We start from the raw sequence: 125,056 nt of genomic DNA on the forward strand, positions 1-125,056 counted from the left end.
ACCTCTTTCATCTCTAACCTTGATTGCGCACTTCTCCTATTAAGGCCGTTTTCTAATCATCAGTCGCTTAATTAGACCTTAATCTCAACGACCCAAATGGGTGCTCAGCCTCCCCTTTGTGTTGCAATGGCGTTTGCAACGCTTGCAAACGGTAACGATTGCCTAAATGCAGCAGATTTAGCTAGCTTCCTGACCTCCACGCAGGGAGAATCATGTGCCACTGAGGAATATGCTGCTTCACTAATCGCCCAATTCCATCAAAACTCCAACACAACAAGCTCAAGCTCTGATTCTCTGGATATTCATGAATTCTTTGAGTTTTTGTTAAATCCGAAGCTGAACTCTTTGATGCAGCCATCAGAAAAGGTAGGCCATTTCACATGCAGTTTTCTTTTAATTAGTGGCTACTATGCTACACTTAGAACTAATAGAGAATTCTTGAGATAATCAGGAATTTATTTTGAAAAAAACTGGTTTTATAGTTGCCCATTTTTCCCCAATTTCAATATCTACTAAGCTTAGCTGGTTACCCTATGTATGTATATTTTCTGCAATTCCATAGATAAAAACCCATCTGTTGAAATCACCTTACTTATTGGGGTGATTCTATTCTATTCCGGCTGATAGCCGTGATTGTTGTATGCCTTTTTCATACTTAATAGAAGTCTCTTTCTTGAAAAAAAAAAAAAACCCATCTGTTGAACTCAATTATGGCTATCAGTCAGCCATTTCGGCGGCCCAAGAAAGTGTGTGCCTTACCTATACCTAAGCAAAGGGTGTGCCTTACCTATACCTAAGCAAAGGATGGGTGACTGAATTTCCTGATGGTCCCTGATGGTGGACATGCAATTTTGTGCACTGTCCATCATCAGATCTCTTATAGAAAAGGGATGGGCAGGTGTATGTGTAAAGGCTCCTAAGTAGGAATGAAATCAGCACCATGTATGCTACACCTCCGGCGTGCCCATCAGCAATATTCTTCGGGTCGAATGTGGTGTTCAACTTTATCATATATCACACATGCACATGTATGATTGAATGCATAGCCTGCTCTTATGCATCATTGTGTGCTTTTGATTATTTTTCTTTTGGAGTTTTAACTGTCTAAGTAAAAATTTTCATCTCTAGTGGGACATTGTGTTACAATGGTATCAGATAAGCTTGCATGCTATGAACATGTACACACATGCACACACTCATGCACCTTGAATGTTATCATTAGTCTTATTGACTGTTTTTTTTTGCCCTCATGGCAGCCTACACAGGATATGACTGCACCCCTATCACATTACTTCATATATACCAGTCACAACTCTTACCTCACTGGCAATCAGCTCACTTCAAGATCCGGCACTGTTATGATTGAAAAAGCCTTACTAGCTGGATGCAGAGTTATTGAGCTGGACTGCTGGGACCGCAAGGGTGAAATCATGGTGCTGCATGGCCAGTAAGCTCTTTCAACTTCATCTCAATCAAGTTGTCCACCATGCATTGAAATCAATGACGTCTTTGGATGGTTAAATGACCCCTTGGTTTGCATGAGTAAATAACAGTTTTTGAGAGCACTTTAATTTATGTATTGCTGCTTTTGTCATCAATATACAGCACCTTGACAAAGCCTGTACCATTCCATGAGTGCTTAAGAGCAATCAAACAAAATGCTTTTGTGTCATCGGACTACCCAGTGATAATCACCATTGAAAACCATCTGCCTCTAGATCTCCAAAAAGAGGCAGCTAAGGTGAGCTTTTGTGGACAATGCAATCATGTCTTGTATGCTATGTAGAAGTGTCATGCTTTTTCTTAAGGGATTAATTTGCAGATAATCAGAGACATCCTAGGAGAGATGCTTTTTGTGCCTTCACCAGCTGAAAGGCCGCCAAGGCAGTTTGCTTCACCTGAGGAGCTCAAGCACAAAATCATAATTTCTGACACACCGCCTAAAGATGCACTCCAGGAACAGGTACAAAAGCTTCTTTCAGCTGGTGGAATTGTGCCATGTCACATGCATTGCCATAACCACTGTCATGTGTATGCATGATATGCATTTACACTATCACATCGCTGTATGCCATTGTTGTGTGTATGCACATGTATACCTTCTCCAACTACCTCGTGTCACAGTATGCCACTATCATGTGTATGCATTCTCTAGCTACTATGCCATTGTACGCCATCGGCATGTATATGCATCATGCAATCTCCAGCCACCACATGTCACCATATGCCACTGTCACGTGTGTGCATGTGTGTGCATTCTGCAACTACCACATGTCATGCCGCTGTCATGTAAAACCACGTGTATGCATTCTCCGACTACCACATGTCACATTACTGTATGCCCGTGTCATGTGTATGCATGTTTATGCATTCTCCACTCTACCACATGTCATTAAAATTGCTTGCATATGTCTACCCCATTGCTGAATTGGCTTGCATATGCATTGTGCAACTAACACATGGACAGACAGCTGCAGACCCTGAAGCAGTGGTTGCTGTGTTTCCGTATCTTATGCAATCTCTGCCTGGATCGGAAGAGGAGGATTCACCCCCTTTATCCCCCACTGCACTAAGCTATCAAGCCAAGAAGGGTTTTATGACACAGATAGGGTTGGCTGCTGATGTGCTCACCAGAAGGGGAGCCTCCTCGCATTCAGATGGCCAGCTGCCACCACGGGCACAGGAGCTAGAAGAACTCATCTACATCTTTTGTGAAAAGCCAAGCCAAATGCAGGATGCTCCAGTACATGGAGAGCTGATTCCTGGAGATAGGTCCGTTATGGCCAATCTTAGTGAAACCCAGCTTAGGAAGCTTGTCAAGGCAAATGCAGGCTCACTAATCAAGTATGCATCCATGTCCTTGTGTTCCACATTTACATAGCAATGACATGGCAATAGTCTATATAATAATTTTTCTACTGTTGGTGTTGCAGGTATTCCGAAAATAACCTTGGCCGCATGTATCCATTCGGTTTGCGATTTAATTCGTCTAACCCAGACCCATTTCGTGCTTGGGCCCATGGGTTTCAGCTTGCAGCACTCAACATCCAAGGCCAAGATCGCTCATGTTGGATAGCTCAAGCTTTGTTTGATGGAAATGGAGGGTCTGGCTTTGTGAAGAAACCTGGGGTTTTTCTACCTACTAAGAGTGAGATGACTTTTGAACAGATTGCAAACATGGCCCCAAAGCTTCTGCTTAAGGTGAGTGTTGCATGAATGGATTCCAACCATGTGTGTCCATCGATGATGCATACACTTAATGCATGGTCTCAGTGACATCTTGCCTTTGATATGTGCTATTCACATGTATGGATTCTCCAACTACCACCTGTCATTGTATGACACTGTCATGTGTATGCATATGTATACATTCTCCGACCACCACATGTCACTGGATGACTACTCGACTACTCGTGTACAGGTGAAAGTACTCATAGGAACTGATTGGCACAAAGTTTATGATCTTCTGAAACAGCCCGACTTCTATGTCAAGGTCAGCCAGCTATCTTCTCATAGTGCTAAAGTCTTGTGCTCTTTTTGTCAAGTACGTTGTGGGCCATCCTAGTTTAGTGGAAGGTGCTGCTCTCCTTTGTTAGATCATGCTGAAGAATAGTGTGTGTTTGTCAGGTTGCCCTGGATGGCCTGCCATCAGATAAAAGCAGGAAGAAGACAGACATCATTCGTCGAAGCAACGAACCCAATTGGGAGCATAATTTGTTGGAGTTCCCCATCAGAGGTACATCGGGGTTAATGTTTTGTAAAGAGATTCTATGGTTCTTTTTCTAAGAGGGGTTTTAACAACAGCTTGTCACTTGATTCGTTGCATCGTTCCGAGCGGGGTCAAATCCACTTTATTCAATGGGTTGTTTTGACTCCCAAGTGACATCCACATTGGGATTTTGATCCCCTAAAAAAGGGGGGTCAAACCCATGACCTCTACAATGGGACTTTGACCCCCTAACCACTCGGCTACTCCACATTGGGACTGTTGGAGATGCAATCCACACTTCTAGAGAGAACCAACTCACGTGGTGACACTGGGTTTGAATCTTGGCAAGTTGAGGTTTCTACAAATTGGATTACCGGAGGTCACCTAACACCTTCAGGTTTTGGGGTCTGGATGGCAAGACCAATTTGTGGAACACCTCAGTTAAGCGTGCTTGCGCAGGAACACAACTGGGATGGGTGACCTCTCGGGAAGTGGGAGGATCCATGTTTCCAACATGGTATCAGAGCCCAGGTTGTGATGTTAGAAGCTAAGACCTCAACCAAAGTGTGGCTTGAGGGGGGGTGTTGGAGATGCAATCCACACTTCTAGAGAGAACCAACTCACGTGGTGAGACTGGGTTTGAATCTTGGCAAGTTGAGGTTTCTACAAATTGGATTACCAGAGGTCACCTAACACCTTCAGGTTTTGGGGTCTGGATGGCAAGACCAATTTGTGGAACACCTCAGTTAAGCGCGCTTGCGCAGGAACACAACTGGGATGGGTGACCTCTCGGGAAGTGGGAGGATCCATGTTTCCAACAGGGACTTTGACCCCCTAAACAAGGGGGGTCAAACCCACGGCCTCCACAACGGGACTTTGACCCCCTAACCACTCTGCTACTCCACATCGGGACTTTGACCCCTAACCAAGGGGGTCAAACCCACGACCTCCACAATGGGACTTTGACCCCTAACCACTCGGCTAACATGGCAGGGCCGGTTAAGTGGTTCTATTGACACCAATTCTATGGTTCTATTATTAACACCAGTTATATGGTTCTATTAACACCAATTACGCTTAAGACCTTGACATCCATCCTTCCACTGTGGTTCTAACACCAATTATATGGTTCTACTACTATTAACACCAATTAGGTGGTTCTATTAACACCAATTACATGGTTCTATTAATTATGCTTAATACATTGACATCCATCCTTTCACTGTGTGACAGTCCCGGAGATTGCTATTTTGCGGTTGGAGGTCTGGGAGAAGGACAGGCTGCAGCATTACGACTTTGTTGGGCAGGCTTGCTTTTCTGTGAGAGAGATGAGAACTGGAATAAGGGCGGCGGGTTTGCGATCCCGGAGTGGGGAGCCTCTGCAATCGAAGCTCTTGTGTTGGATCCAGATGGAAGGGATGGCAGCAGAAGCGGAATGCTAAGAAAGATTTTGTGACATTGAGAGACACACACACACACACACACACACACACACACACACACAGAGAGAGAGAGAGAGAGAAGAATGCAATGAAGCTGCCAAGAGCGAGTGGCAGGCTTTCAAAGGGAACCCATAACACGACGTTGAATTATCATGCTCCTGCGAGGAGGAGCGATTGTATGAAGCTTTGAACTCCACTACACGCCTGTGTGTGTGTGTGTCTCTCTCTCTCTCTCTCTCTCTCTCTCTCTCTCTCTAATACTACATCTCACCCCTTGGTGTGAGCAACAACAATCATCTTGTGAGAAAGAAAAAACCCTTTAATTATTACTTGTTTATACATTTAACTATACTAAATAGCAACTTTTACCTTAGTCTCCCTCCAAATCATTCTAAGAATAATATGCTTTGGTTTTTAATGAAGAATCAAATCATTTATTTCATCCTACCACCCATAATCTAAATGGGCATGCAACAAATCAATATTTCTCAAATTTAATGTCTCCTTATGAATCTGACCAACCTCCTTGGAGAAACCTAGCGGGTTGTAGAAATAACCCCCCAAACATTATTGAATAAATAACTTGAGGTCTTCCTTTTAAATGAAAGTCATAGGCCCCGATTGCTATACAATCTTTGTATGCTCTTGTACAAGCACCTTTAATCATAAGTTTGAGATGACTTTGTATAAACATTCGAAAATCTACGTGCATCGAGAGCACCAATATACATGCATGTACATGTTTAAACACATGAGAAAGCAACAAGTGGACTCACCAATCCAACCGTAGATCCACATGCATTAGATCACACTTGAGTATGAAGTGAAGCTAGCAAAGCACCTGGACACAAGGCAATCTGACCCATAGACCATGTTGCTCACAAACGTGTCGCATACCACATCCAATAAGGTTTGGCAATTCATAGCATGCTTCTTGGCTAGCCACACACTTGCTTATATAAGGCCACAGGCTGATACTAATAACACAATTGCCAATAGTTTTTTGGGATTATAAAGCCACTCTCCTAATCGCCCATCAGATTCATACATGTTTATTGATCGGTCTACTTTATGGTCATAACAAAAATGCTCATTGTTTTTTTTCTCCAATGTTTTTGTACTTGGAGAGCAATTATTGCTAGTTTAAAATTCCTGCACAACAACAAAAGATCATGAGACTCTCCTACATGTATCCTTTATTCATGGAATGTTTGGATGAATGAGAGTCATGAGGTTGGGATCTCCTTAACTACTTATTGATGGTATGCTTGAGAAAAGCTATATTTAACAAACCAACCCAAAACAAAGCAAATAAAAACGATGATAAAACAAAGCAAATAAAAACGATGATAAAACAAGCAATAGTATCATAAAATTCATCTTGCTAAGCATTTCACCATGGGCTTCATAATGATAGCATGCCTTACAATCTTACGGTGAAATAAGAAGGTTCTCCTAGAATCACAATCGGCAAGATAACCCTCTACAAGCTTAGATGATTGGAAACCTTTCATCACTCTAGAGTGTTAGAGATGCTTATAGCCTTTTTATTGTGTGTGTTTATGCTTAGAGAGCAGCACTATTGCTTCAAAGGCAAGATCAAGATGGGTGTTGATGGATGTTGACCGCTCCACAGGTTAACATTGTTTCACCCGCCCAACTTAGGCGTTTTGCTATCTTACTTATAGAGGCACTCATAAAACGGCAATGGGCACTTATCTTTTGTAAGATGGTGTTGAAACATATAAAGTAGCCTTACCAAATGCTTAATGTCAAATAGTTGCTTAAGACTAGTAATAGAGGTCGTACCATTTTTAAGTTTGGTCGGCCTAGTGTGAAAACTAGTCACTTGTATATAAGTCGTGTTTTACAATAAGCAATACACAATCATTCCCTTGTAATAATATTCTTATGAGCTCTCCTTTTTCCTTCTTCTTGCTTTCTTGTATATCATTGAATCTTGCTTAATGGATACATGCTAGATAGGTTTGATTATAAGTTTTCTTCTTGCATTAGTTTCTTCTTCTTCCCTTGCCTTTTGTGAGAGAGAACTATCATGAAGGCGGATCTCTTCTTGTCTACACATAGGCCTTGAGAGATCTCCCTTCATTCCAGTGTGACAACAGAATGAGGACGCGATAGACGAGCTAGTGCACCCACAATGGGAAGTTGCATTTGTTTCTTGAATGCAAGACCCAATGATAAGCATTTCTTCAAGGCTAAGGTAAGCTCTTGACTTCGACATATTTTGAACAGCTGCTAGGGACTAGCCTAAGGCTTAGCTTCATTTTTCGTCCATTCCAAGCTATTGGGATTACTCAATATTGATCGTTGTTGATTAGGAGATCACACTCTAAAATAAATGTATAGTTTTAGAGCCTTGGATATGTTTGCTTATTGCTTTTATTTTTTTTGAAGTTTGTTTGCATTAGGGCATTCTATTTTCATCTATGGGTAAAGAAAAATCTTGGCAGCTCTCGAGTAGGGGACGTGAGCCCACAGTCCCACACAAATAGATGCAAGCCTAGACACATGAGCTAATACAAATGACTCTGGACAAGTGAGCTAGCAGACATGAGTCTGGACATGTGAGGCCGTGAGTCTAGACCCATGAGCCGTGAGCTTGGACACGTAAGCTTGGAGACACGAGTCTAGAGATAGGTATACCTTATATAGTATAAACCAATTATTACTATCATAAAAACTCGTAATAAGGATACACCTATCCATGTCCTTAGAAGACTTTCTTGTCATGCAATCTATACTAGCTATAGATTCCAAGGAAAATCCTTGTCCTTCATAATTATTGGGGATTTAAGTAACACCTAATAATTGCAAGGAAAATCCCTAATAATTGCACACCAACTCTATCATAAGCTTAGTTCCTAGATTTCTATACCCTAGATAGGCTCATTTCATACAAGGGAAGTACGTGAGTCAAGTTCATACACAAAAAGGCATAAGCCTATAGACATGATTCTAGAGGCATGAACCTATAGACGTGAGTCTAGAGGCATAAACTTGGACACGTGAGCTTGAGCCTAGAGATGTGAGTCTAGAGGCGTGAACCTGGACACGTGAGCTAAAAAGCCTAAGCCAAAAGACGTGAACCTATACATGTGAACTTGCACATGTGAGTCTAGAGCTATGAACCTGGACACATGAACTTAGTAGTAGCAAATGAAAAAAAAGGGACCTGCCACTAGAAACACCAAGGACCTTTGATGCGAACTCAATCTGGAGAAACAATAATACACTCAACTATAGTGCATCAAACCACACTTCCTCAAACCCACTAAGCCTTCAATGTCAACAAATGACTCCTCAGGGTGTTCACTCTCACAAGAAGCGGTCAAACCATGTTTGACACCATGACCAACAAGTAGTCCAACGACCGTAGTTACAATAAACAAGACATGTCTCTTTTGTTTTGTCAAGGATAAATGTTCCACCGTATATGCAATGTAAGTGCACATCAAAAATCTCGCTCTTTGGAGCCCATTGTAGAATCACATCAGAACTCCAGAAAGGATAAAGAGCCAATGTCTAGGACTACCTCAACACACCATGCGAGCATTCACAAAATGTGTTCTTAGCCCGCAACAAGCTAGCAACCTCAAGGCTAGCTAGTAGAGGATAAATGCTATTGGAAACTACATAACCCAACCCCATAGATCCCATACCCTGAAATAGAGGGTTTCACATAACCACCTCCTTATGTTCCAATGTGAATATGCAGAAGATATGCTTAGGATGGTGGGGTTGCGAACAATAGAGAACCTAGAGGCTCAAAGTTAGGCAAAACTAATCTAATCCATGTCTTAAGGATGATGACCAAGTTTGATGAAATTGGATATCCCATTCAATACCTATAGAATCTTGATTGAATTTGCAAGGCCATGGGATGGAGATTGATGACCCCACCAAGATCTCATTCAGACTTTACCTTGAAGGCAAAGCATGCCAGTGGTTTAGGTGATTAAACCCACCTAAAAAGACCAATTATGAGGTCTTGAGACACACTTTCATATTGGGATTTTTGCCCAGTGAAGCCAAATGGAGTCCTATTGCACACAGATCTATAACATCAAGTAGGAGGAGGGAGAAACCATGCGGGATTACATTCCTAGAACCAAGTATCTCCACATGAGATGAAGCACCTATAAAAGTTTGGATGATCTATTTCTCATCGATCAATTTATGTGATCAGTTTTAAGAGCAAGAGGCTTCACGACCACAATCTCTACAAGTTTAGGCCTACATCTTTGATGAGTGCTACCTAGACCATCTACCTAGACTATCTCTATAGGTCTAGGCACTCCTAGACCATCTCTACATGTCTAGAAACTACATCTTTGATGAATGCTACTTGAGGTAATATACATGGTAGATAACCTGTAAGATAAGGATGCAAAAGTCATCCACCCCCGCTGAACCAAAAGACAGGGGTCCAAAGCCTCATTGCCACCCAAGGGTGCCCAACCAGCACTAGCTAGAGTTGAGGACTTGAGAATGGATGAGTTAGCTAGACTTGAGAATGGATGAGTTAGCAGAGAATCTGCTAGATTATTTAGGCTAGTAGGGTATGTCCAGCCCCAAGGGCAACCTTAAGGCCAGTCCTAGCAGCTAGCACCTTAAGCAAGACACCAACGCAGGACGACATGCAGGACACCCACACAGAGGACACCCACATCTATTCCCATAAAGAGAAATGGCTTGGTACATAATTTACCGTAGAAATCATACAAGTACAAAGTATCCAATACTGAGACATTAAAAATTTTGTGCTCCATAGGAACTAGGGCAGGGCCTCATTGTTGGTACCAAATCCAACAAGGTGAACTCGAGCACCATAGCAGACCCTCCCTGTGCCTAAGTAACCGTTGGCCTTGCCATCCTCTCTCATCACTCATCAATATCATGAGGCATATATAGATCACCTCAGTTGCTATATTCACCTCTTGTACTACCACTCTAGCTAAAACTACCACCCCGGTCGGTTCCTCCAAGAATGGTACCACCCTGCTTGCACAGATAGAAACCTAGGAGCATGAGCGCTATGAGTCTTACAACCAACAAGACCCATATGAGTAGCAATAAAATTATCCCTATGTGTATCTTGAACATGCTTTACCCATAGACTACACCTCTCTATTCAAATCCATGGTGTAATAAAAGAAGTGAGGGACCTCAAAAATATGGTACATAGGCCACTAATGCAATGCTTTTGAAGCAAAGGCCCACACCGTATTGCTGAGTAAAGACCTTACACTGAATCCCATGAGTGCTCCAAGGATTGTCCCAATAGAGTGACAATTTCTCCCATGGCATAAGCATCTGCTGCTTCCACTTCAATGAACCTTAATTTGTTAAAGGTACATGGAGGACTCATTCACACAGTTCCCATTAATGCCATCTCACAAGGCTTCAAGCCAAGATTAAGGTGGTAGCCAAAGGAAAATCTAAGGGAGTCAATAAGTAGAAGCCATGCTTCAACTTTGAAGCAAGCAGCCAAACGCAAGCCCCAAGGCTATAGTAGCCCCTAAAAAGGCTTATGAACTAGAACTATAGATACAAAAGAAGAAGAAGAAGAGCACACATAAGCATACAAAAGAAGAAGAAGAAGAGCACACATAAGCATAACACACAATTAATTGTCAAGGCAATGATGTCATCCCATGACCATTAAAAGTGGTTCGGACAAGAGCTCCAAAGCATCCTCCCTTGGCAGAGACAACTAACAACCTCCCACTCAAACTAGCTCTTCCCAAGGAAAAGAAACCCATAGACTACAAAAACCTTCCAAAGAAACTCAAAGAGTATCCTGTGTTGGAGAAAGAGAGAATAAAGCATGCCCAAGAGCTTATGAGGAAGTTATAGGCTAAACTAGATCCAGTGCTAGAGCAAGTGATCAAGTACGAACCACTAACCCCACTTGAGTGTATCCCATACCCAATCATAGACTTAGTAAGGGGACCTCAAATTTTTCCCAAGGCCTTAAACAAACCCATATCCATTCTCAAGTAGCTGCAAACAAAACTAATTTCAGGGTCTCTGCCTCTGGAACCAATCCAACCAAGCCCCACATTACTATGATGGAGGATTTAGTGGGAGGTGAAATTTGGCCTTCCATGGGTCCTCAGCCAACATAACATTCATTTAGGTCACCATGTCCAACATAACATTTTATCCAAGGTGATCGTTGTTGACAACTTTATCTCATCCCCTTCACCATCTCTTATATTAACGGGGAAGGATCAGCGCACATACCTTACACATTAGCAGGTCTTAGCCGACCTCAAACTGAGTATAAACCCAATTAGTGTGAGTATCACCCATGGGACATAGCAGGCCTCATAGCCTTCTTGTCCTCGGTCCGAGTCCTAATAAGTTCCCTTTTGCAAGGAAATTTTCAACTTTGGAGAGACTAATCGAATGGATGAATGGGAATTTAAGAGCCCACATAACTGAACCCAAGCCTGAGGAATAGGACAAACCATGCCCCACCATTGGGCACACTCCCTTCATAGCCAAAACCAAAGGACATCCAAAAGTTTCTATGATCAAGATGGCACACTATGTTAAGAGCAACAATATGAATGTCGTGTTACCTGTCATATACAAAGGACTTCCGGTGGTGGTTTTGGCATCAACATAATCACCAAGGATTGGCGAGAGGGCCTAGGGAAGCTTGCCACTTATAGGCAAAAGCCTTGTGGTAATTTTTACCAACGACGGGAATACAGGTGTGGTGTCAGCATAATCACCAAGGATTGGCGGGAGGCCTAGGAAAGCTCGCCACTCATAGGCATAAGCCTTTTGGTAATTCTTACCAATGGGAACACAACTAAACCCTTTGGCATCCTGCAAGGTGCAATGATTAAGAGCTTCGGATTAAGCTTCTACAACACATTTGTGGTGATGAACTTTTAGAGAAGAGGGTCATACGCCATTATCCTTGGAAGGACTTACGTGAGGGGAGCAAGGCTCGTTCATGATTAGAAAAAATAGATCACATCTATATATGCAAAGGCAAGAAGTTCTTAAAGATAAACCTGAAAATAGGGAAGACTCATCCCATGGTTGAGGTATTCTCACCAATGAGTCGGACACAACTATCCAAACTACTTTGGTTTAACATATGTAAATGTTGCAAAACAAGTTGTTGGATAGTGAAGATGAGAACTAGACTACGAGCCTCTCCTAGAGCTAACAACTCTCAAGATTGGGTCCATTTCCTGGCAAACATGGACACTCTTCCACAAAAGCTTAGAACAAGGTTTGCACATGACTAGACGAGATAGAAATTACCTCCATGTTCATGCTCAATGCAACATCCCTTTTGGAAGCTAATAGGGACTTCGAGCCAAGAGTAGCTAGTAACTCATCTAGTGAGAGATCTTCCACATAAGGACCAATTTCTACATTGCCCCCAATCACCCAGCCAAGAAAGAGGAAACCATATAGAAAGCCTAAGAAGTATCTTCTACCCATGTGACGACAAACCTTTACTGACTTTGCTATCATAAGGCCGTAGATTCACATGAAACCTATGCTCGATAGTGGGAAGTTGATCTAAACAAGGTTACTATTTAGCCTAAGATAGTGATCTATAAAAGTGACAAGGAGTCCATGAGCTCCAAACAAGCTAAGCTCTATCGAGCTTCCAGACAAAAGTTCAATAAGGTTAAGGCCAAGACACATAAGGAAGTAAATCTCAAAGAGCTCGCTGAGCCTCCAGAGGAAGATTTGAGGCAAGTATGTGAGTACTTTAATTCCTACAACATCAACAATAGAGTAGTACATGGTGAGAAGGCTAAAAAAAATCTTGTGTTGACAGCCACACGCTTCATATAATAGCCCTGTCAAGGTCAAAGAAATAAATCTTATTGGCCTAGGTGAAGAACCCAAGCCAATCTTCATTCCCAAAGGCCTCACCCCTAAGAAAAAAGGAGAATTCATAGCCTTGCTCGAGGAATTTTAGGATGCGTTCTCTTGGAAATATAACTACATGAAGGGAATTCCTCTGGAAGTGGTGCAAAACCATCTAAACAAAGAGCTTATCACATGAATCCTAAGTATGGAAATGGTCAAAAGAAGAGCTAGACAAACTCATCACGTGACATGTGATTTGTGTATGAAATTCAAAAAACCACGAGTGATAATGATCGTTCCCAAAAAGAACAAAAATCTTAAAGTGTGTGTTGCCAACCATAGAAGCCCACAACTCTCACATATTTGAATTCAATAATCGTGCCAAAATACAAGGAGTCACTTCTGCCAGCCATGCCACTCCCAAGGCAAGAATGCTCTAGCCAACTAGTCATAGGAGCTGCATGAAACTAATGTGCACGTCTAGTCCTTAGACCTATCTTCCTGTGTCCAATACACCTAAGAGCCACTCCCATCACATCGACTGTGTTGAGACAACCATGTTTGACCAAGTTGGGTCAAGGTCTCAAGCGACTGTCTTCATGTGATGAGATTCACCACTCAACAAATCATGCACTTTGCTGAGTGCACGTCTAGTTCCCTTGGACCTATCTTCCTGTGTCCAATATACCTAAGAGCCACTCCCATCACATCGATTGTGTCGAGACAACCATGTCCGACCAAGTTGGGTCAAGGTCTCAAGCGACTGTCTTCATGTGATGAGATTCACCACTCATCAAATCATGCACTTTGCGATAGCATCTTAGGTGTCCATAATTCACAATGATAACAAAGGCAAACATGTAAAACATGATTTAAAAAAATGCATCACTCATGCATCAAAGGTCCACAATCCTCCAGTCGCAACTCCTCGTCGCATAGCTCCTCTAGTCGTATAGTCCTAGCAAGGTCTCCACCATTCCACGAATAATTTCTAATACCTCGAGATTACTTTAGTCTACCAAGATCTTTTATTATTCTTTTGATAATGAATAGCCTTTCTAAAATCACTAAAGTTGAGAGTAAGGTCAAGACTAAGGGTAGAACCATATCGTAGCTTTATGTCCCTTACCTCTAAGATTGTATCTTTTTCTAGATCTTCAATGAACCATAAAGGTATCTAATCCTATAACCTATTCATTGTCTTAGGACTTTAAGCCTTTAAGAATTTTTTTCAAAAGTTTTATTTAAAGATCAACCATCTTCGCACTTCTATGTGCATTACTACACATGCACAATTGAGTGTACTTAAGGGTACTTTAAGCATTAAATCACCAGTTCACTCCTTGCAGCAAAGGCTTTTGGTCTTGATTACCTAACTAATTTGACTAAATGCTTGGGTCTGATTACTTCACTTTCTCTCTCCTAATTTGACTAAATTAAGCATTCATGTTCAAGGTTTAATTTGATGTAATCTCTAATATAAGGATGGGGATTTCACTTATAAATGTCACTTTGCCTAGAAATTAAGACTCTATATCACTCTAGAATTCCTACCTTCTTAGACTTAATTTAAGACTTTCTCTCTCTCTAGATTTAGACCTAAGGAATGATTTATCATTTTTAATTCTTGATTCTAATCCCAAGGATTCCTCAATTAAGACCTAGGTCAAGGGATTAATTCTAGGACAACAATCTGAACCATATTCTAAAGAGATAAAAAGACTCTAGAGAAGTCTTCTCTCTCTAGAATTTTACTATTTTCACCTACGATTTCTAAATTCATTTTCTTAGGGTATTACCTCAAAAATTTAACACATTTATGTGAAACAAAAGCTCTACTTAAATAACCTATTTATGTGAAACAAAAAGCTCTACTTAAATTAAGCAAATTTACCCTTACGTGGAGCGAAACTTTATAGATATGCCCAGTAAGTGTAGATCGCAAACAATAGGAATCTAATGTGTAAATAGGTGGAAGAGGCCACTCTAGAGGTAGGGGAGGCCAAGGTGGTAGGTAAAGAAATCTAAATCGAAATATCATAGAGTGTTGTTATTGTGGCAAACGAGGGCACCTGGCAAAGAAATCAAAATGTAAATAGCACAGAAAGCTATTATTGAGGAAACCAGGGCACATGGCAAAGGATTGTTATGAAAAGCAGCCCTTTTGATATCACTTTGTTATTAAAAATAATAATTATATCAAAAGTGAAAAGTTACAACAAGGGAACTATGTATCATCAAGTAAACAGGGTGATGATAGAAGTGAGCATTTGCGTATGATGTAGCACATGCTTAGTTCCACGATAGGAGATGTGTCAGGATTGAGAGATATTTGGTATATGGATTCTAGTGCCTCTACCCATATGACTAGTCATGGTTGGTGAGCAGTTTAGAGATATGTAGAAAATAAAAAAACTAGAATATGTAGAAAACATGATGATATTACACACCCCATTGTACGTGTTGGTAAACTTCCATCATCTATGTGCAAAATGGAAAAATACAATACTTGGAAAATGTACATCTTTCAAATATTACAAAGAACCTAGTTTCTATTGGACATATGGTTGAGTAGGGTCTGTAAGTGAGGTTTAATCCTTAAGGATGTTTTATGAAAGACTTCAAAAATTATTATCGCTTAGTTATAAAGAATAATAGAAATGTGTTATAGCTCACCCTAGCCCTCCTTGAAACATATCCAACAAGAGATTAATTGTTGAATCGCAACTGTTGTGAGGATCTTTCCCAATGGCGGCGACTGAGCTCGTAACCCTTGAGGTCTCCACATGTATTCGTTCTATTGATAGTACCCCGAATACGACCCCCCCTTTCCTTCCTTTGGAAGTGTCACCAACTCCTGGAATCCCCCCTTTCCTTCCTTTGGAAGTGTCACCAACTCCTGGAATCCCCCCTTTCCCCCTTCTAAGAAATCTCGAAAAGAACGCACCTTTGAGAGCAAAAGTGGTAAGGCCAGGGAGTTTCAAACAAATGAAATCAAATATTTCCACCCAGAAGGTAATGAGCTACTCCTACGGCACGTCCCTGTATGATACTCAGAGCCCTGGGTTGGGTAACAGGAGCAACTTCTCTAAGGAACGCGGCAAAATGGCCCCATAACTTCGGGAGAAGGGGTGCCTCCTCACAAAGGAGGAAGGGTGTCTCAGACAGGACGGTTTGGAGTGTCCCAAATCACATTCCAGTTCATTCTTTGCCAACTAAGGAACCCAAGAATCAGCTGGATCTTAAGGAAAAGAGTTGTCCTCCTCTAGTTTGCGAGATAAGGACATCTCACGTTTTTTAAGTGGGGTAGGATGTAAGATTCCTCCCTCCAGCTTTTGAGGTGTGCAGGTGTAAGAACCTCCCCTTCTGATCTTATAATTATTCCCCTCTCTGAAATAAAAGAAAGATCCTGTTTCGTCCTATTTTGGCTTAGAGAGAGAAAATGTCTAGAGGGAGGTAATTCAAAATTGAGATATTTTTGGATATAAAAATCCTCCTAGTGTCTAAAATGGTTTCCCCTAAATCAGAAATTCAAAAAGAACTTTCCAATGTAATTGAAAATAGGTATAAAGGACCTTAGCCTAAGGGTCCAGATTTTTAGAAATTTTTGGATTATGGTCCAATTAAGGTTCCTATATGGACCAATAAGATTAATCCAAATGTTGGGAGGAGATAAATTGAAGAATAAAAGAAAAAACCCTAAAAAAATGAGTAAATGCTCACATAAGATAAAGAGTGGACTAAGGACCAAAGAAAAGAATTAAAAAACTGAATTTTGGCACCTCAATGTGGGGATCTCTCCTCATGAAGTAGGCACCTTTGTCTCATCATTACCCCTAATTTTTAATAAATAAAATGAGATAATTTCATCTCTCCTCTCTCCTTTTTCAAAACTAGATCCAAAAAGTATGCTGAACTGACCAAAAAATGGTCAAAAATTGACCAAACTCATCTGGAAAATTCTACAATCAGTTTGCTTGGTTAGAGGCTCAATTTTTCCTATAAATATAAGCCTAATGGTGTTTATGTACTGTTACTCTACTCCTGTCCTGAGCCATCTACATTGAATTTTTTTAATAATTCAATTATTTTTTACCTAATCCTCTCCAAAGTGAATTGGTGGCCACTATTGCTTCAAACAATAGTAGAACCCTCAATCCCTCAAGCCAAAGGAGAGCTTACAAGCTCCACGTAAGCTAATGTTCTTACTTTGTTTACAAATTTTAATGAAAAATCTATGTTTTTTTAAATTTTTATGTTTTACAAATGATTGAATTAAATTCAAATAATATGCCTAAGATGAAAAGGCCACCCCCTTCTCTTCTTTACATTCTAACCTTTCTTAATCCTAGAAAAATTAACTAAGTGATTAATTAAACTCTTCTTATTGTTTACTTTCTTGAATTTAGAAAATTGTGTAGATTAGAGTTCTATAATTCTAAATTGCGTTAAGTAAGTTAAATAAAGAAAGATAACAATGAGAAATGGTCAGCCATACAAAGGAGGTTATAGCAAAATTTTTCAGAATTTTGTGAAAAAGAAAGTTTATTTTTATGTTATTCCAAAAGAGTAATTCCCACCATTTTTGCATCTAAAAGAAATATTCTAATTACTCCATGTACATATTCACTGATGAATATGCATGGATATTACTGATATTAATTATTAAATTTGATTTTTATGCATAGAAAGATGCATAAAGAAAATTTTTAATTATAAAAGTGTGATTCTTATTAAATTTGATTTCTATGCATAGAAAGATGCATAAAGGAATTTTTTATTACAAAAGTGTTATTCTTATTAAATTTGATTTCTATGCATAGAAAGATGCATAAAGGAATTTTTTTATTATAAAAGTGTTATTCTTATTAAATTTGATTTCTATGCATAGAAAGATGCATAAAGAAAATTTTTTTATTACAAAAGTGTTATTCTTATAAAATTTATTTTTTATGCATAGAAAGATGCATAAAGGATTTTTTTTTAAATTATAAAAGTGTTATTCTTATTAAATTTGATTTCTATGCATAGAAAGATGCATAAAGGATTTTTTTTTATAAAAGTGTTATTTTTATTAAATTTGATTTTTATGCATAGAAAGATGCATAAAGAATTTTTTTTTTGTTACAAAAGTGTTATTCTTATTAAATTTGATTTTTATGCATAGAAAGATGCATAAAGGATTTTTTTAATTATAAAAGCATTATTCTTATGAAAATTAATTTTTATGCATAAATAGATGCATAAAGAAATTCTTTTTATTTTAAAAGTGTTATTCCTATTAAATTTAATTTTATGAAAAAATACATGCATAAAAGGATTTTTTTTATAAAAGTGTTATTCCCTTTAAAGTTGATATTTATGCATCAATAGATGCATAAAGAATTTTTATATCAAAATTAGAATTCTATTAAATTCTATGTTTAAATTTTATGAGTATATGATAAATGAATAATTAAGTACTCTAAGAGATAAATTTCTATCATTTTATATTCACACATATTGTAAAAAGAAAATTCATTATCCGACTCGAACCTTGAATCAGACTATGACCAAGACCAAACTCTTTCGTCAGTTTTTCGAGGAAAGAAGGTGTGACCAGTTTAGAAAAATACACTCAAAACTCTCGCCAAATCTGAAACTAAGTTTGAGACCCTTCAAATTGATTTGTGGATCAAGGTTATAGAATTCGGGGAATTCTGGTATGAAATTCAGAATTCCGATCAAGAAGTTTTGGGGATACTGATTCAAGAAATACTCCTTGTATTCAAAAGAAAATCAAACTGAAAACTTGCATAGAAACCCAGTTTTCTTAAAGGACTGTCTTACACTAGAATGCTGGAGGGAGCATTTGGTATATGTTTTTCTAAGGGAAGTTTAGTTGCAAATGTGTTCAAAGGACAGCTCACGCGGCAAAGCCATGACCAGCCTCGGTATGGTTGAAAAATGGTGCGCTTCCGATATGATGGGCGAGGGCCACGACGAAGCGATCCCTGAGTGAATAGATGTGATGAGATGTAATGTGAATCAGATAGATGTGAATGAATGGATGAGATGTAATGTGATGTGAATCGAGATGTGAATGAATGAGATGTGATGACATGTGAATCAGATAGATGTGAATGAATGGATGAGATGTAATGTGATGTGAAATGGGATGTGAATAGATGTGGATGTGTATGTGAAGAATGGATATGGATGTGTATGTGAAAATGGATGTGAAAGTGTATGTGAAGAATGGATGTGGATGTGTATGTGAAGGATGTGTATGTGAAGAATGGATATGGATGTGTATGTGAAGAATGGATGTGGATGTGTATGTGAAGAATGGATGTGGATGAGTATGTGAAATAATGGATGTGGATGTATGAGAAAGAATGGATGTGGATGTGTATTTGAAAGAATGTGATGTGATGTAAAGAGATGTGATGTGACATGAATATATGTGGATGTGAAGTGATAGATATGAATGTATGGATAGATGTGGGTAGTCGTATATGTGAACGATTAGATGGATATGGATAAATGAGATGAGATGTGTATTAATGAGATATGATGTGGATAGAAGTGATGTAATATAATGTGGATAGAATGTATGTGATGGGATGGTGATGAGAATGAATGTGATCGATATGAATGAATGAATGTGATGGATATGAATGAATGTGATGTGATGGATGTAAATGGATGTGATGGAGGTGAATAGATGTGATGTGATGTGAATCAGGATGTGAATGAATGAGATGTGATGTCATGTGAATTGAGATGTGAATGAATATAATGGATGTGATGTAAATGAATGTGATGGATGTGATGTAAATGAATGTGATGGACATGAATAGATGTGATGTAAATGAATGTGATGGATGTGATGTAAATGAATGTGATGGACATGAATAGATGTGATGTGATGTAAATGAATGTGATGGACATGAATAGATGTGATGTGATGTGAATCGGGATGTGACTGAATGAGATGTGATGTCATGTGAATGGGGATGTGAGTGAATGAGATGTGATGTAAATTGGGATAGATGTGAATGGATGATATGTGATGTGAATGAATATGATGTGATGAGATGTGGATATGGGTAGATATGAGTGGATGAGATCTGATGCGGATAAATGAGGAAAGATGTGATGAGATGAAAAATAATGTGATGAGAATGGGAATACATATGAAATAAATGAGGATTGATGTGGAACAATGTGGAAAGACGAGAGTTCGTTATAGAAACTGTATGTATGACCTGTTTTTAAATGACTGTTTTATGTCAAGAATGTTGGGGAAGCATTTTGACCGTCTTGTGAATGAGGTCGTGGAGACCTAACTGCAACAGCTGACGGAGAGTCAACGAAGGACGTTGTCAGGTGAAAATCTGAAAAGTGTTTTGGGTCTGTGTACATATGGAATGCGTGGTGTGTGAATAAACTTTGCCCTGAATGCCCTAGCAAATGTATAGACCGGATGGTTTCGCAGTGAGCTGGTATGCGTGATGTTTTTTTTGGGAGCAGGTGCTTGAGATTGGAAGTTTTATTGCATCAGTATGGTGTGCGGGTATGCAGGGCACCGATGGCAACTGTCATGTTTGGTAAGTTATGATGCTGATGATTCTGAGCTTGTGGGCAGCTCTGGTTTTGGAAGGTCGTGGGCGTGGCGTGTTAACCTGAAGTACAAGGAAAGGAGGAGCCATTGTAGTGTGGTGGCCATTATTGAGCTTTAAAAAATAAATAAAAGAATATATAATATTACAAGTGGCCAATAAAAAGAATAGCCACATGGAAGTCTTTTTGGCTGCCAGCACGTCGTCTAGAAGGCTGGCGAAGACAGTCGAAAGGTGGCCGCCTAGAGATGAAGTCGCCGGGGGGGGATTCTGCAGGACGGCTGGAAAAGAGAGAGGGCCGCCAGGTAGAGAAAGAGACGCCTTGCAGAGGCGCTGCAGAGCGTGCAGGTGAAGGGGGACCGCCTTGCTGAGGAGACCGGGAGCCAGAGAAGGGTTGGTTTTCGCAGGTGTGGCCGCCTTGGGTCGAGTTGCTGGGGCTCTGGAGTGCAGTTGCAGAGACGCGAAAAAGGAAAAGTAGCCGCCTTGTACGTGAAGAGGGCTGGCCGGGTGATTCTGAAAAGCGAAGGTGCTAAGTGGGAGCCGCCTGGTGAGAAAGCTGGCGAGTAAGTGAAGGTCGCCCTGGTGATATTGGTGAGGCTGGTGATTGGTGATGCAGTAGCGAGATTGGTTGGCGACTGGGGAGGCGCCAAGAGACGAGCTGGGATGTGAGGAGGAACAGTGAGGTAGCCGCCTTGTGGAAGGCCTTGTCTGGTGACAGCTCTGCAGAGGAAGTTGAAGAGTTGGATGGGCCACGTGAGAAGGGAACCGTGGTGGCGACTGGGGAGCATTGTACAGGTAGCCGCCTTGTGTACAGGGACGTGGGTCTGCTGATAGGCGCAAAAGAGAGGGCTGCTGCTGCTGGCAGCGACTGAAGTGGTGGGTGATGTGGCTTGGGCTGGTGTCTGGTTGGTGACGGGAGAGACAGCGCAGAGGCTCTGTGGTTAGTACAGATGCTGGTCACGACACACAGAGAGTGAGAGCTGCTGAAGTTGAGGGTTAGGTGGTGGGGCGCCCTCTGAAGAGAGGAGTAGCTGGTTTTGTGTGGGCGACGACTACAGGCAGAGAGTGGATGCTGACCAGAGAGAGAGCCTTGGTTTTTTGTGTGTGTTGGCTGCAGTAGAGGTGCTGATGTGTGGGTTAGAGACAGTGGGGCTCGCCTACGACACTTGGCAGGTAGCAACTGGACAGAGAGTAGTCGGGCTACAGAGGAAGTGAAGAAGGGTTGCTGGTGGGGCGCCCTCTGGAGAGTGCAGAGACCGAGAGACAGAGGCTTGGTTGTCAGATGCAAGGGTGAATTTCCTTGGCAGTAAATCCTGGCCAGAGTCCTAGTTTTTGGTGTAATTGCTGAGTTTGTATAGTGTGGATGGTGTTGTGTATGTTTTTTGCTGGATAATCAACTGTCTATCGTGGTTTTGAGCTATCTTTCTGGTGTGGGTGGGTGGTGAATTGTGAGAAGTGTTCCAGCCGGTGGCTGGTGGTGCCTCCGTTGTGTTGTTATTTTCCAAGTTTGGGAGGTGAAGGGCTATAGAGGCAGTGGTCTTTTCTTCTTTTTTTCACCTCCCAACGTCTCGCGTAGCAAGGTCGGCCGAGGTCTTGTTGACCAGCATCGGTTCGATTTAAATGGTGAGCTTCCGGTATGGTGGTGGATGAGAGACTAAGGAAGCGGCCTATGAGTGAAGCGCTAGGTGACCTGTGAAGGATCCTAAAGGGTGCTGACCATACGGTGCTCGGGCTCTGGGAGGGTCACCGAAGATACCCACACGTACGTCGTGGAAGATATTGGAACGAGGAGTAAGAGTTGTTTTCTGAATTCGGGCATGGATCTAGTTGATTGACCTTGCTGGTCCTCAAACAACGGATGAGTCCATGGCTCTTTTATATGGATCTGTTGGTTGATCTTGTTGATCTTCAACGGAGATTCCATTTTGATTTTTATAAGTGAATATATTACCGGGTACTATGAGCTAGGAACTATCAAAAAAGGCCCCTGAGTGTACAGGTGGTGAGCGTTTTGGTTGCCAATGATGCCATAGGTACACCGATGAAGGAAAAATTAAAAGTTAGGATTCAATCAGATAATTTTGGAGGATTATGATCAGTGCTACTATAGTTTCATTAAAAGATTGTTTCAAAGACAGCTGAATCTGTGAAAAAGGTAATTTCATATTGGGTGTGTAAGTGGTGTGACTAGTTTTAAGTTTGCATGAATATCTGGCTAGGGGACCTGGGAACTCTTTTCCCTAGTACCCGGGACAAAACCTAACCAAATTCTTAAATGGATCCCATCACTACAGTGGTTGGACTGTTGGCTAACCCACAGGAGGCTGGACTGATGGATCCCTAAAATGAGACTCAATTCTGTTATGGTACGATAGATGAAGTAAACCTCGGATAAAAAAAATTATTCTATGGAAAAGAATCAACGGCTGTGCCTCTCAATGAGAAAACAAGCATTGGTCTCTATGATCCAAGTGCAAGTCTTTTCTCCTTGATCTGACTATGGGACTTACGGGTTCGGTCAGATCAATTCAGTTAGTTAAGGCTCTTGACTACGTTAGAGTAAAAATATCCTGGAGGAATTGCCCGTGCTTTCCGGGCGAGGGAAGTTTTTCCGAGTTCGGTTTTGGAAGAACCGAGGGATTAGTCTCTTGTCCAGATATACGTGGGTGAGGCCCCGCGAGTGAAGGACCCTGGCCCCATGCGCAAGAAGTGCTACTTCCGCTGCTAGCACCCCCGCATTCGTTGCATGGGGGGGACAAGGATCTTTTAGCTGGTATCAGAGCAATTTGGCTAAAGTGGATCAACAGAGAAACCAGAAATGTCAAAAAAATTTATGAAGTAGAAGTAAAAGGTTATAATTGTGTGATGAAATTCATACAAATTGATATTCAGAATGAAGATTCATAAATAGGTAATTGGGTCTTCAAATGGAAGTACCGCAATTGTATGGAATCCGTGACTTGCTTGAGGCCTAGACATGATGATATTTACCTTAAAATTTCAAGGACCGTGACTACCCGTATATACCGAGGGTATAACTGCAGCTCTTTACTGGTAGTATATACGAGTAAATCTAAGACCTTGAAATTATAAGCAAAAATGCTATCCAGATGATGAATTCGAATGTGGTTGATATGATTTTAAAATTCTGGTTGAGAACTGATGAGTTGATTTGGATTCTGATTGAAAAATGATGATTCCTAAATTTTGGTTAAAAAGCAATAAGCTGAGCAAAACCACAATGAGGATGAATGGAACGAGTCCCTGTGATGATGCTCGTAATTGAAATGACGATAATGACTTCAGCAAATCACTATAAGATTAGTGGGTTGTGCTGATAGGTTGCTACTGTTAACACTTGACCCAGTGGATGAAGTTAAGGGATGACAAATTAAAAACCTGTATAATTGAAGTTAAGGGATCAAGTTAAGGGATGACAAATTAAAAACCTGTATAATTGAAATTCCCATGGAGGAATGTTCAGATGGAAATTTCGGTCTAATGGACCATTATTGTGTTAAGGATATCAATGATATGATCTGAAAGAATTGTTATCTGATGATGAGTTCTATATAAGGGATCTTTATCCAAGGATTCTGTTGGGTTCACCAGACTATAAGGAACCCCAGAATTAGTTGGATCTTAAGGGAAAGAGTTGTCCTTTAGTTTGCGAGATGACGACATCTCACATTTTTTAAGTGGGGTAGAATGTAAGATTCCTCCCTCCAGCTTTTGAGGTGTGCATGTGTAAGAACCTCCCCTTCTGATCTTATAATTATTCCCCTCTGAAATAAAAGAAAGATCCTGTTTTGGCATGGAGAGAGAAAATGCCTAGAGGGAGGTAATTCAAAATTGAGATATTTTTAGATATAAAAATCCTCCTAGTGTCTAAAATGGTTTTCCCTGAATCAAAAATTCAAAAAGAACTTTCCAATGTGCAATTGGAATTAATTGAAAATAGGTATAAAGGACCTTAGCCTAAGGGTCTAGATTTTCAGAAATTTTTGGATTATGGTCCAATTAAGGTTCCTATGGACCAATAAGATTAATCCAAATGTAAGGAGGAGATAAATTGAAGAATAAAAGAAAAACCCCCCAAAATGAGTAGATGCTCACATAAGATGAAGAGTGGACTAAGGACCAAAGAAAAGAATTAAAAAACTGAATTTTGACACCTCAGTGTGGAGATCTCCCCTCATGAAGTAGGTGCCTTTTTTTCATCATTACCCCCAATTTTTAATCAATAAAATGAGATATTTTCATCTCTCCTCTCTCCTTTTTCAAAACTAGATCTAAAAAGTAAGCTGAACTAACCCAAAAATGGTCAAAAATTGACCAAACTCATCTTGAAAATTCTAGAACCAGTTTGCTTGGTTAGAGGCTCACTTTTTCCTATAAATAGAAGCCTCCCCCTCCTTTGTAAAAGCTTAATGGTGTTTATGCACTGTTACTCTACTCTTGTCTTGAGTCATCTACATTGATGTTTTTTAATAATTCAATTGTTTTTTGGCCTAATCCTCTCCAAAGTGAATTGGTGGCCACTATTGCTTCAAACAATAGTAGAACCCTCAATCCCTCAAGCCAAAGGAGAGCTTACAAGCTCCATGTAAGCTAATTTTCTTACTTTGTTTACAAATTTTAATGAAAAATCTATGGTTTTCTTGATTTTTATGTTTTACAAATGATTGAATTAAATGCAAATGCTATGCCTTTGATGAAAAGGCCACCCCCTTCTCTTCTTTACATTCCAACCTTTCTTAATCCTAGAAAGATTAACTAAGTGATTAATTAAACTCTTCTTATTATTTACTCTCTTGAATTTAGAAAATTGTGTAGATTAGAGTTCTATAATTCTAAATTGGGTTAAGTAAGTTAAATAAAGAAAGATAAAAATGAGAAATGGTCAGCCATACAAAGGAGGTTATGGCAAAATTTTCCATAATTTTGTGAAAAAGAAAGTTTGTTTTTATGTTATTCCAAAAGAGTAATTCTCACCATTTTTGCATTTAAAAGAAATATTCTAATTACTCCATGCACATATTCACATATGAATATGCATGGATATCACTGATATTAATTACTAGATTTGATTTTTATGCATAAAAAAATGCATAAAAGAATTTTTTTATTATGAAAGTGTTATTCTTATTAAATTTGATTTCTATTCACAGAAAGATGCATAAAGAAAATTTTTTATTACAAAAGTGTTATTCTTATTAAATTTGATTTCTATGCATAGAAAGATGCATAAAGAAAATTTTTTTATTATAAAAGTGTTATTCTTATTAAATTTGATTTCTATGCATAGAAAGATGCATAAAGGAAAATTTTTTATTATAAAAGTATTATTCTTATAAAATTTGATTTTTATGCATAGAAAGATGCATAAAGGAATTTTTTTATTACAAAAGTGTTATTCTTATTAAATTTGATTTCTATGCATAGAAAGATGCATAAAGGATTTTTTTATTATAAAAGTGTTATTCTTATTAAATTTAATTTTTATGCATAGAAAGATGCATAAAGGATTTTTTTTAATTACAAAAAAGTTATTCTTATTAAATTTAATTTTTATGCGTAGAAAGATGCATAAAGGAATTTTTTAAATTATAAAAGAGTTATTATTATGAAATTTGATTTTTATGCATGAATAGATGCATAAAGAAATTATTTTTATTTTAAAAGTGTTATTCCTATTAAATTTGATTTAATGCATAAAAGGATTTTTTAAATAAAAGTGTTATTCCCGTTGAAGTTGATATTTATGCATAAATAGATGCATAAAGAATTTTTATATCAGAATTAGAATTCTCTTAAATTCTATGTTAAATTTCTATGAGTATTTAATAAATGAAGAATTAAATACTCTAAGAGAGAAATTTCTATCGTTTTATATTCACACGGATTGTTAAAAAAAAAATTCAAGAAATCTATCGAGATCGAAATATTCAGATAAATGATTAATTTATTCCTCATTGAAATTCATAACTATTTTAGAAATCAGTTAAGTGACATATTCAAAGAAAGAAATTTAGTAAAATAGTAACTGAATTACCAAACCTTTTCGAGAAAGATAGTTCAAGAAAAATCTTATCCAACTCCTCGAACCTTGAATCGGACTACGACCAAGACCAAACTCTTTCGTCAGTTTCGAGAAAAGAAGGTGTGACCAGTTTAGAAAAATACACTCAAAACTCCCGCCAAATCTGAAACTAAGTTTGAGACCCTTCGAATTGATTTGTGGATCAAGGTTATAGAATTCGAGGAATTCTGGTATGAAATTTAGAAATCTGATCAAGAAGTTTTGGAGATACTGATTCAAGAAATACTCCTTGTATTCAAAAGAAAATCAAACTGGAAACTTGCATAGAAAACCTATTTTCTTAAAGGACTGTCTTACGCCAGAATGCTGGGGAGGGAGCATTTGGTATATGTTTTTCTAAGAGAAGTTCAGTTGTGCAATCAACTAACAGGGTGTGTTCAAAGGATGGCTCACGCGATAAAGCCTACCTAGGTCTTGACCAGCCTCGGTATGGTTGAAAAATGGTGTGCTTCCGGTGTACGATGGATAAGGACCGACGAAGCGATCCCTGAGTGAATAGATGTGATGTGAATAGATGTGATGAGATACGATGTGAATCAGATAGATGTGAATGAATGGATGAGATGTAATGTGATGTGAATCGGGATGTGAATGAATGAGATGTGATGACATGTGAATCAGATAAATGTGAATGAATGGATGAGATGTAATGGGATGTGAATAGATGTGGATGTGTATGTGAAGAATGGATACGGATGTGTATGTGAAAATGGATGTGAAAGTGTATGTGAAGAATGGATGGATGTGAATGTGTATGTGAAGAATGGATATGGATGTGTATGTGAAGAATGGATGTGAATGTGTATGTGAAGAATGGATGTGGATGTATGAGAAAGAATGGATGTGGATGTGTATGTGAAAGAATGTGATATGATGTAAAGAGATGTGATGTGACACATGAATATATGTGGATGTGAAGTGATAGATATGAATGTATGGATAGATGTGGGTAGTCGTACATGTGAACGATTGGATGGATGTGGATGAATGAGATGAGATGTGTATGAATGAGATATGATGTGGATAGAAGTGATGTGATATAATGTGGATAGAATGTGATGTGATATGATGTGGATAGAAGTGATGTGATATAATGTGGATAGAATGTATGTGATGGGATGGTGATGAGAATGAATGTGATCGATATGAATGAATGAATGTGATGGATATGAATGAATGTGATGTGATGGATGTAAATGGATGTGATGTAAATGAATGTGATGGACGTGAATAGATGTGATGTGATGTGAATCGAGATATGAATGAATGAGATGTGATGTCATGTGAATCGGCATGTGAGTGAATAAGATGGGATGTGAATGAATGAGATGTGATGTAAATTGGGATAGCTGTGAATGGATGATATTTGATGTAAATGAATATGATGTGATGAGATGTGGATATGGGTAGATACGAGTGGATGAGATTTGATGCAGATAAATGAGGAAAGATATGATGAGATGAAAAATGATGTGATGAGAATGGGAATACATATGAAATAAATGAGGATTGATGTGGAATAATGTGGAAAGACGAGAGTTCGTTATAGAAACTGTATGTATGACCTGTTTTTAAATGACTATTTTATGTCAAGAATGTTGGGGAAGCATTTTGATCGTCTCGTGAATGAGGCCGTGGAGACCTAACTGATAAAGTTACAACATCTGCTCTGACGGAGAGTGGACGTCTCGCGTAGCAAGTTCAGCTGAGGTCTTGATCAGCCTCGGTTTGATTTAAATGGTGAGCTTCCGGTATGGTGGATGAGGGACTAAGGAAGCGGCCTATGAGTGAAGCGCTAGGTGACCTGCGAAGGATCCTAGAGGGTGCTGACCATAGGGCGCTCGGGGTCACCGAAGATACCCACACGTATGTTGTGGAAGATATTGGAACAAGGAGTAAGAGTTGTTTTCTGAATTCGGGCATGGATCTAGTTGATTGACCTTGCTGGTCCTCAACGGATGAGTCCATGGCTCTTTTATATGGATCTGTTGGTTGATCTTGTTGATCTTCAACGGAGATTCCATTTTGATTTTTATAAGTGAATATATTACCGGGTACTATGAGCTAGGAACTATCGAAAAGGTCCCTGAGTGGACAGGTGGTGAGCGTTCTGGTTGCCAATGATGCCATAGGTACACCGATGAAGGAAAAATTAAAAATTAGGATTCAACCAGATAATTTTGGAGGATTATGATCAGTAATACTATAGTTTCATTATGATCAGTGATACTATAGTTTCATTAAAAGATTGTTTTAAAGATAGCTAAATCTGTGAAAAAGGTTCATATTGGGTGTGTAAGTGGTGTGACTAGTTTTAAGTTTGCATGAATATCCAGCTAGGGGGCTTAGGAACTCTTTTCCCTGGTATACCCGGGACAAAACCTAACCAAATTCTTAAATGGATCCCATCACTACAGTGGTTGGGCGGTTAGCTAACCCATAGGACTGGATGGGGTTAGGTTGGACTGATGGATCCCTAAAATGAGACTCAATTCTGTTATGGTACGATAGATGAAGTAAATCCCGGATAAAAAAATTGTTCTATGGAAAAGAATCAACGGTTGTGCCTCTCAATGAGGAAAAAAGTGTTGGTCTCTATGATCCAAGTGCAAGTCTTTTCCTTGATCTGATTATGGGACTTACGGGTTTGGTCAGATCAGTTCAGTTAGTTAAGGCTCTTGACTACGTTAGAGTAAAAATATCCTGGAGGAATCGCCCAGGCGAGGGAAGTTTTTTCGGGTTTGGTTTTGGAAGAACCGAGGGATTAGTCTCTTGTCCGGATATACGTGGGCGAGGCCCCGAGTGAAGGACCCTGCCCCATGCAAGAAGTGCTACTTCCGCTGCTAGCACCCTAGGATTCGTTGCGCGGGGAGGATAGGGATCTTTCAGCATTGCTTCATATCTTGAATGTATGACCCTTTGTTGTATCTACCTTGACTCCTTGATGTAAGATAATGGTAGTAGCTCTTGTTAACCCTAGGAAATGGGTTTTAAAAAATGGTAGGATGTTTACTTTTGAATGTTAGCATGCTTGAAGTGAAGGAATCCATGTTTGTGCATGGGACATGTGTCATTGCATATATTAACCATATGGTACAAGCACATTGGTCATGTGAATATACAACGGGTCTATGTAGGCCCAAAATATTGTTAAAGGTTTCCTAAAGTTTAAGGTTGATGGTATGCGTAAAGTATGTGAAGCATGGCAACTTGGTAAGTAGGCCAAACATGCTTTCCTACATGAAAAGCACGTCATTTCAAGTCTATTGGATGTTATACATTCGGATATATGGGGACCAACCAAAACTACCAACAATAATTACATATTGTAGGTATTATGTTACATTCATTGATGTCACACTAGTAAAGTGTGGGTTTATTTTATGAAAGAGAAAAGTGAGGTGTTTGCTCACTTTTAGAGATTTAAATCCTTGGTCGAGAAGGAAAAATGTATGGACATCAAATGCCTAAGATCGAATGGTGGGGGAGCGTACTTTTCTAATGATTTTAGTGGTTTCTTGATAGAGCAAGGAATTAAGAGATAATTTACATGCAAGTATACTTCATAATATAATGGTGTAACAAAAAGAAAAAATAGGCACATTACAGAAGTGACACATGCCTTGATGTCTGAAAAGTATATGCCAGATTATTTTTGGACATAAGCAACATCAACAACTACTATTTACATTATGAATAGGACTCTCACTATAGTTGTTCATGGTATGATACCTAAAACTAAGTTTACAAGCATAAAACTAGATATGTTTCACTTGAAAGTGTTTGGATGTATTGCATATATGCATGTTCTTGAGATGAAGTGAGAACAAAAGTTGGATCCAAATGCAAAGAAATATATCTTCATTGGTTATGCTTTGGAGTAGAAAGATTATAGATGTTATAACCCTACTACTCATGAGATGTGAGTAAGCAAAAATGTTATCTTTGATGAGATGAATAGCTGGGTGGTGATGATGCTGACATACAAGATGTCAAGATGCTTTTGAACTTGGAAACATGAGCCGCTCCGAACACTGGACTTACCAACTAGCTCTATAACATCACCTTAAACTTTATGAAGAAGGCATTCAACCGCCCTATTTTTAGGTGTAGCTCTAGTGAAGAAGCGGGAGCACGACTAAGAACCTCAAGGTTTTCTCCCATAGGAAGTGATCAAATCATGTTCGATTCCATAATGTTTCAAACATTTAGTGTTATAAATCCATCACATAGCCCTGTTATGGTCTTTGTACCACCAAAGAAATGTGTTTAAAAATGGGTTGCAAAAGAAAAATGGAATGCAATGGCAAAGGACGTACTTTTAGATAAGTGGATTAAAGACTTGACACCGCATAAAGGAAAGAAAATCGTGGAAACTAGGTTGTCGCTTTTGATGATTTGCAAAGATGAGCTAATCAAGGCCTTACCATCGACATTGAGACTAGTTTCAAGTGTTCAACTATCCTCCAACATGGACAAAAGTCAAAAAATAAACAAAGTGTCAAGAGTAAGGCACTGGATACTCCATTTTATGTTTCCAGCAACACTTGCTTTTGGGACACTTTTGGCAGTTCAATGCATGGATGCTTTACCTGATGTGTAATAAGTTTTGCTAGAGTGACCAAAAGTGCACAATTTTAGCATCATTGGAAAGCTTATTTTTTATAGATAATTTGGACTCTTTGATCACCACCACGATTGGAGGTTGTGGATCAAAAGTTATGGATGTGTCTTGGTCCTGACTTTCTTAGAAAAATGTCAAAAGTTGCTTTTTGCTTTCTATGCCTAGTAAGAAGGAGGGTCAGATGAGCTCATCTCTAGACAAGTCCTTGCATACATGTTTTCAATGGTATGTACTTCAATAATATCAAACCTTGTGCATATCAAATAATGGCCACCATCTACTTCAAACTAGCCAAAATACCTTCCTGACAAAGGTTGCAATTTAAGATTTTTGAACTAAAAACAATTGAGAAATTATCTTGAAATGCAATACCTTTTTGTTGTGGTGGTTAGAACAGATCCAAATCATTATCAAAAGAAATCTTGTTTTTAGTAGATGACTTTTGACTATTTGAACATCTAGAACCAAGCTATGAAACTCAACATATGACCTTTGCAAGCTTGGCTATAAGAGGCTCCGATTTCCATGCCTTGTAATAACTCTCTCCCCATGTACCTGATTTCCAATCTAGAAGTAGTTTGATAATAAGGTTCCACTCTAGTACTTATTGCCTACCAACTCTTACTCAATTCCAATAAGTCTCTAGCCAAGGTCACCCTAGGTGATCGAGGCTCACACTATATTTTTACAAAGAAAAATTTGGATTTCCTAGTTTGGAACTAGCATTCAAATCTTTTAACCAAGGTTTGCACATAGATGAAGGGGCATATGAAATTGCCTCTTGTACTAAGTGGGATGGATTTTCCACAATTCAACTGCTATTTATAGCCAAATAGTGCCAAACTAGGAAATGCTTTTGAGTTTCTAAGCTAGACAGTTTGGATATCTTAACCATGGGAGAATAGCGCCAGGTTTGGCATAGAGCATTTCCATGACATGCAGTTACTATGGCTCAAACCATGTATCAGAGGGCTGGTTCAGATAAGATGTCATACGGAGTAAAGGTTATTTTTTAGTCAATTTACACTAAAGTTTTCCTACTTTGGTATGGATAAGGCCTTAGTGAAGTCAAAACTTTGCAAGGCTTTTCATATGTGTTCAATTCATCAAGATCTACAACCTTACTTAGATGAATAGCAGAAGAAGGCTCTACACTAGGTAAGCCAATGTGGGGGACAATTAAAATTCAAAGTAACAACAAAAAGATTTCTACAACTACTCTGGAAAAGTTGATATGTGCACAAAATTGGTGCTTTAATGCAGTTTACATAAATAACAAGTGTATGCAATACTAGCCATTTTCAACCACACTTGGCTTATCAAAGATTAATTGCAGATAGTCCGCGCTATGCATTGGAAAAAGAGCAATTTTAAGCACATATGGGCATTTTCTTTTCCACACATGCTAAAAAGCAGGCTTCCTCTGTTTGTTGTGCACAAAGTCATATGCTAGTAGAAATTTTTCTCTAGTTAATGTGTATTAAACCTAATTTGGGACCATTATAGATGTTTCAAACTACTCAACGTGACCCCCTGGCAAAGATTGGCAAAAGTGGACATTAAAAACTAAAAATTTACAAACCAACTAATAAAGAATGTCTTATTCGCATCAATTTATAGCATGCTTATAGAATGTCTTCTTCCAATAGTGATTTAGCCTTGTATTAGTTTCTATCAAGTTCTAACCAAATAACAGTCAAAGCAAGAAATGGCAAGTTTCGAGGAGTAGTCAAAATTTTTGTGCTTCAAAGAGGGGCCTACCGGGGTTAGTTTCCTATATGCTCTCATACAAGGGTCCCATGGTATCCAAACTTCATCCATATCAAACTTCATGCATATCAAACTTCTAGCATTTTTAACATTGTATGTAGTGTTTGCTAAAGGCTAGAAGTGGGCCTCTAAACACAAGTTTGTAAACATTTGGCTCGAAAACCAAAAAAATTTGATATATCATCAAATTGTAGTCTGATGGTATGGAGACATTCTAGCTATTATGATTCACAAGTATATGTATTCTGGATGAATTACGACAACCCCAAGCTAACCAACCACCACCACTAATTGGTATGCTTTGGTAAAAATTTAAAATCTAGCTAGGGAAGCTTTTTTTTTTCCATGCCTGATGAAAATAAGTCCCTAGAGACTTGTGTTGAGTGCATGCCTTACACATGTGCTCATAAACATTCATACTTGATGCATATCAAACCTCCCCCAAAAATTGGCTAGGGATGCATTTTGTTTTCCACATGAAATGCCCTCCTTGTAGTCCAAAATGATGGGTAAAAAGCCAGCAAAGTATATGTTGAAAGCTTAGCTTTAATATTTAGGAAGGAGATTAAGAAGGTAATTAGCACAAGAAAATGCTAAAACACACACGCACACGCGCACACACACACACACACACACACACACACACACAACTAAGCTATGGTTCTTTCTTGATCTTGTTCTCACTCTCCATCACTAAAAGGAGACATTGTTGCATAAGATAGAGAAGAAATGCAAGAATCAAGAAAGTGGAAGAGAGGGAAAAAAGAAAGACACAACTCCCTTTTCATGAGAAAGGAGTCATGCACTTCTCCAACCACCCAAACCACGTTTTCTTACTATATCTTTATCCATATTGCAAAAGGTATACCTCTTTCTTTATCCTAAGGTTTCCATTTGAGGCTTCATTTTCTAGTTGACTACGGTTATTATGCTACAAAAGAAATGAACAAATTTAAATGTGCATTGGCTTTTTTACAAATTTGTGGACCCACTAAATAGCGAGTCACTTGCAAAGTGATACAACAGATATTACAATAAGATTTTTACAAAGGTATAAATGCCATGAAAGATTGATAAAAATAATTACTTTTGCCGATGTAGAACACTTTGTTGATGCTATTTTGGTACCAAAGTTAGGGGTTATCATTCCTCCCACAATTTCTTTGTGTGCTCTCGTGAACAACAAAGAGAAATTCCTTTGCAATTGTGAAACCACATCTCAACAACCTTCACAAACTCCCAATGTCATTTAGACATCTACTTCTTCTCACACTTCTCACAACTTCACACTCTTCATCTCCTCAAACCCCACACCAAACTAAACTTCTTCTCATACACCTCAAAATCATAAGGCAAAAATAACTACTCCCAATTATAAGCAAGAAACTTCCCAGCCAAGAATAAAAAGAAATACTAACTCCGTCTTTGGCACCAATAAAAATTTTGCAATGAAACACACCCAATTAAAAGATTTTACGATAAAGCTCACCCACCCATTTGATCCTCATTTCTTTGGTTTTTTTATTGAAAAGGAAAAAGAAACTAAGCCTCAAAATTTATTGAGCCTAGTATGTTTGAGTGATTTTTTTAAAACATCTCCTTGGCAATCCCTAACTTTCTTTATGAAACTCTGGCCCCAGCATGCATGTGAAGAAATGCTGAAAACCAACCTTGTAAAAACTATGCATGTGAACACATGTTTATACCCTTCACACCTTGCATTTTAAACCTTTAAGGTTTTATTATTATTGTGTAAACCTTTTTTTTCTTCTTTTGTTAGTGCTAAATAGTTGTGCCAAACTCTTGTTGTAGGCGGATGTTGCCAGTAAGGGCTTTTGCTTTCTCCATCCTCTATTCAACTCCTCCTCCCTGAACTTGTCAATACCATCTTCTTCTTCCTTTTTCTCTTGATGTGTTCCAGCTTTTATGGCTTCAGCAGGTTGCTTATTGGCCACCTTATGCTGTGATGGTACAAACTTTGAGCATAGATTGAATTTGAGTTGCTGAAGATTGAAGCTTCTAAAGTTGACCACACTAGCTAGCCACCTGCATGCAATTAAAGATCACAATGCATAATTTATGCATATTCCCTCCCACACATTTGAAAATGAGCTTTGTGCATTCTTCATGAAATTTGAAAATGAAAGTCCTCCTTACTCTTCTTGTTGCCCAAAACTAAAATTCTGCACTTCTTGAAATCTGAAAACTAAAAATGTTTATTACCTCTTCTTTTTGCACACCTTCCAAAGCTTGCTTTCTCTCAACGTTGACCACTTGCTTCTAAAGTTGACCACACTAGCTAGCCACCTGCATGCAATTAAGATGGAGGAGCAATGCAAGAAGCAAGAAAGTGGAAGGGAGGGAAAAATGAAAGACACAACTTCCTTTAAATGACAAAGGAGTCATGCACTTCTCCAACCACCCAAACCACCTTTTCTTAATATTTTATCCATATTGCAAAAAGAATACATCTTTATTTATCCTCAGGTTTCCATTTGAGGCTTCATTTTCTACTAAGGTTCTAATGCTACCAACTCAATGAACAAATTTAAATGTGCATTGGCTTTTACAAATTTGCAAACCCACTAAATAGCCAATCACTTACAAAGTGATACAAAAGATATTGTAATAAGATTTTTACAAAGGCATAAATGCCATGAAAGATTGATTAGATAATTACTATTGCGATGTAGAACACTTTGTTGATGCTATTTTGGTATCAAAGTTAGGGATTATCACCATGCCTAATGAAAAGACGGCCTTAGAGACCTCTGTTGTCTTACACATGTTCTTACAAACATCCATACTTGATGCATATCAAACCTCCCCCAATTTTGACATCATATGCAGTGTTTTCAGGCCAGTAGAAGTAGCCTTCCAGCAAAGGTGTGCCACTCTTGGCTTCAAAATCTATAGATGTCTAAGCTAGAGAAAGCCTTCTGCTAATATTTTTTGGTGAGAATTTGCAAGCATGTTTTTCCAACTACAAGTTTGGACCAAAATTGGGATCTATAACCAGTCCAACTGACATCTGCCAAGGTTAGAGACCAGTTTAAGCTAAATCAATTGTAAGAGGATCATCAGGCTTTCCATGCCTGGTAAAAACAAGCCCTTTCACTCATCAAAACCTCACATAATTGCATACAATTGCTGGGTGATTCCCAAAAATGATGTGTATCAAACCTCCATAGATTCTAAGATCATTTGGTATTTTATTGTTGAAATAAACACCAAAATTTCATGGGGCTAAGGGAATTTGGCTCAAAGGTCAAAAACCATACTTATCCAGCAATAAAGGGGGAAGAGAATCTACCAAATATAGGTAAAAATAACTCACAGAGAATCAATGGTAGCTAGAGATGCCTCTCCTTATATTTAGGACTTGGAGTTCACTTTTTCGTGCTACAATCATGGAGAGACACTAGCTGATGATTCCATACCTAATCAAGCTTTAATCTCTTTTATTCAACCTATATAATGAGGCACTCATCTAATGGAAGTACACTCTCTATCATTCTCATCATTGTGTTATTATTAGCTTTTTTGTGATTAGTGTTAACCATCTTGCTTTTTTGTGATTAGTGTTAACCATCTTGCTTAGATTCTATCCATGCTTACACCATGAATATGTTGATCTCATATATGAGCCACCATGAATTCCAACATGGTATCAAAGCTCAGATCCACTCCCTCATCATCATAAACCACTCATATTATTAAGCTCTTTCCATCATACATTATCCATAATCCTTTACTAATCTCATATTAACTTTTTTTCATCTCTTCCCATACCTATAGTCAATGGAGGCCTCCTTGGTAAATCTAAGATTAAGCATTGTTTATTATGCTTTAATGATGTGTTTATGGTTCTTAATCTCAAGTAGATACACTACTCCAAAAGTGCTTTGGTCTAATCTTGGTGAGATCTACTTCAAATCATTACTCCAAGTGTCCTCTATTCTCTGCTCTCGTAATATCACTAATCAAGGATTAACAAGGCTTAATCTTTAAAAAAATGGACCATTGGTGGTTCACTCTCTATCACCTCACATTGCAAAAGCCCTTTGATTTGGTCCATTAGTCTACTAGATCAAGTGGTAAGACCACCCTATCTCATCCACAAATCATGGGCACACAAGTGGATTTTTGAGTTTAATGGGATGACCTTCCATAATGGCAACCTAAAATCAAATTCATATCAATGAACAAGGGCTTGTGGAGTGTAGAAAATGGCAAGGAGAAGAAACCTATCACTAGGGATGCTAAAGCAGTTTGGATTTCCAAATACAAGAAGGCCCTCACCATTAGTACCTCAGGATTGCATGACCAATTCATCCATCACTTACATGGTAAGGACACTTCATTTGAGGCTTGGGAAGAGCTAGAAAAGCTCTTTGGCACACAAGTTAAGAGTTCCAAAATTAGCTTGCTAATAAAGTATTTTTAATTAAAAATGAACTCTAGATATTCTATGCCTTCACACCTAAATTACATGAAGAGCTTACTTACTCAAGTAGGTGGCATAAAAATCACTATGGATGAGGATGTAGGCATTGTAATTCTCTTAAAGAATCTTCCACAAGAATACTATGGAAACATAGTAACCACCCTCACCAACAATCCTTCTCCAAATCTTGTAGAGATAGCATCATCACTCTTAGAAGAAGAAAATAAAATCAACCAATGACACGGCGTTCAAAAGGGAGCTTCTACAACAAAAGTGGTACTTTCAGCTGGATTCAATACTTTCACCAAGGGAGCTCAAGTACATAAGGATTTCTCAAGGAAGTCTTGTAACTTCTACAGGAAACCCAACCATGAAGAAAAATATTGTTTTTATAGAAACAAGGCCCAAAGGCCTACCTTGCAGGAGGTGAAGTAGATGATGAAGAAGGTGAGGGAAAAGAAGAAGAGGTCTCACCTACTGAGGCTACATCAAGGACACCTGGTCTTTCTAAAGCCTAATAGAACCAACCCACCTAGAAGTCTACTATATATCCTAAACTTGATGTAAACATAACTAGATCTCTAGCATCAACCATAATAATTGACATTGTAAGCCTTAACTGAGGTGAGACTTGCATGAGCAGCAGCATTAGTAGCATTCTAAGTTCTAACTAGGACTCGCATTCTAAGTTCTAACTAGGACTATAATTGTCATCATCTATAGTCATGAGATATTTTGTTGGGAGACTTGACTATCTCTTCCTTTTAATTCCTCCAATGGGAATCCATGGCTCAAGAACTGAGCAATCTCATAGCTTCACCTTGGCACTAAGTTAATTTGGTATATCAGAGTGTTTGTCCTTAACTCCCACTCTCCAATCAAGATCCTTGACATATTGTTAGCTCTTACATGTGTTGTGAATCTTTCCTTACAGAGATGGTAAAATCAAACTCAAGGTGAAGCAACCACCACCTTGTGATCCGCTTCGTAATAATGATGCTTTCACTAGATAGAGTAAGGCTTGATGGTCTACATAAAATACAAACTTGTTTGCCAAATGATAATGGCAAACATTATTCATAGCATAAACAAAAATCCTTCTCTCTCAATGCTCATATAGTTCTTCTCTAGCTCATTCAATTATCTACTAGCATAGCAAACTCAAAAATCCATGTCCTTTTCTTCTAGTTTCTCCTAGTTGAGTTAATATGCATCCTATGGCATAAGCCAATGCATCAATGTGCACATGGAAGATAATATCTCATATTGGTGCTCTCAAAATTGGAGCCTGAGACCAAAGCTTTCTTATCTTATGAAACACTTCCTCACATTCCTCTATCCACTACACAAAATGGACTAATAGGACATATAGAGGCCTAGAAATTTTGGTATACATGAATACAAACCTTGTGTAGTAATAGCTCGTGTGCCCCTTAAACATTTGGATAGCCTTCATTCTTTCAAGTCTCTCGAGTTCTATGATAACTCGAACCTTTCCTTCATCGCCATGTGATCCCATTTTTAGACACCTAATGTCCTAGGATTCTCCCATGCCTAACTAATGAATTTGCATTTTTATGGGTTCAGGCTTCAAGCATAGTTTATAGTACTTGCACTTTGGGATCTATGGACACTTTGTTGTATCCAAAAAATCCATCCAAGAAGCTGTAAGCTTCTTTTTCTACTATCCTTTCAACAAGCACATGTTCAGTTATTATAAGCCTGTAGTAGGGATAGTGATCTGTCACAATGGCTACATAGCATTTACGTTCACATATATATGGATCTTGTCATTCTTTATTGGTACTATGACCACTCGTGAAACCCAATTTGTGTGCTCGATCTCATATATAAAACTTGTAAAAATAAGTATGATGCCTTCTTCCTTGATGGTCTTGGAATAGGTTTCATTGTACATATAAAGCTTTTGTTTAACTGGACTTGCACCATCCATGGTGGAATGGTATGCTAGCAGACTCTTGGAGAGACTTCCTTGAGATCCAAGTAACTCCAAGAAAATACATCCCTTGAGATCCAAGGGTCTCCTTTGAGTTCTTTAACAAGCCTTGCACCATCCACAGTGGAATGGTATACTGGCAGACTTCTCGAGGGACTCCCTTGAGATCCAAGTAACTCCAAGTAATTACATCTCTTGAGATCCAAGTAATTCCAAGAAAATACATCTCTATAATCTTTGAGTACCTCTGTTGATTTAGTGTCCTCACACTAGGGGTTAAATCAATCAAGATCTAAACCTTTTTGGGCTCTTCCCCTAGTAGTGCTAGGTTAATTTGTTTGGCATCTTCTGGTACATCATAAGATACGCATGTTTCATTTGGTTTTTCTCTTTTTAGTGTTGGTGCATACACCTTTATGTTCTCAATCTTATATTTCTTATGATATGAGGTAGCCTATCTCTAGTTCTCTTCTAGGTCACTATCATGTGTGGTCCTTAATGAGTTTTGTTTTGACTATCATGGCACACCCAAGCCCACTTCGAGTTAGTTTTCTCTATATCTTCTCCTATCTCATAGATTCTTAGAGCACAAGCCACCTCTCGTGAATCTCTCGTTCCTTCAGGACATGGTTATATACCACTCTAAGGTTTTTTGTGGCTTTTTACTCTAAAGCCTCATTATAGGTTTCATCTTTGGTCCTAAGATCTCTTTACGCTTTCCTATTTTCCCTTTGGTGTTGTATACGTAATCCTTTGATTTATTTATCATGTGATTCTACGCTTGAGACACCACCCTCATGAGATGCTTCTCGGATTGGTGCTAGGGATCTTGATGTAGGAATCTTTTTGTGGAAACATCATGATAGGTCTTACTAGTCCCTCTATTTCTAGTTGGGCTTATAGTACCAAATTGTATGATTCACTTAACCTCGAGAGCTCCTCTCTCAAGTTAGGGTATTCTTATAGCTTTTGGGAGGGTTTCCTTATATTTTGGTCTCGATTTGAATTATAAATTTTTGGGAGGGTTTCCTTATATTTTGGTCTCGATTTGAATTATAAATTTTTGGGAGGGTGTTAATCCAATTCTAGGATTAACAAGAGCTACCACCATTATCTTACATCAAGGAGTCATGGTAGATACACCAAAAGGTCATACATTCAAGATATGACGCAATAGTGTCCGAAGCTACAACTTGGACGGGCGCCCGTAATGGTGTGACAGGGTATTCATGGCAATTCCCGCTTCAAGAGTGTGTGGTAGCAAGTTAGGATGAAGTCCTAGGTGATGTACTTCTTCATGGATATATTATGAGAGAAGTCATTGTAATAGCATTAGGCCTCTTATGAGCCTAAAGTGCCCGACCGGCCACAATTTAAGTGAGTGTGAACACTTATGGCCATGTATATAAGTGAATTTCTCTCATAATACAACACACTCTCCCATTCTGCAATTGAGTCTTGCTATTGCTAATCCTCTTGCTAATCTCTCTCCCTAATGCATGCTAGTGAGTGTGTGTGAGTGAAGTAAGGAGAGGAGGGACGAGGACTCGTAGTGCAATGCAGCGGTGTGACAATGCTCGCGAGAGACGTGGTGGAATTGCTTCTCAAAAAGGAGTTGTAGAGCTTGGTGACCTCAAGGGTTATGAGCTCGGCCATTGGAAAGATCCTCATCACCACGATAGTTGCAGTTCACCAGGTAATCTCTTTTTGGATGTGTTTCAAGGAGGGTTAGGGTGAGCCATAACAGAGGAGTTCCTTATATTTTGGTCTCAGTTTGAATTGTCCTTCCATAGCTTTCTTGGCCATTTTTAGGAGCTCATTTGTGCTATTATGTGTCCCTCATTCCTTCCACAATGTGATTTGAACTAGAGTTTCTAGAACATCTTTGATTTCCATGTATCCTAGATCATCCCTTGGATTCCTAGTTTTTTGTGCTTCTTGTCCCTCTTATGGGCTTGCAAGACACTCTTTGGGCGGCTTTCTAAGTTGTTCTATTCTATCCAGGAGAATTCGCTCATTGGGTTTCCCATTCCCCGCTCTTCTTCTAAGGTAATTTGAGTGGAGGAATCTAGACCATCCTCAATCTCAAAATAACTTGGTAGGTCCCTAGCATCCTTAATATCAAAATAACCTAGTAGGTCCCTATGGTCTTTTTCCTTGGTTACCTTTACCACCTTATAACTTTTGGAAGTTCTTGGCTCAAATGGTTCTATTGTGTAGGCCCATTAACATTACTTATGCCTTCCCTTTGTTACAGTCCCTAATCTTTGTTTTTCCTTTTTTTCTTTTAGGGGTTTTTGATGTGGAAGAAGTTGTGGATAGGGCTACCTGATCTTGTGATATCTTGGCTTAGGCCCTTGTCCACCACCATAACCTTCAATGGTACCTTTTTTTTCTCACTTGAAGACAATGTCGAACATGAGACACTAACTATCCTTAACCTTGTGATAGGAGATTATGTACTCATTAAGGGATTAGAGTTGCTGGCTTAAGAGGAAAGTCATTAATCATCAAGGGATTTAGATTTATTGGCTTAAGAGGAAAGTCATCATTGATTCCACTCTTGATACACCATCTATCCAATGGTGGGGGTCTAGCAATATTAGCTACTTTTGGGTTAGCTCTCATTGGGAAATCAATCGACCACCACTATATAAGGGCCTTGGCATCTAAAGTAGGCTAAGGGAGATCACCTTGGTGAATTGAAATTTGTTCTATAAGCTCGATGCATCAAATGTCTAGGTTGGGCCACATGGTGTTCACCCCTTGTTGGTGGGTTTCGAAACCGCTAAGTCTAGATACTCAACATAAAATTCGGGCATGTTAGGAGGTCCATCCATAATTGGATCAATCTTGAATATCCTTGTAGGAGTAGTTTCAAGTGGAATTGGTTGAGGAGGTAACATTAGAGTGGAATCTCCATATTCATATAAGGATTCCTATTGGTGGATTAGAGTCTTTGATACTACACAAGATTTCTATAGGATGAATCTCTAGTGAAGATGTAGGAATCCCACTCCAATCGTTCTCATCATTCGCTGGGTGTGGTAGTAGTTGATTGATTCATGAGTTCTATATCTTCTATCATGCCCACACCACTAGTTTTCTCTCACTCTTAGGACTAGGTACTCATGGGCTATGTGGTTGCTTCTACAAATAGCGCACCACATCAATTCTCGTCTCTAGGAGCTAAATGTGAATGGGAGTCTCTCTTGGTACACCACCCTTGAGTACTCCTTCGAGATCTATGATCACAACATTCTACAAATAGCGCACCACGTCAATTCTTATCTCTAGGAGCTGAATGCGAATGCCCCATTTCTCTTGGTCCACCAACCTTGATGAGTATTCCTTCGAGTCCTTTGATCATAATGCTCTACAATTTGTCAAGTGGGCCTTTTTGCTGTTGTGTTTTCACCCACATGTAGTTGTGGCATCTTTGTTGCTTTCTTCATTTTTTCTATAACTACCTCCTTCACCCCATGGTTGTTTTTAGCTTCCATAGCCTTTTACCGCTACTAGCCTTGACTTTCTTTGTAAATTATAGTGTTTCATGTTGTCCTGATGTTGTCCTGATATACAGCAATTAGAGGAGGTAATGGGCTTGGCACAGAAGTCCATTGTAGCAGTAGCCCATGGAAGAGAGGTGAACTGCAATAGCCCATGAAAGAACTCATGGAGTAGTGGTAACCTGCACTAGACCCATCCACTCCAGCCATACCCTGGTAGTTTCTCAAACTCCACCATGGCACCATCAAGTAAGCAAGGAAATTTTAGAAAAAAAAGGATTCCAAAAGCACAGAGATTGAGTAATGATGAGGGAACAAAATAATAACACAAACACAATAGAAAACTTCATTAATACATTGTATAATTTTTTGGATAATCTCATAATGTTGCTGCATGAAACTTTGTATGTGACTTCATTAAGGAAATGCCCTCCTTCATCACTTACTAATTCAATCAAATAGCCAAACCGAGTCATGATTAACTTAGCATTTTGCGATAAATGTTGCTTTGTTGTCTTGTTAACCCAATTCTTGGGTTAACAAGATCTACCGCCATTATCTTACATCAAGGAGTCACGATAGATATACCAAAGGGTCATACACTCAAGATATGAAGCCATAGTATCTAAAGCTACAACTTGGACGGGCGCCCGTAATGGTGTGACGGAGTATTTATGGTGATTCTTGCTTCAAGAGCGTGTGGTAGCAAGTTAGGATGAAGTCCTAAGTGATGTACTTCATAGATATATTACAAGAGTAGGCCTCTTATGAGCCTAAAGTGCCCAGCCGGCCACAGTTTAAGTGAGTGTGAACACTTATGGCCATGTATATAAGTGAATATCTCTCATAATACAAGATACTCTCCCATTGTGCAATTGAGTCTTGCTCTTGATAATCCTCTTGCTATAATATCTCTCCCTAATGCATGCTAGTGAGTGTGTGTGAGTGAAGTGAGGTGAGAGGAGGGACGAGTACCCGTAGTGCAACGTGGCGGTGTGACAACACTCATGCAGGAGGCACAGTGGAATTGCTTCTCAAGGAGTTGTAGATCTTGGAGACCTCAAGGGTTACGAGCTCGGCCATTGGAAAGATCCTCACGACAGTTGCGGTTCACCAGGTAATCTCTTTTGGCAAGGAGAGTTAGGGTGAGCCTTAACATTTTTTGCGTTGCTGCCGAGGAGCCATTACTCGGGCTACTTTTTGATGATCGAAACGACAAAATCACGGACGACTTAGGGAAACAAAGTTGTATTCCAAACACACTACAACTCTCTCATACGGAGTTTTTTCAAAATTCGTTTTGGAACACCCTCAAAAACAGGCTGCAAAACAGGGAAAAAAATTCCCAGAAAAAAATTTTGTCTTAAGACAGTGATGGAAAATAGGTTTTAGGACCTTCTCTTCCATCTAGGAAGTTACTAGCATACACTTTTTCCAAAAAAAAAAAATCTCAGGTCGTTCACGTGCGTATAGTGCCTAAGCTATTTAGGACGAATGGACACCCGTTTGACTCAATAAAGAGTACGCCAGGCCTCTTGAGGCTGTAATGGGCTCTGAGAAAATATAAAAAGCAAAAAAAAAAACTATGTTTGCTCGTTAAGGAGCATTTACACAATCAGACATGGCAATGATAGAGGGGTTGCCATGGATCACACAAGGACTAAACCCAATGGCTGACATCTTCGAGCCATTGAGATCTATGCCACAAATTTACCTCCCAATGCCATTGGCCATGCCTACAACAAGCGTATTATCGGGTTTTACACCTCCTGTCACTTTGATCCCACTAGGCTTTGGTCCCTTACCTAACATTCCCACAAATTCTATAGGTACCAATCCTTTCCTGGATGCCCACACCTTGGACATACTGACTATTCTAGGAAGGGGGTAGCTCAAGAACTTAATGAGTCTCTCCCTACAAGAGCACTCACATACGACCTCAATGACTCATAGAGAAATACGGCTATACAAATTTCCAAAATTATGGAAAAATACGATGGAACAACAGACCCTGTTCAATTCTTTCAAATGTTTGAATAGAGATGTGAAGCCTTTGGAAATCCCAACTGTCCCACCAAGGTACATGCGTTGAACCTATGCTTAGAGGGAAAATCTAGTCGATGGTTCATCACATTGATGTCTGCGATCAAGACCAACTTCAAAACCTTGAAATCAGCCTTTATACATGGTTTTTCTAGACAAGGTGATCGGTGGAGTGTAGCAACAAAACTCTATTCAATTGAGTATCAACCAAATGAATCCATTAGAAACTTTATTCTTCGGATAAAACTCTTGGACTCACAATGTGAGTCATGGAAAAAATTAAACGATATTCAATTGAAGAGATGTTTCACGCTAGGATTGAAGAATAACAGCTTACACAACTTGATCATTGTATCCAATCTGGAAACATTCGATCAATGTTGCAAAGAAGCAATATGTTTAGATGATAACATACTGGAAGATGATCATGCTACAAGGTGTTCCTCATCTAAACCAAGTGAAGCAATGGTTAAAGAAAGATCGATCTCGGATTGTTATTCCCTGAATCAGCCTTGCTTAAAACCTTACAACCAACATCTCTAAGAGAGGATGAGATCCTTCAAAACCAAACATCCTTAATGCCTCTACAAGTGAGGAACGAAATGCCTTGTGTTGAGTACAATCACTACGACCATCCCAATCCTCATTGTGCTTACAAGGCACCTATTCTTCTATACTGCATACATTGTAAAACCTTTGACCATGATACTAAAAAGTGTCCCACTTTATCCATAATTGACTCAAAACCTCCATCTCCCGTGCAACAAATAGAAACAGTCCAAAGGGTAGAAACTGCTCAGGAAGTAGTTAATCAAACACTCCCGTGTTTCTATTGTCGTGGACCTCACAAAGTGGTAGACTGCACAGTTTGGAATACTTACATGCCCATAATCACTGACATTTTGCGACCCATGTGTGAACGATGTGGCATTGATCACATGTTCCAAGATTGCCCTAGATGAGTTGCTTCAATGCAACTTGTCTCACAAAATACAACTCTTAACATCTTAAGTGTACAAAATGGACAATTGTCCATGGTACCCTTGAATGTGCTTACACGCCTAACAAGCCATGGCACAAGAGACGGTCAAAAAGAATATAAAAGACAATACCTCAACATGGGTAAAAGAACATGCGTTAAAGCAGAACCCAAAACAGACAATAAAACCTTCTAAACCCAAGAAAGACAAGGGATAACAAACTATCAAAACCAAAGTTGAATTAAAAGATAGGAAAAGGAGCCTGTAGAGGACGTAAACCCAAAAGGGGACATAGACCCAAAAAAGCGAAAAGCTATACATGATGTATAAGCATCCACCTTCTCAAAGGCCACCACACGAACCACAAAACCCATAGGTACGACACAGGGTACAAAAGCACAAAAGAAAATTCGATCTCGTTGCATGGATAAACATAATGAAAAACTGACAATCCAAAGAAAGTCAGAAAATGAAACAAGTTCTAATACGTCACTAAGTGAGGATAAAACAAGTTCTAACTCTTCACTCAGTGCACCTCATAGACCAATTAAGAAGCTAGAACCCACCCAACCACCCCAAATGGATAATAATGATCACATGGCATATGCAGAACGCAAAAAGCAAGCTCAAGAGACCATGCTTAGCTTGGTTGAATATTGAGAAGATGCAGGGGGGAAGAGAGCTTGAGCTCTTGCACACACACTCACAAAACCCTAAAAGAGAACACACAAGGTGAGAGGCTGAAAATCTTCTTCTTCTTCACACCACACTCAACCCACCATATACAAAGATAAGAGTACACACAATATGAAAGGTACTCAACCAAATACATACTAGGGTTCTCTATAGTGTGAACCCAACTAAATGAGCTGGCGCTATAACTATGCCAATGTAATGGCTATCACACAGTCTGTCATCCCACTGGCCGTATATCACCCATGATCTCACCAACCATGCCAGTGGTGTAAGTGTGGGGCCTATCCCCCAGGCGGGTCATCAGTGTCCACCACCTCACTAGATGAGCTCGATATCTCAACACTCCCCCTCAAGCTCAACTCCATCTCTTGTACACCGGAAGCCCTAAATCTGCGGTGGAGCTTCTCTCTGTACCCAACTCTTTGGTGAAGATGTCAGCTACCTGATCCTGTGTGCTGACATAAACAAGGTCAATGTCTCCTACCAAAACCTTCTCTCTGACAAAATGGTAGTGGACCTCTATATGCTTCATGCGAGCATGAAAAACTGGGTTCCTAGCCAACTGTATACTGCTAATGTTGTCACAGAAAATGACAACTTGTCTATCCACTGATAGACCCAAATCTGCAAGTAGCTTTCTCAACCAAGCTACGTCACATGCTGCCATAGCAGCACCTCTGTACTCAGCCTCTGTAGTACTGGATAGAATAACTGTAGGTTGCTTCATGCTACTGCAAGTCATAGCAACACTCCCCAAAGAAAACATGAAGCCACTAGTAGATCTTCTATCTGAGATACTACCAGCCCAATCAGCATCTGTGTACCCATGTACACATATCTCTGTTCTAGTTTAATAAAATAGTCCACAATGCAAAGTAGACCTCACATACCTCAGTATGCGTCTCAATGCATCCAAATGTAGCTTCCAAGGAACCTGCATAAACTGACTCACCAACCCAACAGCATAGCTCAAATCTGGCCTGGTGATCATCATGTAGATCAAGCTTCCTACTATGCGCCTATACATAGTAGGATCCTCCAAAATCTCTCCTGAATTTGTACTCAACTTGCCATTATGATCCAATGGCACTGAGATAGGCTTACAGCCTGTCATACCATACTTGGACAACATGTCCAAGCCATATTGTCTCTAGAGTAATCCAATACCATGTGGTGACCTAATCACCTCAATTCCCAAGAAATATCTGAGCTCTCCCAGATCCTGCATCTCAAACTTCTGTCTGAGCAAGATCTTTACATCAAAGATCTCTGCATCATGGTCCCCCGCCGTAATGATCAGGTCATCTATATAGATGACAACAAGCACAACCCCTCTATCACTATGTCTCACATACAGCGAGAAATCTGCATTGGCTACATGAAAGCCAATAGTGACAAGATATTGAGAGATCTTGTCAGACCATGCTCTTGGTGCTTGTTTTAAGCCATACAAGGCTTTCTTCAACCTGCAAACATGCTTAGGGTGACTCACATCCTCATAACTAGGTGGCTGCAACATATACACCTCTTCCTGCAAATCCCCATGCAAGAATGCATTCTTTACATCCATCTGATGTAAAGACCATTCTTTACATCCATCTGATGTAAAGACCATTGCTTTGATGTAAAGACCATTGCTTTGACGCAGCCATTGCTATCACAACTCTCACTGTTGCCATCTTGGCAACTGGGCTGAAATTTTCCTCATAATCAATGCCATATGTCTGTGCATATCCTTTGGCTACCAATCTAGCCTTGTACCTGCTTATGCTTCCATCACTATTATGTTTTACTTTGTACACCCACTTGCATCCAATGGCTTTCTTGCCTTCAGGCAATTGCACTAAATCCCAAGTCTCATTTCCATATAGTGCATCCATCTCCTCATCCATAGCTTTCTCCCAACACACATTTCCAACAGCCTCATCAATGCATGTGGTGGGCTCTACAACTTACACAACTTTTGCCATGTATGCATAGTGATGTGCCACATAACCATCATAGGTAAACCTCTTCACAAGATTCTTCACTCTCCCAGATCTTCGCAGCTTTGCATTCATGGCTTCCATAGCCTTCTTTACACCAGTTGTTCTCATAGCTAGTATCCCAAGATTCTCATCAAGGCTCATCTCTGAGCCACTAGACTCTCCATCAACATGAGAATGCCCTGCAGAAATGCCAGGCATACTAAGGGGCTCAACCACTTTCTCTTTGCCTTTATGTGATGTACTAATCACATTTACAGGACTGGTATTATGACGCAGCCTGCCACTCCATGGTCTATCAACTGAACCACTAGATGAGGACTCTCCTGGTCCACTCAAAGACTGTGATTGCTGACTTGCATTCTCTCAGCAACCACATTTCCACTCATATCCTCCCCAACAGCTTCTTTTTCAACAGCATACCAGCTGCTCATCTCACCAAAAACAACATCCCTGCTTACCCTCAACTCACGTGTAGCAAGGTTATAACACTTGTATCCCTTTTGCTCAAGGGAATACCCAATAAACACACATTTTTTAGCTTTTGGATCCAGCTTAGTTCTGAGCTCATTTGGCACATGCACATATGCAATGCATCCAAAGACTTTAAGATGAGACAAATCAAGTTTTCTGCCAATAAACCTCTCCTCTGGTTACATCATGTGTATGGCTGCAGTTGGAGTCCTGTTCATGATGTAAACTGCTGTAGAAACAGCCTCAGCCCAATAGCTATGCGGCATATTCTTCTCTCTCATCAATGCTCATGCAATCTCAGCAATGTGCCTATTTTTCCACTCAGCAACTCCATTTTGCTGCGAAGTGTATCTGCATGTAAATTGTCTCCGAATACCATTCTTCTTCAAAAATTCAAAGAACTCATTTGAGTAGTACTCTCCCCCTCCATCTGACCTTAGGCACTTTACATATTTCCCTGTTTGCTTTTCAACCATAACTCTGAAATTCTAAAAATGAGTGAACACCTCACCCTTCTCCTTCATGAAGTATACCCACACTTTCCTTGTGTGGTCATCAATAAATGTCACATAATACCTGCAGCCTCCCATAGACATGGTCTTTGTAGGACCCCATACATCTGAATGCAAAACATCTAGTGCATTTCTGCTCACATTTCTATCACGTGGAAATACATGCTTTGTTTGCTTTCCAAATTTGCATGCTTCACATATTTTCTGCATACCTTCAACTTTAAACTTTGGCAGCCTTGTCACAATTCCTTTAGTCTGCATAGACTTCATTCTTTGCACAGTCACATGTCCAATTCTTTTATGCCAAATGTCTGTGTCTGCAACAATTCCTGAACCATTGGCAAACATCGTAGCACTCACTTCAGGCATGTTTACATTCAATAATGTAAACATTCTGCCCACTCTGTTGCTTTTTACAACCAACTTGCACTTGTCTTTAAATTCTTCAACATAACAACCATCAGGGTTAAACCGAACCTACAAACCCTGCTCAATCATCTGGCCAACTGAAACCAGATTCTTTGTTATGTTTGAAACATGAAGTACATCTGCAAGGTACTTCACTTTGCCATCTTGCATAGACAATGGCACATCTCCAACATGGGCAATTGGATGAGCAGTGTCATCCCCTGTTTCCACAAAACCTGGTCTTTCAAGGTTTTTCATCTCCTTGAACCACTCCCCATGACTTGTCATGTAGTTCGAAGCACCTGAATCAACGTACCATATATCATCTTTATGTGCTGCTTCAACATTTTCAGACATGGCATTAACGACATGCTGCATAACAAACAACCTTTCATTATCCTCATTGTTTTTGCTCAAGGATGCATAGCTGTTTTGCTACAATTTTCCATTTTGCATGTCAGCCTGCTTCTTATAATAATATGCCTACACATGTCCAGGCCTACTATAATAAAAGAATCCACATGTATCATTATACTGCCTTTGCCAATTTCCACGACCTCTTTGACTCCCCCTGCCTCTGAATTGGCCTCTTCCACCTGTGTGTTGTTGTTGTTGTGAATTCTGGGACTATTGTTGTTTGCTGCTGGCCATAATTTTGATTACCTGTTCGGCCGCGTCCACGGCCTCCTCTACCTCGTCCTCTTCCTGAACTTGTGTAGAAGGCCTATTGCTCTGAACTGTTTTTGTTTTGTGAAGGTTGTTGGTCTTCACCGAAGCTCTTCTCTTCTACAATCAACATAGACTCCAAATCTGTGAAATTGGGAATGTTTTCTCGAGTCTGAATAGATGCCTTGAACACCTTGTATTGTGGCCCGAGACCACGTAGACAGACTTCCACCTTATTATCATCATCTACTGAAACACCAATAGATGCAAGGGATTCCACAATTCCCTTGAACACCTTGTATTGTGACCACGTAGACAGACTTCCACCTTATTATCATCATCTACTGAAACACCAATAGATGCAAGGGATTCCACAATTCCCTTGATCTTCAATGCATAGTCATTCACAGACATACTCTTTTTCTCCATAGTCTTCAATGCATAGTCATTCACAGACATACTCTTTTTCTCCATAGTCTTCAATGCATAGTCATTCACAGACATACTCTTTTTCTCCACAGTATGAAGTTCATTCTTCAACTGTATCTTTTGTGCCTTGGTATTCATTTCATAGAGTTTTACCAAGGTGTCCCACGCCTCCTTGGGGGACTTGGCATCCTGTATGTGCCCAATCATGGTGTCCTGTATACTGATAGAGAGCCAATACATAACTTTTCTGGCTCCTTGGTTCCAATCCTTGAACCCTTTCACATCTGTAGCAATCGGATTGATCTTCGGTATCTCCAGTGCCTCTTCATGCTCACCTTCTATATAGTCCCAGTAACCCTTTCCCATCAGGAAATTTATCAACCTGAACCTCCAAGCATGGAAGTTGTTCTTATCAAGCTTCTCAGCAACAATCTGGTTTATGCCATCATTTGACATCTTGCCAGACACACAAATTTACCAGAAACAGCACTCTGGTTTGTTCTGCACAAACTGCTGTATTTTCTGCAGCGGTACTGTACTACACTCAAATGTCACAACCAGTGACCTCAATGTGCATACATACACCCAATGGCAACTGTTGACCTCCTTGTTGTTGCAGCACACACAATGTCTGCACAACCAATCTGTCTTCCTGCAGTTCTTAAAACAGAGTTCTGCAGAGAATCGATGACTTACTCGTAGTGCTTGAAATCGCTTGCTTTCTAAAAAACAGAGGTCCTAACGCATCTGAAACGCATTTTTGGCCCGAAAAATTTAGTCCAATAGGACGGTATAGTTGCCCTATAGCTTTACTCCCGTGAAGAAAGCTCCTCAATCAGCGATCATTTGCCGGTGCCTCCCCGTAGAGCTCCCGACAAGGGTGTAGTCTCGCAACACAAATAGGGAAGAGTAGTTGAAGCTCTTACCCTCGTACCGCTTCCTGTGCTTCTCTTGCTTGCAGCTCAGCCCTTAGCATGAACCAGGCTCCGATACCATGAAAAGATGCAGGGGGAAGAGAGCTTGAGCTCTTGCAAGCACACACACACACTCACAAAACCCTAAAAGAGAACACACAAGGTGAGAGGTTGAAAATCTTCTTCTTCTTCACACCACACTCAACACACCATATACAAAGATAAGAGTACACACAATATGAAAGGTACTCAACCAAATACATACTAGGGTTCTCTATAGTGTGAACCCAACTAAATGAGCTGGCACTATAACTATGCCAGTGTCTAGAATGGCTGTCACACAGCCTATCATCCCACTGGTGTGGCCGCATATCACCCATGATCTCACCAACCATGCCAGTGGTGTAAGTGTGGGGCCTACCCCCCAGGCGGGTCATCAATGTCCACCGCCTCACTAGATGAGCTCGATATCTCAACAAATGTCTTACAGGATCACTGGTTGTGATTGAGCCTCATAATGCCAATCCTAAAAAAGCAACCAACATACAAAGCCTAGAGGAGTACCGCTTTCCCTTTCAAGAGAAAAACATACTCTCTATACATTTGAGAAAGCACGTGAGGAATTTAATAATTCCCTTACAAAATTAAAGCAGTCTCTCAAAACCCCATTTGGAGGAATGCTCTTATCTCATAATGAAGCCAGCATAACATCAGCACTTGCACCTTTAAGGGCCCAACATGAGTTATACCAAGACATAAAGAACTCCATAGAATAGGACTATGAGGATCCTCAAGCTTCCAAACAAACCTCATTAAGAATTATCAGAGGGCCAAGTGTGCCAGTGTACACATTAAGTACTCTTGAAAAAGTTGAGAGACAAAAAGAGGATGACAGTGAATGGGAATATGAAACAAAAACAGGATCTGAAGCTGAAACAAAAACTGAAACATCCATGGTTCCTCTAGAAGATTCTATCATGATATTGTTAGATTTTCCTACAGGAAATGATGTTAAGCGCAAATGCGCAGCATTGACTAGCCCTTGAGCTAGTCATAACATCATGACAATAGACACTTGGGTGTCATTGGGACAACCTAAAATCATCCCTACAAACAATAGTCTTGCAAGAGGAGCCAATGGACAAAACATTGAAGTTCCAAGTTAAAGTTTAGCTACACTACTCAAACTATCGGTGGAGATATGGAATTTACATTCCATGTTACCCTAGATTACCTTGAGTATGATGTCATCCTTGGTGGAACTTGGATAGGTGAATCATTGTATTCAATAGATGAATCCATGCAAATAGTCACCTTGAACACTTCTGGAGGCAATGTAAAATTACTATTACGGGAGGAAGAGATCTTGCAGGAGCTAGAACTTCCAACATATCTTACTAAAAAGATCCCTAGGATTCTGGTTGGATTGGAAATTTCAAATAAACTCACCACAGCCCAAGCACAGCTTTATCCAACACGAGAACACAATCTCATGACCCTTGAGCTATGGGATTTGTTATTAGGGCAACCAACACTCACGGCACATCCTGAAAGAATTCCCTTTACACAGACTTAAACATGCCATGTTTGGGGTGCTTTGAACATACAATGTATATTGAAACTAACCCCCTTACTTGCAAGTTTTTGTGGTTGAGTATGTGTTGGAAGCAGATTTGATCGTGGTACATAAATGGACTATTGCTACCCAAGCACCACTACGCTTTGCTAGCGATAGAGTCATCATGGTGGTCAGCGACAAAAACTTGACAATACCATACTACAAGGAAGAGGATCCAACTTTAATGGATTTCTATGATGCTAAACGTAAAAGGTTACAAGCCTCTTTCCCACAGAAGCCCCTCTACACAATGACCTACCATCTGTGTCAACAACCAACTCTGTTAGAGCATCTACTCCTTTAACCCCATCCTCACCTACGAAGTTCGATGCCAAAACCTTGCAAATCAACAGCTATTCCTGAAGAAGTTCCCATAGCCCAACCATCTATCTCTAACAACAAGGAACTCAAAGAAAGGCCCCGAAGCCTATGAATCTTCACATCGACAAACCTCACCAAAGGAGACAACCACATGCTCAAAGTCCTCGTCATTGGTGAAACAGCCACTCCATAAGAGACTCTAGCATCATCATCATCAACAATGCCCATGAGTCTCAAACCTGCAGCATCAATGCCAACCAAAGTCAAGGAGGGCCCCAAACCTTCCACATCAACCCAAAAGAAAACTCCACCAAGATAACCACAATCAAGCTATCTTCATAGTATCAAGATGTGGGTGGCAAAGCAGCTACTTGTAGCTCAAGGCTACTATGAAGGTGCCAGTCAAATTTAGGTGCCTCGACATTCAAAACCTCTTCCTCAACGAAGCACTCAAAGGCCAAGGAAAAAGAAAAGTACTCCATAACACTGTCCACAAAAGCCTATGCCAGCTCCTCAAGGAACTCCACCAAGTCAACAACTGTGGGTACCAAAAATATTACTATAAGTACAAGGGTATTACCAAAATACCAAAGCTTGGATTCCCAAGTGCATCACAAATTTCCCTAAGCTTGCACAACAAAGGAAGCCTCAACACCAAGCACATCAGCCCCACCACCAGTTTATAATGTTCATCAAAGATGGGTGCCTGTGCATGTGCTTCAACAACAAGGATACTATGATGGTAATCCCATCATATGGTTGCCAAAATCGAACAACATGAAGAAAACCTCACCACCCACCACGAACTTCAACCCCAGCAGCTTCACCTAAAGTTCAATAAGAGTGGAGGCCCAAATAACACCAAGCAAGTCACTCAACCACTCTCATGCATTCAGCGCCTGGACAAACAAGAGCTTGTGTGTTCAAGCAACCCCAATGGTAACCAACGAGCAGTCTTATCTACTACCTCGACAACATGTGAGCCAAAAATTCAAGAATCAATTCCCACGTCTGCAAAACGAAGACTTATGATCGCATCAAAGATAAACTCACAATGCTCTTTTCACCCCTCTGGATGTGAAGAATAAGTGCACAAGAACTTGTTGCTCACATGTCATGCTCTAGCTGGCCTCCATAGAATCATTTCCATAAAACATCATCGGGGTCAGAACTTGCACTTTCAGGGATTTAGGCCATTTCACATAATAACCTTTCACAACCTTTTTATTAAAAAAACCTGCAATTTCACGGAATTCCATCTCACGGAATTCCATCTCAAGTCAAAAAACCTGCAATCTCACGGGATTAGGCCATTTCACGAAATATCCCTTCACGGCCAAAAAACCTACATATCACTAGTTCAGGTTTCACACGAATTAACAAACTCATGGCTTAAAAATCTGCACTTTCACGATTTAAGCCACATCACGAATTAAACCATCTCATGCATTAACAACGATCTTCAATAGCCATTATACATTTGTTAAGCTTATTGCTTTTACTATTCTTTTGGCTTTAAAAATTTTAAAAAAATTAAAAAATTAGCAGTTGCTCCATGAGTACATATCCATACTCATGCACTAGAGAAAATTTACACCAAAGCCTCACCATCGACAACTTCCAAAGCCTCACCATCGACAACTTCCAAGTACATCTCTGGATGGGGGGGCCATGGTGGGCGAAAGCTCACCATCGACAACTTCCAAGTACATCTCTGGTGGATGGGGGGGCCATGGTGGGCGAAAGCTTGGTCATTGGTACAATCCATCACCTAGAATTTTCCTTCAAATTACAAACCTCTCCAAACGACAAAACTATCTTCACAAATCAATGATCTTCAAAGATATCTATATTAGCCTCGCAAGTCGACGTAAATCTTTCAATCCTCATCAACAAGTGGCTACTTCAACACAGAGCAGTTCAATTAGAGTCTATATGACTCAATTCTTGTATTTCATGTATATTTGCTTCATAATAGCACTTAAATATACATAAAACATAAAAAGCACATGTGCATAAAGACAGTAGGAACAGGTCCTACTCAACAACATCTGACAAGAATCTTGTCACACAAAGGTCATCATCACAGGCTAATTTCTTCAAATGATGAATGTCGCTTTCAATGAATCAAATGAGGAACTAAGAATCACCATCTCATTCTGATGATTAAGTCTACGTTCCTCCGGATCCTTCCCTCTCTTCTCTCCTATTATTAACATCTCTTAGCATCCCCACTAACACAAATCACATGTAACATTGCTTATGATTGCCAAAAACAAAGTGAGCAATAAGCCAAAAAAAATGCGCACACAATATGCAATTATTCGCAAAAAGCCCAACCCCCCACCCCGTTAGGAATTCCCACTAAACCACTAACCTTTTCATTCACTAACTAGCTTTTCCTATTCCTTCTGGAGGGACAAAGACTATTGAGCGGTCAATCAACATCAAAGCCATCAACAAAGCTTGTCCATTCTCCCCACATAAAGGTCTTCATTGCGATCACGAGGACGTAATCGCCATTAGGAAGGGGGGGATATTAACCCAATTCTAGGGTTAACAAGATCTACCACCATTATCTTACATCAAAGAGTCACGATAGATACGCCAAAGGGTCATACACTCAAGATATGAGGCAATAGTGTCCAAAGCTATAACTTGGAGACGACGGGCGCCTGTAATGGTGTGACGAAGTATTTATGGGGCGATTCCCACTTCAAGAGCGTGTGGTATCAAGCTAGGATGAAGTCCTAAGTGATGTACTTCACGGATATATTATGAGAGTAGTCATTGTAATAGCATTAGGCCTCTTATGAGCCTAAGTGCTCGGCCAGCCATAGTTTAAGTGAGTGTGAACACTTATGGCCATGTATATAAGTGAACATCTCTCATAATACAAAATACTCTCCCATTGTGCAATTGAGTCTTACTCTTACTAATCTCTCTCCCTAATGCATCCTAGTGAGTGTGTGTGAGTGAAGTGAGGTGAGAGGAGGGACGAGTACCCCTAGTGAGTGTGTGTGAGTGAAGTGAGGTGAGAGGAGGGACGAGTACCCCTAGTGAGGTGAGAGGAGGGACGAGTACCCATAGTGCAACACAGCGGTGTGACAACGCTCGCGGGAGACGTGGTGGAATTGCTTCTCAAGGAGTTGTAGAGCTTGGAGACCTCAAGGGTTACAAGCTCGGCTATTGAAAAGATCCTCAACGACAATTGCGGTTCACCAGGTAATCTCTTTTGGATGTATTTCAAGGAGGGTTAGGGTGATCCTTAACATATCCCTTAAATCCCAAGCCTCAACCCATTTGGTATAGTAATCCATTGTGGCTTTGTTATCCCTTGAAGCCTAAGCCCAAGCCTTAAGCCATTCAGTAGAATAATTCATTGCCACCAGAAGATATCTATTATGGGTTCTGTGAGCACAGGAGGTTTGAATGGACCTACAAAATCAAGACGCCATTTTTGAATGGTTCTAGGGGTAGGACTAGATTATACTATCTACTGCATATTCGATTGACTTGTAGTTTTTTGACATACATCACACTACTGAACTAATTTCCAATTATTTCCATATTTTGAAACTATAGGCCAGCACAATCCTACTTGAAATATCTTTCAACATGTCGCTTCCCTGGAGAAATGTCATCCACTTATTTCTTGATGCGCTTCTGTCTCAGTATTGCTTGTTGCTCATGCTATTGCACACACCGGTGAAAGATTTTATCAATGTCCATCTTGTATAGATGTCCGGCCACCCACCACCATAAAGGTTTTCCTTCGAAGAGAAGTTGATCTCTTCTTGTGGTCTTGGTTCACTATCTTTGTAAAGCTTCCCTTTTTAAGAGAATAGCATTTTATCATACTAATCCAAAGATACAATCACTTCAAATAAATCTGCATCTGAGAACTGATCCAGAACCCCTTGGTGGCTCTCTTCTGTGTCAATCTGAGATAAGAAATTTGCAACTACATGCTTAGTTACTTGGTGTATAATGAATGGAAAAATCAAATTCCTGCCAACAATAGCATCCACAACAAGCTAACTGTCTGGCCAAAATTAGCTTTTTCTTCTCACCAAAAATAGCAAGGCATGATTACCCCCGTGAAACATGAAACAATTGCCCAAAAGAGAGTGATTGAATTTTTTTAATTGGGGAATGATTGTGTTTCACTCTAGACAGCATTATTCTACTAGTATATTAAATTGGGTGGAACTAACCTTCGTCTAATTCTTGCATGAGTATGATCCTAATTTTCTACCTCGAATGTATCAACACTAACACATGGAATGGTCTAGACTCTAGACCAAACCGACGGTTCAATAATCATGGCAAGAGCTAACATAAGATGCAATTAGCGGTGGGAAAGCCGGCTTTCTAGCATCACTCTAACCAATAATTTTGGGCATCTTTTTTTGTGAGAAATAGGAAACATCACTCTGACCAATCATTTTGGGCTTCCTTTTTTGTGAGCAATATGAAACATTAGTCCAAAATCTGAAGAATTGTTAGACCTGGCCTAAAAACCAAACCCACCAAATTCATGTGAGCCAAGCTCCTCCAAATTTGTGTGAGCTTGTCAGCCAAGCTAGTCAACTAGATGTGACGTGAGACAACCCCAAAAAAAAAAGGTTAAAAGACCTAAAAACGCAAACTTTAAAAAAAGAATTTATTTTTTCAATTTTGTAGTACCCAGTGTAGGATTCTATTGTTTGCAATTTGTGGTAGTACCAGGGCAGGTATCCGATTCTATTTGTCATTCTTTTCAAACCTGATTGAGAGGCCAATCTCAGAGTCACAACATTACCACATCATTTCTAAATAATAATGATGTTACTAAACCTACTTGCCTAACCACCCACACCAACCACTCGTCGGTGAGCACTAAAGATCGATTTTCTGAGAGATACCCTTTGTTGATGCAAACTCGATCTTGGCTAATTGTTGGAAATGATAGTCTAGTTGAGTGTAGGGCATCAAATCATGTTTCCTTAAACCCACCCAGTCCTTGGCCCATCACACTCAACATGGTGCTTCCCTATTAGGAAGGCAAGGCTCCTTCGAATCTACCTTATGTGAGGAGAATGGGAAGTAATGAACCCGAGTGCCCAAGTCACTAGATGCCCGACCACTTACATATTTCTTATAAAGGATAACTCAACTAATGATAAAAGGCTTTTCTCTTGTGTGAATTAGAGAGCTCTTGTGTGCTTTACCTTCTCTACCTATTCCATCTCTTGTGTGAGTGAGTGTGAGAGAGAGAGTTAGTCATTACACCACCATGGCATCATTGTTGTGAGGAGAAGGAAGCCCTTGGAGCAACTTCTACAACCATTGGAGTGACAAATATCCCTTGGGGAGCTACAAATGTGCAAAACACGCATCCCCATGATAAAAGGTAAGCATTTATCAAAGGTATTGTGGTTGGCGACTCCAAAAAATGGATTTCTGTGAGGATGGAAACAGATTCTGCGTGGTTTTTAATCTCCCTATATGCCTCTGGTTCATCAGCTAGCTCCAAGCCAGCCCTATGGCGGTCTCTTCTCCTATCATCCTTGTGGAGGACTTCAACGTGGTTGAATACCAACGAGATAGGTGCTATCTGAGTGGTTCTATTGCCAAGGAGATAGACCCAATAAAGGAAAAAAATGGAAAAAGATAATATCCATGTGCTAAGGGACAGTCTTGGAATCTTGGCCACATCAACAGAGGATAATCTGGCAATAGTCCACTCTCACTATGTGAACATCTTCAGCTCGCCACCCCTTAGATCCATTGCTAAACAAGAAGCTTGTGCCAAAATAGCTACATGTAGGAGCAAAACGGTTCCTCCTCCCCTGGCTGCCTTACTTGAAAGGGATATAAAAGTGAGGAAGAACTTGGAGTAGCCATAGACTCTCATGGAAAGAGCCCTAGACTAGATGGTCTTCCTAGTGAATTTTTCAAATGTTTTAAAAGGTTTTGATTCTTTATCTTATGCTGGTGTGGAAGGAATCCTTCTCCTTTGGGGCTTTCCCTCGACAAGTCGACGAAGGTGTAATTAAGCTAATTCATAAAAGAGGGACCAAAGAGCATATCAGTAACTAGAGGCCCATCACAATGCTTTCTACTGCTCACAAATTTTTTGCAAAAGCCCTTGCACTTCATCTGACTAAAAACCTCAATGCGTGGATCAAAAGTTAACAAAAAGGTTTCGTGAAGGGAAGGTTTATTTTGGATGCCATTATTGCCATGTGGAAGGGCTTTGAACATGCTCAAAGTTCTAATGAAGATTTCATCTTCTTCAAGATTGACTTTGATAAAGCTTATTAATAGATTGGAACTGGGATTTTGTATTGCAGTCTTTACACGATATGGGAATTGGACCAAGGTTCATTAAAGTTGTTCATACCATGTTTGGGCCAACCAGTGCGAGAGTGGCAGTAAACGGTCAGCTCTCACTCCCATTTGCACCACGAAGATCCATCAGGCAGGGTTGTCCTCTGGTGCCTCTTCTCTTTGGCATTGCTACTGATGGTCTTGGTTGGCTTGTTGACAATGCAATACAAGGGAAAAGACTTACAAGGATCAATCTCCCAGGGCGGTCAAAAGCAATTATGCCTACAGCAGTTTGCAGATGATACCAACAATCCAATTCACAATGACCCCCAATCTATAGAGGTATTTTGGGACTGCCTTCAAACATTTTTTCTAGCTTCTATTTCCATCATAAATCATTCTAAAATAGGGATTAGAACTCTTCTCCAAGGGCCTAGGCTGTGGTCATACTTTGGAATCTATCCCACATCTCTTTATTTCTTGCCCGAGAATCAAACATGCTCTACTCCTTCAGCAATCTGTATACTACACTCATCCATAGGATCTTGATTTGAAAGAGATTCTTCTTGGCTAACGGTTGTTCAACAAAATATGGAATATTATCACATCAGTATTTGTATGGAATGTTCGGATTGGTAGAAATATACATGTTTTTCATAAAAAACAATTTGACATGGTACAACGTCTGAGAAACTCTTTGGTTCTGCAAATTCGGAGTGCTTTGAAGGATACCAAGGAAATGTTGTTTTCTGAAATAGAAGAGCTCAATAATATTCTTGTGGCCAAAATGGATGTAGACGGTGAGCATCTCATCGAGGAAGCCAGAGACACAAATTCAGCTCGACTTTAAGAAGAGGGAAATAATTGCTGCTTCTAGATGAGATGAGTAACTCATGCATTACATTATGGACCTAGTTGAGGTCTAGGCTACCCTATGACTAGTTCCTAGATATAGTGTTGAGCTTCTCGTTTAAAAAAGCTTTTTGTAATAAGTCTTTCATAGAGTCTATTTTTCTAATACAGCTCTTTAAAGTTTCCCTCAAAACAAAATGACGGTGGAGGACAAGAAGCACCAACATCACCCCGATGGTAGACGAGGAGAATGATAATGTGTACTGTCCATGATGCGTACAGTAAGTCCATGATGCGTATAGAATATGTCCACAATGTACAGGTACACCGATATGTATGGTATGTCCATGATGTGTATAGTAAGTCCATGATGCATATAGAGAATGTCCACAATGTACATGGTACGCCGATATGTATGGTATGTCCATGATGTGTATAATATGCCCACAATGTACATGGTATTGCCCATATGTATGGTATGCCCCTGATGTGTTATGTCCACATGTCATGTGGCATGTTGACTTGGACACTACATTGCCACATCAACAACTCTTGGAACAAAAGCGCAATCAAAACCCCTCAATCGATAGTGCAACCAATTTTTACCACACCGCATAAAAGAGCCAAATTCAAGTAGACAATTGATGATAATCAATTGATTATACACATGTGTACACACACACACATTCAATTTGAACTCACAGCCCCTCCCATGAAACATGGTCAGATAGCCACTTGGGCTTGGAGCTACCAGTAGGCTTGACTATATATTCACAATAAATATCCAAACAGTCAAAAGAAAAGATCCACACCTTTTTCAAAAAATGAAGATGCACATTCAAACCTTACATTCCAATACATAAAGGGGAATGGATCAAAAGGAGAAACTACAGGCAGACAGGTTATCTTTGTATATTATTTCCTTCATAAGTCCGGTCACAAATCATACACCAGCTTAAGAAACTAGCCATCTGCTTCCTTGTCTAGCAAGTTGCCACAAATACCTGTCTGTTAGACACTACTTAATAATAAACAACAAACCTCTTTTTGGAGTAAATAAAGCTCCACAGAGGTTAACGAGTAAACTTACACAAAATGGCTCCTAGTGCTGCACTACGTTAGCTTGTAACATCAAGTAAAGTTTCCAGCTACAGACGGGTGAAGCTGAAAAGCTCTATAGATATACCTAAAAGTCAGTTCAAAGCACCAGATCAATCATTGCCCTGGTGACGATATGTCAATGTCAGCATTATGCCTGCCTTCCGGCACTCCTTGGGAAGCTGACCAACCCATAAACTGTACTGCAATCATTTGACCCTGGGGTGACTCAGCATTGCTACTAGCTGCATTTCCGGAGCTCTGATTGAGTGGTGGGCTGTCGGGCTTGAGATCTGCCATATCATTCATCGACAGCTCTGGGGCTGGTGGATTGCCACCTTCTTTCAGGTGGCCAGATACCGATAACTTACTTGCCCCCTCAACTTTAGTGGGCTTGGTTTGGACCTTCCGAGAGTTGCTCATGAAACTGCCCACAACTACCTACAAGACAAACGTTCACCTGATTCAACTTTACAAGCTAAGAGGTGCCAGAAATACAGAAGCAATGCTGAAACCTTTACCTGAACTGGGCTAGCCGCCAGTAGCATTCCAGCAACTCCTCCCCCCACCACTCTTCCGTCTGGCCCTGCTAGAGACACGCTAAGTCCCCCTGTTCTGCTGCGTGTCCCACCAGATTCTGTCACAAGGAACGACCCGGACAAAGAGAGAATTTCAAAGCGCCCCTACAGCACGAATTGCACCAATATCAGCAGCATTAAACACTACAAAGCATTTGGCGAATTTTTGTACCAGCACCCATCCAAGCCTATTGAAAGCAAGTAGAGAGTTTCTGGGATTGAACCTCGTAAGTTACGGTGCCACCAGAGATCGAGGGTTGACGAAGTGTGACATTTGAAATGGCTCCATTCGCAGACAGGATGCATATTCCTCGAGGTCCTTGTTGCGAGAAAGACATTATTCTGGCGGCCACATCCTATTGTAAGATGCATCAATAATCTTAGCAATTTAGCTTATGCAACCTATCACACCAAATTTACAACTTTGGACTCTGGAGTACACATAAAATACACTCTAGAGCTTGTAGGGGTCAAACTTTACCTCTCCAGTGGCAACTGTAATGGCATGAGGTGTGAAACCGGCACCCGCAGAGCCAGATATCATTTCTCCTGTCATGCATGCCAAAGAGCAAAATAATGTTCTAAAAATTGCTTGTGCAAATCGGGTCAAAGCAAAACTGGAAAAACTTAGGCTGGATACATCTGAATTGAGTTCCAGAATCCAAAACCAAACCAGCATAGCATGTCACTTTATGTATAACCTGCCTTAGAGTAGCAAATACTCTAAAATCCGGAAAAAAAAAAAGGATCTGTTCCGAGAAATTTAGCAGCTTCATTTTAATTCCACTAGTGTGTAGCCTGGTGGTTAAGGGTTTTGCTTCCCATGGTAAGTACCTGCCAGCCTACACCCATTGGGTGCACTATAACTAAAATATATAATAATATATATCCCTCCAAAAACATTCATATGAAACCAATAAAAGCTTTGATTTCTTGCAAATAGATTAAACGCATGGACCTGTTTTTGCAACTAAGGGGTTTTTCACTACATGGAAAAAAACGCCTTGAGAGAGGCTTATTACCTAGAGCTGCTAGCTGCTGCTTCTTGCCAGATCCTGGAGGTCTTCCTCTGCCTCTCTTTTGGAGGGGTGACAAGGGTCTGGGAGTTGGTGAAGAGAATGGCTTCAATGTAATCGCAACAGTGCCATCCGGCGCATATTTCCGGGGCCGCCCACGCTTCTTCTTCATAGAGTCTGTTCCTCCGAGCCCAAGATGGTGGTGACCACCCGTGTTTGTGAGTGAGCCCAAGTGAGGGACAATGGCAGTTGACATTTCAGGTATGTAGGGGGGAGGGGTGACAGCTATTGGAGTTGCAGCTATGGTCCTTGTGGTGGGATCAGTTGTGGCCGAGGCAACGGCACCTGTGGTGACTACAAAGGGTGCTACCATGGCCCTTGTGGCATCAGCCCTGAGGGGTGCTAGGGCATGCACTGGGGTGGGTGTCCCCGCTGACACATATGACAACAGTTCTGCACTTTTTGGGTGCATACCATTAAATGATCCTGTCACTCCTGCAGATCCTGATGGTGGCAGGCCCATGGAATCCTTGATTTCCATGCACAGATTTTTTAGCTGGTGGTGGAAACACAAACCCTAGCAGGAGGTTCTTCTCTTTCCATAAAAAGCCCTCCTTAGAAAATGTGCTAGGGTTTTTCTTTCCATGCAAAAAAAGGGCCTTAGCTTAAGTGCTAGGGTTTCTCTTCTCTTGGGGGTTTTCTAGAAGATTGACCATTGCAATTTCTCATGTACCTGCTGCTGCTGTTCGTCCTCAGAAGGGAAAGCCCCCCCTACAAAAATACAGAAATTCAAGAAAAATAAAATCAAATTTGCAGCATAACACAAAAATTCAAATGACAACGTTAATGAAGTTACTTTCGCCAAGATCAAGCCAAGAAAAAATTAATCAAGCTACTTTAAACGTCTGCAGGCTTGATCTCTCAAAAATGAGACAAAAAATCACACAAAAAGAACATACCCTTAGTAGGACCGATGGTTGTTGATCTCGCCAGAAACCCTAGTCCGCAGAAAAACTTGAGAAACTAGCCAGAAACCCCAACTCGACTTCCAAAACCCTAATTTGCAGAAAACCATGAAAACAAGATGCCAGTAACAAAGAGAAACCCTGATTTGTGCTTCAGAAAACCCTAATTCTTAGAAACAGCATGACCAGAAACCCTAAACCGCTCAGAAAAAAAAAGCCTAATTTCTATTAAACCCCTGATTGAAAACGAAAATGAGTTTTGCAAATGAAATATTTTACGGAAAAAAAAAGAATTTTAAAAAAGTAAACATTTTGCAACGAACTGCGAAAAAGCTCGCCACATTTAGCAGGCGCAGCACCCGCCAACTTTGGCAGGGACTGTTTTGTCCCGCAGCCAAACTTGGCGCCACGGCCAACAAAAACACGAGGCCCAAAAAAAAAAGAGAAAAATCATTGAAACGTCCCCAAAAAAAATTAAATAAACAAGTAATCATTGATTTTTTTATTCGCTTTTTTCGACCACCGCCTTTTGCAGCCTTCCTTTTAAGACTTTTATTGCATAAAAAAGAAAAACAGAATAATATATTATTAATATTTATTGTTTTTATCTTTTTCTTCCCCTCTTTTTTGGAAATAATCGCCAGTCGCTGTCCACGAAATGACATCAAACTTTGATGTTTTTATGAACTTTTATTTTTTAAAATTATCATTACTTTTACTTTTCAACGGCACCCGATGATTAAAAAATATATATTTAAAAACCTCGAAAAAAGTATTCCACGCAACTGACGTGACGCTGACCGTACTTCTGCCACGTCAGATATTGCCCCCATTTTTTGTATCTGCCTTAAGAGTTAATTAATTCTCTCTCTCTCTCTCTCTCTCTCTCTCTCTCTCTCTCTCTCTCTCTCTGGATAATACTGTAAATATATTAAAAGAGAGCTTTTTATAAAGACACTTAACTTAGGCATATAGTCCATTAGAGACAAATTGGTTGCTTGCATTTCTACGAGTTCCAAACTGTAATGTGTCAGACTGTTGTCCCTGTTGCTCAAGGCCATGGCTTCCTTCTTTTTTATCTCTATTTCCTTTTCTGCTTCAACCACATCATTAGATGAGGTCCATTTCCATCTTCTCCACTTGATTAGCTTCACGGTTAGCAATCTCCTTCAGCAGTTTGTTCCTGGATTCCTTCAAAGCACTCTTCATCTACACAGTTGCAAATTGTTTCAAGCCAAGACCCAAATCACCTTGTACTCTCTCTCTCTCTCTCTCTCTCTCTCTCTCTCTCTCTCTCTCTCTCTCTCTCTCTCTCTCTCTCTCTCTCTCTCTCTCTCTCTCTCTCTCTCTCTCTCTCTCTCACAGACAATTAGCAAGCACAATTATATACACATGCACAATCCGGCATGTAAACATGCACAATGCATACACACACAAAACTGCATGTACTTATGCACACACACATGAGAGGACACACACACGCACGCGCGTAAGCACACAGTCTCACATACATGCACATGGATACAGGTATGTTTGTGTGCACGTGTATGCTTTTGTGTGCGTGCGTGCATGTGTGCATGTCAAAAGTATTGAATGTTAAGAAATGCAAAAGCAATCTTTTTATACAAAATATAAAGGGAATAAACAGCCTATGAAATGTTGAACACCTTTATACTAAGGCTAAATTGCAGTAGTTATATTCACAAAGATTTGACAATTAAGGAAATTATGTTCTTTCAGGGTCGCCATTTACAAAAATAGTAGTGGCAAGCCCTAAAAGGGGGGCGCACTAAAAATATGTAAGATAACATGTGAGTTGAACTTAAGGGGCTTTGTTTTCTTATATTGTTAGATGAATTCTACATAGATAAAAAAATTATTTATTTGAAAAATGAAAATTGTCATGCACAATGGGTAGAGAATTGTATTTAAATTAAAAAGACTTGTCGTAGGTATGCGGCTTTTGATTGCCCCTTAAACACACATGCTATGGGTTTCTATATAGTGAAACACCTTGAGTGACAAGCAGAGGGACTCAATTGAGGAACTTATTTTGGGAGGGTGGTGAGTACAACCTCAAGATCATACCAACACGACTGAGAGGCTAACTTATTTTGGGACCTATAATATATCGAATATGGTTAATTTAGATACTCAATAGGAGTCTTTTACTAAATTTTTTATAAGTGTTATAGATGTATGATATGTGTTTTCAAGTTCATTGTGTGTGTGTGTGTGTGTGTGTGTGTGTGTGTGTGTGTGTGTGTGTTTGTGCACTCTCGAAACACATTGACAAAACATTTTCTAAGAAGCACATTTTGCTTCACATACAAATTCAAATGTGCATCTTCTTTCATAGAATGTATGTAAGTTCTTTTTAGATATGAAAATATTTAGATGTGAGGTAGTAAGCTCTTTATAGAATGTATGTAAGTTCTTTTTAGATATGAAAATATTTAGATGTGAGGTAGTAAGCTCTTTATAGATATGAAAATATTTAAATGTGGGCAGCTTTTCTTGACGATGCAACTCTATCCATTAAGTCCACTATTTTGAAAGTTGTGGTTGTGGGATTGAAATCATAGAACAAGTCAATTAAGCTTTCTAAATAGTGACTTTTTGTATTGACAATACAATTTATTGCTTTTTAAAAAAGATCACAATTAAGTAGTTTTCAATTTATTTACCTTTCTGACTTCCTTGAAAATCATGTATGACCATACCTCTAAAACTTATAGGCAAATATGTACACTCCGTGTCAGAAAAAGTGCAATAATGGTACGCATAAACATTTTTTCCATGTTTTTCTTTTTTTTAAATCTATTTCTTGAAGACTGGACTCAAAAGTAGTATTATTCCATCCATGAGCTATATTGTCAACGTAATTGGGCACCTCCAACAAGAAAAGTAGCTTCTTAGTTAAGCATTATGTAATTTTATGTTCAAGAGCACAAAGCACAAAAGGATAAAAATGAAGAGGATAATAAGGCCTTATTACAACTGTATTTGACGTGCTTTGGATATTTTTTTATTCTTTACTTTCAATTTCCAAAATAATATCAACTTCATTGTAAGAAGTGCCCTTTATTTACACTCGTAGATCTAAGATCACTTTTGTAATTTTTTAACAATTCCATGTAGCAATTTAAGTTCTTCATATGATGGGAGACTCTTTTGTGTAACTAGTCAAATAGTCATGCTAAGGAATAAGTGTAACAAATTAACGAGGACTTGTTTGTGCAATTGGTAAAATAGGCTACGGAACCCGGCTAACAATTTTGTGTAGCAATTTAAGTTCTTCATCATGACGAGGACTCTTTTATGCAACTTGTAAATTAGGCATGCTAAGGAACCCATTTATAATAAGTGACTTGTAAAGATGTTGTGATGAACTAAAAAATGACATACCTTTTGAAACTTACATACTATGTTTAGTGGTTTCTTGTATTAAATCAATATTAGATAATTTGGAAAAAAAATCTCACACTTTGGGAATCAACTTCTTAATATAGTTTTGGCCATATATTGAGCATATTAACTCCAAATTTGTCGGAGATTATAGATTTAGATTCTACTCTTAAATATATTTCCAATGATATGTCACATGAGGGGGTTTTGACAAAATCTTGGATAGGTTCACCCATGATCCCATTTTTCAAATGGGAATGGGAGTTTTCCCAAATTATCTAATATGGTGTTAATTTATGATGAAGAGTATAGAAAAGTGTGCTCTTGTTGTAGAATATTCTTTATTCAACTAAGCTATTCATGGTCTTCTACCATAAATTAAGGCTTTAGAATCAAGAGTTTAAATTAATTACACGGAAGTACCAAAACACTTTTAAATTTTTAAAAGCTTAATGAATGCATAATCTTACATGATTACATGAATGGAAATTTTATAGGTAACACATTTATTTCTCCCTTATTTTTTTGAGAAAGCAAGTTTTTTACTTGCCTCTTCATGTTCTTTAAAAGAAAGTTGAAAATACGCCACCTTTTAAAACTGAAAGTTGAACCAACTTCAAAGATCACTTTTTTGCACAAAAGACATCACCTTTAAATAGTGAAAGTTAAAGCAAGTAGATCTATTTATTTCCATAAATAAATTTTATGGATATATAAGATCTTGTAAAGATTTGTTATATCAATAAACACCATTTTTCTTACTTTGTTTTCTTCATTAAATATTATCATTTTTAACCATCAAACATTATCAAAAATATAATTCATGTTTTTTTGTGAGTGATAAATAATCTAAAAGAGAAAAATAAATGATCACTAATTTGGAGTATATGAAAGTTGGCATACAAATTTTGTCCCTTTAAATAAACATCATTGTTTTTTCTAGTTGAACTCAATAATTTAAAATGTTCCTTTACATTTGAGAGTTCTAGATTACAATTTATTTGGAGATTCTCAAACAAGGAAAAACCTTCAAGCATACTATTTTATTGGGTTTATAATAATAAACTGATGGGAAACCCCATGGTTAAGCCATCGTTATATGATAGAGGTCATGCATTGGTGTAGTTGGTTAAACAAAACATAGCATTGGTACTACTCTAAGTGATGCATGAAACCTCTTTCATGCATGGTTTACTCTTTATAAGGCATACTCTAAGTGATGCGTGAAACCTCTTTCATGCATGGTTTACTCTTTATAAGGCATACATGGTAGATTATGAAAGTGACTTGCATAATGCCAAAAATAATATTTTCACAATGTCATCTCTACCAAGATTGCCATGTCTCTCCAACTCTATCATATACTGTCATCTCTACCAAGATTTCCATGTCTCTCCATCTCTATCATATCACTCATATTCTTGACAACTTTAAGGGTTAAAACGCTCTTGCTTGATGACCACCATTAGTACATTGATCTTATACCCATATAATGCTTCAAATGGTGATATGTCAATCCTCACATGAGGAGTACTATATTGTAGGAAAATTTGGCAAGAGGCAACCCCAATCATACCATGCATGTTGAGTCTCATGGCAATAGTGTCTCAAATAAGTCTCCACCCACTTATTCACTCGCTCTATTTGACCACCATCGGTCTTGGTGTGATAAGCGATACTAGGAGTTAACTTAGTTCCCATGGTCTCAAATAAAGTTCTCTAAAATGAAATCATGAATTTTATATCTCGATCCCTAACAATTTGTTGTAGCATGCCATGCAAATTGAACAAACACGCCACAAATTGCTTTACAACCATAGATGTCATGTACTTGACCTTCGTAGGGATGAAATGTGCCACCTTTGTCAACCTATCCACCACAACTACAAGCTGTCCCATCCTCTCTTTGTGTAAGGAAGTCCTGTGATGAAATCCATAGCAATGTAAAAGCGGCATATTCATAGGTGAATATGTACATGGAGTAATTAGAATATTTCTTTTAGAATGCACAAACGGTGGGAATTACTCTTTTAGAATAACATAAAAATAAACTTTCTTTTCCACAAAATTCTAGAAAAGTTTATCATAACCTCCTTTGTATAGCTGACCATTTCTCATTTTTATCATTCTATTTTCAACTTAAATTAACCCCAATTAGATGTAAAGGACTCTAATCTACAAAATTTTCAATTTTCAAGAGAGTAAACAATAAGAAAAGTTTAATTAATCTTTTTGTTAATCATTCTAGGATAAAGAAGGGCTGAATTGTAAAGAAGAGAAGGGGGTGGCCTTTTCATCAAGGCATAACATTAGAATTTACTTCAATCAACTATGAAATAAGAAAATCAAGAAAACCATAGATTTAAAATTAAAAAGTAAGAAAATTTTAGCTTACATGGAGTTTTAAGCTTTCCTTTGGCTTGAGGGATTGAGGGTTCTACTCTTGTTTGAAGCAAGAGTGGCCACCAATTACTGCCAAAAAATAATTAAATTATCAAGAAAATTCAATGTAAATGGCTCTGGGTAGGAGTAGAGTAACAGTGCATAAACACCATTAAGCTTTTACAAAAGGGGGAGGCTTCTATTTATAGGAAAAGTGAGCCTCTAACCAAGCAAACTGATTCTAGAATTTTCTAGATCAGTTTGGTCAATTTTTGACCATTTTTGGGTCAATTTAGCTTACTTTTTGGATCTAGTTGAAAGAGGAGAGAGGAGAGATGAAAATATCTCATTATTTTCGAGTTTAAAACTCCTCCACACGTGAAATAGGCGCCTCCTTCATGAGGGGAGATCCCCACACTGAGGTGTCAAAAATGCATTATTTCCTCTAAATATCTCTTAATTTTTAACTAATAAACCTTGTACTCAGTCAACTCTTCATCTTATGTGAGCATTTACTCATTTTTGGGGGGTTTTTCTTTTATTCTTCAATTTATCTCCTCCCTACATTTGGACTAATCTTATTGGTCCATAGGATCCTTAATTAGACCATAATCCAAAAAATTCTGAAAATATGGTCCCTTAGGCTAAGGTCCTTTTTACCTATTATCAATTAATTCCAATTGCACATTGGAAAGTTCTTTTTGAATTTCCATTTCAGGGGAAACCATTTTAGATACTAGGAGGATTTTTATATCCAAAAATATCTCAATTTTGAATTACCTCCCTCTAGACATTTTCTCTCTCCAGGCCAAAACAGGGTAAAACAAGATCTTCCTTTTATTTCAAAGAGGGGAATAATTATAAGATCAGAAGGGGAGGTTCTTACACCTGCACATCTCAAAAGCCGGAGGGAGGAATCTTACATCCTACACTTAAAAAAACGCAAGATGTCCTCATCTCGCAAACTAGAGGACAACTCTTTCCCGTAAGATCCAACTGATTTTGGGATTCCTTATAGTTTGGTGAACCCAACAAAATCCTGGGAAAAAGATCCCTTATATAGAACTCATCATCAGGTAACACTTCAGTCAGATCATATCATTCAAATCCTTTTCACAATAAACCGAAATTTCCATCTGAACAGTCCTTCATGGGAGTGTGGTTTTGCTCAGCTTATCGCATTTCAACCAAATCTCATGAATCATCATTTTTCAATCAGAATCCAAATCAACTCATCAGTTCTCAACCAGAGTCGTATATACAGCCAGTAAAGAGGTGCAGTTATACCCTCGGTATATACGGGTAGTCACAGTCCTTGGATTCATAAGGTAAATACCATCATGTCTAGGCCTCAAGCAAGTCAGAAATTCCATGCAATTGCGGTACTTCCATGTAAAGACCCAATTACTTATTTATGAAATCCAGTCTGAATATCAATTTGTATGAATTTCATTACACAATTACAACCTTTTACTGCTACTTCATAAATTTTTGACCTTTTTGGCTTCACGATTAATCCACATTAGCCAAATTTGCTCTCATACCAGCTGAATGATCCATGTCCCCACCGCGCAACGAATTCAGGGGTGCAGCGGAAGTAGCACTTCTTGCGCGGGGCAAGGTCCCTCACTCAGGGCCTCGCCCACGGATATCCGAACAAGAAACTTATCCCTCCGTTCTTCCAAAATCGAGGGATTAGTTTCCTCACCCAGAAAGCACGGGCGATTCCTCCAGGATATTTTTACTCTAACGTAGTCAAAAGCCTTAACTAACTAAACTGATCTGACCAAACCCGTAAGTCCCATAGTCAGATCAAGGAAACGATTGCACTTGAAGTGAGGTGAGACGAGGGACAAGGACCCGTAGTACAACGTGGCGGCGGGAGACACGGTGGAATTTCTTCTCAAGGAGTTGTAGAGCTTTGGGGAGACCTCAAGGATTATAAGCTCGACCATTGGAAAGATCCTCACTCACTCACGACAGTTGCGTTTCACCAAGGTAATCACTTTTTGGATGTGTTTCAAAAGGAGGGTTAGAGTGAGCCATAACATTTTTGACGCCGCTGCAACCGTGGGCAGGGAGCAATCCCTTGGCTTTTTCCATCGTTTTGCCTCTAATCTACGCATAACCCATTGCCCATTATCTTGATTAATGTTTTCCAAGATGTGGATTTAATGGTGATTTGTGTGAGATTTGGTGTAGAATAGCTCTCTTTTTTGTTTTTGAAAAGAATGCTTTTTGCTTAATTTTTAGATTAATTTGTTGTTTTTGTTGTTGTTTTGGTGGTTTTTCATGTTCTTAGGGCTTGCACATATTTTGTATTAGGCTTATTTTGCATCCATTGCATCAAACAATGCAATAGAATGCAATTTTTAGTGAATGCTAGCTCTATTTAGTTTAAACATAGAACTAAGATCATTAATTTTAGTTTAATTATGTATTTTTTGTTGAAATTATTTGGTGTTCTGGGCTACCACACCTCCAAGAGGGAACTCTACACATTCACCTAATGGATGATCAATAAATCACAACCGTCATGGGGGTACTTACCAATGCTTCGATCTCGAGTCCCTTGAGGCCTCCAAGTTTGCTTGTCAAGCTCCACCTCCACATCGTCACCGTGGAGTCACTCACACCATCACATAGACCAATCACACTCTCTCTCACTCTCTCATACAAGCATAAGTACACAAGCATGAAAGAGGCACAATGCTAGAATGCTCTCACTCCTCATTCTCTCTCAAATCACAAGGGGAGAGATCTCAATAGCACAAAGGGGATTGTGTCTTTTCATTATGAGAAAATGCCTTATATACAATTAGCCCTTATTCACACTTGGGCGCCCAAAAACTTACTTACTAAGCCTTGGGTGGCCAATATCTCATAATGTACAACCTTTATAGTGCCTTTTCATGACACTTATTAATGTCCTCAATTGAGGATCATGTTGTTAATCCAAAATGGGATTAACATCCCCCCTTCCTGATGTAGGTTCTGTCCTCTCAGAACCTATTACTAAGGTTAGAAGACCTAGTCATCACCGAACTCATGTCGGTAGAAATTTCGTCTGGATTGGAGCTTCCGAAGAGTGCGGCGAAATGCTGAGTGTGACTTCCGAAATCCAGTGTCCACCATATCTTCAAATGTAACATGCATGTAGGCTGGAAGACATTCTAATCGGTGTGGTAGTACAACATTATTCCTCTGTCTGAAGGCCCTTGATTCATGTCGAACTTCAAGTGCTCTACTTCAAAGCCATTGTCGTAGGTTTTTTTGGTTGATCTATTAGCACCACCAATAATTTCATAAACCTGACACTTGCCACAATGGCGGGATTGGGTATTCTTCGCCATGCTCTGATCCATGTAAGCATCTGTTGTCTTTGTTCCTGAATATGGCCAAATGTTGCTGGTGTGAAGATAGGAAGTTGTTACACACATGGGAGTCCCTGTTTTTGGCTCTTGGAATTCCAGCGTCATCCACCTTCTCTTGATAGGCATGTACAATGGATCTACCCTCATTGTTGGTGGCGCGCTCATGTATACTCGGTTGTATTCTGGAACTGACAGAAACTCCTTCCTCCATGTGGGTTGGATTCCAAAATTTGTCAGTTGTGGTTGTTCTTCATTAGTGATGATGGTGGCGTAGCCACCTCTCGTGTGCATAGGATGTATCTTTCTCCATCTCCTAAAACAGTAGCTGATCATGAATGTGATAATGCAAATTTCCAGCAAGTCAATCAACTGAGGATTGGCGAGTGTTTGTACCAAGGCCATGTACTAGATTCAATCATAGAACCATTAAGGGAACCTCAGAGCATGCCAAATGCCTTGATCAAAACCATACCCATTCTTAAGAGGCCATAAAAAGAGCCATATTTGGAGCCTTAACCTCTAGAATTTATCTAACCAGATCTCGCTTTGTAAAACCAATAGGAGGCAAAAGTTGGCATTTCATGGGTCATCATTGTCACCATAACATTTTCTCCAAGGTAATTGGTGACAACTTCATTTTGTCCCCTTTAGAGGCCAAAGATGGTGGTGGCAAAAAAATGTGATAATAAGGAGCACACAAGCTCCAAGAAAGCCAAGCTATGTCGATGAGCCACTAACACAAGCTCAATAAAGTCAAGGCTGAGATTGGGCTAGATACTATCGAGGTTGTAGCTTGTGTTATAGGTAAAATTGATGAGAATTCCATAATATGGTTTTCTTGGTTCATACTTGTTTTTAGACGAGCGACGTCATGCCTGTTTTGAACAATTTTTTTCGTAAAATACTTGCAAATTTTTAAAATGATTATTAAAAGTTATACTAAAATACAAAAAAAATGCTATATTTCACCAAACCCACCAATTTTGAAGGGCAAGAGTGCCCGTAAAAAATCTAACATGTCTTGGTTCCATAAGGTGTTTGCATAAGAGTGATGTGAGCTCTAGGGTTCCCATGATACGCAATCCTCTTGTTGACATCATTGATTGGTGGTGGAATTGAGTTTAAACCTGGGTATTGATGGGGCTACATAAGGATATAATATGGTAGTATGCACCCCGTTTAGAGGGGAAAAAACCAATGATGGCCTAAGGCCATGCCCCATGGTTCCTTAAAAAAGCTGCAAGCTTAAAGTGAAGACCATGTGTTAAAATTCACTGCCTTGCTTCACATGCAACGATAGAATTTCAAGGTTGCAATACCCTTCCAAAGGGGTCAAAACCTTCACAAGAAGGAAGGAATTTTAAGGTTGCAGTACCCTTCCAAAGGGGTCAAAACCTTCACAAGAAGGAAGGAAAGGAAATACTAATACCCTTCAAAATAAGAGAAGGGTTTTGGGAAATTTAGTTATATGCCCTTCCAATCTCTTCATAAAGAAAAGCTAGTTTAAAAAAAGGCCTTTAAAAAAATTTGGGGTGCCGTTCAAATTCTAAGCCTAGTCACATGCATATCTAGTGCTAGCATATGCAACGCCCTGTGTGAGGTGTGAGAGGATCTCAACAAAGAGCAAGACAAGAACATGCTATGTGAGGCTCTATGCAAGTGTTTGACGTATTTTTAAAGTATAATATGTACATGTATATAATAAATTGTCCCAACAACACAATTACAAATGTTGAGGTTTTTTTAAATTATATAAAATTATACAACATACTATATGTAATAAAACAAATTGTAATACATAAATGATCAAACATAAGAAGTGATTTTTGTATGGAAGACGCCATTCAAATTTTAGTAAAGCAAATTGTACGCATACCACAAAAAAAAATTGTATGCTATAAAACAAATTGTAATACATACATGATCAAACATATGAAGTGATTTTGACCTGAAATGTATAGACGATGTATGATTGTTGTTGTATAATTTATAACACAACATACATATTTTTCAAGTGAACTTGTATGTATGTATGTATTTTTCAAGTGAACTTGTATGTATGTATTTTTCAAGTGAACTTGTACGGATAAGGCTTGTGTCAACAACCAATAATTGGATGACTTAAAGTGCCACGTATCAAATTCTCGCTTATCTATGGTGGATAAGCTCATCATATACACTACGTATTGTACGATGTACATAATGATAACATATAAGTACATTTGTAAGTTTTGTACATATAGGTGTAGGTTTTTAAGTTTTTGAGATTTATAGGGAAAAATAACGTTTTGAGTTTTTTCTTTGGGGGGGGGGGGATTCTATGCATGAATCAATATGAATACATCAAAGTTTGCTATTAATTTGGAAGTATTAAGATTAACTTTTGAGTTTATCTTTTGGGATTCTATGAATGGATGAATATGAGTACACCAAAGTTTGCTATCAGTTGGAAGTATTAAGATTAACTTTTATGGCCTTTTGAGTTTTTGACAAAAAAACAATAGACAATGAACATAAAGATAAAAAATGAACAAAATGCTATGCAAAACCACCCATTGACAAGGTTTCCCTTGAGTTTCCAATGGTCACCCTTCAATGAAAAAGCAAACAACAAAAATAGATCTTTTTAACATAAAAATACATTTGTTTCCATACACACACCTGTGACACCACTGCTCAAAGAGCTATGGGCAAGTTCAATATATCTCAAGTAATATATCTCAACAAGTGTGCTAAGTTGGCAAACAAAAAGAGGTAAGTCACCAAGCCATTCCTTGGCAACGGTGCCAAGGATGCCATTCCTCACACCAACCTATGCTAGAAAGAGTGCATAACTGTTGTTGGGAGCTTACTAGATACCCACTATGTGTTGTGCTCCAAAGTGCTACTTCCATTTGGTCTCTCCACTCTCTTCATTCACTTTGTCTCACTATGTCACTCAATATGGTTGCTTTGTACATGATATGGTTCATTCTCTCAACCCTACTCACTCACACACATACATGAGATGGTTTATTCTCTCACTCTCGCTCACTTACACATGCATGCTCACACACATGCTCACTCACACACATGTAAGCCCATAAGAGACATGATGCAAAATAGGAAATTCTCTCTCTCTCTCTCTCTCTCTCTCTCTCTCTCTCTCTCTCTCTCTCTCTCTCTCTCTCTCTCTCTCTCTCTCTCTCATATTAGGTCACTTATATATTAAGCATAAGAATGTGTGTCCATTATTGAAATTTGGTTACACATAATTTTGTGTCCAAATTCCTACTATTCAAAAAACTAGTTTATTTACATCAAACTAAAAGTTTATCTTGGAGAAAACCATTATATACTGATAGCCATATCTACCTCTAGTATAGCATATGACCTCAAGTGGAACACATGGCATGAAAAGAAGCCTTAATAGCACAAATTTAGTCTTCATCATATATAACGATGAAACCAATGTATATACTTATAGCCATATCTACCTCTAGTCTAGTATATGGCCTCAAGTGGAATGTATGATGTGAAAAGAAGCCTTAATAGCACAAATTTATCCTTCATTATCATTGTAGTTTTTCTCCTTAAATAATTTCGTCAAGAATATTATGGATTTCTTAGTGAGCAAGCTATAGAATATTAGCATTTTTAATTGTATGACCTAATGCTTGCTAGAAAGTTTTAAGCAACATGTGCTATTTTTGTGTGTGTTAGAGCTAGTAAGAAACAATATGGGCTTCAGTGTTTGCATCTCAACTCGGTCCACCTATTTGCTATACACTATGTATGGTATTTTCTTGTTCTTTTTTTCTCCACACACATTAGAAAGAGAGCAAAACAACATTTTTTGTAATTCCATAAGTCTAGTCACCAATTAAGGGTGATCATATATTATCCCTTGATTTGTCTCGTCTTTCATCCATATATGCCCCAAGTGATAGCTAATACACTATATTATCCACATATCATTGGCCTAAAATGATTTCTGCAACGGGAAACCGCAGACCTCAAGAAATACGCACAATAGAAAAATACATAAACAAAAGAGAACACCAGATGGGGTCCCAATTGCCCCCCCAAGCGTGTGCCAAAAGCATCCCCGCTTGAGTATTTATAGATTTTATTACTTCAAAAATAGGTTAGATGGCTATTTTAGCCCTTGCTTGCTCCACAAACTTTTCTTTTACAAAAATTGGACGATAAAATATCTAAAAGATCCTTGCTTACTCCACAAGCTTTCTTTTACAAAAATAAAATATCTAAAAAATCTCACTCTCGTGATAATTCTCCCAGTTGAGAATACAACCATCCTTGGTTGAGAATACAACCATCCTTGGTTGTATTCTCCCAGTTGAGAATACAACCATCCTTGGTTGTAAATATTAGCACAACACATTAATCGTTCCTACATTAGATTCACTCACAATGTCTTTACACGTGCCGCATGTGTCTTAGAGTAGATCGGATTCACTCACAATCAAACTCACACAACCTTTCACATGCATCACACATGTCTTAGAGTTGATCAGATTCACTCACAATCAAACTACCACATTGGATTCACTCTCACAATGTCTTCATATGTATCACACGTATTCACAGAGTTGATCAAACTCATACCACATGTTTCACACGTGTCACAGCTTGGTTGGATTCACTCACAACCAAGTTGAATCACCCTCTAAAGAATTAATCAGATTCGCTCTTAATTTTTATACCACACCTGGGTCACCCTCTCAAGAATTAACCAAAAGAGTTGATCGGATTCACTCACAATCAAACTCACACATTCCTTACACACCTCACACGTGTCATAGCTGGTTGGATTCACTCACAACCAACTTGGATCACCCTCTCAACACTCAATTGTGATAAATTATCCGTCACAAATAAATATCACTAAGTATTCATCACAGACGTGTAAAAGAGACATTGTATCAAGGACTTCTATGCGTAATAATTCTAGAGTCCCATACCACCTAATATTATCCCACACAAATCTAGAGTGCATAAGTTGAGTTGATAATTGTCAAAAACTTAACGCGGCTCCATGATAGAAACTATCAGAATAACTTACACATCATGCTTACACCACACATAACATGCCTACCCTCATGCACAAACTTAAGTCTATAAACTAGTGAAGTGAAATAACCATACAACCTAGAATAACATTGGCCTTGAGTTAGGTGCATAAGTCGAGAGTCCCTGCAAAGCTGAGAAAATATCTAAAATAATAATCGCTTTTTTTCTTTCTTTCTTTCTTTCTTTCTTTCTTTCTTTCTTCTTTGAAGAGGAAAACGTTTTTTTTTCTCATGTACTAAACTTGTTGAAGCATTGAGTTAAGCTTTTTGCATTCTTTTGTCCAAAAGTCCTTCCCTTGCCTTTTCCTTTGTCCAAGGGTCTTCCTTGTAAAGCTTCTTATCCCTTTCCCTTACGTTTGTGCTAGGAGAGATTTGAACCCTAAAAATGAGCCTAAGTATGCTTTTTTTCCCGAAAACAAGATCCGTCTATTAGTTACCAAAAAATAACCTTAAAAGGCTAAGTACAAACTCATCTCCATGTACGGAGTGAGAATCAAAGAACAAAAAAGAGAAAAGGATGCACTTCTCCTCCAATTGACCGCTCTATGAGGAGAAGGCTATCTCATACAATTGGGGGGGTGACGGGAGGAGGGAGGGAGAAGTGGTCTATTATAGTGCCAAGTGGACTCGCCACCACTATCTGTGAGAAAAATACGAGGTTACGAGCCTCAAGAAGACTTCTCGACGCTTTCACATACAATCAGAACCACGTTGAAGCTTCCACCGTTGGCCGCAAAGGGTATGAATGATGTTCTACCAAAAGCTCTTGATGGACTCTGCTGGTGAGGTGTGGGTGCCTTCTATGGCTTCGCTACATCAAGCTCTCCAAATGTGCCATGCGGCAATGTCGCTACAAATCTCCCATCTCTGGCTCAAATGAAGAGCCCAATGACCAGTAGATGAGACTGGGCCTGGCCCTATCGAAATGCGAAGGCGAGAGACCTGAAGGGCTAGTCTCCCACCTTCCTTCTCATAAGCCATGACAATCGCAGCCTCAGTCAATAAATAGCCCATGCCCTTATCGTTCATTCTTGCCATTGGAGCCTTCCTTCACCTAGGCCAACCTTCTCCAACTCCCACAAACAACAGTCAAATGTGTAGATTTCAGCCCCAAGCTTAAGCAGCAAGTTTCCTCTTCTATCTCCAACTAGTGTTTGCTTGCGGTCATTCAGAACTTCTTATGCAACTCAGGTTGTCACGGAAATTTGGAGATAGGCTTTCTCTACAATTTTCAGCCTCGAGTCTTTTGGCATGCTTGTACATGAAGCATTTGATGTGTTTTGTGATAGAATTATAGTAGCAATCGTGTACGTTATTGGTGTGTGCTTGTGTTTTCATTAAGCCATCGGTTGTGTGAATAATCTCTGTTAACACCTGCACTAGCCTTACATTGTCGCTGAGTGATTAGTATGTTGAGAGTTTTGCAAGCTTCTTGTGACAGCTCCACGCAAATAAAAGATCCCTTGGAAGGCACAAGTAATGTAAGAGGGCAAGAAGAAGAGCAAAGGTTGGAGATACTATGTTGTTGCTGTTGTGAAGTGATATATACCTAATCAGGTCGAGAGAGAGAGAGAGAGAGAGAGAGAGAGAGAGAGAGAGAGAGTATGACAATAATCAGCTTTTGTAGCATAGTCAATCACTTACTGTACATGTTCAAAACTAAACAGGTGGTATGATCAGAACCCTCTTCTTTTAGCTGCAAACAGAGGGTGAAAGGTTCTCACTATTCCAAAAATGCATGTAGTGTGGTTACATGTGTTTCTGTTGCTGCTTCGGCAGAAGGTTCAGATTGAAAATTAGAGTGGCATTTCCTTCACCAAGGTGATCCTCTTGTTAAACACGAGCTTTTACACGCATGCCCTTCATATCGTTCTTCACATCAAAGGGACTCTACAAGCAAATCCTCAGAGCACAATGTTCTCAATGCTCATCATAGTAGCATTAGGCTTTTGATGATACAAAGTATATCCACAACATTATTTGCTCAAGGCATCCTTACTCTTCGATTGTTGACAACTGAGGAACAGTCAATGCATCCTAACAGTCGAATTTGTATGCGTGTATCCAGATTCCACAAGGGGAAAGATTCTTGTAGTATTTTGTGAATGAAGGAGGGTAAAGTTCTGCCTGTATCAAAGTAAAATTGTTCACCACAAATCAAATAACCTCTCTCTCTCTCTCTCTCTCTCTCTCTCTCTCTCCACACACACAAGATCAGGGAGTTCCTCCAACACCATAGAAACTTTCCCACTAGCAGTGGACATGGTGAGCCTCTTGACAGTCATTGACTCCCCTATGCTGGATATTATTCTAGATGGATGAGGATGACACCCTACACACATGAGCTTCCTCATGAATTGCCATGATATGAAAATTTCCACACGCATCCAGAGGTGCCTATTTTTATCATTATTTGCACATGTAGCTAGTTGTCTATGCTTTTCTTTTCCACGATCAAGTTATCTCATGGAATTCTTGTAACACTTTGTTTGGCCTTTGGGTCTTTAAGGATGCTTAATATAACTCTCTCTCTCTCTCTCTCTCTCTCTCTCTCTCTCTCTCTCTCTCTCAAATATACCACCCACCCTAAGATAGAGCACATTAGCCACAGCGCATTAGACATCCCCTCATCACAGGCCCCAGGCGACCATCCATATGGCAGCTTCAGATCATGAGATCCTCAGAGAGGGGGGGGACGGGGGGATAGCGGGAGCGCGAAGGAGGGGCGCAAAGGAAGAGGCTGGCGACGGGGCAGGCGGAAGGCACGGAGACTGTGCAGGGAGGGGGGCGACAAGGCAAGGGCGGCGCTGGGGGTGGAGGGATGGGTTCACGCAGGGGGCCATCGAACCACTCCATCGACCCATTTCGCCGTATCTAACGTTACTACAGCCATCCACAAACTCCAGAATGAGCAGGCCCAAGGCCATTTAGGGATTACTCGCAGAGCACATTGCACATGCATGTGATACTCTTTCCCCCTTGCTAGCCCACATGTCTAACAGAGCCCTATGCCATGGTTTCCTACCCCCATGAACTAGCAACACCATTACTCCCATCCCACAAGGCCGGGGACCCATCAAATCCCAAAAACTACACTACTATCATGATTGGCCATATCTATATTGGAGTCACAACTCAGCTCCCATATAGAGAGACATGGATACACAACCACAGGGCAGGCACCCTTCCAGAGGGCATACTCCATATTAGATCACATTTTCACATTGAGGGCTACCACTAAGAAGGCCATATCACAAAAACGTCAGGTTTACTGCTGCTTTGAGCACTTCCAGAAAACTTTTGACACTAAACCTTGAGCATGGCTACACTTTTGAAGATGATCCGAGGCATCATAGCACTCTATGAGTCAAACTGGTTTGGTCCAAGCTCCACGAGGCAGAAATCTCTAGCACAGTTGGGGTGAAACAGGGTTGCCCTCTCTCTCGAACTCTATTTGGCCTCTACATTGATCAGGTCTCTGATTTCATTGATACAATGGGTGGCACATGTTCCCCTTTGGCAGGCATCTTGATCCCAATCTACTTCAAGCAGATGAAATGGTTGTTTTAAACACAGCCAAGGGGCTACAGAGACATCTGGATGCATTACATATGTTTTGTGAGCAGCGAGATCTCAGGTGATGAGTTTTAACACCTCACTCAATGACATCCAGGCATCACTTCACCTACATAGGAGATGCAGTGGACATAGTCACATCCTATGTTTACCTTAGGAGTTACCTTTTTAAGCCCGATTTTTACCATGCATCTGGCAACCCAAGCCAGGTTGACTAGGGGATATGCAGCTCTAGCCCTCCCAGAGCTTCCCAAAATCCAGTACTAAGAGATGGCTTTTTGACACCTTATGTTGCATGTGGAAGAGTAGGAGTAGAATCATTAACTTTGATTAGTCCACAAATTCAGCACTTAAAAACTCGACGATTTGCATAAGCACAAATGAAAGAGTGAGAGAGACGGCAGAGAGCACACCATATTACTACTCTCTCTCTCTCTCTCTCTCTCGGTCAAGAGAAAAATGTCTAAGATTACACTAATCCACCCATAACCTAAAAGGCATTTTTAACACTAATAGTATCCTAATAAAAATACTAATAGCACTAATTTGAGTTAAAATTGTACTTGATCTAGACTATCTAGATTCTAAACAAATACACTTGCTTTATCCAGCCCTACAGGGATCTGATATCATGTTACAAACCATGACGGCTAGGGAGAATCAAAGCAAGTGATAAACTTCATGACTGACCCATATGGCTCATGACCTCATTTGGAACCTACCCATTACAATCAGCACACAAAGTTTACCTTAGATTAATCGACCTTAAAACCAATGTGAGAGAACTCTTGTCTCCTTCCCTCAAAATACAAATGCCAAATACACAGCATATTGATGAACTTCTGCCACCAACCAAACATGCGGACCCAATAACTTACTTTCGCTTGCCCTATCTTAACCATGCTGCTATCTGCCCATGCCCGTATGGCAAGGGGATATGCTGCCCTGTCCCGTAACCCACCCCTCCCCCCCCTTCCCAAAAAAAACTCTCACCCCTTTGCAAGCATGAGTCTGAGTGGACAACCTTGTAAAAACAAACCCATCAAAGTAGCAGTTGTCTGTGAGAAGAATAAAAACACCACAAACATACATAAAGCAACCCTTGAGATGCACAAAGCCCCACTTTTGAAACAATGAGTAGGTCAATCAATCCTCAATGTGAATGAAAGTAAGAAGAAAAAGCTGGATACCTGTTCCTGATGCAATCGAGGTACCTGATCCTTAGGACTTAGAGCTCCCGGTTCCTCATGTACATGTCCCTGGTGCATTGATACGGCCGCTTGCTTGGTAGCTACAGCTTCGAGCTTCTGTGGATCCTCTTGAGTTATGACTGTCTGGACCTCAGCAGGTGGAACTACCTCCTTGGTGGCTACCTGCCGCTTTTTGGGGGCTGTCCGCTTCTTTAGGGCCTCCCCCATCTCCGACATTGCCATTCGCTGGGGAAACGCAGTGCAACGCAGAACATAGCGCTTGTAGAAATCGCTATCAGTGCATGCAAGCATTGATGGCAAGCTTCTATATAGCCCCTGCTCTGACATCATTTTATGCCTGGGCTTTATCCTTTTCTCCAAGCTATACCCAAAGTACTGTAAGAAGAAGAAACAACAAAGAAAGCAAGACTTTAGTTGGTATACAAGAGACTTTAACCAGGCATATAAGAAAGCATAAGGCAGTCTTACATACCTGAGGGAACTCAACTAACTCCTGAACTGGGCGCTTCATATCACCAATTAGATACTTATACTTCGGTTCCAGAGATTGTTCTACACTTTGTCCTAGCATTGAGGGAAAAAGGACTATCATCTTTGCTAGGACCTCTTTTTCCAGTCCAATGCCTAAGAAAAAGTCAAATGTGGGCCGCAAATTTTTCTCGATACTGCAACAAAAAATTTGAGCATTTCTTGAGAAGATAAATTCCATGTCTCTTTCTTTAACGAGGCCGATAGACCGAAAAAATTCAACTCCTCGCTTTAATTTGTCTTCTGCATTCAGAGTGAAGACCTGAGCAAGAAAAGAATAGATATTGCTCAACAATTACCATTCTCAACTGAAAATCTCTCTCTCTCTCTTTCAGCTCTTAGCTCTCTTAGGATGTTACTATTTTCATTCTTTCTTTCAGATTTGTTATGATGAGACATCATCATCATCAGTTGTACCTTGTTTTGGTCTCATGGGCCATTTCGGCCTTTAGGAGACGTTAATATATCTTTCTTTCTTTTTTTTCGTGAAATGGTGTTTTATATTATATGTAAAAATGTACATCAGCCACATGGCTCACAAGACGTTAATATATCTTTCTTTCTCTCTCTCTCTCTCTCTCTCTCTCTCTCTCTCACACACACACACACATTCATCATGGGAGTTGATTCACAGATTCAAAAACTGTGGCGTAAACCCTGATGGGAGAGAATTAGGGTTTCATGTGGGAGGCATACACAGAGAAGAAGGAGAGAGAGAGAGAGACATATGGGGATAAGTCAACTCAATGTATGAGTGTGTGACTCCCCTATCACACATGTATATTTGCTCTAGTACATGTAACCATGCACTAATGCATCCTATTTGCCAAAGCATATGCACATATCCTGTGTGCCCTTCAGGTATCTCATGACACCTTTCACTGCTTCCAAATGCTTCTTGCCAGGTTTGGCCATGTATCTAGAAACCACTCCCACTGCAAATGCAATGTCCGGCCTAGTAGCAACCATGGCATACATGAGACTGCCACAAGCTGAAGCATACGGAATCTTGGCCATATCAGCCCTGTTACTATCCGACTGTGGGCTGTCCATAGCACTGAGTTTCACATATGGAGGCAAAGGAGTACTAGTCTTCTTCCCCCCATCCATATTGAACCTCTGCAAAACTTTGCCAATGTATTCCTTCTGAGACAAATACAACACATGCTGATTTCTATCCCGAAGTATCCGCATACCCAAAATGTGATTTGCATCACCCAAATCCTTCATATCAAAGGTTTGATGCAGCCTCTTCTTCAAGGCATCCATCTCCTTACGAGATTTCCCGGCAATCAACATATCATCAACATACAAGATAAGTATCAATAGACTGCCATCCAAAGCTTTCTTGGTGTATAAGCAGTGATCGATGTCACTTCTCCTGAAATCCTGGGATTTCATGAATGTATCAAATTTATGATACCATTCCCTTGGTGCCTGTTTGAGCCCATAAAGACTCTTTTTCAGCTTGCAGACAAGCTTCTCCTTTCCATTTACTGCATAACCCTCTGGCTGTTGCATATATATCTCCTCATGGAGATCACCGTGAAGAAAAGCAGTCTTCACATCCATCTGAATCAAATCCAGATCATCATGAGCAACCAAAGCTAATACAGCTCTAAGTGTGGTCATTTTGACCACTGGAGAGAAGATCTCATCAAAGTCCACACCATATTCCTGCTTGAAGCCCTTAGCCACTAACCTGGCTTTGTATCTTGGCTTTGCATCAGGTGCAACTTTGAGCCTGTAAACCCACTTGCATGGCAAAACCTTCTTGCCTGTAGGCAAGTGCACCAACTTCCATGTTCCATTTTTGTGCAGAGAATCCCTCTCTGACTTCATAGCACGCTCCCAAAGAGCCTTGTCTGCCCTCTGTAAATCCTCCTTATAACATGAGGGCTCCCCACAGTCAGTGAGCATCAAGTAGTCAACCCCTGGAACAAACCTGTCAGGGGCTCTGGAGGGTCTTGTGGACCTCCGTACCCATTGACCATCATTTGCAAGTTGCTGTCCAGCCTGCATATCACCTATTGGTGGCTCCTGTTCCATGCCATAAGGTTGAAATATCATGCTCGGTATCTCCTCTAACTGTGGGATATCCATAGGGATACCTTCTGCCATCTCTGGCTGTCCATTTGGACCATTTTCAGCACCATTTAAGGGCTGGTTTTACTGCTGTAATGGCTGATTTACAGCTCTTGGTTGTTGTCCATGATGTCCATCATCATCAAAGATGACTCTGCCAGGCTCCTGTTGCCTTGCAGGCTCCTTATACATGCATGTTTCATCAAAAATGACATCATTGCTGCGTATAATCTTTCTATTCACCGGATCCCAAAGTCTATACCCCATTTCACCTCTGTCACCATATCCTAGGAATATGCATTTGTGAGACTTAGGATCAAGTTTGGTGCGCATTTCCCTGCGTATGTGCACGTACGCAACGCAACCAAACACTCTCAAGTGCTTGTAGTACGGAGGCTTCCCTGTCCATACTTCCTCTGGCACTTTCCCACCAAGCCTCGTGTTAGGTGACCTGTTTATAAGATGAACGGCTGTCATAACAGCTTCAGCCCAAAAACCATGAGGTAATGCAGCATGTGACAACATAGAACGGACCTTCTCCTGAATGGTCTTGTTCATCCTCTCTGCTGTCCCGTTTTGTGGAGGATCATAAGGAGTAGAGAGCTCCCTCTTGATGCCTTTAGCATCACAAAAGTCCTGAAACTGTTTGGACATATACTCTCCACCATTGTCGGAACGCAAAGCCTTCAGTGTTTTGCCAGTTTGATTCTCAACAAGAGCAACAAACTTCTCAAACATTGAGAATGTATCACTCTTCAAACGAAGAGGATAAACCCACACCTTGCGTGTGGCATCATCTATAAAAGACACAAAATATTTTGCCCCTCCCAAAGAAAGCTGAGGCATCTCACATACATCTGTATGCACAAGCTCTAACTGAGCATCTTTCTGTCCAAGAGCTTTCTTGTGGGGGCACTGGAGTTGCCTGCCATATATACAATGCTCACAAAACTGAAAACTTGAGAACTTTAGAGAAGGCAAGTAACCAAAACGAGACAATTGCTCCATTCCTTTGACACTCATGTGTCCCAACCGGCTATGCCACATAGAGAGTTCTGGCAGCTCGGTTGCATTTACATTAGCATGGTAACAAACACCTGCATGCATGAAGTAAAGAGTGTCCACCTTAGAGCCTCTGGCAACAACCAGTGAGCCCTTACTAATCTTCCACTTTCCACGACCAAATGTGGTAACATAATCAGCATCATCAAGCTGTCCACTAGAAAGCAGGTTCTTCTTGATCTCAGGCACATGCCTGACATCATGGAGCATAAGCTCTGAGCCATCTGAAAACACAAGCCTCACATCACCTCTGCCAAGAATCTTGCATGCATGGTTATCACCCAAATAAACTACTCCATTGCCAGCAGTATACCTGACAAACAAGTCTCTGCAACCTGTGACATGAAAGGAGGCACCTGAATCAATGATCCATGAGTGCATACCATGACCATCTCCTGCAAGAAGTGAATGGGCATCAAGTGAAGACGTGAATAGGACCTCATCCTCACTGTCACCTGCATGTGACACATTGACTTCTTCAATCTTGACTCCACTTTTGCCCTTTGGCTTTGCTTCTTTGGCTTCATCTTTGTCTTTGTCTTTGTCTTTGCCTTTGCCCTTTTCCTTTTGATCATTCTTCCATTTGTAGCATTGCTTTTTGAAGTGTCCCTTCTTGCCACAATAATGGCATTCCAAGTCCTTTTTGGAGCGGGACTTGCTCCTTCCCCGTTCTTGGCTTTTACCCCTTTGCTGGGATCTCCCACGTGCATTCATTGCATTGGACTTTCCAACAGAGTTGTTCTTCCTGTTCATCTCCTCTTGAAGTAGAGCACCCTCAACATCTGCATATGACGGCATAGCATTCGAATTGCTAGTGGCTGTCCTGAATGTGTCCCAACTCTCTGGCAAAGTGCATAAGAGAAAGGTGGCTTTGAACTCATCGTCCATTGCCAACTTTTGATTGATTACCTGGTTGACAACACCATTAAACTCATTTAGATGGGCTGTCATAGACGCCCCTTCCTTCATTTGAAGACCTATGAGTTTCTTCAACCAATACACTTTGCTTGAGGCACTTTGCTGGGCATACAAGTCCTGCAATCTCTGCCACATTCCCCAAGCTGTCTTCTCTTCACAAATGCTGAAAAGTAAAGAGTCTGACACAAACAACATGATAGTAGATCTTGCCAGCTCATCCATATCTTCCCATTCTTCAGCAGTAAGAGAAGCGGACATTACACCCCTTTCTTTGATGGGCTTGTGCTGCTTCTTCTCGAGCAACACATTATAGCACTGGGTTTACCAAATGTCATAATTATGTGAGCCTTCAAGCTTTTTGATGTGAAGCAATGAAGAGCTCTCACCTGTGGTTGCCATAGCAATATGCAACCTGTTACAGTCAATGCCTGACTCCTTGCAAGATGTGCAAACACTGCACCAAAGCACACAAAGTGCTCACAGTTGTTCTCCCAAAGTTTATCTCCCACTACGGAAGCACAAATGCAACTCTACTCCCACTGTATGTGATCAAATCACCAAAATCTGGTTGCTGCAGATTTAGGACAGCACCTTAAATGTGCTCTGTTCCCCTTCCAAAGTACTGTACAGCAGTACTAAGTGCTCACCAATGATGTACCAAACCTGTACTGGCAAGTACAGCAGCTGAAAATGAGCCTTTTCCTCACTCAAATCAATGTACAGCCATGCCAAAACTTGTACAAAGATGTACCAAATCTGTACCAACAAGTACAGCAGCAATAAATGCTCTCCTGGCTGTCCAAATGAGTGAAAATCAGACTTTTACAGTCCCGACCACTGCATACAACAGTCCCGAACAGAAATTGGGCAAAAGCCCCTTGACTGCAAGCTGATTTCTGAGGATTCAAGGCATAAAAGTCTTGCCTGCTACTTTGCCAAGTTCAACAAGCATAAAATCTTGAAAAGCCCCTTGATTCAAGATCAATTTCTGATCATACATGGTACATTAACGCACATGAAGGCATCCAGAGTCTTCACAATGCTTCCCCCTGGCCACATATACATCCAATACATAAAAGCCCCTTGATTTACAGGCACATTGAGTGCTTGACAGGCATCAACACATTGCCCAAAGCATCAAATGCCAATGCCTGCATGCAAATCAACCCAATCGGCACAAAAGCCCTTTGATCTGCAATGCAATTTCCTGCAATTTTGGCCCGAATGTGAGATTTCTCACATCATACAGCATGTATGAATGCCCAATGGCACAATTACATCAGAAGCCCCAAATTTTGACATCCAATTTCCTGCAAATTGACTCTGAATGTGACCAATGTCACCCAATTTTGCCAATTTTGCTCAAAATTTGAGCAATTTGGCACCTGTACCTGCTCAATTGATGATTGTACCTGCTCAATTGCAAATCCCAAAAGAAAAAATTGAAGCATGTACCTCTAAAATCAGCTGATTTCTGTTGCAGAAAAGGGGGTGTCTTCGTATTTGATGATTCGTGTGAGATGCTGCTTCAAGGCCTGCCAAGACAGCGCTGGACTTTGGCCAGCGTAAGGGCGAATATGAACCAGTCGTCAGGTACAGAGAGAGTCGGAGCTGTGTGAGATCGAGAGCAGCGGGCTGTAGAAGAAGTTCTTTGAGCAGCGACGAACGTGGGCACAGTATCGCAAGGCAAAATGTTCCCGGACGGACGCTAGCAGGCGGAGCCCTGTTTGTTGACGCTGCCTCCGCCTGCGCTGCACGAGACTAGGCCTTCACGGGGACACGTAAGGGTGCCCTTTGTTACGCCTTGGCCAGCGCTACACGCGATGAGCTGAGCGCCGCCCGCCAGCCTGCATGCGCGTATCCGCCCAACGCTTGCGTGCGCTAGTTCTGCACACGCAGCTCTTCGCCGCCTCCGCCTAGTAGCCAGCCGTCTAACGCCCAACGCGTGCACGAGCTCAGCTGCGCCGCTTGCGAAGGAGTCGTACCATACCGCCTGATATCTGTCGGCTTTGTGGTGCAGCTGCGCCGCTTGCGAAGGAGTCGTACCATACCGCCTGATATCTAGTCGCTGAAGCGAAGAGACTGCAACACGCGACAGTGTGAGGATGAGAGAGGCGTTACCCTCTCTTCATGCTGGCTACTCTCCTCGCGTTTCAGCTGCCCGTGGCTACTCTCCTTGCGCTTCTTATCTCAGTAGCGTTCATCAGCTATCGGCCATAGCCATCTGCTAGTCGCTTGTCACAATCAGCACAGCAGTCAAATTCGTAACCCTAAAACCAGTGCTCTTCGATGTAGAAACCCTACCACTCTCTACCACAGGGATCTCCTGTAGCCAAAGCTCTGATACCAATTGATGGGAGAGAATTAGGGTTTCATGTGGGAGACATACACAGAGAAGAAGGGAGAGAGAGAGAGAGAGAGTTGTATATGGGGATAAGTCAACTCAATGTATGAGTGTGTGACTCCCCTATCACACATGTATATTTGCTCTAGTACACATAGTGCACTTAGTACATTAAAAGTACTAAGTGTACTATGTACTATAAAACACATGGGCTAGTACACACTATAAGGGTGGGCATAATGCCTTTACCCCAACAAACCCCAAAGCATGTGTTGGCCCCAATGATGCAGGAAGGTCTAATGCTAGTCAGGGATATCCTAGTCCAGCAAGAAGAGGAAATTGCACATCTCAAGAAGGACCTTCAGAGACATGTTTAAGAAATTGCAGTGTCATGTAGGGCTGAATAGGGAACCTCCGGGGATGTTACATGCACTGAGGTTGATCGTGGTAACGCACAACAGGGCCTTCTTTATACCTTTATGTGGTGACGTCTTTAGCATCCAATTCACAGAGTAGAGAGAGAGAAGAGAAGTAGACGACATAGTATTGGGTCCCAATTTACCCACTGAAGGCCCCCCCCCTGCAAGTAGAAGTATTTGCTTATATTAATTCTTTGGAAGATGTTGTACAATGCTTGAGAACAACTGATATGACTGCCCAACGCAAGGACGAGGAAGACCATATGTCGGCTGAGTATCCACCAATCCAAGGCACTGCAGAAGACACTTCGAGCAACTTATGCAAGTCCAAATAGTTGTAGGACTGCACATATGCTGGCTGAGAATGGAAGAGAAGCTTCAATATTTGCCTTGAGAGAGTAGGATGCTTATGTGCTGAATGCTGCTTGTGTCTTGCTGAAGACTTGCTGAATTTCTGAATGATTAATGCAGATTTAGCCGCCTTGAGAGAGTAGGATGCTTATGTGCTGAATGCTGCTTGTGTCTTGCTGAAGACTTGCTGAAGACTTGCTGAATTTCTGAATGATTAATGCGGATTTAGCCGCCTCCTTATATATGAACAAATGTTGCTGGTCGGCCAATATGGCTGCTGTCAGCCTGCTTTGATGGGACAAAAACTGCCTTTTCTTTGCAGCATTTAATGCTGCGCTTAGCACTTGATGTGACATCTGCTGCTGGCTGACTGCAGGCTCATACCCAACTTGCCGTTGTCCATTTATGATGCTGGCCGGCTACTACCAAAGGGCCTGTACTGCTGTTGGCAGGTCCCCTCTATGGTACAGGGCTGTAAACAGCCGCCGACTTAGGCTTATAGCCATGGGCTGGCCTTTGGCTGGCCAATAGGCATGCTTATCATGCAACTTAGCACCTACATGATTACTACAGGCTTCTGATGCAAAAGGATGACTACTACATGCACTAATCCAATGAATTCTCCAAGTGGGTTAAGAGGACCGACTCTTGACTTACCTCTATGGCTCGGAGACTTACCTACGTCACTCGTGCCTGACTGTCCTTGGATTGAGGGCTCACAATGGGGTCACAGCGTACGACCAATATTCCTAGAAAAAGGTATTACTTCTGTACAAATGTTGCACTAATGATGATGCCATTGTGTCATTGTGTATCCCAATGCAAGGTGCACGTGACATTCCCTCCCGCTTAACTTGGCAGCAGGTTCAGGGCTTCCAAGTAGTCCACCAATAACTCGGGGTACTCCTGAAAGAACTCGTCATCTAGCCATACTGCTTCATGCGCTCCTCGGTCCTTGAACTTCATATAAAACTGTCGTATTCCTCGACCAAAACCATGCTTCCATTTGTGGAGGAGAATTTGTTATGGCTCTATGAGTTTTGCCTCATCGATTATATTTGGCTGTAGCTCTTCGAATACATCCTGCATTCACAAAGGGCAGGTGTATTCCAAGGGCCAGGGCCCAGGACAGCCAAGGGGAAATGCTCCAACCAAGGTGAATACTGTAGGTCAAGAACCAGTCTTTATTTCAGATTTACATCATTCTAATAAAGCAAATACACCATTCATGGTGGGGGCCCTACAAAGGGTATTCAAGACCATAGTAACATGAAACGTTTCGTCCGTTTCGTCGTTTCGAAGGTTTCGTTTCGTCTGTTTTGGACAAAACGCAAAGGTTTTGAAATGACGCTTCTTATATACACATACCAAATTTATAACATAACCAACAAAAAGATGAAGATCCATTTTTTGGGACTAGTTCATGATTTTGAGACTAGTGGGTATGAAATTCATGATTTTGGGAGTAGGTTTTTTGGTATTTTCAAAATTTGGCCAATAAAAGAAGAGAAAGACAGGAGGAAAAAAACAAGTTGGAAGGGAAGAGCGAGGTGAGAAAAAAAAGGGAAGAAGTTGAGAAGAAAAGGAGAGAAAGTTGGAAGACAAGAAAAGGAAGAAAGAGGAGGGGTGGACCGTGGAGGAGAAGAGAGAAAGAGGAAGAGGAGGCGTGGAGGAGAAGAAGTGAAAGAGCGAAAAGGAGGAGTGGACGAGGAGAAGAGGCGGAGCAACAGGTTGCGGCCGAGAAGAAGTGTCGGATGCGTGAAGTGGCAAACGGGCAGCAAACAAAGATGGAAACAAGGGCAAAAATCACATTTGCAAAAACAAAACCTCCCGCCCGTTTTTCTAACCTCACTTTACATTTGGGCTCGAAACGTTTCGTGCCGTTTCGAGAGGGCAAAACGGGTTTTTATGTTACTATGTTCGAGACCCAATACTATGTCTCCTTCTCCCTCTCCCTCTCTCTCTCTCTCTCTCTCTCTCTCTCTCTCTCTCTCTCTCTCTCTCTCTCTCTATTTCTGCACATCCTTTTGTTAAGGAAACCCTATCCTAATGTGCCGTGGGAAGTTGCCTATCCATCGAGCTCGAGCAAGGCTCATGAGCTCCACCGTAGCTGCTCGTCACCGCCGTCCTCCCACACTTGTCGTCACATCGAGACAGTTGCTCTAATCCTACGGGTGATGCAAGCTCTCTCGCGAAGATCGTGCAGGATCTCCACGGAAGAGGGTCGCGTTGGTTAGCCTAATCACTCAAGAGAGAGAGAGAGAGAGAGAGAGAGAGAGAGAGAGAGAAAGCAAGAGGGAACAAGTGATTAGCACTAATCACTCCCAAACCCTAGCCCTAAGCACACCACACATGCTTGATTAGAGTTGCAAGAGAGAGGGAGAGAGAGAACACCACTTCTATTGCACAAGTGGGAGAATGAGTTACAAAGAAAGAGAGAGAGAGGGAGAGAAAGCAAGAGGGAACAAGTGATTAGCACTAATCACTCCCAAACTCTAGCCCTAAGCGCACCACACATGCTTGATTAGAGTTGCAAGAGAGGGAGAGAGAGAACACCACTTCTATTGCACAAGTGGGAGAATGAGTTACAAAATTGGCTTTCATAGCTCCAAGCCTTTTCCCACTAGGCCACCTGAGAGTAAGTGACCCGAGGCGTCCAAAATATAGTTACAAGGTTTTTCTCTATGGTTTGGCCAACTGACCAAGATTCTCTTGTCTGTCCTTTGAAGCTCAATCCTTAGGAGCATCTTTAGGGCGTTTCCCTCATCAAATGATGGGATTTACAATATATAGTGCTAGCGCCCATTACATAAGTGTGCGGACATAGTTGTCATAGGAATGTGTTAACCAATATGTGGTTAACATACTCCCCTTCCTAAAGCTGATCGCGTCCTCGTGATCGGTGAGATTGTCGAGACATGCGGGAAAGTGTCGCACTTGGTTGGTTCTCCTGTCTCTCCGGAAATGAGAGGGGGTGGAGTTGTATAATAGAAAGAAGTTAGTGGAGTACTAGCGATTAAGTATCCAGCTAGGCTGATGGGCTCTTATCAGTTTGCTTTGTTAGATGTGTCCAGTAGTACTCTTTATTTTATATTTTGTGTTTTTTTTTTCTCTTTTTTTTTTTTAATCGCCTTTGCGGCCGGATGTCCTTATTAGAGGGGTCAGAGTACTTGAATGAGTAGACTAACATGAAATACTTAATGACCAGTATCCCAGGGAGGCAACACGCATGGAGACTGCTTGCGCTCCGAGATGTTGTATGTCAATGGCGATATTCATGAAGCTCTAGCATCTTTGTCTTGACACCGTGATGGGTATCTTGGCTCCCGTGGATGTTGAGTCATTAGATTGTGGTGTTCTCTCTTTTTCTTTTGGTGCATCGTCTTCTTCCATCATTGACGCACTGGGATCTTGTGTGGATAGGAGTGGTAGTTAATGGCGAGAATCCATAGGTGATGAGCCAAAGAAGAAGTTTTAGGTAGGATGGATTAGGCATGAAGCATGTTTATTGGGGTGAAGCAAGGGTGATTAAGAAGATCCAGGCGATGGATCGTACCATTGACCACACTTGCGCCCACCATGGTCCCTCCAATCCAGAGACGTACCTGGATGGCTGCCAATGATAAGGCTTTGTGTGGTGTGTTCGCATAGGACAGAGACCAGTGAGATTTGCAGGTGTTGTACATGGGCGAGGGCAAAAGGTGGACCCATGGTCCTAATCCCCTAGATCCTAATCACCTAGAGACTCTCTTTCCATATCTTCGGATGATATCTCTTTCCCAGCTTGAAGGACTTCCTGCTGAAGGGCCTGCAGCTTGTTGATGTGTTCCCGCATCGTCGAAGACTTTGCAGGGTTCATAACCCGCATCTACACTTCCAAGGATATCCGTTTCATGGGTGACACCCTGTTATACAAAGAAGCCAAGTGCTCCCATATGCCTCTCGCCAGCGTCATGTGCTTCACATGGTTGATCACTTGTGGTGTGCAATTGAGGAAAATAAACGACCGGACCCTGGCGTTGACACGATCCCACGTGTGCCTGTGCCTCTCGGTCCTTCCTCGTCGATAATAACTCCCCTTCCTCAGCTTCCGGCCGTGGCACCCCTATGATAATAAAATCAGCAAGGTCATATGACTCCAGAACTGACTCCATCATGACCTTCTAGATGCCGTAATTGGACCCGTCCAACTGACGATCCACTGGGAACGTGGGGAGAGTCGGAATCTTCACGTGCTTTTCAGCCATCTCTAGTAAATCTGCCATCGCGGAGAGTAACCTGAAAGGGTGGGTGGGTGGGAAAAAAAATCTGAAAATCTGCAAGTGGCTGTCCAGCACCTTTGCCCGCCTTCCTCTTGCACCTTCTCTTCCCGTTCAACCCGAAACAGTCCACCAATCAGCAACCTGTTGCTCCCCCTCTTGCTCAAAAAACGCCCAAGATCTGTCTAGAGCCTATGGCTCTGATACCATGTCAGAATATGCAGCGGAAATGATAACCAAACTTGGGTAGACAAGAGCAAGTAGACTGTAGAAAATAAACAGCACAAGAAACACAGAGAGAGAGGTGTGTAAACTCTTCTCTATACACAAGATCCCGGAAAAACTGAATGAGGAAGTGGTGGGGGCTGAGGGGCTATATATACATCCCAGAGAGGGCAGTCGGCCAGCAGAAAGAGTGCCCACGACTGAAGAAAAAGTCCCACGACTGCATAAATGCAGTCGGCCAGCATACAGATGCCCACGACTCATGAAAACCAGTCGGCCAGCAGCCCTGTAGCCCACGACTGATGAACATCCAGTCGGCCAGCACTGGAGTGCACCTGGCATCCTCTGGCAGCCCTCCCACCACTAGGAAAAATGGGAAAAAATAGGGAAAAAATACGGGGAGTGTGGAAAAATGATAAAACACCTCATAAGGGCGGGCACACCCACAACAAAGGCCCTGGTGTATACAAATAGACAGGAGATGACTTCTAACAGAGAGATGGCATCCTCAGAACTGCCCATATCAAACAGGACTACAAACTGTCGGCCCTTGGCAGAGCCATAAGCTCGGATGAGGCTTTCCTGTGCAGTATCGCTCTCACCCTCTTGCTCAGCATCAAATACCACGGATGGTATAGAATGCATAGAAGGTAAAAGCTGAACTGCATTCGTGGTAGTAGGCGGGATTGGTGGAGTTGGAGATGTTGTGGCAACTGTGGCAGAAGGTGCTTTGGAGGCTTGCTCCGCTTGCCATTTGTGGCAATCTTTCTTTCCATGATATGACAAAAAACATCTGTTTTCTGGCTGGTATTTCCTTTGCTCCTCTGGAGGAAGATAACCTCCAGTGATGCCTCCTTTAGCCTTTTCCTCAGGGGTTTTCTTAGACTTGGATTCTTTATCCTTCTTACCTCCTGAACTAGAGCTATTACTGCCGTCCTTCTTAGCATCTTTAGAAGATGCATTACCTTTCCCAGGCTATGCAGCAGATTGCTGCTATTTGTTGGTGTTGGACTCACACACACACACACACACACAAACCTGCACATTAGGGTTAGGTGCAGGATGGAGAAGCTCACACAGAAATGAGAGAGAGAGAGAGGAGAGAGAGAGAGAGAGAGAGAGAGAGAGAAATGAAATGAAATGAAATGTTATATTAACGTCTTCAAAAGGCCAAAGTGACCTATGAGACCAAAGTTACAACCATGTGACATCTGATACACTGTCTGGAAAGAAAAGAAAGAACTAAGTATCTAGCCCCACAATACATCAGTAGGGGGGGCATCCGGAAGCAGCAACTAGGAAGAGTAGGAAGCTAATGCTACTAGTCAAAATGGGGTACATGAGTACATGAGTACATGGATACATGAATACATGAATATGGGGGAGTACAAAAGTGACAGTGAGTACAACAGTATATAGCTGGAGTCGTAATCATCCTAGGAGCTCTAGCATGGGTCTCTACCGGATGTCCTGGATATCTGCCATAGTGAGATGCCTGGTCGGGCGAGCCTGATGCCTGGCAATGATGCTCTGAATCCTCCGGTGTAGGTACCGTCTCCGATGTGAGGATCCGCGAACCCTCGAGCATCTAGATCTGCCCAACTGGATAGCTCTCTCAACTAGAGTCCCACGGGGTGCTCGCTGCTGGGCTGTCGGCTGTGTGTCCTCCCGGGTAGTCCCTCTAAAGAAGTCAGTAATCTGTCTCTGTGTGGACTCCCGTCTGCTCTTGATGATGGACTCTCTGAGCCTGCGGATCTCCAGGAGATAAAAACCCAAGCATCGCTGATCACAATAGTCCATGACTCTAGCCAGTGGTCCAAATCCCTCTCTGAAAAGGCAATGGTAGCGTCCTCGAATCTCATAATATGCTGTGCAGCGACAGATGTAGTGCTCCTATATAAATCTTTGGCTTCCTCCTCTACATTGTCACTGTCAAGCCCCGTGATCCGCACATGAAGTTCCCTTGTCTTTTTTCTTTGTTCCTCCTCAATGGTTAGGTTGATAATCTTCGAGGTAGATGTGCTTTCGGCCTCCTTGTTCTTACCTTTCTTGACCACTTCTATCCATTTCTCCGCTTTATCTACTTGCTTCTGCGTCTTCGTGAGCACCTCCACCCACGAGGAGGTCTCCCGAGCTTTCTTTTCTTCTCCCTCTTGAAGTGTTCTCACTTGGGCCTTGATGGTGTTCAGCTCCTCCATCATGACGGGCTGAATTTCACCTTCCTCGAGCTTATGTTGAGCACATGCTTCTTCTATCTCTATCTTGAGATTTGCAATCTCTGCATCTTGGGCTGCTATCCGCGCTTCAAGCTTCTTGACTTTGTCAAGAAGGCTCCGGTTGACCATATTAATTGCACTGTCCGTCTCTTTCTTGTGTTATTGGATGGCTGCCTTGATCAGGTCTTCAATGTCGATCCTCTCCATCTTGTCTTGGGCTGAAAAAGGCTGGTTTCGGGTTAAAAACTAATTAACCCTTGGCCATAGGAAGAGAGAGAGAGCCAAAAGTGTGGTAGCCACAAAATGCAAGTCAACCCTTGCATGTGTGCCACATCCATATAATATAGAAGAACAAAATATTATATGTAGAGTGTCCTTTCACACTTGATATCCAAGGGGAAAAACCACATGTGAAAAAGTGCCCTTGGTTAAGCCCTGTTCACACATAGCACTACCATAAGTGAGCATATGCCTACAAATCCCCCCTATAGTGGAAGTGTGAACCTGTACAAGATAGCAAATCACTATCTGTATGAGAGTAAGCCCAAAGCTTTGTGGAAAGCTTCAAACTTTTCTCGAGGCCTTTGTGAATAGATCTGCAACATTATCCTGTGTAGGGCAGTAAGATAAACTAATCTCCCCTGCATGAAACCTCTCTCTGACATAGCGATAATGAATCTCAATGTGCTTGGTACGTGCATAAAATACTGGATTTCATGCCACGGCCATAGCACTCTGGCTATCAGTGAGAATGGTGGTGGGTGTCTGCTGACACTCACGAAGATCAGCCAATAATCTCCTCAACCATACACAATCTACTATAGCTGTGAAGACTGCCCTGTACTCAGCCTCACAAGTAGATGTGGCAACGTGGGTTGCTTTTTACTCAACCAAGATATGCATGAATTGCCAAGAAAAAAACAATTCCCACTGGTGGATTGCCTGGTATCATAATCACCAGCCCAATCTGAATCACTGTATGCATAAAGCTGCAAGTTGCCCCCCCTGGGATAGAACAAACCAAGATCCAGGGTACCCTGAAGATAACAAAATATGCGTTTGACTGCTTGCCAATGCTTTGTGCCTGGGCTGTGCATGAATTTGCTCAACAAAGACACCCCAAAAGATATGTCTAGCCTCGTGTTACACAAGCAAATGAGACATCCCACTGCCTGGCTGTAAATGCCGGCCTCAAAAGGCTCTCCAATATAATGCATAGTCAGCCGTACACCTCTTTCTACCGGAGTAGAAATGGGCTTACATTCATCCATGTGAAACCTTTTTAGCAAACTATTTATGTACTTAGTTTGCTGCATAACAATGCTATCATCTGTATGCATAAACTGTATGCCGAGATAGTAGTGTAAAGGCCCCAAATCTGACATATCAAATTCAGCTTTCAAATCTGAAATTTGTGCTTTGCTAGTACCTGTAATGAGCATGTCATCTACATACAAGATGACTGTGAGAATATCGGCATCGGTTTTCTTCACATACAATGTGCTTTCAGCTAGACTATTCACATAACCTTGGCTGGTTAGATGAGCATGTATTTTATCAAACCAAGCTCTTGGAGCTTCCTTTAACCCATACAATGCTTTGTGTAACCTGCATACTTTATGTTCCTCACCAAGAACTACAAAACCAATGGGCTGATTTACATATACTTCTTCCTGTAAATCCCCATTTAACAATGCAGTTTTGATGTCCAATTGATGCACTTTCCATCCTTTATGAGTAGCCAATGCAATCACTGACCTTATTGTGGTCATTCTCGAAGTAGGAGCAAAAGTCTCTTCAAAATCTATTCCCTTTTTTTGGGAGTAGCCTTCAGCCACAAGTCTTGCTTTGTACCTGTCAATAGTACCAACAGACTTTCTTTTGACTTTGTACACCCACTTTGTTCCAATGACATGCTTGCCTTTAGGCAATTCCACAAGATCCCAAGTATTGTTCTTCATGATAGAAGAGATTTTAGCTTGCATAGCTTGCAACCAATGCTCATTCTCATGTGCTTCTAAGAAGAAGGCTCTTCTGAATCAAAGAGACCACCCATGGCTAATGCAGACTCCCCACAATGTATATTCAATGCATGGCTGGGACTAGCCCTTGTTCTACCTGGGAGTGGAGCTGCAAGTTTGCTTTCTTGCAAAGTTTTCAACAACCATCTTGGCACTGACTTGGCTGTGTCTAGGGCTGTTTGCTCTTCCCTGACAAGATCTTCCACTTCTTCCATAGAAGGGGGCTGAATGGCTGGCTGTTCCACATGTTCTACATGAGGATTTTCTTGTGTAGGGGTTGGCTGATCTGAATCCCCCCTAATTGCAATGGGGTTTTGGTGAGTCATGGGGTGTGGGAACAGGGAGATTGCCGGTGATGAGGATGGGGAGGGATGAGTAAGGGCAGTCGTGGGTGAGGGTGTGTGTATGATTTCCTCTTGGGGACACAAGTGGACTGTGGCCTTTTGGCCATTGATTGCCATGGTGGTCGTCTTTTCGCGCCAATTGATTTGGCAGTGAGTGGCATCAATCCACTCTTTTCCAATAATAATCCGGCCTTGGAGTGCTCTTGCATCAATAACATGAAATCTGCACTTCAACTGGTTATTTCCAATAGAAATTTTTGGAATGAAAGGCCCAACACTCATTAAACGCATTTCGTGTGATATTTGAATGTAAGTGTCTTCTTTTGTTAGTGTGAGTTTTCCAAGAGCTTTCCACGCCTCCAAGAATATGAGATTGGTGCAAACCATAGAATATATGTGGGCTTGCCACCGTTGTAGACCATTCGCGGTCGGGAGTCCAATCCATATGCTTGGTGGGTTGAGGTCTGGTGGTAGTTCAGGGACAGTGGAAGGCTTACTAGTTATTGTGGGGGGTGTGAGAATACCCTTTGTGGAAGCGCTATGCCTAAGGTAGAGAGGCCGGCCAGGTCGCTTTGATGAGTAGGAGCTTCTTGAGGGGCGGGGCCTTGATCATAGGGTGGACCAGCAAAAGTATGTGGAAGTTCAATTCGGTCCTTATTTAACAGGGATGGAGGTCGAGATTTGGTGTCCGTAGGAGGATAAAATACCTCAGCAAATTTGGTGTGCAAACCTCATGAGTCGCTGTCGCACTCTATGTCACTATTCGCATCGAGTTGTTCGATGTGAACGTGGGATTTGGGTTGGGCAGTTTGTGGAATAGGCATTGGGCATTGGGGGATTTGGGGACACATGTGGGGCAAAATCTTCTTTTGTCAACATCATGCTGGCGAACGGATCTTCCGCGGCCTTGAGCGTTTGCGAGGGCTCCTGCCTTACCTGGTGCGGAAGTTCGGATTCAATGGGGGACGGCGCGCACTCAAGTATGGGGTTAAATGTTACAAAAACGGGTGGCGGTTCAAGTTGAGCCTGGTATTGCTCTACCAGTGCTTGGGCCTCCTAAAGATGTTGCTTCTCAAGGATGGCATTGGGATAAGTGGCCAGCCGTTTTTCCCGTTGGGTAAGTTTTTGCTGGACTGCATGGGGGAGTGGCAGTTCAGCATGATCATCGCTCCCGAAGGAGGAGGATGTGGTCTTTGTTGAGCCAGTGCAGATGCTAACCCGATCTTCTCCGTGCTTAGAGCGTTGTTTCTTTTGGGATCACGGTTGTTTCTTGTACTGGTACGAATCTATTCATACAGTACGAGCCCCCCCCTTCCCCTACCTTGAGAAAAAAATTCCAAATGCTCAAAAAAATAGAAATCCTGTATAGCATATTTATGCTTCACGACTGTTGTCGGGCTGCTACAGCTGGCCAACTTGCTCATATGAGGGATATATAAGGGTGCACACCCTTCTCCTCATATCTCATCTCATTCTTGCATATTTGTTGGAGGTCATTGGCTGTTGCAATAGTCTCTTATGCTTGTAAGCACCTTCCGGCTTCCCTTGTGCTCATTTTCAACAATAATCAACTGTCTACGGCCTTCTACAGTTTGTGCTTTTACCTGCAAGCTGTGTTTTCTCTTTCTTTCATGGTATCAGAGCCAAATGCTCACCTACAGGTAGGAAAGTGCTGCGTTTTTCTGATTGGAGCAGAGGCTTCCTCAACTTTGCTGCGTTTTCTGCATCTGTACCCTAGGACTGCTGCGTTTTTACTGTTGGAACTGGGGCTCTCTTCCAAGCGCTGAGGGCAAGTTCTTGAGAGAATTGTTTTCTCTATTTCTCTTTTCCTAGCCTCCCTCCCTTTCTTCTTTCTCTCCTCTTGCTGTGCACACATTGAGAGGAGGCTATTTGCTGTTTTTTTATAGCCCTCTTGATTCGAGAAGGTTTCTTGTCAAAGGACATGGCTTCAAGAGATTTCTCTAATGCTGCTCCTTCTCCAGTTGATACTCCAACACCTTCGCTGCCTGGATCCCTTGCTCCTGCTCCCCAGGTGGTTCCTCTTCCCAATATTTCTTCTCTGAGTTTCTCTCATCCAGTTCATGCTCCCACCCCTACCCATATACCATCCTACAATCCTCCCCAAGTGACTCCATGAAGCTTACAGCCACCAACTATCATACTTGGTCTTTCTACACTCAGTTATTGCTAGAAGGAGCCGATGTGTGCATGTCCATCTCCACACCTTTTCCAAAAATCCGTTTTCAATATACAAAGCTTCTCAGAAGGGACTTGGTGTGTACTTTGATGATGAGGTCATTGAAGTGATCGATTGGAAGACTCTCTCGGTTGTTGCCAATGGAGTCCATGATGGGGGTCTCTACAAGATCACCAACTTCACTTCCCAGCTCACTCGCACTGACTCACATATTCATCACCTTTTCTCCCCCTTGATGGCTTTGGTTTCTGAGGAAGATACTTCTCTGTGGCATTCTCGCTTCGGTCATGTACCCATTGCTCCCTTAAAGAAGTTCCATTCTCGGCAAGTTGTTAGCGGACTCCCTCAGCTCAGGTCTCTTTCACACATTTGCTCATCCTGCATGATGGGCAAGCATCATCGAGATTCGAGATGCATTTCTAGAGGAGGCTGCTCATCGAACAACCCGAAGACTAGAGCTTATACATGCAGATCTTGTTGGACCTATGGAGGTTGAGTCTCTTGGAGGGGCTTGATATTTTCTTCTTCTTGTGCATGATTTCACTGGCAAAGTCTAGGTATGTTTTCTGGCTTGCAAGTCAGATGCTTTTGCTAGTTTCACGACTTGGATCGCGACGGTGGAAAATCAGTCTAGGGTATAGTTTCTTTTCTCCGGAATGATAATAGTGGCGAGTTTGTACCATTTGATCACTTGCTTGTGTCGAAGGGCATTCATCAACAGACCACAGTTCCTTACACTCCTGAGCAGAATGGAGTTGTGGAATGGAAGAACCAGACCGTAAAAAAGATGGCTCGTGCTTTGTTGCATCATGCAGGTCTCCCTCCTGCTTTCTAGGGTAAAGCTGTGGCTACCTTAGTTTATCTCATTAACCGCTCTCTCACAAAAGCGGTTGAGGGGATGACACCGGAGAAGGCTTTTACAGGACACAAGTCTTCTGTATCTAACCTGTGTTTTCGGTTGTGTTGCTTAGGTGCATGTCCTAGACTAGAAGAGGACCACTCTCGCACCGAAGTCAAAGAGGATGATCTTCACGGGCTAGATCCAAAGGGTACCGCTTTGGGGATCCAGAGGTTGATGACATCATCATTTCTCGTGATGCTCGGTTTGATGAGAGCTTGTTTGGCATCAACTCCTCTCCACCTGATGCATCTCCGGATTTTCTGGATGATCCATTCCCGGGGCAGATGTAAGTGATCTTATACCTCTTCCACGTCTAGCTCCTCCTCCTCTTGCTAACACCCCAGTGCCAACTGCTACTTTACAGCCACCAGTTCTTGTTGGACCAGCTTTTGCAGCTCCTAGTCCCTCTACAAGTCCTGCTATGACTACGGGATTACCCCCACAAGTGCTTACTTCATCACCAATCCCAACAACATTGGATGAGTCCTCTACTGCAGCTAGATCTTCTTCTTCACGCTTTGAGAGGAAGGCTGGCCTACCTCAGTGGGTTCAGCAACTCTTTAGAGATTCTGGTCTCATAGATGCACAGCTCCATAACTAGATCTCTACCACCATCCCTGGACCTCACCGTTCATCTCGGGCTTCCACATCTCATCACACAGTGAATTATGCTCTCATGAGCTCTCTCCACGAGATCAATGAGCCTGAGAGTCCAGAGGAGGCTCTTTCACAGCCACAGTGGCGGCAAGCCATGGAAGCAGAGATGTCCTCTATTGAGAGGAATCACACTTGGTCTTTGGTGCCATGGCCTTTACATTATCGTGTAATTGGTGTGAAATGGATTTTCAAAGTCAAGTTTCATGCAGATGGTATGTTGCATGCGGAAGCTCTAAGAGTCTTCTTTCAGCCCTAAAAACCATCTAGAACGTGCTGATGCAAAAACGCAAACAGAATAGAGAGAGAGAGAGAGAGAGAGAGAGAGAAAGAGAGAGAGAGAGAGAGAGAGAGAGAGAGAGAGAGAGAGAGCTGGAAATTCAGTATATCATATGGTACAAAAAGGTACATAAATCCTTGCAGCCATGGGCTGCCTTGAAAAGGTAGTAAAATACCTAAACAAACTCCTAGTTCTATGACCCAGCCAACAAGGGGTTGAATGATCAAAAACGATGAGCAAAAGAGCCTTTTATAGGCCTTGGACCAACTAAAGTAACTAGCCGACTGATGGTCGCCTGGACATCTTTTTTCATCATGGAAGTACCCAACCTGTTTTACTGCAGCAGACAGCCTCTTCATGTTTTCTACTCAGCCGATAGGTCTGCTTGTCCACTCCAATCCATCCCTTGCCATATCTTGCACATCAATGCTCCAAAATTCTGGTTCTTAATCCTTCTTTATCTCGCTGCACTCTAGGATTAGTCCTAAGATTGGCATGTACATGTGTGCACATGATATGGTACTTTGGACAAGTACAAAGCCCGCCTTGTTGCTCGAGGATATGCTCAGAAGCCAAGTGAAGACTTTGATGAGACATTTGCTCCTACAACTAGGTATACCACCATCAGGATTGGTTTGGCTCTGGTTGCACACTTCAGATGGCTCGTGTTCCGGATGGATGTCAAATCCGCTTTTCTGAATGGAGATTTAGAGGAGGAAGTTTATGTTGAGCACAACCTCCTAGTTTTGTGATTCAAGGACAGGACACCCATGTGTATCTTCTAGAGAAAGCTCCTTATGGTCTCAAACATGCACCCCATGCCTGGTATCAGAAGATTGATGCCTTCTTGTTATCTCTTGGCTTTGAGAGGGCATATGCAGATAGCAATCTCTATGTGCTTCTTTCTGATAGGGATATTTGTGTCATTGTTTTGTATGTTGATGACCTCATCCTTTCTAGCTCAGATACTGAGTTGGTCACATAGGTTCAGTCCAAGCTTTCAGAGACATTTGAGATGACTAATGGAGGTTTGGCAAAGAGATGATTGTATCTTCATTTCTCAGAAGAAGTATGTGCAGAAGAAGCTGCTCTCACTTTATGGGTTGTCAGACTGTATACCTCTCTCTTGTCCCATGGATCCCAATGCCAAGTTATCCAAGGAGGATGATAAACCCTTGATGGATTCCACATAGTACTGGCAGATTGTTGACTCATTGCTTTACCTTGCCGACAACCGTCCAGATATCTCCTATGCTATGAGTGTTCTCAGCCAGTTCTCATCAGCCGCTCAAAGGTCTCATTGGCAAAAGCAGCTTTGAGAGTTCTTTGTTATCTTCGAGGTACTTCAGATTATGGCATCACCTATTCCAGTGGTGCTGATTTGGTTGGTTTCACAAATTCTGATTGGACAGGCTGTATTGATACTAGGAGGTCTACATCTAGATTTTATTTTATTTTTTCAAGAAAGAGACTTCTATTAAGTATGAAAAGGCATACAACAACACGGCTATATAAGCCGGAAAAGAATAGAATCACCCCAATATGTAAGGTGATTTCAACCACTGAGGAGCATCATGATGCCATGAGAGACCTGTGAGACTAGAGGAAAAGAAAATGTCATGGTCCCACTCCCTCATAAATATAACGCACTTTGCCTATGCAGAACGAGAGGACCCCTGAATACGAGCCCAAGTAGCCATGAGAGTATGGATGATGTCACCCCATATAGTACTAATGCACTGAGACCCAAAAATCTAAACACCCTCAATAGCCTCCATGCATCTCTCTCTCCAGACCTGCCATGCTCTTGAAAGAGTGCACAAAGTGGAAGCAAATAAGCACTAGAGTGTGCTGAGTAGAGAGTGCAAGACAGAGAGAGATATGGAGCAACTATGCTGAATATACTGAAGCAATATAGTCCCAAGCAAGAGACAGAAGTAGTCTCATAAGTGAGGGAGCAAAAGATAGACTAGGCAAGATACAAAAGTGAGAGGCCAGCCCACCTATTTATAGGTAGGGAGAGCTAGCCAACTGGAACTGCAGAAGCTGGCCGACTGGACAACAGAAGCTGGCCGACTGGAAAAAAAGGCATCCAAGCTGGGAAAAATCCCAGAAAAATATATAAAATAAGGGTGGCCAGCCCACAATCAAGGGCCATGCAAAAGGGACCAAAAGGACACCAAACATGGGTAGAAACTGGGGATGAATGTGCTAACACCCCCTCTCAGCACCAGATGCTAAACAAACTCTGAGAAGCCGAAGAAGTCGTCCTCTGTCAAAGACAAAAGAATGAAGCAACAACAGGTACCAGGAAAGCTCCACAAGCAACTGAGCTACAAAAGCAACAAAACAAGCTGCCAGGTACACTGCTCTTCTAGAAGAAAACAACCATGTAGGCTGCGTCGTGCTGCTCCAAATATCGGTGCCAAACCCAAATGTAAACACAGTGCCACAGAAATCCCTAGAAGCCTGTAGCTCCAAGAAGATAATACCCTCAAAAGAAATAAGAGTCCATCTACTCCAACTTTGTACCAAGAGTAGCCAAATGTTGTACAATAGCATCCTCCTCGAAGGTCGGCATCGCCAGATGTAAGAACTCAACTGCCCCCTCTGAAAACTGATGTCGAGACTCCACAAGCCCAACCAAATCCAAATCCCAATCCTTCAAGCCCTGGAAGTACCACTGTGCCCCAGGCACGATTATGGACACACCTGACCACAATCCAGAATCCTCACACAGAGTAAGGGAAATAGCAACATTCACAGTAGTGGTAACTGAAGTAGTAGTAGCCTCCTCAATAGCATCACACAGCGTAGAACCAGGCTCCTCCATAGAAGGCAAAGGGACCAGCAACACATCCTGGTCACTGGTTGACGAAGAAAGAGTTGGAGGCGAAGCAATAGGAGACAAATCCCCCTCAGAAGCTGTGAGCAAAGATAGCCCACTATCTTCCTCAAAAACATTACCAGATATATCATCCTGGCAAGGAGAAGTATGCACAGAAACTAAAGGCAAGGCAACAGGAGAAACAAACTCCTCAAATGCAGTGAGCAAAACTAGCCCACTATCCTTCACTGCAAGAACATCTCCAAAAGAAGTATCCACAAGATCACTGGCTGCATAGCACCCAGAAGTAGAAACCATCTGCCGATCATTGGCATCACCATACAGGTCACAAAGCAACCACCACACATAGAAAGTAGAAGCATCATCAGGAGCATAGATGAAGTGTCAAAGAACCGAATCCTTACAATTCAAGAGGAGAAAGCCATAGATCTGACCGTCAGTCTTCCTCCATCGACACACATCCTCCGCAAAGGCAAGGTCCGGCAAGCACCGATTCTTGTACGAGAGAAACTCCATCAAACCATACTCCCTGAGAATAGAAGTAACCTGCAACTTCCATGACTAAAAGTTACCACCATCCAACTTGTCGGCCTCATCTAGAAAATAACAAGAAAGTGGTACGGGACTGAAGCTGTCATCATTGATCCAACCAATAGGACCAAACCTCATAAGATAAAAAACTGTCCAAATTAGAAGACGCTGATGTAGGTCCCTTCCTCCCACCAAAACGCAGCCCTAAGAGGCTGGACAACACCCGAAAATCCTCCTGTAGCAAAAAACGCAGAAGCTTCTGTCAACTGTACCTCCAACCTTGAGGCCACCAGAAGAGGGAAGCAAAAAATGCAGATTGGATATAGAGAGGAAAGGCAGCCACACATGGCCTGGGAATATGCTGTAAGAAGGTTCAAGAGGGAAAGGCATCAACTAGGTCTGTAGCTTGGGCTCTCCTCAAGAAAAAAACCGCACAATCTCAGAAGTAGTGTCAACTGAAGGCAATGAAGGCAACAGAAGTGTTAGGGTTAGGGTTTAGAGAAGCTTCAAGCAGGCGTGGAAACCAAGAGAGAGAGAGAACACGATTTCAGTATTATGCCTGATGGAAAAGTGAAGTACAATAGCCACATAATAGTGACCTAAAGAGATGTGTTCACATGTCCGGCCATAAAATGTGCCGGGTGGACCAAAACACCTATAAACTGCATATAAGTGAAACTGAGCTAAACTGGGGGAAAAAACCTCCACTAACTGAAGTAAAAAGTGCCCCAGTAATCTACTGATGATCACTAGCACTCCTCTGGGTGCATACACAGCATAAAACCCAACAAACCCCCCTGGAGTGATATGTGATCACTGTACATCATCCACCAAAAGGAAACAAATTCAAAGCACTGCGGAATGCTTCAAATTTCGGACGTGGTAATGCCTTGGTGAAGATGTCTGCCACATTCTGATCTGTAGGACAGTAGATCAGACTGATATCTCCTGCCTGGAGTCTCTCCCGAACAAAATGATAGTGAATCTCAATGTGTTTCGTGCGAGCATGAAACACAGGATTCTTGGCCATAGCAATGGCACTCTGACTATCAGTATAGATAGGTGTAGGCTCCTCCACTGAAATATCCATATCAGTCATAAGACGACGCAGCCAAACACACTCAACAGTAGTAGTGTAGGCTGCTCTGTACTCTGCCTCACAAGACGAAGTGGCCACTGTGGTCTGTTTCTTCCTTAGCCAAGAAATGCATGAAGAGCCAAGAAAGAAACAATTTCCACTAGTGGAATGTCTGGTATCAAAATCACCAGCCCAATCTGAATCACTGTAAGCGTATAACTGCATGTCACCCCCCTCAGGATAAAGCAATTAGAGACAAGGTACCCTACAAATAACGGAATACACGCTTCACAGCTTGCCAATGTGACAACCGCGGGCTGTGCATAAATCTGCTCAACTGAGAGACTGCATACTGAATATCTGGCCTTGTATTACACAAGTAAATGAGGCACCCAACAACAGCCTGAGCATATGTAGTGGCATCAAAGGAAATACTGTCATCTTGTAGTGACAGTTTCATCCCAGGCTCCATAGGAGTACTAATAGGTTTGCAATCCTGAAATTTAAACTTCTCCAGAAGTTTAGCAACATACCGTGATTGCAACAACCCAATGCCTCTGTTATCCTGCACAAACTGTATGCCCAAATAGTAATGTACAAGCCCCAAGTCAGACATGTCAAATGTCTGTTGCAGTATCTCTTTAAAGGCTGCAATTTTGTCATCATTTGATCCCATGAGCAAGAGATCATCCACATAAAGACTAGACGGGCTTTGTACCTGTCAATGGATCCATCTGCATGTCTTTTCAACTTATAGACCCATTTAGTACCAATTGCTTTCTTGCCTTTGGGCAGATCAACCAAATCCCATGTTTGATTCCTTTTAATAGAATCAAGCTCATCCTGCATGGCTTTGTTCCAATGCACATTATCTCGTGCATCCACAAATGAATCAGGCTCATCATCATCCTGTAAACTGGCTGCCATAACCAGATTCAAATCCATGATGTGTGCATGCTCATTGGTCCTTGTCTCCCTACGAGTACGACCAGCAAGAGGACCCTCTAAATGGCTGTCCTGTAATGTCCTCAAATACCATCTAGGTATGTGTCTGACCTGTGGTGCCTGCTGCCCCATATTTGGTTCAGCTTCTGGCTCATTTTGCTGCTGAATTTCTGCACCACCTACATCATTTGTTGGCTGTCCTGTACCCTCATTAGTTGGATCACCAACTGTGGAATGAAATTCCATAGGTAGTAGACCTTCAAACACATCATTTTCAGCCTGATCTGCCTCATAACCAGCCGTGGATATTTCTGATTTTTCATCAAAAATCACATCCCGACTAGTGAATATCTTCCTGGATAGTGGGTCATATAACCGGTAGCCCTTGCTCTCACGGCTATACCCAACAAAAATGCATCTTGTGGCTTTATCATCCAGCTTCCTCCTCAACTCTTTGGGTATGTGTGCATATGCAAGACACCCAAAGATACGAAAATGCGATACAGAAGGCTTGCGGCCATGCCAAGCCTCAAAAGGAGTAATAGAAACCAATGCCTTTGTGGGACATCGATTCAAAATATGACAAGCACACATGACAGCTTCCACCCAAAAGATATGTGGTAGCCTTTTTGCCTTTAGCATACATCTGGCCATCTCCATGAGTGACCGATTCTTCCTTTCTGCAACCCCATTCTGCTGTGGAGTGTAAGGAGTAGTATACTGATGTTTTATACCTCTACTCCCAAGAAAGGAATTCAGCATATGTGACATATATTCCCCCCCTCGGTCAGAACGGAGAGTCTTGACCTTGCATCCTGACTCTGTCTCAGCGAGTGCTACAAAGGCCAAAAATGCATCATATACCTATGATTTCTGTGTCAAAGGATAGACCCAGCATATACGAGAGAAGTCATCAATAAATGTTGCAAAATAGAAGCAACCACCTAATGACTTCGTCTGCATGGGACCACAAAGATCACTGTGTATAAGCTGCAACTTTGCAGTTGCTCTTAGAGCCTGATCACGTGGGAAGGAAAACCTATGCATTTTTCCCAAAATACATCCTTCACAAATGTGATCTGGAGGCTTCTCCACGAGAGGTAGATCTGTAAACATGTTATGTCGCTGCATAAGCATAAGACTACCAAAATTTACATGCCCCATGCGAGCATGCCATAACTCCGCATCAACCATAGCTGGAGTAAGAGTGAATGCATTATAAGCAGACTGATCCACTGGCTGAAATGCATCCAACTGATAAAGTCCATGACATAATGTACCAGTAAGCATCAAGGTCAAGGCATTAGCTTTGTCTCTGACCATGCATTTATCATCATCAAAGTGGACTTGCATACCACAATGTGCTAAAGAAGAAATGGACAACAAATTCTTCTTTATCCCTGGTACATATAAGGCATCTGTAAGGCGGAGAATGGAGCCATCAATGGCTGTGAGCTGAATCTCCCCAATGCCACGAACTGGATATGAAGCATTGTTGGCACACTGAACAGTTTTGCCAACAGGGGCAGGGCCAACATGACTAAACAAATCCCTGCGAGATGTAATATGCTTTGAGGCACCACTATCAAAATACCAAGTACATGCATGCTCTGTCATACTGAGTGCCTGTGAAGACCAAGAGGCATCATAGCTGCATGTATAAAAACAGTAATCCCTGTCCTCAACAAAAGAAGCAGTCTCTGGAGGAGCTTTAGAAGCATCATTAACAGACATCCCAGCTTCCTTTGCCTTCTCTTTGGCAATCCTCTTCCTACATTCAGTGATGTAGTGACCTGGCTTCTTACAGTAATGACATTTGCCCTTCTTCTTGGGCTGTCCATCACCTTTCTTGGTATCCTGTGAAGAACCACCATCACCAGAATTTTGATTTGAACTCTTTGGCTGAGTTTTTCCTTTCCCTTTTTGACCTGTAGTAAATGCTTGTTCAGCATTTGTGTTCATATTCATATTCTTCCTCATTTGCTCCTCTTGTAGTAAGAGAGCAACAAGTTCCTGATACTTGAGGGGTTCAACAGCATTCCTCATGCTGAGGTTCAAAGAGGTATGAAAAGCCAAGTAAGATCTTGGCAAAGAGTGCAAGATGGTGGACACAAGCTGTGTCTCAGGAATAATTTCATCCACATTGATGAGTTGCTCTCTCAAATCCTGCAGCTTGTTTAAGTGGCTAGACATATCATCTCCTTCATTCATTTTCTGATTTTCCAGCTCTCTTTTCAAAAATGAGATCCTAGCCTCATTACGAGCAGCATACATCTGCTCCAAAGTCACCCATGCATTCTGTGAAGAGCCAGCTGAACGAATATGAGGTATAATGGACCTCTGTACTGACAATGCAATGAGTGACAAAGCTTGTGCATCCCTGGCATCCCATGTCTTTTGAGCATTTGTTCTTTGAACAGGCAATGGCTGCCCTGGAGCCTGTACCTGTTGTCCTCGTCCACGAGCACCCCCTTGGGGAGGAGGGCCTGGACGTGGTTCATCACCACTAACAAAATCCCAAAGACCTTTTGCCACAAGCACATTTTTCAGCATAAAACTCCACAAGGAGTAGTTCGTGCCATCCAATTTGTCTTCCTCATACACAGGTACAACATTGTGCGTAGGCATAATGGCAAATCAACAGCAAAGTGATGTATTCACGTATTTAGTTCTTTGCTAGAAAGTCTGCCGGTATTTGCCTATAGATTTTCACAGAGAAAATAAAAATGCCCAATATTCAAAACTTGTAATGCTTACCACAGTGTGATGTTAGCAGGTACAAGTTGACTGCAATGCGAATGACTTGACTGTTGTACTGTGCAGGTACAGTTTACTGTACGGAGCAGACTGCAGGTACAGGTGAAGTACAGTGGATGTACTCTGACGGAGCACTGTACTGAACAGTGCGAACAGGTACTCTGCAGGTTTGGAAGTTGCAGTCGTATGCACAGCAGGTACAGTCGAAGCAGTACAGTATTGAAGCTTCAGTCGAATGTACAGAAGGTACAATCGACTGGTACAGAAGCAGGTACGCAGCACTGAATGCTGCACGACTTTCTGCGCAGGTTTGTACGGAGGACTGTACAGAGCAAGGCGACCAGATGCTGAAGGCAGCGCTGACAGTTGTACGGGGCAGGTACAGTACCTGAAGGCGGCGCAGTCTAGGCAGGTACAGTACCTGAAGGCGGCGCGGTCTGTGTACGGGCACGTACAGTACCTGAAGGCGGCGCTGACTGTACGGAAGCACCTGTCTTGCTGCGCAGAGCTGGAACAGTACGGGCAGGCAGAGTTGTACGGCGAATGACAGTAGCTGTCACTGAATTCGTACGGACAGCTGACAGCGTGGGTGTTTGGTGGCTATGGCCTGTATAGATGGCTCTGATACCAAATGAAGGCAATGAAGGCAACAGAAGTGTTAGGGTTAGGGTTTAGAGAAGCTTCAAGCAGGCGTGGAAACCAACAGAGAGAGAGAACACGACTTCAGTATTATGCTTGATGGAAAAGTGAAGTACAATAGCCACATAATAGTGACCTAAAGAGATGTGTTCACATGTCCGGCCATAAAATGTGCCGGGTGGACCAAAACACCTATAAACTGCATATAAGTGAAACTGAGCTAAACTGGGGGGAAAAAACCTCCACTAACTGAAGTAAAAAGTGCCCCAGTAATCTACTGATGATCACTAGCACTCCTCTGGGTGCATACACAGCATAAAACCCAACATCAACCACAGGTACCAAGGTTGCCACCAAAGCCCGAACCACAATAATCCCCCTCTGCAAAAGGGAATGTCCACCGGAGAGGAAAACGCAGCCAAAGAGGGGCTGCTGTCCTGAAAAAACAGGCCGCCTAGATCCAAACTCCAAGTAGAAGTAAAACACTGATGAGGAAATTACCTTTTGGCTGCAAGCGATGAAGCCAAACTGAAGGGAAAACAACCAGCAGAAGCTGTCCAGAAAACCCGGCAACCAGAGGGCTGCAAATCTGAGAAAAACGCAGAGGTGAAGGGGCTGTAAATAGGCCTGAATATGGGGTAGCAAAGGAAATCGTTGAGCCGGGAGCGAGGATACCATGAAAGAGTGCACAGTGCGGAAGCAAATAAGCACCAGAGTGTGCTGAGTAGAGAGTGCAAGAGAGAGAGAGAGAGAGAGAGATGGAGCAACTATGCTGAATATACTGAAGCACTACAGTCCCAAGCAAGAGACAGAAGTAGTCTCATAAGTGAGGGAGAAAAAGATAGACTAAACAAGATACAAAAGTGAGAGGCCAGCCCACCTATTTATAGGTGGGGAGAGTTGGCCAACTGGAACTGCAGAAGCTGGCCGACTAGACAACAGAAGCTAGCCGACTGGGAAAAAGGCATCCAGGCTGGGAAAAATCCCAAAAAAATATATAAAATAAGGGTGGCCAGCCCACAATCAAGGGCCATGCAAAAGGGACCAAAAGGACACCAAACATGGGCAGAAACTGGGGATGAATGTGCTAACAGCTATAATACTGGCAAGAATCTCCCAACTGGTGTCAATCCTCTGTCTGGGGGGTGTATAATTAGAGTGAGGGACATCCTGCAATAAACCATGCTGGGCAATACCTCTACGAATGAAAATAGCAAAGTATGTACCACTACCCTCGTAAAAAAGCTGCGAACCGGACTGGGAGAGCCAAGCAACTAACCCCCAAGTCACGTGCATGGCACGGCCACTCAATTTGCCCATAAGTTGGGCTATAGAAACCCAAATTTGTTGTGCAATGTTGCATCCCCATAAACAATGCTGTACAGTCTCAGAATCTGTCGCGCACATCTAGGGCAAGTAGGTGCTATACCAAAAACCAATCTCCACTGATTGATAGGGAGACCACCATGTACAAATAACCAAAACAAATGAGAGATATGGCTCCTTCTATATGAATGCCAAAGCCTATGCCAATATCTAAGATGTATCACTGGAGAGATATCATAACTCTCCCAATGAGGCCTAAGAGTAGGGATCCTATGCATCTATCGAGTGAGGAGAAGCCTGGCATTCCAGACCGTGAAACTGAAAAAGAGGAGGCTTTTCAATGGATCGAAAGCATCAACCCACTCCCACTCTCCTGGATCCCAATGAAGATATTTGATAGGACTACCACCATATAGTCACAAACACCAAGAGCCATATGTCACTATCTGAGGAGAAGGGTCAATGAACCAATGCTTCCCCAAACGACTAACAATCCTCACTGGACTAAGCCTAGTATATGGGATGATCCCCTCCATGCTACATCTCCTCAATCTCCCTCCAGGCATGATAGAGTAGATGATGCAATATGTAGCCTCCTAGCTTGGGAGAGCAATGACTTGCAAAGGTATGCCTATCCTCGAAAAGACTCCCAACCAACTCAGATGATAGTCTCCCTGAAAGGTCCCAGAGAGCCACTCATGCGGAATAGTTGCATCAATTTGATCAATACGTATGCGAGAGCCCCTAAGATGCTGAATGGATGCAGCTCTCCGATCCTCCGGAAGACTCTTAAAGGTCTTCCAAGCAAGAACTATGTATGCACATCTCTCCCATCCTAACCACTGCATGTAACGAGATCATAGTCACATGGGACATGAAATGGGGACAGGGAACGGGGACGGAAAAGATTGAGAATGGCCATTCCCTATGACTATAGTGTGACATGGGACGGGAATGGGAACGGGAAGATGCTGGCATCCCCAACATTCCTGAGTCTAAAAATGCCCATTCCGTGTGACTATGAACGAGATGCACCAAGTGGTTGACCGGCCTCATCCCCGATGAACTCGTTCCACATAATAGGTTGTCGGTCAGCCTCATCCAAAGACCTAGGAAGCCTTTGTCACAAAAATGGTCTCATGCTTCTCCACGCTCTGACAATGGCTGCAATAAGAGGGGAAGATGGTGCCCTAATATTAGCCTCTGTGAACAAAAACCGTGTGCTGGGCAGCCAATCTCTCTCCTTTGTTTAGTGCAGGGCGTTGCTGTGCAAACTTGTGGTCAGAGGTTTCCAACCAAGCACTGAGTCTACATCTGGATATTGCTTCATGCTTGGTACAGGATTGGGTTCTTGGAAGTCTCAGAAGTAGAGGACTGTTGCTGCTTCTTCCACCGAGGATGAGTACAAATCCTACCTTCTCTCCTCCATTGAGGCACTTTGGATTCATCAGATTCTGGAGCATTTGTGCTGTGTAGGCCAAATACTCTGTCCATTGAGGCCAGATTCTGGGGGCTGGATGTCCCCACCGAGTGAGCAGCCCACGCAGGGGGGGGGGGGGGTCTATGAGAGAGAATATGCCCTTCAGAGCCCCCCCCCCCCCCCCTCCCCCCGACAGTTCCAGATTCGGGACTTCCTTTAGTGACACAAAGAAGCAATCCCACAGTAGTGGACATCAAGGCCAGATACTCAGTCCATGAGGAGGTGGACACATGAGGCTCTTCTATTGCCTACTATATTGTACACACATGGTCAACATAGTACGTTGGTCCTGTATTTTTCATTCAGCAGCTAGTTTTTCATTTTTCATGTTGTCTTGACATCCAGTTTATTCATGGATCACATGAAGCATCTTTTTGGTCTCATAGGGGTCTTTCGTCGACGTTAATAACATTTCTCTCTCTTCCCTCTCTCTCTCTCTCACAAAGGACGGTATCACTGTATGACTACACACAGTCGCATCACATAGATACTTTAGCTTAGCCTTGTACATGTTTTTTTCCGTTCCATGATTGAGTATTCATCATGGATACATTGGATACATTGTACTAACATTTAGGTCTCATAGACCCTCTAGGTCTTTTGAAGAAGTTAATATCACTCTCTCTAAGAGATCACAAGAGGAAGCTCTCCCTCACTTGGATCAACGCTCACAGTCTTGGGTTGCTCCTCAACCCTAGGCGACTCCACTTTGATTCTTACCCATGCGTGTACTTCCTTCATCACGCTTTCTACCACCATCTTGATGATCTAGACTCTCCTTTCCTCTTCCCAAAGCCTTGCTTCATGTTCTTCTTGTTGTCACACTTCTTCAGCTCTTGCCAAATTTGCTTTCCGCGTTTCAAACTATTTCTCCATTAGCTACAATCGGCTCTCCCAATACTCTAAAGTGTCAAAATGCTCCCTATTCTCCATCAGCAGCATCGCCTCGATATGTTGCCATAGGTACTCAATGTGTGAAGCTAATTTCTTGGAATGCAATTGTTGCCTACCTAGACAACCTAGTCATGCATGAGAACTAACACTACATGCAAGACCTATGCATAGAACCCTAACACACATGCACAAAATTTGAGTTTGCTCGCTATAACTGGGACCAATTCATCACCGACCTCAAGAGGTGGTTCTTACTTCGCTCACTATCTTGGGCAGCTTTGCAGTTCAGCAGATTGTGCTAGAACACACATTCAGTTCTTCGATTTGCCACTTGGCTTTGCAGTTGTGCAAATCTGAGGAGGGCAAGAAAGGGTAGTTCCTATTTGTCTTGGATACGCAAATCCAATGGGATGTGCGTATGTTTGAGCCCACGACCTTTGAATGGGCATTAGCGCTTGCACAAATTTCCGAAATGAAGCACAACATTGAAAAGCCCAAGACTACACAGTCCCAATAGCCCAAGGCATCTAATGCAAACGGCAAGGGCCAAAACCAATCGGGGTCATCCCTAGGACACAGCACGCGAGCCTCTAGCTTCAAGAACTCTGACAATGCACAAAAACTCGTTGTAGACCAAAAAGCCAAGGCAGGCAAGACCGGTGGTAAGCTCCACCACGCTGAGGCTCAAAACAAAAAAGAGGGGCAATGCTTTTCTTGTCACACAATAGGGCATATTTCAAAGGCTTGTTCTAATAAGCCCCTTGCCTAGACCATAGCCCCAATCTCTACGGCTTCCGTGGTGAACCCAACTCCCACACAGGACCCATAGGATGCCCCTAGTTCTTCAACTCCTAGTTCCATCGTTGGTGCCATTGTTAGCCAGGAGCTCGAGGATAAGCAGAAGGGTGCTCATGACCAGGAGTACGAGCACAACTAGTCGCTCGAGTTTCAGCAACGTAAGTGGCCAACAGGTTGTTGTCTTGTTTGACAGCAGCACTGTTGGGATTCAAAGTCTCATGTGTGTGAACACTCAGTTATGAGTGCAGGTGAGTAAGTGTGTGTGAACCCACTCTTAGAGTGGTTCCGAGACCATCACTTAAATCTTCCATGTGTAACCACATCGTCGCCTGGACCTGGCTCGTCGTTGTCCCCGACGGAGCTTTCCATGAAGCTTCAATTCTACAGAGACTACTTTTTGAGAATCACACAGGATAGTTCCATGGAAAAACCTTGCTATCTATACAGACACACATCTCATGCCATGAGGATTGCCCTTGGTCATTTGAGGTATCTTCCCACCACCTTTGGATAAAGACTGGGAGAGCATAGAGCACACCATGGGAGGCATAGCTTTGCAGAGTATGCATGACAGGGAGGTAGAGACTGATGAAAAAGGTTGGAACTCGAAAAGAGAATTTTATCTAGAACTGACTAGGCTTCTCTAACTCTGCATGTTGACCCCTAATCAAGCAACCAACATAAACCAATGAAACCTGTAGATACAATGCACAGCTTGTGGCCTTCTCCACAGAGATATCTACCTCATTTCAGCTGATTACTCAAATACAAAGGAGGGTACACAAGTTTGAAAACATGACACAAGGTAGACAACTCCTCCAATGCCTTGCTTTCTCCTCACCCATGCATCTTGTATCACAAGGGCTTGGCAATAGTTGGTATGCTAAAGCAATAAGTTGGACCACATCACATGGTCTCTCTATGGATTTTTCAGTGCCTTTGGGTGGCCCTGTGCATTATAGAGACAGGAACTGACTGGAGTCATCAGAGAAGGCATTTAGCAGACCAATATCCATAAGACATGGATACAGCCAGGGACACTCCCATCAAGGATGTGCCAGCACATCCTGAAATCAGTTTCTAACAATGACAACAAATGGGTTTATCTAAATGCCAAGTTACCTAAAGATTCAGACGTCATATGCAATAAGGATCTCCATGGGCCCACACTGGGTGATCTGTATTGAGGCATGGAGAGGAGTTCCATCCACACATGAAACTGTGTCACCTGTTGTCATAGAGCTTCAGAGTCTTTCATGGAGTTTGATAAACCTTTCTTTTGACTTTCTTCCTACAGCTAATAAGCTATTCGAACATTCAACTTTCTTTCTTTCAATCACCGAAATGCACACATGTTCTTCTGCAAATGCACAAAAGGAAAGCATACCCGTTGAATACCTGAGGAGATATAGTGAGTACTTTTCCGAGCATGTCATCCTTCACGCCAAGACTTTTCAGGTAACCAATAGTCCTTTCCAGCCTTTGGATAGTGAATGACATAAGCTGTGGACGCCGAAGAATGACCTTTCCAACATCCTTCTCGGTTACCCCAAGCTGCAAAAAAAAGTTGATCAAAGGCTCCAATTTTGTTTGAGGGTCATAGGCCAACAGCTCTGCAAACCTTGAGACCAGCTTGGCTAGATCGCTTGGTTCCATCCACCATTGCAAGTATTTATATGTGCTTAGCATACTTTCAGTATTATAGCTCAAAAGGTTTGGTCGCCGTAAAAGTGCTCTACACAAATACTTACCCTCCACCCCTACACTGGACCAAAATTTCAAGCTGTTTTGGATATCTTCTTGCACAGATGTGAACACTGCAGGTGCTCTTTTGAATAATCTAGTAATATCAGTTTGGCTGATCCTGGCTTTCATGAGAGCAGATACTGTACTCTTTAGTATGCCCACATCATGCTCAAGTATATGAGGCCGCCTTGAAAGGATGGCACCAAGGTCCTCTTTCTGCATACCCATAGAGACAAGAAACTCAATCACCTGGCTTGCCCTCTCTAAATCACAGGCAAGCAAAGCTGGCCTTTTCACAAAGAGGGATATCACAACACTGCTGGTGAATCCAAGGCTAGAGTAATATCTGAGACATTGTTCCACTTGAGGACCTTTCACCTTTACAAGAGGGGGGTACTTGGAAAGCATGGTCTTGAGCTCGCGACGCTTGAATCCACATGAGCTCAGAGTAGTCAATAAGCTCAACAAGTCGTCTTCTATCAAACCAGAGGCATGCTTTAAACATTTGAGCAAAGGCATGCCTGTGAGATCCAAGAGCTTGAAGTAAACCATTACTCTTTCAGACGGATTGCTGGCAAACCGAGGGGCTTCCTGGCCATTAACTGAAGCTGATGATGATTTCACTTGGAAGGAAGTATGGCTAAAACCATTAGAGATTGTAGTTCCATTAGCTGGAAAATGCCTTCTTTTCAATGGATGTGATTTTAGTGATATGGGTTCTGTAGAAGATGCTGTGGGGGGCTCAATTGAAGGCAAATTACATGCATTTTCAACAGCCCAATTGAAGGAGGGCTCTTCCTGGCTGGTTTGCAATGTGACCAAGGCTTCTTGTCTCACAGGAAAGGCCAATATGACCAGTCTGAACCCGTTTTTCTGTCTTTGTGAGTCATTATTAATGAGTGCGAATTGACCCTCACCTGCAACCTTATGAGAAAACCAGTGCTTCTGAGTCTGCATTAAGACACTCATATGCTGACTATACAACAGATGCTCTGATCCATGCCCAAACGGAGAAATCTGTTTCAAGCCCAAGGTGGTTTCCATCATCCCATGATACTGGTAAAGCAGAGAATCTGTTTTTCAAGGTACCCAAAAGCAGAAAAGCTGTTTCTAGTGTTCAGCCTCGATATCCAAGATCAGAGAAGCTGTTTCCAGTGTTCCACCTCAATACCCAAAAGCAGAAAAGCTGTATTTAGTGTTCTGCCTCAATGCCCAAAAGAAGAAAAACCTGTTTCAGTATTTTCCCTCAAAACCCAAATGCAGAAAAGCGGTTTTCAGGAGGTCTGACCCAATGCTTGAAAGAAAGCTGTCTCGGGCCTATATTTCTTCCACGCAATCACCCAGGTAGGTTCCACTATGCAGAAGCTTTTTCTCTGCATTGCATGCCCAAAAGAGAACATGTTGGCCGTGCTTTGAAACTGGCTTAAACCATTCAAATTTTGAAGAGAAATGTTTTTTTTCTGTTGAGCAGAGTAATGCACTTGGCGCCTTCTTCTTTGCTGTTGCAGTGAGAGAGAGCCACAGAGAGGTGAGGGACAGCAACAAACAAAGGAACATAGCCAGGAATTTAAGCTCATATGATGACGTGGCCAAAAGCACAGCACCCACGGTTCATTCATTCAATCTAGTAGGCTAAAAGTTGGAGCAGAATTGGAGTTTGTGGTCATCCCAACACTCAATTGGGGGAGGAAATCCATAGAAACTTGTTAGTGGTTTTAGGACCTTTAAATGGTTACTCTCCAAGACACTAAAAATGGAGGTGTTGAAAGAGGAATGAATCACCCTAGGCAAGCATACAAGGGCACAATGCCACTAACAATTTGTAGGTGTGATTATTTGCTTGATGCAAGAAGTTGAAACCTAGAATCTCGCTAGCGACTAAGGGTCAAGTCGTGTGGATGCACAACTAGATGGGCCCCGCACAAGACATTACATAACGTCAAGCAGCCGACTGTCCATTCCTAAGACCCCAAAAGGTGGAGAGGAACATAAAACCTATGATATGTCTTCTTCAACATGTAAGCCAAATCGGTTCTAGTGTGAGTTGTGTAATGTTTTCTTCACCTCTCCCAAGCAAGCATTTGTGTGCTTTGATAGAGCAAACTTGTATAAAAGCCATAGCTAATGGCACTTGCCACACTCATGGATGCAAAAACTTTTCTCTAAATTATTTTTCTTAGAGACAGATTATGGATATGCAACATCCCCAACCTAGGATGGTTGATATTTGTGCATCCCCAATGCCCATATTATTAAGAGAGCTAAAAAGGTTCTTAGGAAAAATATATTTATTCCACAATACTATCATAAAAGCAAGAATAACCCCTTTGAGATTATTCACGAAAGAGAATTTAGATGGACAAAAAAGTGTCAAGATGGCTTTTAAGCCTTATTGGTTGATCTCACACTCAAGAACAGATCTTCTATAGGAAAAGGCCATCAATATGCCAAAAAGGGAGATGAGATTAGAAGAAAATCTTATTGGTCTCCAAGCATGTCTACTTTATTTGAACTATCAGTGGACTTTGAGGACTTCCTACAAGGCCTAGAGGTCATATGGAATTCTCTAAGTATGGATTTATCATGCCTCCATGCAAGAAGGCAACCTATAACTCTAAATCAAGCATCATGTAAAAAACGTGAGAGAGAAGAAGAAGAACTCAAAATTAGCAAAAACAAACCTAGATTGGCATACCATGTTTAACCACCCAACCATTATATATACCAATAATCCCAAGCGTCCAATGTTGTGTACCTTACTGCCACACACCATACTCACGTGCCCCCTATGTCCCCATTGGTATCCCCATGCTACACATCACTAGGTCTTTTGCCTACAACCATCACCCACGAACATTACCCGTTCACACTTATTATTATAAGCGATGATGTGTAATAATATGCCGCCAATGGTTTTCCCATGCAACGTACGCGTATCCCATGCATTACTGGCATGTAAATCCCATGTATCTATCACGGGACCTTTTGTTCTTCGTGAATAAATAATTAAAAACTCACAAATACATTAAGATTAAAGCATAGACTTGCATCAAATTGATATGAAACATCATAACATACCATAAACAAGAGAGATATAACAACATCACCATCAAGACAAGTTTGGGTGCAATCTAGCTCCACTTCCACGACATGAGTATTTTAAGAATTGTATTCAATAAATAGACCAAGGAGCTATTAATAGTTGTGCATACAAAATTGGGCTTTGCTTTACCACTTTTTACAAAAATAGCTCAAACACTAAAGCTTGTTCACACACTAAGTGTAAATAATCAAAACTCTTCTAGCATATGTGCTAGGAATATAGCAACGCTATGCACAAGCGTGCCTAAATAATTTGTACAAGCATTTGGCATGTGGCCAACAAAAATAACTCATAAAATAACCTTGTGCACATTTGCAAATTCTATTATGCTGATTTTTGCACACATTAAATCAAGCATATTTTCTACGATCATTATGCAACAAAAATATGCTAAAATATATACCTGTAACAGTTCTCCCATTTGAGGAAACAACTGTCCTCAGTTGTGTAAAGGAAAATGCTACAACAACATCATGCTCGTTGTTTGGTAAACTCAAAGGTCCAAACATGGCTCAGAGGCTGATTAGGCATGGCTTAGAGGTTCTTATGGACATGGAATACCACAAACAGACTCAGAGGTTCATTGACCGAACATGGCTCATAGGCACAAAGGCATGGCTCAGAGGCTTGGGTGAACCAGGACTGCAACAATAAAACTTGTGCACCTAAATTGGTGACCCTCGCACTCATCACCAAATCAAAATAATAGGATATGGACAAGATCCCTTATGTGCGACACACGCACTGCTCATCACCTATTTTTGTAAACATATCCCAATTAATTTCCCTTCTCTACAATCAATCCCAATATGAAACGTTGATATAAACAAACACAACATATATTCACCACTTGTTTCACTATGATGAGAGTATCATTATACACATCATCTAGCATGGTGTGAGTTACCACACTTGTTACACTCTAATGAGCATAGCACATCAGTTGCATATAAACCACTTGTTTCACTTCGATCGTGTGTAGTTGTCTAGCATAGTCCACTTGTTTCACTTTGACAACAATATAGTTGTCAAGCATGGCACTCCTTGTTACACCTCAACAACATACACTCGTCAAGCATGGTCTCAAGCTATGCTAATACCACTAGGTAACCGTATTTAATGTGGAGTTACCCACGATACCAATTCACTAGGATGGCACACTAGCGTCTGGGCATCCCCAGACAACTAAAGGGTGGACATTATGTAACATCCCTCCTGCTTGGATAAGAAATTGACCTTAGTTGTGTGTTTGCTTATTGCGGATAAAGGAGATCAATTGTCATATCTTTTCTAATCATAACAAAAGACTTTGTATCAAGGGCTTCTATGTGTAAAAAATTCTAGTGTCCCATACCACTAGAAATTATCCCACACAGATCTAGAGATAAGGATGCATTGGAATACTTCACACATGATTAATCTTGAGTGTCGGATAGCTTTGCTACAAAATACATCATTAAAAGGACACAACTATCGCAAGTATATTTGACGTTTTAATTTGTTGATAATTAAAATTATGAAAAACGGAGAAAGTTATAAGGTTGGATTGTAAAATATTAGTTAGAAGAAAACGAATCGATAAATAACAATTTTATTTTATGCAAGAAATCAAATTACTTGAACTTAAACTGGTAAATCATCATAGATTTGCATATACTAATCTAGCTTTCACCCGCAATTCGTAAGAAGTTGGAAGCTCGTATGTTGAAGAGTAAGTGGCAAAAATAATATTTGTTGATGTCCAAATATCAACTAATAACGGTGGATCCAAAATCTTCAAAGGCTCAAGAATATTGTTCAATAAATGCATCCAATGTGGAAGGTAACTCCTTGATGCCGAAATAGTCCAAGTAATAGCTTGTTGAAAAAGTCTTCTCAAGAGTCGAAAGTTGTCAAAGAAGAACAACCCTGTTGTCCACTTGGTGAATCTCCTTTTGCTTTTGTGAAATCCCCATTTCTTTCCACTACCATTTTGAGGATGAATGATACCTAAATGAACCATTGATCCCTAAGAGATTAAACATCTTTCTGTTCACCTTTATTGGTATGCCGAAGAAGTCGATAAAACGCCATATTTGGAGAAAATATCATTGTCAAAAATATAATCCTGCTTCTCGTTCATAAATAAGTCAATAAATTCTGAAAACGAATAATAACTGACATGGAAAGTCGAA

The 125,056-nt window shown here is 41.2% G+C and overlaps 3 protein-coding genes across 4 annotated transcripts in view; 1 reads left to right on the forward strand and 2 right to left on the reverse strand.

Annotated features, from left to right (window-relative positions):
- LOC147608422 (phosphoinositide phospholipase C 6-like) overlaps positions 1-5,347 on the forward strand; it is a 5,503-nt gene extending 156 nt beyond the window's left edge. The window contains exons 1-9 of the mRNA XM_086789115.1: positions 1-366; positions 1,257-1,447; positions 1,606-1,741; positions 1,823-1,963; positions 2,468-2,844; positions 2,934-3,201; positions 3,422-3,493; positions 3,628-3,736; positions 4,943-5,347. The exon at positions 1-366 is cut by the window's left edge and continues 156 nt beyond it. Of these exons, the coding sequence (XP_086645241.1) occupies positions 97-366; positions 1,257-1,447; positions 1,606-1,741; positions 1,823-1,963; positions 2,468-2,844; positions 2,934-3,201; positions 3,422-3,493; positions 3,628-3,736; positions 4,943-5,151 (1,773 nt within the window). The 5' untranslated portion in view covers positions 1-96 and the 3' untranslated portion in view covers positions 5,152-5,347. The remainder of the gene's footprint in view (positions 367-1,256; positions 1,448-1,605; positions 1,742-1,822; positions 1,964-2,467; positions 2,845-2,933; positions 3,202-3,421; positions 3,494-3,627; positions 3,737-4,942) is intronic.
- A 56,798-nt stretch (positions 5,348-62,145) lies between these two features.
- Positions 62,146-65,393, reverse strand: LOC147608423 (AT-hook motif nuclear-localized protein 11-like). The gene is made up of 6 exons (XM_086788844.1): positions 64,905-65,393; positions 63,952-64,716; positions 63,411-63,478; positions 63,154-63,285; positions 62,873-63,034; positions 62,146-62,792 (listed from the first exon to the last, which is right to left on the reverse strand). Exons 2-6 carry the CDS (start codon positions 64,484-64,486, stop codon positions 62,469-62,471), a joined length of 1,221 nt encoding a protein of 406 aa, XP_086644970.1. The 5' UTR covers positions 64,487-64,716; positions 64,905-65,393; the 3' UTR covers positions 62,146-62,468.
- Positions 65,394-80,751: 15,358 nt separating this feature from the next.
- Positions 80,752-121,449, reverse strand: LOC147608424 (uncharacterized). 2 transcript variants are annotated; one of them, XM_086789021.1, is made up of 4 exons: positions 119,432-121,449; positions 84,406-84,723; positions 83,913-84,308; positions 80,752-81,273 (listed from the first exon to the last, which is right to left on the reverse strand). In XM_086789021.1, exons 1-4 carry the CDS (start codon positions 120,824-120,826, stop codon positions 81,184-81,186), a joined length of 2,199 nt encoding a protein of 732 aa, XP_086645147.1. In that variant the 5' UTR covers positions 120,827-121,449; the 3' UTR covers positions 80,752-81,183. The 2 variants fall into 2 exon arrangements, with proteins under 2 accessions (XP_086645147.1, XP_086645148.1); XM_086789022.1 differs by having other exon boundaries at positions 81,043-81,273; positions 83,937-84,308; positions 119,432-121,364.
- Between the last annotated feature and the right edge of the window lie 3,607 nt (positions 121,450-125,056).

Source organism: Cibotium barometz, chromosome 53 (genome assembly GCF_041138505.1).
Source record: "Cibotium barometz isolate CiBa-2024 chromosome 53, ASM4113850v1, whole genome shotgun sequence".
NCBI lineage: Eukaryota > Viridiplantae > Streptophyta > Polypodiopsida > Cyatheales > Cibotiaceae > Cibotium > Cibotium barometz.

Bases quoted from the DNA above. Each gene is read 5' to 3' on its own strand.
- LOC147608423 (XM_086788844.1), bottom strand. From the start codon at position 64,486: ATGGAAATCAAGGATTCCATGGGCCTGCCACCATCAGGATCTGCAGGA. The intron at 63,286-63,410 runs GTAAAGTTTGAC...ATCTTACAATAG, and splicing joins TTACAGTTGCCACTGGAGAG to GATGTGGCCGCCAGAATAAT. The intron at 62,793-62,872 runs GTAAAGGTTTCA...TTTGTCTTGTAG, and splicing joins TGGCGGCTAGCCCAGTTCAG to GTAGTTGTGGGCAGTTTCAT.
- LOC147608424 (XM_086789021.1), bottom strand. From the start codon at position 120,826: ATGATGGAAACCACCTTGGGCTTGAAACAGATTTCTCCGTTTGGGCAT. The intron at 84,724-119,431 runs GTATTCAACGGG...TTTCTTGCTCAG, and splicing joins TACTCACTATATCTCCTCAG to GTCTTCACTCTGAATGCAGA. The intron at 81,274-83,912 runs GTATCCAGCTTT...ACTTTGATACAG, and splicing joins CTCGATTGCATCAGGAACAG to GCAGAACTTTACCCTCCTTC.